Source organism: Quercus suber, unplaced genomic scaffold (genome assembly GCF_002906115.3).
Source record: "Quercus suber isolate HL8 unplaced genomic scaffold, Cork oak 2.0 scaffold_32, whole genome shotgun sequence".
Taxonomy (NCBI): Eukaryota; Viridiplantae; Streptophyta; class Magnoliopsida; order Fagales; family Fagaceae; genus Quercus; species Quercus suber.
Genome location: NW_027069497.1, coordinates 1,584,584 through 1,711,114, shown reverse-complemented (window position 1 = coordinate 1,711,114; position 126,531 = coordinate 1,584,584). Strand labels below are relative to the sequence as shown.

Below are 126,531 nucleotides of genomic sequence, written 5' to 3'. Positions count from 1 at the left end.
CCTCCATACAACAGTCATGAAGCACAAAAAGATTATCAATGGACCTCTATTTCTCTAATTCTAAATGGTCCTCACCAGGACAAAAGTGGCACTTGCAGAATTTTTTCCTTTATTATCTATGTTCAACTATTTTTCAACTCTTTATTTATTTCTTTCCTGCACTTGGAAAAAAGTAGGTGCCATATTTCTTTTGGCCCAACGAACTCTAACCCAAATGACACCTCCTTCCCTTGTAAGATCATGGTGGAGGGTAAGTTTGTGGGTTTAGACCCGCTGAGTGTGTGTGTTAGTTAACTAGTCAATAAAAGTAGAAGGTGAATTATGCTCAGGTGCAAGTGTGCTTACAATATGTTCATCTCACTTATCATTTTTGCACACATCAGTGTTTGGATAAAGTTATTGGCATTAGCCTTAGTGAGAACCATTGCAAATTAAGGGAAAAAAGCATATTGTATATCTATTTAGTTACTTGGTCAGAGCACTGGTCAGAGCATAAATGGGTGATTTGGAAGATTTTAATACGACCTCTAAAGCACTCCGATAGGTATGGGTGATTCTTTTTGTATCTACTGATTATGTGCCAATTTTTATGGGAGAGAGAGAGAGAGAGAGAGAGAGAGAGAATGAATAGATACCAATATTTTCTCTTCAACTTCCACATCTTAGTACTAGTATTAAATTTGTATATAAAAGAAAGTACTAGTATTATTAAAAATTATAATATATGTTTCACAAAATGATTTATTATTAAAGTCAACTATAGAGACATGCACGTGAATGACAAATGCCATGACAATTAAATCAAACTAATCAAATAACATACCAACAGGCGAGGGGACCTGCATCCATTGGCGGTTGTGGTGGCCTCGTAATAGGGCATATCAATGGGAACCTTGAATACGCCCACCGCTGCACCAACATCAACGCACCTCCAATCTGCATTGCTCTCTCCATGCCTTGCATAGGTGCCTGTATCTTTAACAAAAATCAGAAAAAGAGAAAAGTAAACATCAATTACAATGACAAACACCTTTTGGATACATAATACAAAAATTCCGTTCACAAGTCAGTATAATTCATCAAAACCTGACTGAAATGACAGTAGATATACAGGGCATTTATGAGTTCAAATTAGTTCAGTGATTGTGGATGTCCATTATGTGCATTTTATGGTCTGTGTGTATATATATGCGTGCATATCCATTACACACACATTATATCTATTATAATAATAACTTAACAGAGTGGAAGATTGTAAAAGACAGTAAGTTTGAAGTTCATTCTTATTATGAAGTTTTGGATGGGTAGTTTCCATACAAAAGCATCTAGCAAGTCGAGGTTCCTACAGATGCTTGCTTTCTTTGTGAATAATTTGTGGAAGCACGACATTCACTTTCAAACTATGTAAATTAAAAAGCAATTTTCCCTAATAATGAACACCATTATCCTGCCAAATGAACACCCGTACCCAAAACCCAGTTCAAAACCAAACCCAGCAAAGCTAAAACAGCAACAATAATAATGAATAGAGATAACTCTAACAGAGAAAAACTTAAGAAGCCACACCCACATTGAAATCAGAGTACATGCACAAGCAACACATAACTCAAATTAAATGCAAAGGAAAAAAAAATTGAACTCAGCATTTACAAATTACCTTAATATGTTTCTAATCCTTTAATTTTGAAGATGGATTGGGTTCAGCTTCGCCGATGGTGAGGGTTATGGTGAGAGTGAAAGGTGTGGGTTTGGGTTGAGGTTCGGAAAGGGTATACTGAACGGTCTGGTTTGGGTACGGGTAGAAATAAGAGAATTTGAAGATGAAGATGCGTTGAACTGAGGGTGGCTATTGATCGGACTGAGGAAGGAGGAAGACAAACTGTTTGGGAGACGTTACATTCAAAATGGGAGTGTATAACTCGGTTTCCTCATCAGCGAGTTATACACAGTTACGCGGGAATATTTTATTGCCCAAAATCCATGTTGGATGACTAGCGTGGCAGGAACCTACCTTGAACTCGACTATTATATAATTGAGTATTTAAAGTAACTCGGCTTTAGAGAGATCGAGTATCGAAACAAGGGCACGACCCTATATAATTTCGAAACAGGGGCATAACGCCAATTATTTTGCCCAAAATGGGCAAAAGGCCAGAATGTCCCAAAATACACTCACCTCAGTTCATATATCATTGTACAAAAATATATTTCTGCTATAATAATTATATAAATTTGTAAAAATATTATATAAATTTGTAAAAATTGATAGATTGATGTGGGTATATTTTTCACATGACATATGTGTGAATCTGACACGGATTCTTGTGTTGACTTGAGTTGCACAAGTTGTGCAATAAAACAAAAAAGAATGAACTCTAGCGCCTGCATCCCATTTGTTTGTGTTGGGCCGTTGGCCATATGCTATTGGTCTACTTCTTTTATGCTATCATTTTCATACAAACTGTCAGGATTGAGTTCGGAATCGTTGTCTTCTAGAATAAAATATTAAAAAAAAAAAATCAGCATCTTTGATACAAGGGCACGACCCTATATAATTTCGAAACAGGGGCATAACGCCAATTATTTTGCCCAAAATGGGCAAAAGGCCAGAATGTCCCAAAATACACTCACCTCAGTTCATATATCATTGTACAAAAATATATTTCTGCTATAATAATTATATAAATTTGTAAAAATATTATATAAATTTGTAAAAATTGATAGATTGATGTGGGTATATTTTTCACATGACATATGTGTGAATCTGACACGGATTCTTGTGTTGACTTGAGTTGCACAAGTTGTGCAATAAAACAAAAAAGAATGAACTCTAGCGCCTGCATCCCATTTGTTTGTGTTGGGCCGTTGGCCATATGCTATTGGTCTACTTCTTTTATGCTATCATTTTCATACAAACTGTCAGGATTGAGTTCGGAATCCTTGTCTTCTAGAATAAAATATTAAAAATAAAATAAAAAATCAGCATCTTTGATTCTTTGAGCATGTTTTCATGACTCGATTAATTTTTAGACATTTTCTAAAGTTTCTCGAATGGTCCAGTAGTTTGCATTGCAATATTTTAATTAAACAATCAAATCACTAAAAATGGTACGATTTTTATAATTAATTTGATGCAATTGGGTTGAAAACGTGGGATTAGGTTGGAGTTGTGACTTGTGAATCATTAAAGGGGAATAAGATTTAGAGAGAATTATAGGAAGCTTGTAATATTTTTGTAAGCTTACCATAGATAGAGGTAAGTAACATAGACTTTCAATTTGTACCCACTAAAACACTTTATATATATATATATATAATTAAAAATAATAATAATAATAATAATAATAATAAAAACCACTAGAACACTTATTGTTTGCAATTTGTACTGAAGAAACCAAACGAAAAACGCTAATTGAACCAAATTAGGTAGCATTGAATGTATGATACTTCAGTTTTACACCGTAACTGAAGTACTTCAGTTACGGTATAAAATTGGAGAAACGTCTTTTAGGTTTTTATCTATTCTAAGTAAAAAGCAATAAAATGGGAAGTTACTAAATTACATTTGCAGTAAAAAAGTTAACTTTGTACACATGAAAGTATAAACCTAAACAAAGATCCTGTACAATAGAAAATTATTTGGAAATTGTAGGTTCAAATACTAAATCCATTGCATATATAATATCTTTTATTCTAACGTATCATAAATTGATTAAATATTTAAATGAATTTCTACATACTTTTAAAAAAATAATAATAAGATAAGAAATGTAAGTCAATGAGCTAGCTCAAATAAATGCAGTCCCACTCACCATAAGAAAGGGATACATGGGTCCTTATCCTAAAATTATGCCAAAACAAAAATTAAAATTACAAAATGGTAATCAATTTCAAATAATCTTAGCTGATGAGCTCTAGCTCAATTGACACCATCTCTTTTTATAAGTGTTACGTGGGGTGGGGTCTTGAGTTCATGACCCATCAAAGACATATATTGTCTTTGCTTCTTTTAAAGAATTTAAAATGTATGGTGTTAATTTAATGATGGCTGCTCTTTAACATCATGCCATAATATTTTTGGTGTAAACAAGGTTTGAACTCAGGTTCTTTTATTTAAAGACAATAAATCTTGTCATTGTTTCTCCAAAAAAAATTATAATTGAGCTAATTGGATTGGAACCCACAATGTTAGGAATAAATCAAAAATGCATAAACAGTCACAGTTTTATATTGCAAAATTAATTTTAAAATTACACCTATAGCCACGCCGCATAGGCCATGTTTGGAAACGCAGCTATAAAAACGCAGCTATATCCTATAGCTGCGTTTTTAGGGTCTGTAGCTGCGTTTTTTAAATGCTGCTATAGCCCTCTTTTTTTGTAGTGTTCTCTTCCTCGTGGGAGCGTTTCTTCTCACTAAGTGTGAGTTTTCTTCTCTTCTCTTTTCCTCACCATTTTGGAAAAGGTAAGAGTTTTTCTTCGCATTGTTACGTGCTTCCATCTCCATATTGAAGCTTATCTACCTGACATTAATATGGAATCGGATGTACTTGAACGTATCCAGAGTATGAAGCTAACAACAGAAGAAGATAAGGTCATGGCAATTCAGCCAGTGAGGAAAGACAAAATATGGGAGGAGTTCTCCCTAAGCCTGATAGGACGTTTCCTCACGTCAAAGTCCATCAACTTTAGGGAGACAAAAAGAACCTGATACAGTCTATGTGGAAATTAGGAGATGATCTGAAGATAGTAGAGATAGGCAACGGGCTCCTCCAGTTCAAGTTTTCATTGGAAAGTCAGTTGATGTGGGTCTGGAACAAAAGTCCATGGTGTTTCAAGAACCGTCTTTTGGCCTTCCGACATTGGGAAAAAGGAATGACCGTGAGGTTCATTACTTTTACGCACCAACTTTTCTGGATTCAAGTATGGGGCTTTACCTTTGACTTAATAATTGAAGAGGCAGGGAGCAATATAGGCAGCGACATAGGGAAGCTAGTGGAGGTAGATTGCTGAACTATCCCGTGTCCTCCAGATTCGCATGGAAGTTCTATTGAATAAGTTGCTTCGTCGAGGTGGCCTAGTGATTAGCCCTAAAGGTGATGAGGTTCGTGTGGCCTTCAAGTATGAGCGTCTAGTAGGGTGGTGCTTCAATTGTGGTATGATAGGCCATGACCATAAGGAGTGCTCATCACCTGGCACCGATGAATTTGGAGAGAAACCGTACGGGAAGTAGCTAAAGGCTCTCATGTAACGTCCCAGCAAGGCAAAAAACAAAAAAACAAAAAAAAAAAACAAAAAAAACAAAAAACAAAAAAAAAATTTGAAAGTCAGATTTTTAATGGTTCCCACGTGCCTCCCAACTACCCCACCTACTCCACCCATTCCCACCACATATCTCACAATTCTCTCTTTTCTGTCTTTGGCCGGTTATCTCATTCTTGTTTCTCTTTTCTTTTTCATTTTCACTCAACACAACACACGTACACACACTCCTCTCCCTCACTCTCCCACCGGTACACTCCTCATCATCATCTCCACCATTTTTTTTCCAGCAAATCACTCGAAAACCCCTCAAGAACATCACACCTTCACATAAGTTATTTGAGGTAAAAGTTCTAATCTCTTTTGATGGGTATTAATGTTCTTGTTTGAGGTTATTTTACCCAAGTTTTAATAATGATATTAATGTGATTTAAGAGATTTGGAAATGATATTCATGTGTTTATATATATGGGTTATGGTCTTGGTGGATGTATTTGATGAGTGAGTTCATGATTTTTACAATGATGGCTATCTAAGGCTTGTTATGGTGAAAATTTAGAGGTTTTGAGTTATAACATGTGATAGATGGTGAATATAATTTTTATTAATTATTTGGAGCTAGTTAAAGATTTAAATTATTTGTCTTTGAGAAAATTATGATTTTGGTGTCATGGGTCACTTGATGATGTTATATGAATCTTATGAGAAGTAGTTATAAAGTGTGGAGGTTTTGATGTTAGATATGACACCTTGAATGATTTATGAGTATAAATGGGAGTCTATGCCTTGCAAATTAAATTGTTTTGAGAAAATTTGGAAGTGGAATACATTGCATGTGAGGTTGAATACTAGGCTTGCCTAATTAAGTGATAATTTGGCAATTCCTAAATTGTGGCTAGATGCAATTTCAAGCTCTATATTTATTGTGATAGGTTTACTTGACATTGTTTAGGCTCTAGCTAATCTTCTTGGAGCTTGGAGAATTAGGCTTTTGCGGTTGCGAGGTAAGTAGCTTTTTAATGAGATTTTGGAAAATAACTATGTTTTATAAATGTTGTTTTTGGGTCAAACACATTTTAGAAAATTATATATGGATATATGTTTTCTTAAAAGTATTGTGTTGTAACCCTATTATATATTATTATATATGAAAAGTGCATCATATTTGGTATTATATTTGGGGAAATGCATGAATTGTTTATATGAAAAAATGAGCATCTTTTATTTAATCTTGATAAGAAAATCATGGATTTTATGGTGTATTGGAAAANTCCGGTGATGGCAGATTTGGTTTCTTAGTAGTTTTGTGACAATGGAATCAAATCTAGGTCAGTGCCCTTTCACTTTGGATGACGCGTTCTTCCCTGCTGTCCATGAGGGGAAGAGGTTTCTTAATTGTGTGTGGGTGAGGCTGCTGCCCATGGGACAGAGACCCATGCAAGAGAGGTCCTATTTGACATGCTCTTCCTGCTGCCATGGGGAGAGAGAAAACTTTGAGGTATGGGTGCGGCTGCTGTCATGGGGCCAAGAGTCTGCATACCAAAGAGGACAATATCATGCCAGTTTGTGAATGGGTGGATCTCCTGACTGGTCTGTGTAGTAGTATGATATATTTGTGATAAATTACCGTATGTTTAGATTTTATGGTTTGGAAATTATATTGTTAGTACTCACAGATTATAGTATATAGTTTCAAGATATTTTTTTTGAGAACTTTGTGTTTCATTATTAAATCATTCTTGTCACATTATTATTATTGAAGATGAAACTGCATTTCCCCTACCCCATTAATTATGCTACTTACTGGGCGTTAGCTCATCCCCCCTTTAACAGTTTTTCAGAGTAATTGGCTATACCTTGGATATGAAGCTTACTTCGTTGGTGATGATTGAAGTGCTATGTTAAATTTGGAGACTTTTGCTGTAAATGGTTAGTGACTCAAATTTGCTATATTCACCGAGACATTATTAATTCTATTGGAGGTTGGTCACTTTTGAGGTTTGTTAGCCTTAGACGTGGTAGCCAAACTCGATATTAGATTCTTTATTCTTGATAAGATTGTGATTTTGTGTAATCCAGAGTTTTGTAATATATACATGTATTATGTGGAACACATGATTTTTAGTTATTGTACGAAAATATGTTATAGAGCTCTGACTTGTAATGTGGAGATTTATGGTTTATTTCTTATCATGTGGAAATGAGAGGAAATAAATATCTCCTATAATTGGTTGTCCAAAAGGAAAATTTACAAGTACCTTTGAGATGTATTTCTCATGCCTTGGACCCCTTTGAGATTTGGGGCGTGACTCTCATGTGCGACAATATACAGTCACGACAGGAACAAGGACATGTGCTGGCGAAAAACAAAACTCGAGAATTGGTACCACCAAGTGCTAAACGGGCAATGCAATGGAACCCGATATAGAGTAGAACGATTCCCAGTTTGATATGTTTCAACAAACCGATAAGGACAGCCCAAGATTTGTGGAGCATCAATACATTCCAAAATCGTAATAACTCCTCAATTACCGCACCACAGCTAGACATAAATAATGACTCAGTTACAAAAAAAAGAAAAAACAAAAAAAAAACAAAAACAAAAAAAAAAAACAAAAACAAAAACAAAAACAAAAACAAAAAAAAAAAACACAAACAAACAAACAAACCCCATTCACTACCAAAATTATGTGAGGTCGAGTATCATGGAGAGGAGTTATTTTCAGTACCTATCAGTTACAGCACAAGTGAGAAACACACTAAAACCCTAACACCATGCCCACGTGAACCAAAGAAAAACACACCACCCAAACCCACATGGACCAGAATGGTATGCACTCCCTCTACAACATGCATGGATGTTTTTAAGGGTCAGATAACAGAGGGTGCCAAGCGACAGTATGATTCTAATGAACATGGAGACCGAAAACAGAACAATGTGGGAAGCAAGCGGTCCAAGACCATGGAGGACACTTTACAAACCACATTACCAACCGTGGAGGTTGGTGCTTAACCCCACTAAACACAATGATCGTCATAAGCTGAAACTACCGGAGGCTTGGGAACGGCCGGCCAGTTAAGGTTCTCGCTGAGTTGGTGAGGCAGAAAGCTCCCACAATTTTGTTTCTCATGGAAACAAAGCTGTCTATTCGAGAGATGGAACCTATTAAGATTGAGTTGGGCTACCCCTCCATGATAGTTGTATCTAGTAAAGGTAGAAAGGGAGGGTTGGCCTTCTTATGGGCTACCGAGGTGGTTGTCGACATATAAACTTACTCCCTGAACCAAGCACACCAAACTCATCTCAATGGAGGTTAACTGGGATTTATGGACATCCAGAGGAGGAGAAGAAGGCCAAAACTTGGAGACTTATGCGACACCTCCATGCACGTGGGCCATTACCATGGGTATGACTAGGTGATTTTAATGAGATTTTGTCATCCAATGAAAAAATGGCGGCATTCCTAGACAGGTAACACCTATGCTTGCATTTCGGCACACTCTTCTTCAATGTGGGCTAGTTGATCTTGGTTACAGGGGCTATCGATTCACTTAAAGAAGTGGTTGGTGTAGGGCAGTGTTTGGGGAAGAGAGATTGGACAGGTTTGTTGCTACATCAGAGTAGAGAGAGATGTTTCTGAAAGCTATAGTGCGCCATCTTGTCGTGCCTTATTTCGACCATGATCCAGTTTTGTTGGACATGGCTCCAGCTAGCAACCTTCAACACCGACAACGCCAAATCCAACGTTTTGAGGAGAAGTGGGTTAACACATCCCGATTGCGAAAATATAATTCAAGAGTCATGGAGTCAAGCACAACCACATGGCAATCCCATGTATTGCCTCTTTGAGAAAATTTTAAATAAAAAAAATGCAGGTTAGATCTAATATCTTAAAGTAGGCAAACATTTGGTAATACTAAAACCCTGTTGGATGCCAAGCTAGGAGAGTTGGCTGCCTTGGTGCAAGAAGGGTATGGGTAGAATGTGGAAAGAATAAATAGGGTGAAGAAGGAGATAAGGGAACTTTTACATCATGAGGAAGTATTTTGGGGACAAAGATCAAGGTCTATTTGGCTACCAACATGGGATAAAAACACAAAATTTTTCCACCAAAGGGCAAGTCAAAGAAGAAGGAAGAACAATATAGAGGGGCTGCATGATAATGATGGAGCATGGCAATCAGGAGTGGATAGAGTAGCCAACATTGCAGGAGTACTATAAAAAGTTGTTCGCTTCCTCTAATCACTTGGATATGGAAAGGGTGATTGAGTTAGTGGAACATGTGGTGATGGAGGAAATGGCACCATCTTTGGTTCGTTCTTACACAAAAGAAGAAGTAAGGGCCGCTCTCTTTCAGATGCACCCATCCAAATCACCAAAACCTGATAGTATGTCATCTTTCTTCTTTCAAAAATTCTAGCATATTGTTAGGCATGATGTTATTGCTACTTCCTCATCTTTTTTTACACTTAGGAAGATATTTAAGGAAAATGAATTTCACACATATTGTACTCATCCCAAAAAACAAACCAAAAAAAAAATGACCTAAAATATATTACGGAATTCTGCCCCATCAGCTTGGGTAATATTGTATCAAGGATCATCTCTAAGGTCCTTGCAAACTTGATAAAATTTATTTTACCCAATGTAATATTTGACTTTCAAAGTGCTTTGTGTCTGATAGAAGTATAACAAATAATACCACAGTTGCTTTTGAAATGCTGCACCATATGAGGAATAGGAGGAAAGGAAAAATAGGTCACATGGTAGTGAAACTCAACATTAGCAAGGCATATGATTAAGTGGACTCGGAGTTCCTCCGACGGATCATGCTCAAGATTGGCCTTTTGAATCAATGGGTTCACCTAGCCATGGAAACAGTGTGCATCGCCTCATACTCCATTATCATCAATGGTGAACCTACAGGTTTCATCACCCCATCCCATGGCATTAACCAAGGAGACCCCTTGTCTCCCTATTTGTTTCTACTATGTGCGAAAGGTCTCTCCTCCCTTATCCGAAAGGCCATAGAAAACCATCACTTGAAGGGTGTGGTATCCTACAAAGGAGGGGTCAAGCTCTCACATTTACTCTCTACGAATGACAGGCTATTATTTTGTGAGGCAACAAATAGGGAATGCCAAAACCTATTAGATATTCTAGCATTGTATGAGGGTGCCTTAGGACAAGCTATCAATAGGCAAAAAACAACACTTTTCTTCAGCCCCAATACCAACCAAGGTGTAAAGCAAGCAATTTAGAATATGTTGGGGGCACAAATTATGACCAATTGTGAAAGATACCTTAGACTACCAATGATGGGGGGCAAATCAAAAGTGAGCACCTTTAGAGAGATCTAAGAGCGGGTAACAAAAAGGTTGATGAGATGGAAAGAGAAGCACATCTCAAAGGCAAGTAGAGAGGTGTTGATCAAAACCGTAGCACAAGCAATACCAACTTACTCCATGAGCATGTTCAAGTTCCCAAAGAAAATTTGTGATGGCATCAATTTGGTCATAGCAAAGTATTGGTGGGGGCAAACTCGAAATGACAAAAAGATCCATTAGATCAATTGGGGCAAGCTATATAAGCCTAAAGATAAAGAGAGAATGGGATTTAGGGATATCCACCTTTAACCTTGCCATGTTAGCTAAGCAAGCATGGAGGCTAATCCAATGAGGCCATTCTCTATTTTTCAAGGTGTATAAGGCCTGCTATTTTCCTAATTGCTCATTTATGGAGATTGAACAAAGGTGCAACCTTCTTTTGTTTGGTGTAGTTTGTTGGAAGCTAGGGAATTGATCAAGTAAGGGCAGGCACTGCATGGAAAGTGGGAGATGGGCAGAGTATTGAAGTTACTAATCATAGGTGGCTAACCCACCCACCTCCATTCGGACTTGGTGCAGATACAAACATGAAGGTGGCTGACCTTATTGACCATCGCACTAGGCAATGGAACAGACTAGTACTCCACACCACATTTCTACAATCCACTTTTGAAGATATTCAAAGTATCAAGCTCGGCGAGTAGCATGACCAATACAGACTTCGCTGGAAGGAAAATAAGAACGGGTGCTTCTCGGTGAAGACAGCTTATCGGGTCGCACTTTGACTTAAACAACGAAAAAACGTTGAACACTCCACTGCTAGAGAAGATAAAAAATTCTGGAACAAGATGTGGAAGCTCCCTATACCCCCTAAGTTTCGAAATTTCATGTGGCAAGCGTGCTCCGATATTCTCCCAACATTTGCAAATCTATGCCGAAGGAGGGTACTGGTGGACTCTTCCTGCACTATCTGCCAACAACATGATGAAACGGTGGCCCATGTCTTATGGGAATGTCCATTAGCTAGAAACATGCGGGCTATGGTACAGAGAAAGTTGCAGAAGTGTAACTCCGACGCTCCGAACTTCTACATTATTGCGCGACAATTGGAGGAAAAGCTACCGAAAATGACCTGGAGTTATGGGCGATGGTGTCGTGGTCCATCTGGAATGCAAGGAATCGTTTCCATTTTGAGCAGAAGCAAAGCATGCCCAGTGATATTCTGCATGGAGCGACGACCCTGCTGCAGGAGTACCAGAGACTCTGCAGAACATCCACTAGCACCTGAGTGTGCACCAACTTCCTTAAGGGATATAGGTTTCATTAAGTTTTTCACCCCCATGTTTTACGAATTTATTTTGTTGTTGTGTTACTGCACATGCTTAACACTGGAGCAGACTCGGACTGGCTAAGTTGACTGCTAATATGTCTATCTGTGCACAACTATAACCTTTATTTCGTTGCAATATATACTTCCACCTTTCGCTCAAGAAAGGAATAAATCAAAACGTTCATAAAAATAAAAAATAAAATAAAAAAGGTATAAATCAAAACAAAGCTTTAACTCAAGTCATTGAAAAAATAGAAAGGAACTTTTCAAATGGGTCCAACAATGATGTTCCATCAAACAGACCACATCCTTAGGTGATATATTTTAGAACTTTATGTTTAGCAAAAAAAAATGTTTGAGAAATTTTTTTTTTCATTGTAAAAATTTAAAAAATAAAATAAAATAAAAAAAACCTTATATTTTTGTCAGGAAATGTAACTAATAAACCAAACATGTTAATGTTACATTACTGTAATATAATTATATGAATCTAAGATTATAATAATGTAATATTATAATGCAATATAATATCAAACGAACTAATTTGATTACATGAATCTAATATTATAATAATGTAATATTATAATACAATGTAATATCAAGTGAACCAAAGTATCCCATAAATTTAGAAATTACATTTCCAATAAAAGACACAGATTCTGAGATCTATATAAAACCCTAACTACAGCATGACCAAGACCCCATTAAATCCAATCCAAAACAAGCAAACAAAAAAAAGTTTTTTTTTATTATTTATTTTATTATCCAAGCCCATTACCCAAACTTGAATGTTCCAAACCAACTCAGATCCATGGACCAGCACCTTAAATTTTACCACCAAACACAAAATTAGTTCAAAACTAGACCAATCATGGTCCAATACAAACCAATCCTAACAAAACGCACTCGATGTCGAGCCCAAGCCAAGCCCAAGCTCAAACAACTTCCTTAAATTGGGCCTTTTTTGTCAAATTCTAATATATGTTATAAAATTGTTTGCTAAAAGTAGCATAAAGTAAGCTTTTCTTCAACTTGTATCTCCAAAATAAAGAATTCTACTTTTTTTTTTTTTTTTTGATTGGAGAATTCTACATTAATTTGAGTATGATAATACTCATTTTTTTAAGAAGATAAGTTTCCTTATAAGGAAAAATCATCTTTAAAAAATATGAGTTTTATTTTTTTAAAGGAGTCTTGACTAAAAACATGAAAATTGCCCACCATTTTAATTAATGTTAGCATAAGAGATGTGAGACTTGAAATATAAAGACGAGTTTAAGAGAAGACTATTTTGTAAATCATTATATTATATTATATATATATATATATATATATTTGAGTTCTAGAAATAGCGGTTACATCGAGTAGTTATTTAGCCTACCAGTGAAAAGTGGTTGCACCCTTTTTATTAAAATTAATTTATATTATTATTAATTATTAGAAGGTTTAATTTAGCGAAAATTAGATAACCTATATTTCAAGAAATTAAAAATTATACTCTAACAAAAATTCTATTTATCTTATTAATTGTTAGGAAAATTTAATTTCTGTAAAATTATATTATCTAAATTTCAAAAAAGCAAAATTTCTATTACCAAAAATTTAAAATAAAATTTAATATTTATTCTAATTATTTCAATCAACTACCATTATTTTATATTTTAATATCAAGTGACTCAATTGAATTACTATATGGTTGGTTTAGAGTTTCAAATGACTCACAAACTATTATATGCTAATTTCCATAATTTTTATCATTTTTTCTTACATAAAACTTTTAAAAATATATATATATATTAGTTTCCCAAATCATTTTTTTAATATAAAATAGCAAACTTAAAAAAAAAAATTTAAATTATTATGTTGTTAACATGATATAACCACCACTACCTGAAATGGTAAATTTGTTTCTCAATTCTTTGTTTTTGATCCACAAAAAGTAAAAACCTAAACTTAACCCTAATTTCCCTTTTTAAACTCCAATCATTCTTCACTGAGACTCTCAAAGGCAATGAATATGGTAAGGGCCGACGCTAGGCCTATGCCACTTAGGCCATCACCCAGGGACCTCTACAAGAGAAAGGTCCCAAAATGTAAAATTTGATTTTTTTTTTTTTTTAATAATCTGGAGATACAAGAAAAAAAAGTTAGTTTTACATTTTCCCTTTTTTTTTTAATTTGATTTTGCGTTATGTGTCTCATTTAATTTTTAATTTTATTTGGCCACTTTAAGGATACGTTGTCCTTAATTTGCATTAACACCTAATCAAGTGAAGAGTTTGAAGGCATATATTTAGAATATCTCCCTGAGGACGAACTTGCCATTTTACCATCTCAGACTCTTTTATTTCTCATCTCAGCGCTATTTTTCGCCCTTACTTCTTTTAAGTTTTGTCTTGGTTCATCTACACGCCTCTATCGACGTTGCCTCCCCCTATTGACCTCCCTCGTCAACTCTTGGTTCTGCTATGTTAAGTCTGCCATGGCAGCCACCATGGTTTGGATGATTGGAAGCATTTCCACTATCCTAGTGCTCTAGACTTGTAGCCATTAACCTAGTCCAGACCATGCAACCCTTTTTTCTTAGGAAACAGTATGGTTAACACTTAGAATTAACCAAATCTTACTCTCTTTTTCCCACAAGCGGCACCAATTAATATTGTTGAAAAATCAGTGGGCTGAATGGGCTAGGCTTCAACAGCAATTTCATGACCTGAAAAGAAAAGAACTATCAAAGGAGATTGGGATGAACCGGCCAAGGAACTTCCGATGGTTAAGTTAGTTCTCTCTTTTGGGAAATAAGTATGGAGTGTATAATTGGTTAAACATATATTAGTTTGTTGAGGGTGAATCCCTTTTATAGAGAACTTGGAGTGGGTCTACTTGTTTGGTTCCACTAACATCACGGGAGATGTGTGGATTTCATGGAGCATTGCATGAGAGACAAGTGGACTTAGTAAAATGTGGGAGAGAACTTTAAGGAGTTTATCCCACGTTTAGGAAACTAAAATCTAGTTACTCATATTGAACAATCAAGATGCTTAGTATTTTTCTAAGTGTTTATACTCATCTACACCTCAGGGTGGTATGGATGAGTATATTCTGCTCTTGAATGACTGTTGAGCCCCTTTTAATCTCTTTGTGCACTTCCTCCTTGTTATTTCTCTAATTTTTCGTTTAGGGTTCATCCTAGACGTTGTTGGGTTTGGACAATCTTTATGGATGAACTAGACTTTGTATTTTACTATCAATATATATTGGTAAAGTCTCATTTTATTTTTATGTTAGAGTCTTATTTGATATAATTAAAGAGTTTAAACCCTATTGAAATTATAATTTCTAATCAACATTAACATTAAAAAATAATGAAAAGAAAAAGGAGGAAAACGTGATGGATGGCTATAAGGAAGTAGGAATATTTTTTAAAATGTAATCATCAACATAGAAATTAAAAAATAAAATAAAATAACGTATAAAAGACACAAAGAAGAAGAAGTTGTTATCAACATGAAGTGATAAAGTAATAAAATAAAAGTTGATAATAACAAATAAGATTTTATTTTATCTAAAAATTTGCTATAATTTCTTTTGTTAACCACAAAAAAAAAAAAAAACAAAAAAAAAAATTGCTACAATTTAATACAGTTACTTAGTACCTTCTATTATATGGTATAATATTGCATGATTTGGTATAACCACTTGGCACAACTACGGCTCTTCAGCCCAACTTTTAATATATAGTATAGGATATATGATACAATATAATTTGGTGCAGCCACTTGGCACAACTACAGCTCCTAAACCCAACTTTTATTATCTATACTACTATTTAAGGTTGTTTGCATTAGACTTATTTTTTCATTCCAAAATACCCCTCAGTTCAAGTAGAGACAAAACTAAAGGATAGTATAGTAAAAATACATGTCTAACTTGTACTAAAACATTACCTACAAAATGAGAACACTCTCCTACTAACCCACTTCTTCAAAGCAACTATACATTTATTTGATTTTTTTTCAAAATAGAAAAATAAGTTAAACAACCCTTGCTGTTGTTTTTTTTTCCTATAAAAAAACCTACATTTCTCATACTTTATTATTATTTAAAAAAACACCCCTAAATTTTTTAATGATTAGAAAATGTAGTAATCCCAAATTATAATGGATGTAAATTATTAACTTTTCCTCAAAAAAATAGAAGAGTCTCTGAGCATGCACGTGAGCATGCTTAGAGGCTAGTATAATATATGATGATATGATATGATATAATTTGTTAGGCTAGTATTTGGAAACATCGTGATATAGTTGCACAGATAAAATATCTCACATATTCAATGTTATTTTGCTTACTCTGCATGATTAAGTGTTTATTTATTTTATATGAGTTTCAATTAATTCAACTAGTAAATATTTTGATGGTTGTACAAGAGATATAAAGTTCAATTCTGCCTGTACTAAAATACGATTGGTGTCTTAATTTAATGATAAATAGTACAATCATCATAAACGGACATCATAAATTGAAAATTTATATATATATATATATATATATAAAGTTATATATAAAGTATTTTTTTTTTTAATTTGGAGATACAAGAAAAAAAAGTTAGTTTTACATTTTCCCTTTTTTTTTAATTTGATTTTGTGTCATGTGTCTCATTTAATTTTTAATTTTATTTGGCCACTTTAAGGATAGGTTGTCCTTAATTTTGCATTAACACCTAATCAAGTGAAGAGTTTAAAGGCATATATTTAGAATATCTCCCTGAGGACGAACTTGCCATTTTACCATCTCGGTCTCTTTTATTTCTCATCTAAGTGCTATTTTTCGTCCTTACTTCTTTTAAGTTTTGTCTTGGTTCATCTACATGCCTCTATCGACGTTGCCTCCTCCTATTGACCTCCCTCATCAACTCTTGGTTCTGCTATGTTAAGTCTGCCATGGCAGCCACCATGGATTGCAACTACTATTCGAGGTTTGCTAGTGGTGCTAGTGGTAGTGCTAGTGCATGGTTTGGATGATTGGAAGCATTTCCACTATCCTAGTGCTCTGGACTTGTAGCCATTGTCCTAGTCCAGACCATGCAACCCTTTTTTCTTAGGAAACAGTATGGTTAACACTTAGAATTAACCAAATCTTACTCTCTTTTTCCCACAGGCGGCACCAATTAATAGTATTGAAAAATCAGTGGCCTGAATGGGCTAGGCTTCAACAGCAATTTCGTGACCTAAAAAGAAAAGAACTATCAAAGGAGATTGGGATGAACCGGCCAAAGACCTTCCGATGGTTAAGTTAGTCCTCTCTTTTGGGAAATAAGTATGGAGTGTATAATTGGTTAAACATACATTAGTTTGTTGAGGGTGAATCCCTTTTATAGAGAACTTGGAGTGGGTCTACTTGTTTGGTTCCACTAACATCCCGGGAGATGTGTGGATTTCATGGAGCATTGCATGAGAGACAAGTGGACTTAGTAAAATGTGGGAGAGAACTTTAAGGAGTTTATCCCATGTTTAGGAAACTGAAATCTAGTTACTCATATTGAACAATCAAGATGCTTAGTATTTTTCTAAGTGTTTATACTCGTCTACACCTCAGGGTGGTATGGATGAGCATATTCTGCTCTTGAACGACTGTTGAGCCCCTTTTAATCTCTTTGTGCACTTCCTCCTTGTTATTTCTCTAATTTTTCCTTTAGGGTTCATCCTAGACGTTGTTGGGTTTAGACAATCTTTTTGGATGAACTAGACTTTGTATTTTACTATCAATATATATTGGTAAAGTCTCATTTTATTTTTATGTTAGAGTCTTATTTGATATAATTAAAGATTTTAAACCCTATTGAAATTATAATTTCTAATCAACATTAACATTAAAAAATAATGAAAAGAAAAAGGAGGAAAACGTGATGGATGGCTATAAGGAAGTAGGAATATTTTTTAAAATGTAATCATCAACATAGAAATTAAAAAATAAAATAAAATAACGTATAAAAGACACAAAGAAGAAGAAGTTGTTATCAACATGAAGTGATAAAGTAATAAAATAAAAGTTGAAAATAACAAATAAGATTTTATTTTATCTAAAAATTTGCTATAATTTCTTTTGTTAACTTTTTTTTTTTTTTTTTGCTACAATTTAATACAGTTACTTAGTACCTTCTATTATATGGTATAATATTGCATGATTTGGTACAACCACTTGGCACAACTACGGCTTTTAAGCCCAACTTTTATTATATAGTATAGGATATATGATACAATATAATTTGGTGCAGCCACTTGGCACAGCTACGGCTCCTAAACACAACTTTTATTATCTATACTACTATTTAAGGAGTGTCCCTTGTTTGCATTAGACTTATTTTTTCATTCCAATATACCCCTCGGTTCAAGTAGAGACAAAACTAAAGGATAGTATAGTAAAAATACATGTCTAACTTGTACTAAAACATTGCCTACAAAATGGGAACACTCTCCCACTAACCCACTTCTTCAAAGCAACTATACATTTATTTTATTTTTTTTCAAAATAGAAAAATAAGTTAAACAACCCTTGCTGTTGTTTTTTTTTCCTATAAAAAAACCTACATTTCTCATACTTTATTATTATTTAAAAAAACACCCCTAAGTTTTTTAGTGATTAAAAAATGTAGTAATTCCAAATTATAATGGATGTAAATTATTAACTTTTTCTCAAAAAAATAGAAGAGTCTCTGAGCACGCACGTGAGCATGCTTAGAGACTAGTATAATATATCATGATATGATATGATATAATTTGTTAGGCTAGTATTTGGAAACATCATGATATAGTTGCACAGATAAAATATCTCAAATATTCAATGTTATTTTGCTTACTCTGCATGATTAAGTATTTATTTATTTTATATGAGTTTCAATTAATTCAACTAGTAAATATTTTGATGGTTATATAAGAGATATAAAGTTCAATTCTGCCTGTACTAAAATACGATTGATGTCTTGGTTTAATGATAAATAATACAATCATCATAAACGGATATCATAAATTGAAAATTTATATATATATATATATATATATAAAGTTATATATAAAGTATCTGTTTATATTTTTCCACTGTATTACCATATTTTATAATATAAAAAAAGGTGTATTACCATATCCATAAAAAAAAGTTTCAGTAATATATAAGCCAAATCTGCCGTTTATCCTCAAAAAAAAAAAAAAAAAAAAAAAAAAAAAAAGCGCAATATATAAGCCAATATGCATCAGGTTACTTACTTTCATGGAGAGTAGTACTTAAGAATAAGTAGGTTGAGTCAAATATATCATATGCATGGTTTGGGAATTGTTTTTGATGCCTTAAGCTTCGTAGTGTTGTAATATGCACTCAATAATTAAGCTACAGCCTTTTTTTCGTTTTTCTTTTCTGATAATGAAACCTGAAAACTATATAGTTCAATGTATGTAATGTATGCAAAATAAATGAGCGACTAANATATCATAAATTGAAAATTTATATATATATATATATATATATAAAGTTATATATAAAGTATCTGTTTATATTTTTCCACTGTATTACCATATTTTATAATATAAAAAAAGGTGTATTACCATATCCATAAAAAAAATAAATAAATAAAAAGTTTATTACCGTAGTTTATTATATATCAAGTGTATTTTTCATATATACCGTGGCAACTGACAAGTGTATTAATAATGTTGATATAGTTTCAAATAAGAAATTATTATTCCGATAAAAAAAAAAATTATCATAATTTCAATAATATATGTCTATATAAATTAATAACATGATTCTTTTGTTTGGGTTTCATCATTTTGTGTACTAAAATACTCTTATGCAAAATCTGAAACTATCTAAAATGCCCCTATCCCTCCCCCCCCCCCCCACCCCAAATAAAAAAAAATCTGAGAATGTCCATATCTTTTTTACTTTCATGGAGAGTAGTACTTAAGAATAAGTAGGTTGAGTCAAATATATCATATGCATGGTTTGGGAATTGTTTTTGATGCCTTAAGCTTCGTAGTGTTGTAATATGCACTCAATAATTAAGCTACAGCCTTTTTTTCGTTTTTCTTTTCTGATAATGAAACCTGAAAACTATATAGTTCAATGTATGTAATGTATGCAAAATAAATGAGCGACTAAAATATGTCTTTGACATTTTAATTTGAATGATATATGTGACTATATATGATTTTTTTTTCATCATTTAAAGTTTAGACCTATTAAAATTTAAAACTTATTGTTTTATGAGTTCGTGTATTCTTTTTTTCTTTTTCTTATATTTCTCTTTTGAATGGTCATATATTTTTAAATTATTTCAATAACTTATATATTCTTTAATTATATATCTTTTTTTGCATTTTGGAAGTTTTAACATCTGAATTTGTGTTAATTTTTGCAATATTTGAAATATCTGAATTTTTTATTTATTTTATTGTTGATTCACCACCAATCTCCTCTTTCACAATTCTGAAAAAGTTCTCAAGTAAAAGCAGTTGGCTTTCCCATAGAGGTAGTTTTGCTTCTCTTTCTTGTAGTATGTAGTTTCCCTTCTCTTTGAGAATGAAGGTGGGTTCTCTAGTATTCTCATGTCTGCTTGGAGATTTGTGTTTTTTACTTTTGTGCATGGTAGAACTTTGTTTCTTTGTGTCTGTTTGGAGATTAGTGGTATTTACATTTGCATTCTAGTAGAAGTTTATTCATTGCCGACATTTAGTTAGTTTTTTCAATGGAGGAATTATCAACTCGTTGGAAGAAATTAACACTGTCGGAGTCTAAGGAAAATCGGATTGCACTGAGGGCTAATAGAAAGAAGAGGGATTTTGTTCTTGCTAGGAAATTCTTTACTCGTAGAACTCTAAATGTTGAGGCTATTACAAAGACTTTCAAACCTTTATGGCATACAAAAGGTGGATTCAATATTACTGTTGGCGAAAATATTCTGATGTTTGCTTTTAAATTGGAAGTTGATGCTGAAAGAGTTTTTCAAGGGGAACCATGAGCTTTCAACAGACATCTTGTTGTATTTGAAAATTTTGATGGTTATACCCCTATTCACATGTTGGGGTTTAAAACAACAACATTTTGGGTGCAAATTCACAATTTACCCTTTCTACTTCAAACTGTTGAGATTGCTTTTAGCATTGGTGAGACTATTGGACATGTTATTACACCAAAAAAAGATCTAGAGGAAATGTTAGGAGCCAATTTCATGAGGGTGAGAGTGGTTGTTGATGTCTCTAAGCCTTTGTGCAAAGGAAGAAAGATTTATTAGGATGAGGAAAATGAAGGTTGGCCTGCTTTCATGTATGAAAGGTTGCTGAATATTTGTTATTGGTGTGAGTCTATTTCTCACGATGATAAGGATTGTTCATTGTGGCTGCAAAGTAAGGGTACTCTGAAATTAGATGAACAACAATTTGGACCATGAATTAGGGCTCCTCTCTTTAATCCGGCAAAGAAGTCTTTTGTTGAAGTTAAAGGATATGAAGTTAGGAATCAAGGTGTTGATGGTGTGATGGTATCTTCAGACACTCAGGTCTCTCAAGATCATTCGGGACTGCATCGAGGCTTTGATAATATGTTTGCTTCATCTAATTCTCATGCTACAAATGCAAATGCTATGGTGTCTTAGACTGTGGAAGGAATTATGGAGGATGATGAGTATGTCTCTTCATCGGCGAAGCTATTAACGAGGCTGTTGCAGGTAGAGAAAGACGATACAAGGGAGGTTCCGAGTATTGAGGAGCAGTTACATGTTTCAAATCAAGGGATTAACTCCACTCCAATGTTTTCAAATTTGAAACCTGAAAATTCTGGTATTGCTTCACCCACAATTCCTAAATTTTATCATGCCATATCATGCACAAACGTGACAAAGGAAAATTAGTGTTTAATTAGGGATAAAGTCAGATTTGATGTGGACTCTTTGGAGGTAATCTAGATTGAGCAATTTAATGTGGGCCTAAAAACTACTCCTAAGGAAAGGAAAGGTGAATGTGGTAGGCCTAGGAAATCATTAAAGGGAGTCTGATCTTATACTGAAAACACAAGTCCATCATTCTCTAGTTGCTCTTCTCAGGAAACCTATACTCCCAAAAAGACATGGAAACGAAATGTTGATAACAAAAAAAAATTCTACAAAGGAGAAAGGAGCAGGTCCCGACCCTCATGAAAAGAGAAAGGCTACTGATATAGATAGTAAGGAAGTTCATTCTTTTGAAGGGGAAAAGATGAAGAAAATGGAGGTATGTTCAACTATTCTAATAGTGGAGGTTGCTCAGCAACCCTACAGAGCACAATGAGTCTTTTAAGTTGAAATTGTCAGGAGCTTGGGAACCTCTAAACAGTTAATGCCTTAGCAAAGGTAGATCATAAAGAAGAGCCCATTATTGTTTTCCTTATGTAGACAAAGCTGAAAAAAAAGATTGGATAGATTTGATTAAGGAAAAATGCTACATGAAAAATTGTTTTGTTGTTCCTAGTATTGGGAACAGTGGTGGTCTTATTTTGTTGTGGAAAAAAGAGTTAAGGGTAGATGTTAAGACATTTTTGCAAAATTATATTGATGCATGGGTAAATGGTGGGGAAATTGATTGGTGGCATCTTACAGGTTTCTATAGTCATCCAGATATAGCTATGAGGCATGAATCTTGGGCAAAATTGAAACATTTGAAAAGCACATCTTCTTTACCATGGCTGGTTATGGGTGATTTTAATGAGATTATAGGTCTCTCGAAGAAGGAGGGTGAATGTATCCTTCCTTGAAAGTAGATGGCAAATTTTGTGTCTACTATTAATCATTGTGGTTTGTGTGATTTGGATTTCATTGGCTCTAAGTTCACTTGGCTTTATCAAACAACTAGTGGGGTTCAAATAAGAGAAAGATTGGATCGAGCTTTGGCTACTTTGGAATGGATGTCTCTTTATCCAACAGCTAAGCTTCACCATTTGTCTTCTTCAATTTAAGATCACTCTCCACTATCCCTTCACTTGTTTCAACAACGAAAGAAAAAGAGACATAGAAAACTTTTAGGTTTGAATCAATGTGGTTGAAGGATTTGAGGTGTTAAAAGGTTGTCAAGGATGCATGGGTGAGTGGTCAACTCATAGAATCGAATTGGGTTCTTCAAAACTGTTTGGAGAGGTGTAAGGCTGAGTTGTCTACTTGGAATGCTACTAAATTTGGTCATGTGGGAAAAAATATAAATGAGCTTCAAGCAAGATTAGAGTGGCTAGAGTTGCAGCCCACGTCAAAGGAAGTAGTGGAAGCATTGAGACATACACGAATTAAATTGAATTGTTGGTTGGATAGAGAAGATGACATGTGGGGACAACAGTCAAAGATTAATTGGTTCCAAAATGGTGATAGGAATACAAGCTTCTTTCATGCCAAGGCTTCGGCTAGACATAAAAAGAATTTCATGGAGGGTTTGCTAGATGATAATGGGGTATGGTAGATTGAAGAAGATAAAATGGAGAAGATAGCAATTGGGTATTTTGGAGATCTTTTCTCTACTAGCAACCCAATAGATTTTTCTGATTTGCTTTTGGCCATGCAACCTAAGGTGACTCAAGCAATGAATGAGTGGCTAGTTAGGCCTTTTGTGGAGTGTGAAGTGAGTAGTGCTTTGAAACAAATGTACCCTCTTAAGGCACCAAGTCCAGATGAGATGCCTCCTCTATTTTTTCAACATTTTTGGAGCACTAGTGGCGCAGAGGTCACCAAAACTATACTTAATTTTCTAAACTCTGGTATTTCTCCACCCAATTTTAATGAAACTCACATAACTCTTGTCCTAAAAATTAAAGAGCCAAAGAAGATAACGGATTATAGGCCTATTAGCTTATGTGATGTTGTTTACAAAATTGCTTCAAAAGCTATTGCAAATAGGTTGAAACAGATTTTACCTTCAATTATTAGTGATACACAGAGTGAATTTGTCCATGGGAGGTTGATTACTGATAATGTGTTGGTGGCTTTTGAAACCATGCATCATATTAGCCAAAAATAGGGGGTAAGATTGGGGAAATAACTTTTAAATTAGACATGAGTAAAGCTTATGATAGGGTAGAATGAGTTTGGCTTGAAAAAGTTATGGAGAAATTGGACTTTGCTAACCGTACGAGGGATTTGATCATGAGATCTGTTTCTACAGTTACTTATTCAACTAAAATTAATGAGATTTTGAGAGGGCACATTATTCCATCTAGAGGGATCTGTCAAGGAGACCCTTTGTCACCTTACCTCTTCCTTTTGTGTGCAGAAGGCTTGTCTGCTTTGATTCAATCAGCAGTGGATAGGGGTCAAATGGAGGGTGTACAAATTTGTAGGTGTGGTCCAAGATTGTCTCATTTGTTTTTTACAGATGATATTTTGATTTCTTGTAAGGCAACGTTAAAGGAGTGTGATGAACTACAACAATTGCTTGCAGTGTATGAGAAAGCTTCCGGTCTACAATTAAACCATGCAAAAACATCTTTGTTCTTTAGAAGCAATACCTCAAGAGAAGTTCAAGAGGAGATATAAAACCGATTTGGTGCCCAAATAATTAAGCAACATAAGAAATATCTTGGCTTACCTTCTTTGGTAGGGAAAAATAGAAGAAGTATTTTCAATGCCATCAAGGAGAAATTGGGGAAAGTGTTGGTGGGTTGGAAAGAAAAATTGTTGTCCAAAGCAGGAAAAGAAGTTCTAATAAAAGCTATGGCTCAAGCAATTCCAATTTATACTATAAGTTGTTTCAAACTTCCAGACTCGCTTTGTGATGAAATGATGGGGATGATTATGAATTTTTGGTGGGGTCAAGAAAAGGAGGAAAGGAAAATTGCATGGCTTAGTCGGCAAAAAATGTGTGAGCCTAAGTGTGATGGAGGATTGGGTTTCAAGAATTTAAAATGGTTTAATAAGGCTTTGCTTGCGAAGCAGGGGTGGCATCTTCAAATGAGAGGTGATTCTCTTGTTTATAGGATCTTCAAGGCTAAATATTTCCCAACGGGTGATTTTGTTCATGCTTCGATTGGACACAACCCTTCTTATACATGGAAGAGTTTAATTTCTGCCCAAAGCTTAGTCATTGAAGGGATGCGATGGAGAGTTGTACTGGAGCAAATATCAAGATTAGGACACAACACTTCTTATACATGGAGGAGTTTAATTTCTGCCCAAAGCTTAGTCATTGAAGGGATGCGATGGAGAGTTGTACTGGAGCAAATATCAAGATTAGGCAAGATAAGTGGCTGTTAGGGGTTTCATCTCATAGAGTACTTTCTCCAAGGATGTTTTTAAGTGCTGATATGAGTGTTGCTAACTTGATAGACTCAAGAATAGCCAAGTGGAAAACTGAGATGATTGACAGCATCTTTATTCCTCATGAAGCTAAATTAATCAAGAGCATTCCTTTAAGTGCTACTCTGCCAACAGATAAAATTGTTTAGGTTGAAACTACCAATGGAAACTTCACTGTTAGAAGTGCTTATAAATAAGCGGTTAGTTTGTTCAAATCTACAACCTGTGGAACTAATTCTGATGGTAGTTTATTGAGGAAGTTTTGGAAGAAAATTTGGTCTTTGCCCATTCCTTATAAGGTACAACATTTTTGTTGGCATGCTTGTCGTGACACTTTACCAACCAAAGTCAAGTTAAGGAGACGTAATGTAATTGCTGAAGACATGTGTGTTTGCTGTAAAGCTGAGACGAATGGTCACATTTTTTAGGGATGTCCAAAAGCACAAGAAACTTAGGCTACTTCAAAATTATACCTACTACCTTTGGAAGTTCATCTTGATTCTTTTCAGGACCTGTTATGGTTTGCCATGATGACTAATGCAGCTAGAGAGGAGAAGTGTTCACAACTTGTAATGACTGCTTGGGCACTCTGGAGTAACAAGAACGAAATTTATCATGGAGGTGAAGGCAAATTAGGTCCGACTTTGGCTTTTTGGACAACAAGTTATCTTCAAGAGTACTAGTCTGCAATGGATTCATGGGTTGATGTTGCATTAGATCTGATTATGCACTTACCTGACGCACAACAACCACCTTTACACTCAGCTTGGTTGCCTCCTTCAGTGGGTTTATTTAAAATTAGTGTAGATGGGGCTCTTTTTACATCAAGGAATCAGACTGGCATTGGTGTTGTAATAAGAGATGTTGAAGGCAGATTAATGGCAGCTTTGTGCAAAAAAATCAAAGCCCCATTACGGGCACTTGAAGTTGAAGCTAAGGCCTATGAAGCTGATATGTTGCTAGCAAGACATTTAGGGCTGTGAGATAGGGGTGTTGGAAGGTGATTCCTTGACAATTTCTAATGCTCTCAAGTGACTTACACAGCCACCCACTTCTATTACTGCTATTGTGGAAGGCATTCATGAGTTAGGTGCTGAAATTGGTGTTGTTAATTTTTCTCATGTGCGCAAGACTGGCAATAAGTCAGCTCACATTCTAGCAAGATAAGCTTAAAACCTTGTCAATGATGTAATTTGGATTGAAAAGATTCCTTGCTGTATTCAGCAAGCTCTTATCCATGATGTAGTTGGATTGTGATTTTGTTATAATAATAGTTTTCAGTGTGTTTTAAAAAAAAAAAAAAATTCTCCTCTTTCACAAGTACACACCTTCTTTTCTCTTTCTTTCTCTCTTTGGAACACTAGTCATTCAGGTTTTTCTCTCTCACTCTTTGAGTTTTTAGTTTTTCTCTCTCACTCTTTTGAGTTTTTAGTTTTGGTAGATATATTAAGTTCCAATTGCTTCTTAATTTTTCTGCTTCTACTTAGAGTTTTGATTTTAGGTTTTTGAATTTCTTGATAACTTCTATTTCAACATTTGAAACTTTCCAACAAATTTTTTATAAGCCATTGCTCATTTAAACAATGTATTCTTCATTAAATTGTAACACAAATTAAAGTCATACAAGAGCAAATTATAATTTTTTTAATCAATTTATAATTTTATAAAATTAACTTTAGTCTATCTATAGGTCCATGCGGGTTATAAAAAACATTACTAGAGCATTTGCAGCAATGTAGATATAATGCTATAATGCTATATTTTAGCTACACTAACACTAAAATGATGCTCCAACAGTAGAGCTAAATCTATTTTTTTTAGCTCCACTGCTACAGTGCACATCTATAAGATAGTGCACTATTCATTAAAGCTAAATATATATATATATATATTATTTTATTCTACCCTGGAGATTAAATATATTATTTCATTCTCTCTCTCTCTCCCAGTCACTCAGCTCTCATCCTTTCCCAAAACTCTCTCAATCTCTCAAGCTCTCATCCTCTCTCAGTCACTCTCCTCTCTCACCGTTACTCTCTCAATCTCCCTCATTCATCACCGTCGGCCCGATCCAGCCGTCCCAAGCCGCTAATCGCCTCACTATCACTCTCCTCTCTCACCGTCACTCTCTCAAGCTCCCTCATTCACCGCCACCGGCCTGACCTAGCCGTCCTAAGTCGCCGATCACCTCACCGTCACTCTCCTCTCTCACCATCACTCTCTCAAGCTCCCTCATTCACCGTCGCCGGCCCGACCCAGCCATCCCAAGTAGCCAATCGCCTCAGACCCATGTCGCTGACCCACCCCTTCTGCCGACCCAGCTCGCCGACGTTATGCTTGTTTGTGATTGATGATTTTTTATTTTGCTTGTGATTTGTGATTTTGTTTGGTCTGGGTTGAGGAAAAAAATTGGAGATTTGGGTTTTTTTTTTTTTTTTTCCTTCCTACTGTGGACTGGTGGTGGTGTTGGTTGTGGCTATGGTTGTGCCTGTGGCTTATGGTAGAGGTGGTTGTGATCGGTGCTGTGCATGTTTTTTAGTAGTGGGATATATTATTTTATTGTAATATTTATATTATTTTATTATAATGTTTATATTATTTTATTGTGTTAAAAGTTAAAATAGATACACTACTACAATATGTTTAAATAAAATAGTTAGAGGAACTTTTGGTAGAAGTAAATTGCTAAATTTTTAGCCCGGCTGCTTTGTATTCTCGTATATCTTGTTAACGTATATATAACCACCACTACCTGAACTTATAAATCTCTTCCTACCTCTCCAGAGTCTCTACATCTTCGTCTTCTTCTTCTTCTTCGTTCCCCCAAAACCAAAACCCTAACCCTAACCTCCCCATTTTGCTTCGATCATTCTTCGCCGGAATTCTCAGAGGCAGCGAAGATGGTGTTAGCAGAGTTAGGTACGAGCATATCGCGTGCTCTTCAGCAGATGAGCAATGCGACCATAATCGACGAGAAGGTCCTCAACGAATGCCTCAACGAGATCACTCGCGCTCTCTTGCAATCCGATGTGCAATTCAAGCTCGTCCGCGACATGCAGACCAATATCAAGAAGATCGTCAATCTCGATGACCTCGCCGCCGGCCACAACAAGCGCAAAATCATCCAACAAGTACAAATTTCTCTCTTTTCTGATTGATTTGCTTCGATCATTCTTCGCCGGAATTCTCAGAGGCAGCGAAGATGGTGTTAGCAGAGTTAGGTACGAGCATATCGCGTGCTCTTCAGCAGATGAGCAATGCGACCATAATCGACGAGAAGGTCCTCAACGAATGCCTCAACGAGATCACTCGCGCTCTCTTGCAATCCGATGTGCAATTCAAGCTCGTCCGCGACATGCAGACCAATATCAAGAAGATCGTCAATCTCGATGACCTCGCCGCCGGCCACAACAAGCGCAAAATCATCCAACAAGTACAAATTTCTCTCTTTTCTGATTGATTCTATTCTTCTATTTCTGTGAATCTTTTTTTTTTTGTTTAAATTTTGATGTTTGTAATTATTTTGATGAAATGATTGGCTTTTGCTACCATGAGTTTAGAATTTAGGGTTAGCTTTGAAAAGCTAGCTAAGCTATCGAAATTCGCACTAGTTAATTGGATTTGTGTGTTATAATCCTGTTTATAGAGTTAAAAAAATTAGCTGGTGATAGCATGAGTTTAGAGTTTGAAGTTTAGGTTTTGCTTTGGAAAGCTAGTTAAGCTATCTGATTTGCATGTGAAAATTGGATAAATGTTAGTGTTATTGTTATAGGAAAGTGAAAACCTGTTTATAGGGGGGGAAAATATAAGAGTGCCCAATATGAAAGAATTGAGAGAGCTTGGTTCTATTGTCACACTAGTGTCTAGCTTATATAGTTTAGTGGATTGAGGTTTTTGATCAATAATGATACCATGGCCAGGAGGCCCTGGACTTCGGTTATTTGGATTTGGTTTTCGGAATTCTAGAACAATTTTGACAAAATTTGCGCTGAAGAGTGCTAATAAAGGGCCAGTTTAGGTACAATCCCTTAGGTGCTTTGAATTAGGTTCCCCAATTGAAATTAACATCATGGTTGTATTAACCAATGCAACAAAAATAGTGATATCTTTTTTAAGGAAAATTAAATTTTACCATGTGATTTGTTGGGCAATGCAACATAATGGATGAATTTAATAGGGGGCACCCAAGCTTTAGCACCTGAGGAGTTGTACTTCAGTTTTCCTTGCTAAAAAGAAACATTGATGTATATTTTTTTCTGTTTTTAGTTAGTTGTATGATGGTATATCTATGCTACGTCAAATAATTCTATCCTCATGTGACCATGTTGTATTTATTGGTAGCAACTAAATTCTGCAACAAAGTTACTTCTTTGTGTTGGGGGCTATTTTGTTAAGCCTTAAAAAAACCCATTGACATGCTCTTTCTAGTAACGTTATGTGTCTAGTGCATTTTCTGCTAGGATATGCAACTGCAATCTTCATTATCAAAATAAATACAAAAAAAAAAAAAAAAAAAAAAAAAAAAAAAAAAAAGGAAAAGGGAAAAGGGAAAATCCTTTTTGTATATTATGTCTTGGCATCTGCTGTGCTCTTAATCTTATTAAAGGGTCCTTTTCATTGTAGGCTATATTTAACGAACTCTGCAAAATGCTGGATCCTGGGAAGCCTTCTTTTACTCCAAAGAAAGCAAAACCAAGTGTTGTTATGTTTGTAGGTTTACAAGGTATGTTTTTATCAGATCACTTTCATGCTTATTGGATCATTCAGAAATTGTCATATACAATCACTTCTATACAGATTGGGATTTTTTTTGCGAAGTTTCGATATGAACTAGCTATTTGGGTGTTGTATGCTATGATTGATGCATGGGTCCAAAAATATTTTTGCACTATTTTCATTTTGGAGTGTACTGTTTCCTTTTATCTATGTGCATCGTATAATCTGTGTGTACAACAAATTCAGGGTCGGGAAAAACCACAACGTGTACAAAATATGCATACTATCATCAGAAAAAGGGCTGGAGGCCTTCCCTCGTGTGTGCAGATACATTCAGAGCTGGTGCTTTTGATCAGCTGAAGCAAAATGCCACTAAAGCTAAGATTCCATTTTATGGAAGGTACTTCTTTCACATTCTACTGATTTTCTGTGTGTGCAAATTGTGATTTAGAGTGTGCTATTGAAGTGTGGAGATAAGATTTGTGAAGATTTCTGTTAAAAAGAAATGAGGAAGCAAGGAAATGTCAACAGCCACACAAGCTATATTGTTTAAAAATAAAAATAAAAATTGTAGAGAAAACAATAATGAGGTGCATAAGGAAGCCATAATTTTTCTTCTACTAGACTCTTAGAATGCTAAATGGCTATGCATAGATAAGCATAATGAGCTTTGAAATATATTTTCATTCTTGAAATGAAGCTTTGTATTCTGAGGATGTTATAAATATTTGCTTGTGCTAGAATGAAATGGATTTATTTAAGGGGGCTTCGATTAACGCTATTATGATATTAATCAGCTGTATCTAACTTGTAATATCTCATTACCCTTTGTGGGGGAAATTCCCTTTCTCTCTCTCTCTCTCTCTCTCTCTCTAGGGGCCTTGCAAATCATATGAATGGCTTTTAACTGTGTTTGATCTCATTGTAATTTACTCATCCTTGGGATGTCTTGATGTGCTCATGTCCCATCTCCTTGTCCTAAAACCTTTCAGTGCAATTGTTTGTTGTTTAGCTCCTTTTTCCATTTTCCCTTTATGGTCTGTACAGCCCTTTTTCTTGTGTTTTTTTCTTTTTTATGTGCTCATGTCCCATCTCCTGGTCCTAAACCCTTTCAGTGCAATTGTTTGTTGTTTAGCTGCTTTAGACCCTCTTCCGTTTTCCCTTTATGGTCTGTCCAGACCTTTTTCTTGTGTTTTTTCTTTTTTATTTGTTTCTCTTGCGCCGCTGCGCCCCCCACCCCCCCCCCCCCCCCTTCTCTCCTTTTCCCCTTTCCTCTGAATCCAAAAGAAAATGAAAAGCAAGACAAACAGGAAAAAAGAAGATGAAAGCATGATGACACAAATAACTAGTTCATCTCTCTCTCTCTCTCTCTCTCTCTCTCTCTGTGAAATAGGGAGGGTTGCAGGTGGGAGTGGGATCAAGTGGGGGGCATCATTCAGTAATAAAAAATTGAACCCCAATCTCTTCTTCATGTAAGAGGTGATGTTATTTCAGTATTTCTTATGAATGGGATGTAATAGAGTTTTTTTTTTTTTTATCGGTAAATAAAAACTTTATTGAAAAAATTATTTAAAAAAAAAAAAAAAAACAAGAAAATTAGCAAATTCCTTGGTACACAGGAAGTGTACAAGGAAAGCAAAAGACTACCCCAAATTACATAAATCTACAAATCTAAAAGAGAGGGAAGTAATAGATGAAGTTTAGTGACTCCTTATACTATGAACGAGATTTTGTCAACTATGACACGGTACTCTAGTTGTGCCTCTAGAGCATATACATACATACATACATACATACATATATATATTATATATTCCTTTTCCAGAAAGGAGAGAAAGAAGAAACAATACTTTCAGTTCCATTTTTTGAATCTCTCTCTTTTGTGATTCCCTAAATATTCTGTTTGTTTTGTCGTTGTTTACTTTGTTTATTATTGTTATCATTATCACTCTCATTAATAAGGTACGGTTGCCAATTACATTTCATTAAATAATGCATTCTTTTTTATTTAAGTAGTAATTGAGGTAGTTTTCAATGATACAGCTATACAGAATCAGATCCTGTTAAAATTGCAGTGGAAGGTGTAGAAAGATTCAAAAAAGAAAACTGTGATCTGATCATTGTTGACACCAGTGGGCGTCACAAACAAGAAGCTGCTCTTTTTGAAGAAATGCGTCAAGTTGCTGAAGCAACGGTAATTTTCTGGTATTGCTTTGTTCCTACTTCCTAGTAATTTGTAGTTGATTGACTGTGTTAAGATATTTTCTTTGTTTTCCAGAAACCAGATCTTGTCATATTTGTTATGGATAGCAGTATTGGTCAGGCTGCATATGATCAAGCTCAAGCTTTCAAGCAAAGTGTATCAGTTGGAGCTGTAATTGTTACGAAAATGGATGGGCATGCAAAGGGAGGTGGTGCCCTTAGTGCGTAAGTTCTATTGCAACAACAATTTAAGCCTATTTTCATGTTTCTTGTTGGTTTTAAATCTAATATTAAAGCTTCAATGCATGCATTTTGCTGAAGCTGTGCAGTTGCTACTCAAAACTGGTGTTTTATACTTTATTTAAAATAGACCCTATATTTCTTTAGTAGTGGACTCATTGTGTGGCAAAGAAAAAAAAGGATGGTGAGACACTCATTATGGGAGGGACAGAGTATCATTTTCGTTATTTTTAGTAAAGAATACCATTGAGTAGTATCTACTTTCATAGGCCATTAAGTTATTCATTTGTCACATGCTATTGTATTGTATGTACATGCATAACTACATGCATGATGATTTGAGGTTTGAGTTAGCAATAAGTTGGCTGCAGCTTTATAGTTCGTTATAAAGAAAGATAAATCTTCTAGGGTTGCTTATTGTTGTTCACATTTTGATTGCTTAAACTAGCACCGTGTACTTGTTAGATAGAATGGTACCTCCCCAAGCCTTACTCTTTGTTTGGGAATTCATAAAGGAATTGAATGGAATGGAATGGAATGGAATGATTAAATCATAAAGGAATAGGAAAGAATAGAATGGAATGGATTGTATTTAAGGAATGGAAAAAAAAAAATGGAATGGAATGAAGTAATCTTGTTCGGATGTTTTAAAATAAAGAAATGGAAAGGAATGAAAAGTACGTAACCTTATTGGGAGTAGCATAGAGAGAAAGCATTGGAACCATTTTATAACAATATTACTATTAAACCCATATTTTAAAATAAGAGGTTGAATATATAGGGGTGTTTTGGGAGTTTTAGTAACAATTTCATTAAATTAAATTTCATTCCCTCCAATTCCTCCAAGTTTTGGAGGGAATGAAAATTTGAGGTTTTGAGAGAATAGAGAGAAATGAGTGTTTCCTCCTACCCATTCCATTCCATTCTATATAAACTTCCAAACAAGAGAATGATCTTTTTATTCCCTCCATTAAGGGAATGGAAAGAATATTCCAAAATAATCCATTTCATTCCATTCCATTCCATTCATTTCCCTCCTCCCAAATGGAGTGTTAGAGCTTTGGGTTTCTAGGGAGAGTTGGGGGAACAGGTTCAAGTATTAGTGTAGGATTTCTAACCATTATTAAAAAAAGACATAATGCCTTAGTTTTCCTCTTTAAAGTATATAGCCCCATTTCATAGAGGATTGCAACAGTGGATTTTGTTACCTGGTAGCATTTGGATTTTAGTTTATTGTAATTTTTCCAGCACCCTTGGCCTTCAGTTCCTGGCTATAACTAATTAAAAGGCATCTCTTTTCTTCTCTACTTTCTTGGGATTGTTGGTATTATTCTTGAAATCATATCACCGCAATATCTAGACTACTAATGAAATATAAAAGAGTACTTGTGAAAGAAATCATATACTGTGTGCTTCTAGGATTTCTAAACATGTTTGGTGGTGGTCATGGTTGGGTATGTGATTTTGGCACAATGTTTAGTATGTGGAGATTTGAAATTTACATTTCCTGATATCTTTTTTTTTTTTCTGTGTTTGTGTATAATATAACAACCTCACCCTTCACCGTGCTCATTTGAAGGGAAGGATATGCCATTTGAGCTTGAGCTCATTGGCGTGATCTTTCTAGTTAATGGAGAATCAGGATATCTCAGTTGCGGTCTTGAGTGAGACTTGTGGAAATCTTGTTGTCATAGGTTTGTTGTGCATGCAATGCAAGACTGGGTTGGGAGTTGAACCGTTGATTTAACTTTTTGATTTACTGAATTGTGTGAAATGTATGGAAGGTTTGGCAACCTGATGGAGATTAACAATGAATTGTTTGTTTGATACTTTGTCTTACTATTTTGCACCTCAACATGCTCTTGGCTGCTTTTCCTTGTCAGGGTGTCTGGTGAGCTATGGTGCTTTTTTTACTTTTCATGCGAAAAGAGCTATGCTGCCTGCAAAGTCTTTTATTGTTCACAATATAGCTTGGGAGTTCTTATAAACCTTAATCATAATTTCTCTTTTCTGCACCTGTTAAAGAGTGGCGAGACAGAAAATTACCATTAAATACGATGTTGCTAGAGAGCTATTGCATAATTTTTCTTTGTTGCACGTGTTATGAGGAGTGATGAGACAGAAAATTACCATTAAATATGATGTTGCTAGAGAGCTATGGAAGTTTGTTTTGTGTTTGGAAGTCAGTAGGTGTCTTGGCAATGTTTAGAACTCTTTTCCATTGTTGGAATTCTGGTGTTTTTCTATGCAATGGAGGATATCTATTCTAAGCACAATTCAGCTGTGGCTAATGTTTCATGCATTTGGCACGTGTCTCTATTAGCTGGACGTTTGAAAGGTGTTGAGCCTCCATAGTTCCATGCAAAAGACAAGATGGTACTTCTGAGATCACTCTTTGAGTAGAAGTCTATGTTCGGCTTCTGTTCATTCTTTTTTCTATTTTTTGGATTTTTAAGATATTAGAAGTTTGATTCTTCTCTTTTGATGTTCTCATGTATTTCCCATGCCCATTTGCACTATTTGATAAAATAATAATACAAAGAAAAGATAAAATAAATGCAATGACATGCCTATTTTACTTGTTTGAATATTCAACACAAAGGTTGGGTCATTCATATGGTGTGATCTGTAAATAGCATAAATTAATTAACTTTAGGTGGACCTAAGAATATAAAAAACAATCATTGATACTGTACATCTCTAAATTGCAGTTTCCTTAAATTATGGAATTATAAGCTACCTTCAATTTTAGTTCAATTTCTTATGAAATGGAAAAACTTCTTGCTAATTTTAATAGAAGCAACTTAAAGTTTAAACCACGTCTCCTATTTTTTTCTTTGAAAACTTAATTTTGTTGCTCTTTATATGTGCAGTGTTGCAGCAACAAAGAGTCCTGTTATATTTATTGGAACTGGGGAGCATATGGATGAGTTTGAAGTTTTTGATGTTAAACCATTTGTCAGCCGTCTCTTAGGTGAGCACCTCTTTTACTGCTCTGACTCTTGAAATTTGTTAATTCAATTTCTTTGGAATGTTGTTAATATTTGCATGTCAATTATATTTCCGTCTAGGCATGGGTGACTGGTCTGGATTTATGGACAAAATTCAAGAAGTTGTTCCTATGGATCAGCAGCCTGAACTTCTGCAAAAGCTTTCAGAAGGGAACTTTACATTAAGGATTATGTATGAGCAATTTCAGAATATAATGAAAATGGGTCCAATTAGCCAGGTTAGTCCCTGACTTATACCATCTCATTTAAGCTAAATCAACAACAATGTGCCTTTCACTTTTATTATATATTCTTAGTTGTGTAGGGTATGCAAGAAATTATAGGTGACCGCTATTTTCTTTAGTTCCCCCCCCCCCCCCCCCCCCTTCTCTTTCTCTCCTTTTTCCCCTTTCCTCTGAATCCAAAAGAAAATGAAAAGCAAAACAAAACAGGAAAAAAGAAGATGAAAGCATGATGACACAAATAACTAGTTCATCTCTCTCTCTCTCTCTCTCTCTCTCTCTCTCTCTATGAAATAGGGAGGGTTATGGGTGGGAGTGGGATCAAGTGGGGGGCATCATTCAGTAATAAAAATTTGAACCCCAATCTCTTCTTCACGTAAGAGGTGATGTTATTTCAGTATTTCTTATGAATGGGATGTAATAGAGTTTTTTTTTTATCGGTAAATAAAAACTTTATTGAAAAAATTATTTAAAAAAAAAAAAAAAAATTAGCAAATTCCTTGGTACACAGGAAGTGTACAAGGAAAGCAAAAGACTACCCCAAATTACATAAATCTACAAATCTAAAAGAGAGGGAAGTAATAGATGAAGTTTAATGACTGCTTATACTATGAACGAGATTTTGTCAACTATGACACGGTACTCTAGTTGTGCCTCTAGAGCATATACATACATACATACATACATACATATATATATATATATATATATTCCTTTTCCAGAAAGGAGAGAAAGAAGAAACAATACTTTCAGTTCCATTTTTTGAATCTCTCTCTTTTGTGATCTCCCTAAATATTCTGTTTGTTCTGTCGTTGTTTACTTTGTTTATTATTGTTATCATTATCACTCTCATTAATAAGGTACGGTCGCCAATTACATTTCATTAAATAATGCATTCTTTTTTATTTAAGTAGTAATTGAGATGGTTTTCAATGATACAGCTATACAGAATCAGATCCTGTTAAAATTGCAGTGGAAGGTGTAGAAAGATTCAAAAAAGAAAACTGTGATCTGATCATTGTTGACACCAGTGGGCGTCACAAACAAGAAGCTGCTCTTTTCGAAGAAATGCGTCAAGTTGCTGAAGCAACGGTAATTTTCTGGTATTGCTTTGTTCCTACTTCCTAGTAATTTGTAGTTGATTGACTGTGTTAAGATATTTTGTTTGCTTTCCAGAAACCAGATCTTGTCATATTTGTTATGGATAGCAGTATTGGTCAGGCTGCATATGATCAAGCTCAAGCTTTCAAGCAAAGTGTTTCAGTTGGAGCTGTAATTGTTACGAAAATGGACGGGCATGCAAAGGGAGGTGGTGCCCTTAGTGCGTAAGTTCTATTGCAACAACAATTTAAGCCTATTTTCATGTTTCTTGTTGGTTTTAAATCTAATATTAAAGCTTCAATTCATGCATTTTGCTGAAGCTGTGCAGTTGCTACTCAAAACTGGTGTTTTATACTTTATTTAAAATAGACCCTATATTTCTTTAGTAGTGGACTCATTGTGTGGCAAAGAAAAAAAAGGATGGTGAGACACTCATTATGGGAGGGACAGAGTATGATTTTCGTTATTTTTAGTAAAGAATACCATTGAGTAGTATCTACTTTCATAGGCCATTAAGTTATTCATTTGTCACATGCTATTGTATTGTATGTACATGCATAACTACATGCATGATGATTTGAGGTTTGAGTTAGCAATAAGTTGGCTGCAGCTTTATAGTTCGTTATAAAGAAAGATAAATCTTCTAGGGTTGCTTATTGTTGTTCACATTTTGATTGCTTAAACTAGCACTGTGTACTTGTTAGATGGAATGGTACCTCCCCAAGCCTTACTCTTTGTTTGGGAATTCATAAAGGAATTGAATGGAATGGAATGAGTAAATCATAAAGGAATAGGAAAGAATAGAATGGAATGGATTGTATTTAAGGAATGGAAAAAAAAAATGGAATGGAATGAAGTAATCTTGTTCGGATGTTTTAAAATAAAGAAATGGAAAGGAATGAAAGGTACGTAACCTTATTGGGAGTAGCATAGAGAGAAAGCATTGGAACCATTTTATAACAATATTACTGTTAGACCCATATTTTAAAATAAGAGGTTGAATATATGGGGGTGTGTTGGGAGTTTTAGTAACAATTTCATTAAATTAAATTTCATTCCCTCCAATTTCTCCAAGTTTTGGGGGGAATGAAAATTTGAGGTTTTGAGAGAATAGAGAGAAATGAGTGTTTCCTCCTACCTATTCCATTCCATTCTATATAAACTTCCAAACAAGAGAATGATCTTTTCATTCCCTCCATTAAAACTCCCAAACAAGAGAATAGAAGGAATATTCCAAAATAATCCATTTCATTCCATTCCATTCCATTCATTTCCTTCCTCCCAAATGGAGTGTTAGAGCTTTGGGTTTCTAGGGAGAGTTGGGGGAACGGGTTCAAGTATTAGTGTAGGATTTCTAACCATTATTAAAAAAAAGACATAATGCCTTACTTTTCCTCTTTAAAGTATATAGCCCCATTTCATAGAGGTTTGCAACAGTGGATTTTGTTACGTGGTAGCATTTGGATTTTAGTTTATTGTAATTTTTCCAGCACCCTTGGCCTTCAGTTCCTGGCTATAACTAATTAAAAGGCATCTCTTTTCTTCTCTACTTTCCTGGGATTGTTGGTATTATTCTTGAAATCATATCACCCCAATTTCTAGACTACTAATGAAATATAAAAGAGTACTTGTGAAAGAAATCATATACTGTGTGCTTCTAGGATTTCTAAACATGTTTGGTGGTGGTCATGGTTGGGTATGTGATTTTGGCACAATGTTTAGTATGCGGAGATTTGAAATTTACATTTCCTGATTTTTTTTTTTTTTCTGTGTTTGTGTATAATATAATAACCTCACCCTTCACCGTGCTCATTTGAAGGGGAGGATATGCCATTTGAGCTTGAGCTCATTGGCATGATCTTTCTAGTTAATGGAGAATCAGGATATCTCAGTTGCAGTCTTGAGTGAGACTTGTGGAAATCTTGTTGTCATAGGTTTGTTGTGCATGCAATGCAAGACTGGGTTGGGAGTTGAACCGTTGATTTAACTTTTTGATTTACTGAATTGTGTGAAATGTATGGAAGGTTTGGCAACATGATGGAGATTAACAATGAGTTGTTTGTTTGATACTTTGTCTTACTATTTTGCACCTCAACATGCTCTTGGCTGCTTTTCCTTGTCAGGGTGTCTGGTGAGCTATGGTGTTTTTTTTACTTTTCATGCAAAAAAGAGCTATGCTGCCTGCAAAGTCTTTTATTGTTCACAATATAGCTTGGGAGTTCTTATAAACCTTAATCATAATTTCTCTTTTCTGCACGTGTTAAGAGTGGCGAGACAGAAAATTACCATTAAATATGATGTTGCAAAGTCTTTTATTGTTCACAATATAGCTTGGGAGTTCTTATAAACCTTAATCATAATTTCCCTTTTCTGCACGTGTTAAGAGTGGCGAGACAGAAAATTACCATTAAATATGATGTTGCTAGAGAGCTATTGCATAATTTTTCTTTGTTGCACGTGTTATGAGGAGTGATGAGACAGAAAATTACCATTAAATATGATGTTGCTAGAGAGCTATGGAAGTTTGTTTTGTGTTTGGAAGTCAGTGGGTGTCTTGGCAATGTTTAGAATTCTTTTCCATTGTTGGAATTCTGGTGTTTTTCTACACAATGGAGGATATCTATTCTAAGCACAATTCAGCTGTGGCTAATGTTTCATGTATTTGGCACGTGTCTCTATTAGCTGGACGTTTGAAAGGTGTTGAGCCTCCATAGTTCCATGCAAAAGACAAGATGGTACTTCTGAGATCACTCTTTGAGTAGAAGTCTATGTTCGGCTGCTGTTCATTCCTTTTTCTATTTTTTGGATTTTTAAGATATTAGAAATTTGATTCTTCTCTTTTGGTGTTCTCATGTATTTCCCATGCCCATTTGCACTATTTGATAAAATAATAATACAAAGAAAAGATAAAATAAATGCAATGACATGCCTATTTTACTTGTTTGAATATTCAACACAAAGGTTGGGTCATTCATATGGTGTGATCTGTAAATAGCATAAATTAATTAACTTTAGGTGGACCTAAGAATATAAAAAACAATCATTGATACTGTACATCTTCTCTAAATTGCAGTTTCCTTAAATTATGGAATTATAAGCTACCTTCAATTTTAGTTCAATTTCTTATGAAATGGAAAAACTTCTTGCTAATTTTAATAGAAGCAACTTAAAGTTTAAACTGCGTCTCCTATTTTTTTCTTTGAAAACTTAATTTTGTTGCTCGTTATATGTGCAGTGTTGCAGCAACAAAGAGTCCTGTTATATTTATTGGAACTGGGGAGCATATGGATGAGTTTGAAGTTTTTGATGTTAAACCATTTGTCAGCCGTCTCTTAGGTGAGCACCTCTTTTACTGCTCTGACTCTTGAAATTTGCTAATTCAATTTCTTTGGAATGTTGTTAATATTTGCATGTCAATTATATTTCCATCTAGGCATGGGTGACTGGTCTGGATTTATGGACAAAATTCAAGAAGTTGTTCCTATGGATCAGCAGCCTGAACTTCTGCAAAAGCTTTCAGAAGGGAACTTTACATTAAGGATTATGTATGAGCAATTTCAGAATATAATGAAAATGGGTCCAATTAGCCAGGTTAGTCCCTGACTTATACCATCTCATTTAAGCTAAATCAACAACAATGTGCCTTTCACTTTTATTATATATTCTTAGTTGTGTAGGGTATGCAAGAAATTATAGGTGACCGCTATTTTCTTTAGCTAGATTAATATGTGACCACTTGGTTGCTCTGGAGGTTAATTCCAGATGGGGTTGGGGATGCTGAGTTTCAGCGGTCATTTTGGAATTATTTACTGAAATGTGCTGTAAATGTTGAGCTTCTGATTTGGATCTGGAGAGGCTGCTCCTTAATGCTGATGACTGACTTGGCTGTGTAGGTTTTCTCAATGCTTCCAGGATTTAGTGCTGAGTTAATGCCAAAAGGACGTGAAAAGGAAAGTTCAGCGAAGATCAAGCGGTACATGACCATGATGGACTCCATGACAAATGAAGGTGAGTCGAGACTCGATGCCATTTTTTATGTGGTTTTGCTCTGCTTGCCGCTTGGTTGACTTTATACTGATTCAACCCATTATTCTGATTCTGATAGTTGACTAAAATGTTGCAGAGTTGGATAGTTCAAATCCAAAGCTCATGAATGAATCTCGTATGATGCGGATAGCCCGAGGTTGTGGTCGTCAACTTATAGAAGTAATGGAGATGATGGAAGAGTACAAGCGCCTTGCCAAGATATGGAGCAAAATGAAAGGGCTTAAGATTCCTAAGAAGGGTGACATGAGTGCCCTATCACGCAACATGAATGCGCAGAACATGAGCAAAGTCCTTCCCCCACAGATGCTGAAGCAGATTGGTGGCATGGGTGGCTTACAAAACTTGATGAAGCAAATGGGATCTACAAAAGACATGATGGGCATGTTCGGAGGTGGAGACAAGTAGATGTTGCCCACAGATATATTGATGACTTCGAGCTCACTTCCAACTATGGCTGTAACCATATTGCCTTGTTGGACAGGAAGGCACACAGGTCCCATGCAGGTTGATACTACTGACCATTCTGCTTTGCCAAATCAATATAAATCTAGTGACACAAAAAACTTTCACATCTTAACATGAATGCGCAGAACATGAGCAAAGTCCTTCCCCCACAGATGCTGAAGCAGATTGGTGGCATGGGTGGCTTACAAAACTTGATGAAGCAAATGGGATCTACAAAAGACATGATGGGCATGTTCGGAGGTGGAGACAAGTAGATGTTGCCCACAGATATATTGATGACTTCGAGCTCACTTCCAACTATGGCTGTAACCATATTGCCTTGTTGGACAGGAAGGCACACAGGTCCCATGCAGGTTGATACTACTGACCATTCTGCTTTGCCAAATCAATATAAATCTAGTGACACAAAAAACTTTCACATCTACTAATTTGCCCTGTTATGATTGGTACAGAATAAACTGACATCAATGGTTGGCTCATGCAAAAATGATATTACTCCAATCATAACTTGCCACCTTAAGAAGTAACGAAAAATGTTTGTGAAATATTTTGTTGTTTTAACATTGCACTTGCCAAATATATTAATTCTTTAGAGGGCCACATTTGGTTTAATCTCAAGCATAGTGGCATTTTGTTGTAATATGATTATATGAAAAGTGAGCATAGAAATTCTCCTTATTTTATGTATTTACTTTAGAAGGTTTTTTTTTTTTCTTTGCTAAATATTTACTTAAGAAGGTTAGTCATGAAATAAAAAGAACCGAAATGATTTTGAGGGTATGAAGTAGATAATCTTTTCGTTAGTATGAACAAAGAAAATTGTATCATTGCAGTTTTCCACCTTCTTCAACCACAATGCGTCTCTTAATTCTCTAGGAAATACTTGATCGTCCGAAGTTTGCACTCAAAAAGGGCAGAAACCACACATGTCCAAAAAGGATTGCCCTGAATCTTCTTGATTTAAGGAGCAAAAAAAGGATTATTCTAATTTCTATTTTTACAACAGATATATGTTAAATAATAAACAGTAACATATCAAACAAAAAGAAGATCAAGTTGGTATTATGTAAAACTAAAAGGAAAACAAAGCAATTCTTAATCATACCTCTAATTATAATGGATATATAGAGATATATATATATATGTATATATATTTTTTTTTTTTTTTTTTTTTTTTTTTTTTTTTTTGGGAAAATAAGGTTTTGTAAGTACACATTTTATCAAAGAGAATTGAAATATTCTCAAGTGTCAAATTAGAGATAAGAATAAATTAAATATTGACTTTTTGTTTCATTTGTTCAATATTTTAAGACTTCTAACTAAAAAATAAATAATTTTTTGTATCATTTGGTTTAATATTTCAAAACTTTTCATCCCTCATAAATACACATAAAACTCTTTGCATCTTAATTCACAATTTTCCCATCTTCACTTCTACCCTTTATATATGCCTACCTATAGCCCTTTATGTCATCCCATTCAAATACACAAACAAAAAACGATATCATTTACCTTCAATCTTTCAACAATACCTACCTTAATCTAACATTGTTGTTTTTCTAATCTTAACTTGTATGATTTGGCTAAAAGCAAGGAAGGTGGAGCTTGCATTTTATATTGAGTAACAACAACAAATGGTTTTGTGTGTAAACAAACATTTTATTTTAGAATTAAGAAGAAAGAGAAAACACACATTCTATATCAACTTTTTTTTATAATAGTCCTCCAAGTTTTTTTTTTTTTTTAATTATTTCTCATTAGTTCAATTGAATAATTATAATAGATATGTGTGTACAATTTATAATTTTTGCATTTTATGATGAACTCATTACTAATGAAGTTTTATAAAAATTATACTATAATACATATATAATATTCTCTAAAACTATCTTACATAAAATATTACAACATTATCTGTGCATCGCATGAGTAACTTACTAGATAATTCTAAATACAACTTTTTTTTTTAAAGCCACAAGCACCTCTTCAAAGGTTTGGGTGAGTAACCTGCAGTCAGATATTAGGGAGTTACATGGGTGAGCTTGGAGAGAACTATCATTTTGCAAGGTAATGAAATCAGTGACCACTTTGGCATCTAGCTCAACATGCAATTTTTGATATTTAAGTTTTTTGCCAAGGTGAGACCATCACATAAGCCCTAAAGTTCAGCAGCAAGAGAGTGAGTGAATCCAATGTTCCTAGAAAACCCACCAACCCAATTACCCCTATAATCCCTGATGAGACCACCTGCACCCGCCATACCTGGGTTGCCTTTGGCAAAGCCATTAGTGTTGAGTTTATAGAAGCCTAATGGAGGAGGCTTCCATCCTATAAAGAGAAGGTTTAAGGTCTGACATGCTGCTTTGGGTGGGCAATTGGAGTAAAATTCCAAGGACAAAGATTGGATTCTTGGTGCAAAGTATTGTGAGGCATTTTTTGTGAGTTGTTGTTGCAAAGTCAGGATGGGTGGGTTTTCAGCTGAGTTTGGTTGGTGTTCTGATGACTCTTTGCTTAAGGTGCATGCGTGGGTGTTCTCCGAGGAGTTTGCGCAGCTCATAGGTAGCGACGTATGAGTGAGCCTAGGGTTGTGGGCTTGAGGTTTCAAAGAGGAAGGCATCTTGTTCTCGGCAGGAGGGGAGGTGGAGGCGAAAGAAGGTTTTGGTGAAAGTTTAGGAATTTGGTTTGAAGTCTCAGCTTGGGTAAGTGAGGAAAAGGTTTGGTCTCTAGCTGGTAAGGGAATCTGAAGCTCTTCAGAGGTTAAAGTTGACATGACAACTCTGTACAGAGGAGCGTTGGTGTCAAGGGCATTGGGAGAGGAGGAAGTCATGGGGCCGGCGTGTAGGTGGCTGACCGAACTTGGTTGAGAAGGGGTTTTTTGGGCTGTGGTCCAATGTGTTGCATTGGGTTTTGACTTACGAGTGGGCTTAGGGTCACGTGCATAACTGAAGTTTCCACGTGAGAAAGCAGGGGAGCCAAGGTCTTCATGTGCATGGTGCTGAGACACTGGAGCATGCAGCACGTTGGTGCTAGCGTTCTTCTTTTTGGGAGGTTTTCTTCGTTGGACAATCATCCATTCACTGAACTCCTTTGTGGGCTGGTTTTGCGGGGGTGGAATGGGAAGGTCGAGGTTATTATTGGTGGCCTGAGTAGCGGGTGAATAACAGAGGGGCAAAGTGAAGCTTTGTGCCCCACTCGTCCACAGTCGAAACAAATAGTAGTTATGCCTTCGTATTGGATGGGTTGGAGAAGGTTGTCGATCCTAACCTTTGAGATCAACATAGAGTCAAGGTCGATTTGGATGCACAGACGAGCATATCGTCCTCTAATATTGTCGATGGTGCGAGAGTCAATTTTTAGGAGAGTTCTTAGTTGGTTTCCAACTCTCTAGAGAATGTTATCGTCATAAAGCTCGATCGGTAGTTGTGGTAGGCAAGCCCAGATAGCCGTAGTGGTGAGTTTAGCGTCGGATGGATGAAAACCAGGGGACCATCTTCCAATAGAGAGAAATTGGTGACTGATAAACCATGGGCCCTCGCCGATAACTTTCCAGTAGTCGTCTTTTAGTTTGAAGTGAATAAGAAAGTAGTCCAAGCCAAGATCAATGATATGAATATCCCTGGTTGGTTTCCAAATGGTTCAGATTTTGTGGTCAAAGTATTTGAAGCCTAGTGACTTATTAAAGGCTTTGACAATGATGTTGGATCGCCAGGGAGCTCTGGTGCACTGCTTTTCTTCTTTAGAAAGTAGTATGGTGGGAAAGGAGTCGTCCGAGTCGAGCTCAATGTTTGAGTGAGGATCTTCGTCATTGATGGGCAGGCCATGGGCTATGTGATCTTCCCAATCTAATGAGGGACGTAATACCAAGTCCTTGTAGGATATAGTGGGCCTTTGAGGCGTGAAGGATTGGGAGGTGGCCTTGTGTTTCTTAGTGATGCGGACAAGGTGGTCCGCTTCTTCAGCAAAGAGGGATGTTTCTTTGTTGTTGCTCATAGTTGTTCCATAAGATAAAGTTATTGTGGATTAGATAAGGGTATTTAACAACATAAAAAGTCAAGAAAAGTAGTCTGATATATATATATATATATATTTTACAAGATAGAATTTCTAATCTAGCATAATCTAAGTGTATATGTGTGTGAAGCTTCCTCCTAGAGACTTGAACCCCAACCCTTGCCCCTCACACCCCACAAATACTTATACTTGTAGAGTGACCACCGCACCAAGGATCCACGGTGATAAAGTAATCTAATATTTTTACTACGCTATGTACTCAACATTTTTTGAACTTGGTTTACTACGCTATCAAGAACAATGATCGCTTCTTTCAGCCTTGAAAGCCAATGCAAAAATCTTTATGTCCAATAATCATTTTGAACAATGGAAACCCTATCATAAAGATGAATTTCACAAAAGATATGTACTCCATCTTCCTTTCTTTCTTTTTCTCTCTTAAGAGATCACTTCTTCTATGGTCGAAATGACTGTGAACCTCAACTTTACACAGGCATGCAAAAATTAAACGCTTTCAATGCAACATGTAGATAATATAAAACATATTATACATTGTTATGTGCTATCGCCTATAAGTACCAATACTCGTCCATATGATCAGAATTTCAAAAGTAATGGTGTTGTTCCTTCTTTTGCAAACCCAACTATGGAAAAACTTTAATGTTCTCATAACTCCCCAAGTTCAACAAAATCGATTTTGCTAAAATTCCTTGATAAAATTATGCATGTAGGATTAAAGTTAACATTTAACATTTCATGTTCCTTCCTATCTTTCCTTTTAAAGCAAAATGCAATGGGACAAATAATGTAATTGTGGCAGGTTAAGACCATAAGAGGGAAGTGATCATGACTGTAAAATTTGGCAACTAATTTTATCAATTATCAAATCAAAAACAATATTGGCTTCGCGTTGACGGCGAGGTGGATGTGGAGATGCAGGGAGGAGGAGCAGCTAAGTGAGAGTGAGAGTGAGGCCGTGAGGGTGGGTAAGAGTGAGTGCTTGAGAGGGGCGGCAGCCACGAGGGTGGGTGAGACTGTGAGAGTGAGGGCTTGAGGCCTGAGGGAGGTGGCGGCTATGAGGGTGGATGAGAGTGGCTGAGTAAGATAAGAGCTTGAGGGTGAGAGGGTGAGAAGGGTGACGGTTGAGTATGAGAGAGATTGAGAGTGAGATTAGGTTAGGTTAGGGTTTGGAAAAAATAGGAATAGAATAGTTAGCTATGTATATATATACTTAGGGTATTTTAGTAATATTACATATATATATGGGTCAGGTTCGGGGCGAGTATGCATAAAACCCACACCCAACCCAAACCCGCCATGGGTTGGATTATTAAAACCCAAACCTACCCCTATTATTTCACGGATCAGGTAAAACCCATCCCGTTAGGGTCAGGTCAGGTCATTTTTGCCATTCCTAAAGAAAATGTATTCATGATAGAATTGTTTATGCATGTCCATATATATATATATATATATACACACCATGGAATCACTTCATTATGTTGAGCTATTGAGAAATTTATACATTTTAGTAACTACATAGACATTAAGTGATTTTAAGAGAGGAGTAATGGTTCTTCCAAATCAACTTTAATACTCTTGTTCTCCAAGGATTCATGCAATATAACTCTAGAACTGTATCTTGTTTGATCTCTTCCATATCTTCAACTTTAGCCCTAATCATAGCATACAAACTAATGATCATGAAAAAAGAACCTAGCAAGATGAAGTCAAACACAATTTCTAAAATTTAACAAATTGGCCTAGAAAATAGCAGGAGAAGAAAACAACTAAAAAAAAAATTGGAAGAAGAGCGGACTAGTTTGAAATGTACTAAGCCTAAACCAAAAAAGTTTAACTGTAGGTCCAATTCATATTGTGGTGTACAATATGATAATAGTTGTTAAATACATCGTAGTAAGAAGGAAGAGAGAAAGATCATGAATTATAAATTATCATGTGTCAACAATAAATGCAATAAATTATAAATTATACCGAAGAGTAATGCATTGTTGATTGTAGAATTGCCAAAGAAAACATCCAAGTGTGAGTGTGTGTCTATATATATATATATATATATATCAAAAACACTTGCTAAAAAGTGTGAACTATGTGAAAGTAAATAGAATTTTAGTGATAAAAAGTGAAATAATGTAAGAGAATTTGATTTGTAATATTAGCATCATCACCCAAAATGACCAGAAATAATTACTTACATAGAAAAATGGACAACTCAACAATCATTTATCCTTGTTTAATAATTTTGGTCCTCTAAGCAATGCTATCGAAATTGCTTTACGTTACAAAACATTGTTGCTACTATCTTGACAATATTTCTTAATCTTCATATATTAACCTTCTCCATTCTAATCAATTTAAGAACTTCTAGAACTTGTAAAAAGTTTTATGTAGATAAATATAAGAAAAAGTGCAAAAGGAATATGCATTACACTGACTGAGCAGTTCAATTATTTTACATTGTTTTAATTTATTTCTTATGTTATTTTTATCATATTTTTGTATATTTAAGGAGTATCATGGATTGAAGAGCAACATATAGCCAAATTGACCAACGGAACCTAAGTGGACTGAATTGAACCAAACTGGACTAAATGGACCTAAGTGAACTAAGATGGACCAACATGAACCAAAGTGGACCAAAATGACCAAAATGATTCTAATCATTTTAGACTCTAATTTGAATTATAATTGGATTTTTTTTTTTTCTCTATTTCAGATTTATGAGAGAGAGAGAGAGAGAGAGAGAGAGAGAGTTCAGGATTTTATCAGTTAAGCTCCCACCTTAGCATATATTTATATTCGAGTCTATAGCATTATTGCAAAAATACCTTTATTAATATTCTTAGATAAAGAAATGATTAGAAATAACTTGAACGACTTCCATATAAACAAAATAAATCACGAGATAAAAGGTAAAATCAAAAAATTAATCTAGCAAAGGAAATTTTATGAGAAACTACCTACAAAATTATTTCTAAATATACTATAGTAAAAACGCCTCAATTGAATATATATATCTATATATATAATAATAGGTGAAGCAGAGAGAAACTCAAATAGAATTCCAAATTAGAGTTCCAATTTTGTGTCATGTGTCATTCCAATTGTTCAATTAGAATCTGAAATTGGAGTCCAATTTTACTATACACGTGTATAAAGAAAATAATCAGAAGTATATAATATGATTTGGGGTTGTTTTTGAGAGAACCATTACTCTAATTCATTGTTTTTATTTATTTTTACATAAGTTCATTGTTCTCTTGGTTCAAACTTCAAAGTGCCTAGGGAACTATAACAGGAAGCCAAATATGGAAAGTGGCCATGGGAATTGAAAATAAATTTCAAAAAATTAATTTTTAAAAAAAAAGAAAGAATATTGCAAGAGATGCACCACTTGGAAAAATTGAATTCCAATTAAAATTCATTGGACTTGGTAATGATCATGAGATGAAATTAATAACACATTAAACACTCATGCTTTGGGAATCAGTAGTACCAATCTAAATCCATTGGATTTGCTTCATGATAATACAACTATGAAGGATGTATAAAAACACGTATAAATCCATCTCTCTATAAAAAGAGATTTGAGAGAATTTCTTTTATCAACCATGCAACTTCAGAGGTTTTTTCTTCACACAAATACCCATCATGTTACAAAATGACCTATCGTAAAACTACAAAATGAGTACAACTCTGAGAGTTTTTTTTTTTTTTTTTTTTTAATAATTTTTTAAGCTACAAAAATTTCAATCACCAATAGAGATTGAAGATTCAAAAGCAAGAATGAATAAAACTACAAAATGAGTACAACTCTGAGAGTTTTTTTTTTTTTTTTTTTTTAATAATTTTTTAAGCTACAAAAATTTCAATCACCAATAGAGATTGAAGATTCAAAAGCAAGAATGAATCTTTTAGATAAACATCGTCACTAAGGTTCATCTTTCTGTGAAATATTTCCATTTAGTTTTGATTCCCTTAATTGATATAGTGATGGGTTTGTGTGTATGCGCAAACATTGAGTCAATATTAACATTTTTTGAAATCCTTTGGTCCTTGCTTGATGATTGACTTCTCTTGCAGATATCAATCTTGCACGAAGATAGCTTTTAACCTATTTGGTGTGACCTTACTAAAAACAATATTTAGCACAAGGGAAGAATATCCAATGTCAACCTTGTGAATTCTTAAACCTATTAATTAGTCCCCTTTATGGCAAACACTTCTCTCTTAGTAGCTTCATAGCTGCCAATTTAGTTTCATATTACTCTATTTTGGCTTATAGTTGTGCTACTTTTGAATATTTTTTTACTTAAGTTTGATTGCTGTGCCAAATGTCTCTAAAGTTTTATTTACTTAAGAACCAATTAATTGTATGGGCTTAATTACCCTTTAATTACCCTTTCAATATACGCATGACTACGACTGTAACTTGTATACTATATCAATCTATTGTGGTTCAACTCACTTTCTTTTATACACACACACATACATATATATAGATATATATACTGCTAAGTTTTGTTAGTAAAATTTTATGGTTAATTATATGAATTTAGACTTAACTGAACCTTTTAAATATGAATAAACTTATGATTAATAATATATCTATTCTCATGCGGTAGCATGGGTTACATACTAGTATATATATATATATATATATATGACAAATCCGTTAACTTGTCATTGAGGGGATAGTATTTTATAACTCACACTCTCACCGGGCCAGCATACTGATTTGGTGGGACAACTAATGGATGGATAACCTAAAAATTTAATTTTGTGAAACAAATACTTACCGTATTGGAGGGGTTGGTTTCAGCGTCTCAACTCTCAATGCTTGACATCCTTGGATTTCTGGTAATGAGAGAGCTTACTCTTAATATTTCTAGAAAACGTAGTGAGTTATTACTCATCATGATATCTCTAGCTGAGCTGTGAGGCTTGTACTCTTACGGAATTATTGCCATTATTATAATACCTTTATGAGAGCTGCTCTCCATATATTTATGGGTAAAATATCATTTTCGTCCCTAAACTATCACAAAAGTTCGTTTTTCATCCCTAAACTTTCAAAAGTTTGTTTTTCGTCCCTAAACTATCACAAAAGTTCGTTTTTCGTCCCTAAACTTTCAAAAGTTCTATTTTCGTCCCTAAACTTTTCCAAATGTATTGATTTTCGTCCCTCCCACATCAGCACTCTGTCAAAGCCACGTCAGCACTCCGTCAGACGGAGGGACGAAAATCAATACGTTTAGAAAAGTTTAGGGACGAAAATAGAACTTTTGAAAGTTTAGGGACGAAAAACGAACTTTTGTGATAGTTTAGGGACGAAAATGATATTTTACCCTATATTTATCAACAAAAATCAATGCCCAAACAATAGTCTCTCTCTGTTGTAGACGTGAAGTTTAGTAGGTTAGATTGGTAGATAGTTCTTTTACTTCTAATAGAATCATGTTGTAAATTCAGCTTTACTATGTTCGCATTACCATTGTCATGCCTCAAGCTTTAGACATTAAAATCATGGGTAGGATTATTTACTAAGTCGCATCTCATTCAAATTAAAATTAGAACAGTTTCAACTAATTAAATTATGCTGCTTGTTTATGGCATAATGAAATGTGCCTTAGCTTGATCTAAAGTGCCCTTGATACTGTAGTGCAAATAATTTCATAGCAAGCTTCTGTTTGTGAGTTAATCTTTGAAGTATTGATCATCAACAATAAAAATAGCAGATACAAATAATCCCCATGTTCGAATGATTGTTAAGATGTCCAAATAATTCTTAGGATGGATCTTGTTTCTTTAATTTTTGTGAACTCAATAGATTGGATTTTCTAGGGTCATGATTCATGATCATGTTTATGTTGCTCTTAGATTTTATATTGCTAGGGGTCACTTTTCCTAGAGAAGGTAGTGGTGCCTTTTAATGTGGTATTCTCTCTTAATCTCTTTTTGTTACTATAGATCTTAATTTTTGCATGAGTGTAACATATCTGACTGAGGACATATGCTTTTTGTATTTCAGAAGAGGAGGAAGCAATTAATGAATAGAGGATTGGAGGTGATAATGTTAATGTTGAGTCAAAACATGTGATGATGTTGATGATAGGACTTTTTATGAAATTGGCACATCCATGTATTTATTCCTCAACATCAAGAGACCCAAGCTTTGACCTGTGGAAAACTGCTCTGTTAGTCGCGATCACCATTTTTCTCTTTCAATAAAATTTTAGATCGAAGAGTCAATGGATTCAGTTCAGTCTGTCAAAATCAAATTTGACCATTCTCTCTTGACTTCTTCCACTAGGTATTAACAAAAATAAACAATGGTTTTCTTTTGGCTTTCGTACAAAATTTGTAATTATCGAGAGGAAAATACGTATGAGAACATATTTGAGCGCAAGTGCTGGCACTACCTTTTTGAGTAAAAGTAAATCTTTGCCTACGCTTATGAATATTTCAACTAAACTCTTGGGATTATACATGATACTGATACATTATAGCTTTTATTTTGTTTTTGTATTTTTTCTTTTCTTTTTTTGGAGCATTCTTGAAATCTCATTAACACCAAAACCGTTTTGCTAAAAGACATGGGCTCCCAGCTTTTCAAATAATACTAAAAGGCCATCAAAAGTCAAAAACAGCCTACCAAATGAGCACTAAGATACACCCATCAACCTAACTTAGAAATTCAGCCGAGACGAGAAGGCGTTACTTGGACACAACATCAAGCTCTAAGTAAATAAGGGAAAACTGGAGAAATTGGTTGTAGTATAGATGGCAAAGTCCAAACGTTATGTATTACTGGAATGAGCTCCTCACATTTTTTTGAATATTTCATATTATTTTGAAGTCGCATCATGCAATGCCTAAACTCACATTATTATGAAGTCCACTCAAACAATAAAACCGAAAACTATCAAACTTATATCCTACTCTCTTGATCAAACTTCATATAGCAAGTGCTAAAAATTGCAGTGCCATCCAACAGAAGAAAACGTCTGCTGGTATTTTTTAATTGAGCGATGCTACCAATGCCATGTGCTCTATAAGGTCCAATACTCGGTTACTGTAAGAAAAAAAAAACAACAAATATGATCAGTCATACACAATTGCATGAAAATTGTTAGTAAAGGATTGCATTTGTCAATATCTTTGTGCGTTGGTGGCTGAGGAAGAGAGAAGCTGTACCTGTATCCCCACTCATTGTCGTACCATGAAACAAGCTTCATGAACGAGTTATTGAGCCCAATCCCTGCCTTTGCATCGAATATACTTGACCTGAAATGAAACAAAATCCATTGAAACCAAATGGAGATTGCAAATCTCAACGTCTTTTCAACTATAGTCTGTAAAAGCAAGCAAGGATGAGATCGACAAAGGTGCAGATCCTGGAAACTTGTGAAGTGCAGTGCAATTGCTAGGCACAAAGGTCGAAATACCAAGGAATAGAAGATGATGCATTCTCTATTACTTTCTTAAAGAACATTATCACAGGAACCAGAAAGCCAATCCAGCACAAAATAATACAAAATTTTATTTCCTCTGATGGATTCAAACAATTTCTATAAAACAAAGGAGGCCTCAAAGAGCTTGAAATTGCCATTTGCCAATAGTTTTCACCAACATAGAGAAGTAAAAGACCACAAAACAATCAAAGCACAAGAGAGAGATACCTTGAGTCACCAACAAAATCATTGGAGACAACATCCTCATCTGTGTATCCAAGAATGCCTTTCAGTGGCCCCTCTGAGGCATACCTGTATTTGAAAATTCCAAGGTGAATTCAGTCAATCATCAAGTAAAAACATCACATCATGAAGGACCCCTAACAACTGCCAAAAGAGAGAATACACAAGATCACATAAAACAAACAAAACAAAAACAAAAAATAGAAACATACTTAATAGCTGCCTTGACATCTTCATAGGAAGCACTCTTCTCAAGTCGACAAGTTAAGTCTACGACAGAAACATTAGGTGTTGGGACACGGAAGGCCATTCCAGTAAGCTTTCCATTAAGCTGTGGAAGAACTTTCCCAACTGCCTGCAATACCAAAATCATTAAGTTACCACGACACTCACCACCAATATAAAGGGTTGTATCTAATGCAATTGTCCTAAATTATATTTCTTGGAATAATCACCACACCTTTGCAGCACCAGTTGAACTAGGAATGATGTTTTGTGCAGCTCCACGGCCCCCTCTCCAATCCTTCATTGAAGGACCATCAACAGTTTTTTGAGTTGCTGAAAATAGAAAACCATAAATTTGTTACAAAACATGCAACATGTTTTAACAGAGAGAAAGAGACAGATAGAGACAGAGACCTGTAGTTGCATGCACTGTTGTCATTAGACCTTCAATGATACCGAATTCTTCATCAACCACCTGAGAAAACAGGAGCACAAAAAATTAGATAAATATCAAGAGAACAGGTAGACATTTCAAATTCATCTCCTACCAGGTTACTATTAAACATAAAAAGCAAAAGAATTATAAAAAAGATGAATAGAACTTAATAAGCTTCAAGATGCACAACAAGACCTTTGCTAGAGGAGCAAGACAATTGGTAGTGCAGCTTGCATTGGAAACAATATCCATGTTTGGATTGTATGCCTTCTCATTTACTCCTACCACAAACATAGGTGCATCAGCTGATGGAGCTGATATTACAACTTTCTTGGCACCACCCTGCAGAGGTAAATCAAAAAAAGCTCAACTTAATTATTGTAAATATGAAGAGTAAGTGATTCATAATAAAGGAAATATATGGAGAGAGAGAGAGAGAGAGAGAGAGCATAATTGATTATCACACCAACCTTCTTGTGTGCTGAAGCCTTCTCAATTGTTGTGAAAACGCCAGAGGATTCGACAACATAGTCTGCCACAAAATCACCCCAAGGAATCTCTGCTGGGTCCCTGAGAGAATAAGTAGTCATGGAAGTTACTCCTTAGTAGATATAACTTTAGATGTTCCTGCAATTAATACTAAATGCAGACACAAAGATAAGGATGAGACGTTAAGGCCAATACCTTTTACTTACAACTTTAATCTGTTTCCCATTAATTTCCAAAGTGGAGTTATCCAGGACCTGGACTGTTCCCTTGAAAACTCCATGAGTAGAGTCGTACTTAAACATGTATGCCTACAAAAGATGAACAGTAAGTTACTACCAAACTATCACATCTAGAGAACTCAAACAACTAATTAGATCACCATCCTAATGTAAAAGAGAAGTTAATAGTCCAACTCTCCCACCTCGTGAGTAATAGAAAAGGGGAAACAAGAAAATACAGGGATGCAACCAAATGTACACTCATAGAGTAAACCACATGTTTCAAAACACCATATAATGTGTAGGCACCATAGCGAGCAATGAGCTATATGGGGTCCCTAATATAAGGACAATAGCACTAGCAGTCTGAGATGCCATTGTTTCTATCAGATCCTCTACAACTACAAGTGCAAAGACAGCTTTCCGAGGTCCCGCATTAAGGGTTAAGCTGCTTGTCAGGGGACCTCTTTATAGGGTTTCATACTTCCACTTCAATTTATAGTAGCACCTCAAGAGAGTACAGAGCCTTATGTATTTATATTTTCTGTTTTGTAGATCAAGATCCCATTTCTCCCACTCTACTTGTTCTATTTAATTTCATTTCTAAATGGGTTTAGATCAAGATGCAAATAAAATTATGTTACAAAATTGTTTTATTTAATTAGATTAATTTTTGGATTTTAAAAGAATTTTTTTAATTTTTGTTTCTAGGCTATTTAGTTGACGTGGCATATGTAAATGACACGGTATGTTTTCATTGGACCAACTATCATATGTGACATTCTTAGGTAGCATTTAACAGCCATCTAGGCACAGGCATGGACAGAATGGCTCCTAATCAAAACAAACTCTAATGTTAGGGGAGCAGATCAAATTTTTAGAACTTCAAGGGGCAAAATCAAAACTAACCCAAACTTTAGGAGTGTAATTTGTGATTTAGACTACAACTAAAACAGAAGGACTAACTAGTAGCAAAACCAAAATTTTTAAATTGGACTTCCATAATAATCGCCAAATGTTCATCATCCAGTATCTTCAAATCTGTGATTTACAAGAAAGAGACTGAATGTACATACCATGTACTTAGCATCAATAAAAGGATCATTGACCGCTACAACGTCTATATCATCCCTGGAGACTGCAACTCGAAGTACCAACCTTCCAATCCGACCAAAACCTGTGTAAGATGAGGATCATGGATATATCATCATTTGTAGGTAGAATGAAATTACTTCTGAATGATATGAGGCAATAAGAATTTTCCTATTTTTAGTGGGTAAGCAAAGAAGTCACCTAGCTCAAGCAATTGACATTTTAAGCAGTACATCATTTCAGCCACAAAAGACAGAATGACACAAGCAACCACTGAGCCAAACTTAGTAGAACTGATAATCTAGAAACTTGAAGCCAAAATCAAGTTGACCAATAAGACTAAATAAATTGTCTTTATATGAGAAACAAAGTTATACATTGTCTAGATAACAGACTATGCAAACAATCCATAGAAGGTCCTACATATATCAAACCAAAGCGTGACCTATAATGCAGACCACCTAAATGACAAATGAATTCCCTAGTCCAATACTTAAAAATTACATTAAATAACTTGAACCAAATTTAAGAGATCCTTCTAGAGAGGGTTGAACTCAGCAAGCACAAGGTAATGCATTTTATCTTGAAATCATCAAACCAAATAATGAGAGAATTAATCACCATGATCCCACTAAAATTCAAACAAAAGCATCACAAATTCTCTAATTATATTATTTTAAGGCCACAAAGAACAGAAGCTCCCACCCAACCCTAAACTGCAACCCACCAAATACCCCTTTTGTTGGCAGGGCAGCACTCCAACCTACATCAGAAGCAACACCCAAAGAAAATCCTTTGAGTGCTTACCATATTCAGAGAACACAACAGTGGATTGGAACCTATCCAAGTCATTTATCACATTGGGCATAACAAACAGAGTTTATATTCCATAACCAAGATAGATGGGACAGCTGGTATCATGTACTGAACTCTTTAAACTACTTAATAATAGACCCATAAGCAAACAATGAAAAAACCACAGAATTTTAGTAAAACTGTGAAATATCTCAACACTTAAACAATGTGCTAACCCATTAATTGAGTTGTAAATTATGAAATTAGGATTAAGAGAAAAGAGGAATAATATATATATATATATATATAGAGAGAGAGAGAGAGAGAGAGAGAGAGAGAGTTTAGGTGTTTATCAATCATGCCCCTACCTTAGCATATATATTTATAATAGGGTTTATAGTATGTTTACAAAAATATCCTTATTAATTTGCTAATATAAAAAACAACTAGAAGTAATGTAACACTCCCCCTCAAGTTTGAGTATAGAAATCAAATGAGTCCAGCTTGAAACACAATTACTGAAAGGAGGCACAAGCTATAAAGGTTTTGTGAAAATATCATCCAAACAAACAAAGGGATTGACAATTTGACACCAAGTTGAGTTGTAAACTATGACAATATGAGAGAGAGAGAGAGAGAGAGAGAGAGAGAGAGTTCAGGATTTTATCAGTTAAGCTCCCACCTTAGCATATATTTATATTCGAGTCTATAGCATTATTGCAAAAATACCTTTATTAATATTCTTAGACAAAGAAATGATTAGAAATAACTTGAACGACTTCCATATAAACAAAATAAATCACGAGATAAAAGGTAAAATCAAAAAATTAATCTAGCAAAGGAAATTTTATGAGAAACTACCTACAAAATTATTTCTAAATATACCATAGTAAAAACGCCTCAATTGAATATATATATATATATATATATATATATGACAAATCCGTTAACTTGTCATTGAGGGGAAAGTATTTTATAACTCACACTCTCACCGGGCCAGCATACTGATTTGGTGGGACAAACTAATGGATGGATAACCTAAAAATTTAATTTTGTGAAACAAATACTTACCGTATTGGAGGGGTTGGTTTCAGCGTCTCAACTCTCAATGCTTGACATCCTTGGATTTCTGGTAAGGAGAGAGCTTACTCTTAATATTTCTAGAAAACGTAGTGAGTTATTACTCATCATGATAGCTCTAGCTGAGCTGTGAGGCTTGTACTCTTACGGAATTATTGCCATTATTATAATACCTTTATGAGAGCTGCTCTCCATATATTTATCAACAAAAATCAATGCCCAAATAATAGTCTCTCTCTGTTGTAGACATGAAGTTTAGTAGGTTAGATTGGTAGATAGTTCTTTTACTTCTAATAGAATCATGTTGTAAATTCAGCTTTACTATGTTTGCACTACCATTGTCATGCCTCAAGCTTTAGACATTAAAATCATGGGTAGGATTATTTACTAAGTCGCATCTCATTCAAATTAAAATTAGAACAGTTTCAACTAATTAAATTATGCTGCTTGTTTATGGCATAATGAAATGTGCCTTAGCTTGATCTAAAGTGTCCTTGATACTGTAGTGCAAATAATTTCATAGCAAGCTTCTGTTTGTGAGTTAATCTTTGAAGTATTAATCATCAACAATAAAAATAGCAGATACAAATAATCCCCATGTTCGAATGATTGTTAAGATGTCCAAATAATTCTTAGGATGGATCTTGTTTCTTTAATTTTTCTGAACTCAATAGATTGGATTTTCTAGGGTCATGATTCTTGATCATGTTTATGTTGCTTTTAGATTTTTATATTGCTAGGGGTCACTTTTCCTAGAGAAGGTAGTGGTGCCTTTTTAATGTGGTATTCTCTCTTAAGTTCTCTTTTTGTTACTATAGATCTTAATTTTTTGCATGAGTGTAACATATCTGACTAAGGACATATGCTTTTTCTATTTCAGAAGAGGAGGAAGCAATTAATGATTAGAGTATTGGAGGTGATAATGTTAATGTTGAGTCAAAACATGTGATGATGTTGATGATAGGACTTTTTATGAAATTGGCACATCCATGTATTTATTCCTCAACATCAAGAGACCCAAGCTTTTGACCTGTGGAAAACTGCTCTGTTAGTCGCGATCACCATTTTCTCTTTCAATTAAAATTTTAGATCGAAGAGTCAATGGATTCAGTTCAGTCTGTCAAAATCAAATTTGACCATTCTCTTCTTGACTTCTTCCACAAGGTATTAACAAATATAACAATGGTTTTTCTTTTGGCTTTCGTACAAAATTTGTAATTATCGAGAGGAAAATACGTATGAGAACATATTTGAGCGCAAGTGCTGGCACTACCTTTTTGAGTAAAAGTAAATCTTTGCCTACGCTTATGAATATTTCAACTAAACTCTTGGGATTATACATGATACTGATACATTATAGCTTTTATTTTGTTTTTGTATTTTTTCTTTTCTTTTTTTGGAGCATTCTTGAAATCTCATTAACACCAAAACCGTTTTGCTAAAAGACATGGGCTCCCAGCTTTTCAAATAATACTAAAAGGCCATCAAAAGTCAAAAACAGCCTACCAAATGAGCACTAAGATACACCCATCAACCTAACTTAGAAATTCAGCCGAAACGAGAAGGCGTTACTTGGACACAACATCAAGCTCTAAGTAAATAAGGGAAAACTGGAGAAATTGGTTGTAGTATAGATGGCAAAGTCCAAACGTTATGTATTACTGGAATGAGCTCCTCACATTTTTTTGAATATTTCATATTATTTTGAAGTCGCATCATGCAATGCCTAAACTCACATTATTATGAAGTCCACTCAAACAATAAAACCGAAAACTATCAAACTTATATCCTACTCTCTTGATCAAACTTCATATAGCAAGTGCTAAAAATTGCAGTGCCATCCAACAGAAGAAAACGTCTGCTGGTATTTTTTAATTGAGCGATGCTACCAATGCCATGTGCTCTATAAGGTCCAATACTCGGTTACTGAAAGAAAAAAAAAACAACAAATATGATCAGTCATACACAATTGCATGAAAATTGTTAGTAAAGGATTGCATTTGTCAATATCTTTGTGCGTTGGTGGCTGAGGAAGAGAGAAGCTGTACCTGTATCCCCACTCATTGTCGTACCATGAAACAAGCTTCATGAACGAGTTATTGAGCCCAATCCCTGCCTTTGCATCGAATATACTTGACCTGAAATGAAACAAAATCCATTGAAACCAAATGGAGATTGCAAATCTCAACGTCTTTTCAACTATAGTCTGTAAAAGCAAGCAAGGATGAGATCGACAAAGGTGCAGATCCTGGAAACTTGTGAAGTGCAGTGCAATTGCTAGGCACAAAGGTCGAAATACCAAGGAATAGAAGATGATGCATTCTCTATTACTTTCTTAAAGAACATTATCACAGGAACCAGAAAGCCAATCCAGCACAAAATAATACAAAATTTTATTTCCTCTGATGGATTCAAACAATTTCTATAAAACAAAGGAGGCCTCAAAGAGCTTGAAATTGCCATTTGCCAATAGTTTTCACCAACATAGAGAAGTAAAAGACCACAAAACAATCAAAGCACAAGAGAGAGATACCTTGAGTCACCAACAAAATCATTGGAGACAACATCCTCATCTGTGTATCCAAGAATGCCTTTCAGTGGCCCCTCTGAGGCATACCTGTATTTGAAAATTCCAAGGTGAATTCAGTCAATCATCAAGTAAAAACATCACATCATGAAGGACCCCTAACAACTGCCAAAAGAGAGAATACACAAGATCACATAAAACAAACAAAACAAAAACAAAAAATAGAAACATACTTAATAGCTGCCTTGACATCTTCATAGGAAGCACTCTTCTCAAGTCGACAAGTTAAGTCTACGACAGAAACATTAGGTGTTGGGACACGGAAGGCCATTCCAGTAAGCTTTCCATTAAGCTGTGGAAGAACTTTCCCAACTGCCTGCAATACCAAAATCATTAAGTTACCACGACACTCACCACCAATATAAAGGGTTGTATCTAATGCAATTGTCCTAAATTATATTTCTTGGAATAATCACCACACCTTTGCAGCACCAGTTGAACTAGGAATGATGTTTTGTGCAGCTCCACGGCCCCCTCTCCAATCCTTCATTGAAGGACCATCAACAGTTTTTTGAGTTGCTGAAAATAGAAAACCATAAATTTGTTACAAAACATGCAACATGTTTTAACAGAGAGAAAGAGACAGATAGAGAAAGAGACAGATAGAGACAGAGACCTGTAGTTGCATGCACTGTTGTCATTAGACCTTCAATGATACCGAATTCTTCATCAACCACCTGCAAAACAGGAGCACAAAAAATTAGATAAATATCAAGAGAACACGTAGACATTTCAAATTCTTCTCCTACCAGGTTACTATTAAACATAAAATGCAAAAGAATTATAAAAAAGATGAATAGAACTTAATAAGCTTTAAGATGCACAACAAGACCTTTGCTAGAGGAGCAAGACAATTGGTAGTGCAGCTTGCATTGGAAACAATATCCATGTTTGGATTGTATGCCTTCTCATTTACTCCTACCACAAACATAGGTGCATCAGCTGATGGAGCTGATATTACAACTTTCTTGGCACCACCCTGCAGAGGCAAATCAAAAAAAGCTCAACTTAAAAATTGTAAATATGAAGAGTAAGTGATTCATAATAAAGGAAATATATGGAGAGAGAGAGAGAGCATAATTGATTATCACACCAACCTTCTTGTGTGCTGAAGCCTTCTCAATTGTTGTGAAAACCCCAGAGGATTCGACAACATAGTCTGCCACAAAATCACCCCAAGGAATCTCTGCTGGGTCCCTAAGAGAATAAGTAGTCATGGAAGTTACTCCTTAGTAGATATAACTTTAGATGTTCCTGCAATTAATACTAAATGCAGACACAAAGATAAGGATGAGACGTTAAGGCCAATACCTTTTACTTACAACTTTAATCTGTTTCCCATTAATTTCCAAAGTGGAGTTATCCAGGACCTGGATTGTTCCCTTGAAAACTCCATGAGTAGAGTCGTACTTAAACATGTATGCCTACAAAAGATGAACAGTAAGTTACTACCAAACTATCATATCTAGAGAACTCAAACAACTAATTAGATCACTATCCTAATGTAAAAGAGAAGTTAATAGTCCAACTCTCCCACCTCATGAGTAATAGAAAAGGGGAAAAAAGAAAATACAGGGATGCAACCAAATGTACACTCATAGAGTAAACCACATGTTTCAAAACACCATATAATGTGTAGGCACCATAGCGAGCAATGAGCTATATGGGGTCCCTAATATAAGGACAATAGCACTAGCAGTCTGAGATGCCATTGTTTCTATCAGATCCTCTACAACTACAAGTGCAAAGACAGCTTTCCGAGGTCCCGCATTAAGGGTTAAGCTGCTTGTCGGAGGACCTCTTTATAGGGTTTCATACTTCCGCTTCAATTTATAGTAGCACCTCAAGAGAGTACAGGGCCTTATGTATTTATATTTTCTGTTCTGTAGATCAAGATCCCATTTCTCCCACTCCACTTGTTCTATTTAATTTCATTTCTAAATGGGTTTAGATCAAGATGCAAATAAAATTATGTTACAAAATTGTTTTATTTTATTAGATTAATTTTTGGATTTTAAAAGAATTTTTTTAATTTTTGTTTCTAGGCTATTTAGTTGATGTGTAAATGACACGGTATGTTTTCATTGGACCATCATATGTGACATTCTTAGGTAGCATTTAACAGCCATCTAGGCACAGGCATGGACAGAATGGCTCCTAATCAAAACAAACTCTAATGTTAGGGGAGCAGATCAAATTTTTAGAACTTCAAGGGGAAAAATCAAAACTACCCCAAACTTTAGGAGTGTAATTTGCGATTTAGACTATAACTAAAACAGAAGGACTAACTAATAGCAAAACCAAAATTTTTAAATTGGACTTCCATAATAATCACAAAATGTTCATCATCCAGTATCTTCAAATCTGTGATTTACAAGAAAGAGACTGAATGTACATACCATGTACTTAGCATCAATAAAAGGATCATTGACTGCTACAACGTCTATATCATCCCTGGAGACTGCAACTCGAAGTACCAACCTTCCAATCCGACCAAAACCTGTGTAAGATGAGGATCATGGATATATCATCATTTGTAGGCAGAATGAAATAACTTCTGAATGATATGAGGCCATAAGAATTTTACTATTTTTAGTAGGTAAGCAAAGAAGTCACCTAGCTCAAGCAATTGACATTTTAAGCGGTACATCATTTCAGCCACAAAAGACAAAGAATGACACAAGCAACCACTGAGCCAAAGTTAGTAGAACTGATAATCTAGAAACTTGAAGCCAAAATCAAGTTGACCAATAAGACTAAATAAATTTTGTCTTTATATGAGAAACAAAGTTATACATTGTCTAGATAACAGACTATGCAAACAATCCATACAAGGTCCTACATATATCAAACCAAAGCGCAACCTATAATGCAGACCACCTAAATGACAAATGAATTCCCTAGTCCAATACTTAAAAGTTACATTAAATAACTTGAACCAAATTTAAGAGATCCTTCTAGAGAGGGTTGAAATCAGCAAGCACAAGGTAATGCATTTTATCTTGAAATCATCAAACCAAATAATGAGAGAATTAATCACCATGATCCCACTAAAATTCAAACAAAAGCATCACAAATTCTCTAATTATACCCCTTTTGTTGGCAGGGCAGCACTCCAACCTACATCAGAAGCAACACCCAAAGAAAATCCTTTGAGTGCTTACCATATTCAGAGAACACAACAGTGGATTGGAACCTATCCAAGTCATTTATCACATTGGGCATAACAAACAGAGTTTATATTCCATAACCAAGATAGATGGGACAGCTGGTATCATGTACTGAACTCTTTAAACTACTTAATAATAGACCCATAAGCAAACAATGAAAAAACCACAGAATTTTAGTAAAACTGTGAAATATCTCAACACTTAAACAATGTGCTAACCCATAAACCCCTTTATAAGTAGTTTCCTCTTTAGCATCCCAAGCCTTACTTTTCTTTTTTTGATAAGTAAAAAGATGTATATTCAAAGAGCTACCTCATGAAAAACAAAAGGTAGAGCAAGGAGTACAGAGAAGGAAACAAACAAGAAGAAAAAACAACAAAACAAACATACGCCAACATAAGAACTAAGTACAGAGCAGAGAAGCCTTACTTTTCACCTGCCATTAACTAACATCAATAGTAGAAACCATAAAAGCAAAAACAATACGCATAAATCACAATAATCTACAGCTATAAATCCTCACATTAACATCCAATCTTCAAGTCAACTATAAATATTCATTTCAATTAATGCATAACCGTACAACTACAAACAAAAACAGTTTTAAATATATTTTAACATACATTATCAACCTGCAAACCACTGTATTTCTAAAAACCAAAACAGAACACAACAACAGTACTCATAGGAAAACATACCGTTGATTCCTATCCTTGTCTTCCCACCAGTCCTTGATCCTAAACAAATATACATAAAAGTGAGCACCAAACAAGCACAAAATCACTAAGAAATTCAAAACACAAATCATTTGTGTAATTTGCATCCATACTTCGAACTGTAGGAGGTACTTCAGTAGCAGTAGCCTTAACGGGCTGGACGCTCCTCACACTACATTTCCTGACATTTGATTCAATAATTCCAATTTCAATCACTTCAAGAGAACAGAATTTTCATAATATATGCATACACATACTGCATATACACAAACAGAGATACATACATGCATAACGTATAAAAATTAATATTGTTGGATTACTCAACTGTAAGGAAGATGAGCCACTGGGAACAGAGGTACCAAAAAGGCCAGATTGGTGCTTTGACGAGTTGAGGTTGCGACTGAAACTGATGCTTGAAACCTGAGAATTTTGAAAAGATTAGCAGAAAATTCATTAACTAATAACAATTATAATATTTTAATGCGCGTGTTTTTTTGTGTAAATACAGAGTAAAGAAATTAAGCTCCAATCGATATAGACATACATGAACGTATTAAAAAAAAAAATCAAATTCAAGCTAACTTGCACAGAATTGCAGTGATTTTGATATTTTTTATAGTAATAAAGTTTATTTTTAATAATGATTTCCTTCATTTTGCAACATTTTCTCACCAACCAAACGCCTCAGCAAAACAAATTTTAATATAAAAAAAAAAATAGTTAAAAGAACAGTAATGAAATCAAGCTCTGATATACAAATTGAACTGGTTTTTACTCTCCTTGTAGTGCTTGAGTGATAAAGTTGCTAATAACCAAAAAAAAAAAAAAATGATTTCTTTCATTTCGGAAAACTTTCTCGGCAACCAAACGCCTTAACAAAATTACATTTCCGTTTAGAAAAACAACAAAACCGAACCAAAAAAAAAAATCAAAAAAATCCAAAAACAGCAAAAGCCGAATCGAAAAAAACAAAAACTCATCAAAGTTTATAGAAATGGATTCAGTGTGAAGTAATAACGAATAAGAACCTTGGAAAACCGATCGGACGGTGAAGAAGAGGCCTCGATGAAAGAAGCCGCAGCTGTAGCTGTAGCCGCAGATCTGAGCATAGTAGAAGCCGCCATTTTTCAACACACAAATTGCAAAGCTTTCTCTCTCACAGAGTAGTCTCACACTCACAAAATAATATCTCTGTGAGAGAAAACCCTAAAAAGGAAGCGAAGAGAGAGAAGGCTTTTTATGCAGCGTGCGGCTGAGGCCAATATATATATATATATATATAAACAGAAATCAAATGTGTTATGATTTGTTTTTTGATATTTTTAATTTTTATATTTAAAAATGTGAAAAATCGAGCGGAGGTTCTTAGGCAAATAGAGAAATGGAACTGATTTTTTTTTTTTTTTTTGTCTGTCTGTCTCTAACTTGCTTTGTATTTTGTCTGTGATTCGCTCTTTTTTTTTTTTCTTTCTCTCTCTTTCTTTCTGTACTGTTTGCTTACTGTGTTTTAAAAAAAAAAGCGCAGGTTGGTGGTGTATTCGAGGTCTTATCGTCTGGATTTATGTGTAAACCTGTAAGAATGGTGCACCGTCGGTTTTTGTCGCCTAGGAATGGACGGTTGTGATATGTTGCTTTCCCAAACGTTACTATGGTGGCCTGCGAGGGTTCTGTTTTTGGAAAGAAAACAGAGTTTTTTTAAAAATAATAAAACTTTTATAATTAAGGAAAAAAAAACTGTTATAACATTTTGGATGTTTTGTCTTTTTAGGAAAATGGAAATTAAAGAAAAAAAAAAAACAAGTTATACAAGTTGTTATTGGTGGGGTAATAAAGCAATTTCAATGATAAGTTCAAATTAAAATCGATAAATTGATAACAACTAATTACCTAAGATTGTTGTGAAAATGTTATAAACGTAACACTTTTTTAAAAATTTAGGTCCAATATTCTATGCTCTAGTGTTCTAAACCAATACAATAGAGGCATGGACAAAAAAAATATGTTGTCTTTTTCGTATTGTGTCTAATGCATTAGAATACTCAGCATCTTGGAAGTTGAAACTAAGGTAGAATTCATCCAATAACCTATCAGTTTATATCAAACTTATGTCGTTTAATAGTCTCCCATACCCACCTCCTCATTGCATCTAGGCACATCGTACCATACTCCTCAAGCATTCACTTCAAAAATTGTAATCTATTTTTGGTGGTATATTTTTCATAAATATAAAATTCAAAAATTAAAAGAAAATATTTATTTTAGTATTGTACTTTTTTTATTTGTTTCAATAATAATTTATTCAATCAAAAAATGGGTTAAACTTATTGCACACAAACAATTTTACACACTTTGAAAAGCTTTTGTATACAATAAACACTACTCGCAATAAATAATACTGTAACAAATTTGTAAACTATTTGTTATAAAATATTTTATTTATAAAAAAACTATAAAAGACTTTTTTATGATATTTCTTTTCTAAATAGATATTAAGAAAAAAAATCATTAAGGTGTTTTCTAACAACAAATTATTTTTTTAAGATGTTTTCTATAAAAAAAAATAATAATAATAAATAAGAGCCAAACAACCTTAAACCCTCTCTTAATCTGAGCCAACAACTCAGGCTGATATTCACTGTTGATCTACGTGAGTCTTAATAGAAAAGGGACGGTCTAGATGCATGGTAGTGTAAAAATACAATGAGATTGGAAGTAGAGGAAAGGGGTTGGTATGAAAATGCGTAGGTGAGCTTGTCGTGACTCAAGACGCCCACCTCGAAGGCCACGTCGGATCCGGTCTGGGCCTCCTTTGGGCTTTTCCTATTTTTTAGATTTTAAGTCGGTCCTACTGGTCGGCTGGGTACAGTTTAGGCTTTGGGTACGGTTAACCCTGTAAAGGTTAGGTTAGTGAGAATTTGAGCTAACCAATGAGTTGGATTTTGAGCAAAACAACTTATAAGCCATACCAGGTTTTACTAGTTAGAATTAGGTTAACTTGCACAGTTTGTGATAATTTTAATTTTATCTCCTAACAAGAATGTTTCAAGATTTGCATTTGTAATCCTAACTTTTCATATTGTTTGGATGATAAGGTGTCCATTAAGTGCTAACTAATCTCAAAATGTCTTTCTTTCTTTTTTCTTTTTGTTCAAAATTTTGTCATTANAGGAAAGGGGTTGGTATGAAAATGCGTAGGTGAGCTTGTCGTGACTCAAGACGCCCACCTCGAAGGCCACGTCGGATCCGGTCTGGGCCTCCTTTGGGCTTTTCCTATTTTTTAGATTTTAAGTCGGTCCTACTGGTCGGCTGGGTACAGTTTAGGCTTTGGGTACGGTTAACCCTGTAAAGGTTAGGTTAGTGAGAATTTGAGCTAACCAATGAGTTGGATTTTGAGCAAAACAACTTATAAGCCATACCAGGTTTTACTAGTTAGAATTAGGTTAACTTGCACAGTTTGTGATAATTTTAATTTTATCTCCTAACAAGAATGTTTCAAGATTTGCATTTGTAATCCTAACTTTTCATATTGTTTGGATGATAAGGTGTCCATTAAGTGCTAACTAATCTCAAAATGTCTTTCTTTCTTTTTTCTTTTTGTTCAAAATTTTGTCATTTTGATTCTTATTAAAGTCATGTTAGATATTATTTTGACTAAAATTACAATTTACAACATTAAATTTTGGGATTTGATTTTGCCTCCTAGATTTTCAAATTTTAGATTTTTAAAATTTCATCCTTTTGAGTAAAGATGACATTTAAAGAACATCTCATCATGGTGCATGAACGAAAGGGCTTAAATCCAAATAATAAGTAACGTTAGGAATATGGATCTAAATTTTAAAACTTTAAAGAGAAAAATCAAAATCAACTCAAATTTTAAGGGTATAAATTGCAATTTAGTCTTGAAAAAATATTCATAAATCATGAGGCACATTATTTTTTGGAAAGTTCTTTAAACCCATTACAATGACAATCATAAAATAATAATATTAATAGTAATTTTGAAGTGTTTTAAACTCCATCATAATAACCACTTGTGATTATGTGATGATAATCATATATTCATTTTAATAATGTATTTTCAAATGTTTTAATTTATATATTTTCTTCATAAATATAAATAAAATATTAAGATTAAAACATTTGAAATGAACGGTTCTAACTGTAGTGGGTATCATATTCCAAATGTACCATAGAAGAACCCACTATTTATTGGTCACATAATGGAGTGAAAATAATTAATGTAGTTAGACTGGAGGAAAACTATGTTCATGTATAGAATATTTTAGCTCAAACAACCTAACTAAAGATGGTCTTGAGAATAAAAGAATCGGTTAATTGTTATGCTCCCTATTAAGTTACAGTCGACCCTCAAAATATATATATATATATATATATTAAATTACAGTCAAAATTACCCCTTAAATAAGTGTAGGCAAATAATATGAAAACCCTAATTTAAATAGGAGATATAGAATAGATAGACTCAATCATCTCAAAAGAGAGAGAGAGAGAGAGAGAGAGAGAGAGAGAGAAAAGTTTAGGATCAATAATATAAAATATCATGGTCAATTGCTAGTAATTCAAAATACTTCAACTAATAAAATTGCTAAATTTTAATTATTTAATGACGATTATTGCAAATATGATATAATTTGATATTGTTTGTCAACAAAAATCTGATGAGACTAGCTTGATATGCTAGGAAATCTAACACTATTAGCTAGCTATATTTGAAAACAGCATTTATTATATATAAATGATGTTTATTTGTCATTGATAAGAAAGTTCATTGTTTCTGCAGTGGCTAATAAAAGTATGTTAGTTTTTCATTATCACTGCTAATTATGAAAGATTGGCATATTCATTGTTATGTGACATCTTATGAGGTCTTAGGGTTTCACTTTGAGAAACAAGGACACCAACCTTTTCATGCCAACTATGCAAAAGAAGAAACATTGAAAGCAAATGGCATTTAAATAAGAAAAAGAAAGTGTGGGGGAAAAAAAAGTCAAAGAAGGACAATAACCTAAAAATATTATAATTTCTAGTTGAAGAAGAGAGTGGATCACCTCTTCGAAGCAACTAAAGGTCCAGTTTGTATTGAAACTCAAACTTAATCTAATGCCTTTAATTTTTAAACAATGATAGATTAACCAAATCATCTTTGGCTGCACCAAAACATTATAAACAATTTAAAATTATTAAAGCCATAAAAAATTGTGAGGTAGCTTTCAATAAATGTGTTTAACAATATTTAAACAACCTTTAGTAGAAGTTGGGTATGGTTCAAATATATTAACTTATTAAGTAATGATCATATATACTTTTAGAACTCAAAATATATAATTGTGTATAAAATTTATTTTCCTCTTGAATAACAATTGTAAACTATAAAGACTTAATAAAATAAATCAGCAACGTATATCACAATTTAAAATTCTAGACTTAAATAAGATTATACTTTTTAAAAAAAAAAGTTTTAGGCCACTTTTTTGATGCATTGAGAAATGCAACTTAAATTTCAAACTCACTCAATCGTGAGTAAAAATAACTATGTATATGTTACAAGAAATTTTCGCAGCATCCAATTAGTGACAATGATTGTAACACTATAATTTTAATTGTAATGTTACATTTGTAATGCCATCTTATAATCGATTATATAATTTTTCTGTTACATCTCTCTTTATTCTTTAATCTACCCTTATTAAAGTATATACATATTTTACTATTTTGTATTTTATATGTTTGAATCATTTCCCCATATAAATATTCATATTAAGTGTGTAATTTAAATCCAATATTTTATAATCAAGTGCAGACAATGTCTCTTCAACTTTGGGATGGGGGCAACGAAGGGGGAAAAACCTGCAATTTTTTAGCAAATATATTGCAAATCTTCAAACCAAGGCATGAATTGTTTTTTTGTGTAGGCGTGAATTGAACTTCAGATCTCTTATTCAACTATCAGATACTTTACCAGTCGAGCTAATTGGAACCCACATATTTTATACCTAATAATATTCTTACAAGACTTTTTAAAGAGTTAACAAAATATAAGAATGACTATCAATAATATTTAAATTACATATATAGGAATTAAACTTTGCATCTTAGTATATCTTACAATCTAGTATATATTAATAGGCAAAACTTAGAGAAAGTTCAATTAGAATTTGAAATTAGAATTCAATTTTGCACCATGTGTCTAAGTTTATGTGGGGAATATACCATAATTATCCACTTAAGTTTACACCATGTGTCCACTTAAAATTTTTAATCTTTGTGCCAAGTGAGTTAATGAGTGCAAAATACTAAAAATCTAATATTAATGAACTATTCTCATAAAAAAAAATATTAATGAACTAAAAAAAAAAAAAAAAAAAACTGTAAGGTCACGACTTTCGGACTAAGCCTGTTAATGAGTGCAAAATACTAAAAATCTAATATTAATGAACTATTCTCATAAAAAAAAATATTAATGAACTAAAAAAAAAAAAAAAAAAAACTGTAAGGTCACGACTTTCGGACTAAGCCCAAAAATGAGCAGGATCTTAGCCTAATGAACCTAGTACAATAAATTTATAGAGAGTGGGCCAAAGAGCTAGGCTTTAGTGCGCGGATAACGACTAGAGTGGATTAACATGAGTTTCAAATAGAAATGAGCTAAGTTTATCAAAGAAAGTTCATCCTTGACACCTTCCGAGGATCTCTGTTCTTGTGAGTGTTGGATGGCCTTGGTTGCAGGAGTTCTTGAGACTGCTATAGTGTCCCTCCTCTCTTCTAGTGGGTTTCTCCTATTATATAGTCCTTTTTAAATGATCTTAGCTTTCCACTTATTAATCATCTAAGTCTATACTTGAGTGCCTATCCCATCAGACATCCTTTCTGGTGTTCTGTGAGTCACGATAATCGAGGTAGCATTATTTAGGGGTCATTTTCTCATTAATGCGGCTAGAACGTTAATTGGGGGCACTTAATGCGAAAGTGACAGTTTCTCCTTGAACTGCTTCTCCACCATGCTCCCATGTTTGGCTCATTGTACTTGTCCTTATTTTCGGAATGCTCTGGGAGGCTGCCTTTGATGGCGTGCCACTCTTCCCTTCTATTACCTTGTTGGCCGAAGACAAGATTGTCCTCGGCGATGTCTCTCGACAATATGGGCTTTCTTAGTTCGTGCTCGGACGTTCCTTCCTTCTCGGCGTGGGCTTTGGGGCCAGTACAAAAATGGGCCGGGGTCGCCGAATTCTTAGGCCCTACAAAAACAATCACATATATTCAATAAAAATGATCATACATTCTCTCTTATTAAAAATTAGAAAAAAAAAAAAAGATCATAAGTAGTATTAAATTTAGGTAAGAATTTTAATATGTGTCTAATTACGTTTACTTTTAAAAAAAAAATAATTTGACTAATTATTTATATTTTTATGATAAAAATTGTGTTTAATTTTAAATTCATCTATACGTATGCATTAATGCGTGTTACATGCTATTTTTTTCTTAATAATTTCACTAATTATTTATTTTTTTATAATAAAAATTGTGTTTAAATTTAAATGCATCCATGCGTTTGCATGGATTACATGTGTATATGTCTACTACACAAAACATGTGTACATGATAGGAGTTGAAATAATGGTGATAATTTTTTTTACCATTAGGTTCAAAAATAAAGGTTCCTTTTTAGTGCAAATGGAATTGGATCCCAAATTCCTCATTGGACAATAAAAGAGTTTATAAATTCAGTGAGCTATAAGGCTATAACCCAGAAAATATGCTCCTAACTTGATTATATACATTTCAAAAGCTATAAAAGATTTACTCTCTTTATTTATTTATTTTTTTTACCTCAATATAAAAATTACTTGATGGCATTGGAAATAAAAAGGCCTAGAGACACAAAAAATTGACATTTGTTGATGCAACAGATTGTTAATAGTAAGTAAAAAAGTGATATTATTGGTAAGTCTAAATGAAAACCAGTGAAAACTTACCAACTTAATAGAAGTAAAAAAAATTCATCAAAATTTTTTATGTAACATTACCTATTGGAAATTTGAAAAACCTCGTGACCCAAAGTGAATTGAGTTTCGAAAAATGTTATATTTACAACATTTTTACAGCAAATTTTAAATAACATGATATTACTTGTGAGAAAAAAAAGTATTAGAAATGTTATTTTCACAATAAATTAAAAGTGACATGTTATTGCCATTTGTTATTGATAGACAAAAACGCAATTTCGATTGTAGATTTAAATTAGAATCAACAACAACTTAACACTCATAATTTGTTATTAAAATATTGTAGATATATAACTTTTCATAAAATAATTCTAGTAACAAATTCAAATTCAAATTAATAAAACTTACTGCTTTAAATTTTTTGGGAAAATTTGGTGGACATACCAATCTTAATGAGTTTTTGGTCGATTGGTTCCAAGTGGGGACGGTGAGTTCTAAGAATAAGGTATAAAGCACGCGTAGAAACAACAAAAGTCCCCCACCCAAACGTAAAGCGAACGCATATAAGGTTAGGCTTTGGGGAGCGTCCTTTTCCATGTGGATTTTGATGGGACTTGTTGATGAGAAACGTGACATACATTGTTTGTGTTTTGGGGTAGCTGAGAAGCTGCACGTGGTGCTTAATGGGAAGGGACCTAAGAAGGCAAAAATCTCTCTTCACCTTTTAGTTTCGTGTGTGTATCATGCAAAAGGATGGCAGGTTTATGCAAAGGCATATGCCTTTTAACATGAGTTTGGTGGCTGACTCTGGCCTTCCTCTCAATAATTGAGAAAATGACATCAACCTATATTTTCCAATACTTTTGGAAATGTTGAAATTAAAGGAGAAATAGAAAATAGTAATGAGAATTGTAGAGAGGGAGAAGCTTAAAAGAGAAATAATATAAAGGAATTAGGTGGTTTTACTTGACGATTTACCTAAGCATAATAAAGAATTTATCATATTTTTTATGTGAGTCATGTTTTTTTTAAACCCATACCCGACCCTATTCCTAATCGGACCGGGTAAAACCCGGCCCATTAGGGTTGGGCCGGACCGGGTACCCGTGGGTCAGGTAAAAATTGCCATCCCTAATCATGCTTGTCCTTCTTTTCAGAATGCTCTAGGAGGCTGCCTTTAATGGTGTTCCACTCTTCCCATCTATTACCTTATTGGCCGAGGACAGGATTGTTCTCGGCGATGTCTCTCGGCAATATGAGCTTTCTTAGTTCGTCCTCAGACGTTCCTTCCTTCTTGGCGTGGGCTTTGGGCCCAGTACAAAAATGGGCCAGGGTCGCCGAATTCTTAGGCCCTAAAAAAACTAATCACATATATTCAATAAAAATTATCATACGTTTTATCTTATTAAAAATTAGAAAAAAAAAGGATCATAAGTAGTATTAAATTTAGGTAAGAATTTTAATATGTGACTAATTACGTTTACTTTTTTAAAAAACATAATTTGACTAATTATTTATATTTTTATGATAAAAATTGTGTTTAATTTTAAATTTCTCTATACGTATGCATTAATGCGTGTTACATGCTATTTTTTTCTTAATAATTTCACTAATTATTTATATTTTTATAATAAAAATTGTGTTTAAATTTAAATGCATCCATGCGTTTGCATGAATTACATGTGTATATGTCTACTACACAAAACATATATACATGATAGGAGTTGAAATAATGGTGATAATTTTTTTTACCATTAGGTTCAAAAATAAAGTTTCCTTTTTAGTGCAAATGGAATTGGATCTCAAATTCCTCATTGGACAATAAAAGAGTTTATAAATTCAGTGAGCTATAAGGCTATAACCCAGAAAATATGCTCCTAACTTGATTATATACATTTCAAAAGCTATAAAAGATTTACTCTCTTTATTTATTAATTTTTTTTACCTCAATATAAAAATTACTTGATGGCATTGGAAATAAAAAGGCCTAGAGACACAAAAAATTGACATTTGTTGAGGCGACAAATTATTAATGATAAGTAAAAAAGTGATATTATTAGTAGGTCTAAATGAAAACCAGTGAAAACTTACCAACTTAATAGAAGTAAAAAAAATTTTGATTACATTAACTATTGAAATTTGAAAAACCTCGTGACCCAAAGTGAATTGAGTTTTGAGAAATATTATATCCACAACATTTTTACAGCAAATTTTAAGTAACATGATATTACTTGTGAGAAAAAAAAGTATTAGAAATGTTATTTTCACAATAAATTAAAAGTGACATGTTATTTCCATTTGTTATTGATAGACAAAAACGCAATTTCGATTGTAGATTTAAATTAGAATCAACAACAACTTAACACCTATAATGTGTTATTAAAATATTGTAGATATATAACTTTTCATAAAATAATTCTAGTAACAAATTCAAATTCAAAAAAATAAAGCTTACTGCTTTAAATTTTTTGGGAAAATTTTGTGGACATACCAATCTTAATGAGTTTTTGGTCGATTGGTTCCAAGTGGGGACGGTGAGTTCTAAGAATAAGGTATAAAGCACGCGTAGAAACAACAAAAGTCCCCCACCCAAACGTAAAGCGAACGCATATAAGGTTAGGCTTTGGGGAGCGTCCTTTTCCAGGTGGATTTTGATGGGACTTGTTGATGAGAAACGTGACATACATTGTTTGTGTTTTGGGGTAGCTGAGAAGCTGCACGTGGTGCTTAATGGGAAGGGACCAAAGAAGGCAAAAATCTCTCTTCACCTTTTAGTTTCGTGTGTGTATCATGCAAAAGGATGGCAGGTTTATGCAAAGGCATATGCCTTTTAACATGAGTTTGGTGGCTGACTCTGGCCTTCCTCTCAATAATTGAGAAAATGACATCAACCTATATTTTCCAATACTTTTGGAAATGTTGAAATTAAAGGAGAAATAGAAAATAGTAATGAGAATTGTAGAGAGGGAGAAGCTTAAAAGAGAAATAATATAAAGGAATTAGGTGGTTTTACTTGACGATTTACCTAAGCATAATAAAGAATTTATCATATTTTTTATGTGAGTCATGCATGTTAACGAACGTTTTTAAGACATTTGTTAATTATATTAAAAAAAATTAATATCACTTTTATAAGAAATATAAAAATAAATTATTTTATTATTTTTTTTTCATAAAACATTTCTAAAAATAGTTTATAAACCAACACCTTTAGGCCTCGTTTGGGGAGAGAGAATGGAAGAAAATGGAAATGAACGAAAAAAATAATTTTAGAATATTCTTCCATTCCCTTGTTTAGGAGTTTTAATGGAGGGAATAAACAGCTCATTCCCTTATTTTGAAATTTAAGTGTGAGGGAATGAAATGGGTAGAAAGGAATACTCATTCCTCTCTATTCCCTTAAAATCTTAAATTTTCATTTCCCTCGAAATTGGGAGGAATGGGAGGGAATGAAATTAAATTTAATAATTTTTTACACCAAAACTCCCAAAATACCCCTTTATATTTAACCTTTTATTTTAAAATAGGAGTCTAATAGTAATATTGTCATAAAATGATTCCATTCCATTCCCTCCATGTTGCTCCCAAATAAGATTACTTTCATTCCATTCATTTTCATTCATTTCTATTCCTTCATTTTAAAACATCCAATCAAGATTACTTAATTCTATTCCATTCCATTCTATTCCCTAGAATTTCTGCTAACTTAAGGGAAATTTTATATATATATATATATATATATATATATAATATATGCATTGTGTTGTACAATGAACCTCCTAATATGGTATAAAATTGATATAAACTTTATATCTCTTTAATAAGAAACAAAAGTTTTGGTACCCAACTTTGGAAAATTATTGTGTACTCTCGGAGTACCATAAATGCGTACTCTCCTCTCTCACATAAACAGTGGGTTTTACCATAAATTTAATTAGTGAGACTTACCATTTATATGAGAGGAGGGAATACGCATTTATGGTATTCTAGGAATACTTAACAATTTTCCCCCAACTTTTCACTTCTTCTATTTTGAGTTGTTACACAGGCACAATAAAGTGTCATAACATTTTTATAACAATTAAGCTGGGGTTTGACTTACCTCCAGTACTTTTTTAACTGAAATTTTCTTTTATTTTAATGAGAAACTGCTACATCACCCACTAACTAAACAAAAGGTAGAGATTAAAACTTACTACTACTTGCTATTGTGTATTTAAAATAAAAGAACACATCCAGTTAAAAAAGTACCAAAGGTGAGCCAAACCCATTAAGGTGTCAGCCCATCATAGGTCAAAATATAACTAAATAAAATATTATGTCAAGATTCTAGATCTACTACAATTAAAAATAAAGGTATTGTGAAAATTTTGTTAAGTTCCTAGATTTTCTCTTTTTTTAATAGTTAACATGGTCGATTGTGATTAGTGCATAATAAAATTGTATTAATAATTAGTTTGTGTGACAATAATATTACTCAAATAACAATTTTTCATATATCAACAAGTTGTATCTCTAATATTGTTATTTTAGAAATACAAAATTAGCATTGATTTATTATAAAATAGGTTTTTTTTTTTTTTTTAAGAATAATTATACTTTAATAAAATAAACTCATTCAATGACCAACAACAACAATAGTCTTAAGGGCTTTGGTTTTATCTATCCATATATGCACAGTACAGCAGCACAAGATATAGATTAGATGTCACCACAGGTGCTTAATTAAATTCTATATGGCAACTCCAGTTTGACTATTGCAGATAGGACATGAAACATTATTCTTTGCTCGTCAATAATGAGATTTGAGAAAGGTCGCAGGTTAATTAGTAACTTCGTACTTACCATGAACTTTAGCTCAATTAATAAACAAAGTGAAATATCAAAAAAGAAAAGAAAAGGAAAGAAAGAAAATTCATGTTGAAATGTGTTGAGATACAATTTTTCTCACATGCCATGTGTCCTTATTTTATTTGCCCACTCATTAAAAATACCCACACAAACCCAACAAATTATTTTGGATTTTCACAAATATTTCCCAAATTATTACAAAAATTGGGCCCACACAAAATACTTTTCATATTATTACCAAAATTTGGCCCACACAAATATTTCTCATATCATTACCAAAATTGAACTACAAAATTATACCATCTCTATAAAAGCCCATACCCATTTATGTTGTCGGCAAAACCCAAAAGGCCCAACCAATTTATTACAAAGTTTGTTGCTACACGACAGCTATTATAAAGCCTGTTATTAAACGACAACTATTTCAAAGCCCAAGAGAAATACCTGGCAATATTTGTAAAGCCCAAGTCCGCACTTGGCAATATTTTACAAAATCCCAAAATATTATTAAAAGCCCAAATACTACTTTTGGCAATATCTTACCAAAAACCCAAATATTATTTTGGCAATATTTTACAAAAAAGCCCTTTACTACTTTGACAACATTTTATCAAAAACCAAACACTACTAATTTTTGGGCAAACAATTATTCCATGAAAGCCCAAATATTATCTGACAAAAATATTTGAAAGCTCAATAGTAAAACTACTATAGCTTGTTTAGACCCCCAATTTTAAAAATACGGCTTAATTGCTTTTAATATACTAAACCAAGTGTGGAATAAGAGAGACGAAGCGTAATTAACTGAGACTACTACTTGGTGCATGGCATACATAATTAACAATTAAATGTAAAGCATAGGGAGTAAGAGAAGAGAGATGCAAACACAAGATAATACGGCAATGTGTTACTAATGAGGAAAATCGAAGAACTCAGCGTAAAAACCTCTCAATGGCCCTCTAAGCCAAATCAATCTACTTGTGAATAAATTGGAGTATATGGATTACAATAATATAGATCCTCAAAGCCTAGACTACCCTCTGTACTTAGACTCTCCATGTTTCAGCTACCAACGGGCTTCACTGAGCCTTGCCTTCATTAGCTTTCTAGATCCCGCAATTAGCTTCAATTGCAACACCTGAGAATGGCTTTATCTAATGCTTCCCATGAACACCAAGACAACACACAACATTCAAAATGAGTGAGATATGTGTTTGGGCTAAGAACCTCTCATAGGATATGTAATTAGAGAGGTACAAGTAGTGGAAAACTAAGAGAAATATGTAGAGGATTGTGGGTGTGTAATCTCTAACTCTTAAATATATTTCTAAGATTTTCTCTTTAAAATTCTCCTTACAATTTCGTGGGTAATATAGGCTTATATAGTGTGGGTAAAAAAAATGAGGAAAAACACACAAACATGTTGGCAGTGCATCTCGCACTAACCCATTACATTGAATCCCATAAACATACAGAAAAATGATTGATGAAATACAATCAAATTTGACATGGAATTAAAGTTAACAATAACAAAATTGAAAATCACAACTTTACAATATTATATTATGCTCAAATCCCAAAGTTAATAATCTTTGGCAACAACATATTTTGACATACTAAATTCCCTAGCAAATATGCTAACTCATGGGAAACATAAATTATTTATGACATATTACTTATCTCATAAAGCTATTTATTCTACAAAATTTATGAGAATTATACTTATTTTACCCATAAGAAATTACAATTACATTATATCAATAAAAGCCCATGTACATTACAAAGCCATGGCAAAACTACTTATTTTGTAGGGACATGCAAGCCCAAGAGCTTAATGACAAGGCTCAACCAAAATAGTCTAGCCCATGTGCCAAATCTCAGCAATTGAAACTCATGTGAGTGTCTAAAATGGTTAGGTCAGTTACAATTCAATTTCAGCACAACTAGACTGACAATTGGGACCCACTACAATCACTTTCAGCTTATCAAATTAGGTCAAAGGGGGACACTTGTTAAGCTGAGATTAAACCCTTCCTTAGTAAGCTAATTTCTAATTATTTTGACAAGACATAAAGGCTAGGCTAAAGTCAGCCACTCTCTCTCTCTCTCTCTCTTTCTCTCTTCTCCATCAAATTCGGTCAAGAAGCTAAGGGAAGCCATAACTAGACCTTAGAAGCTTCTGGAATTTCTACTAAATAGCTCATTACCTTACTCTTTTTTTCTTTTTTTTCTTTTTTTTTTTGAGAGCCTAGACCAAAACGGCCAAGAACTCATTACATTATTGAAAATATGTATTATTTGGTTCATGAACCAAACACATGAATCCTAATGGGGAAACCTAGGGAAATGTGGTTTAGAGGGCACTAAAGAGATCTCTAGTAGAGTTTCCAATAAGGAGTACAAAGATTGACACCTGGTTTGGGATGACACAATCTACCCTAGGAACTCTAATACTTGCAAGAGATAATCAATATCACTAGCCCTAATACATGCTCTAATCTTATTGGTTGAGGACAATCTAACATTTAATGCTAAGTCAAAACCTCTAGATGATATTACTTAAAACAACAAATACTTCTTAAAGTTGAACATACCATTCTTGGTCAAATCCTAGGATGAATCTTCTGAAGATTTATTGCTAATTATGACATATTTTAGTTTAGATTTTTTGTTAAATACCCCCTTAAACTTAGTTATAAATAAAGGTCTTCATCAACACACCAAGACACATCACAAGAGAATGACTAATCTCTCATAACTTCTCTACTTACTCTCTTGCTCTAATTATCTTTTTAGCTCTTTAATGAAGTTTTGAGATTCTGAGTTCTTAGTTCTCAAGTTAGTAATTGAGCTCTTTAGTTCTTAGCTAAAAAATACCCCTCACACTACTACTCACAAATACTTATCCATCATCAAGTAGAAAATCCCAGCAACATAGCTAAATAGTCTCTCACTACTCATTCATAGTACCAAAATAACTTCTGCTACTTACTACACATCCAACTATTATGAGCATACATTGGCATAAAAGTGATCTTGCTGTAGTAGTAGGAATCTCTTTCTCCCTTCATCTCATACTAAGCTTTCTCCATCATTTGTCATAATGGATTTCATAGTATTTTTCTATTGTTTTACAATTGAAGGCTATAATGTATTTGTGACTATAAAATTTTCCTCTCATGTTATTATATGGAAGACTCTCTCTCAATGGGCCCCTCCAATAATAATTTAGGAGATGTAGACACTCTGCTCAATTTAGGAAATCACTAACAGCTAGAGGTTTATACAGTTATGTTTTATTTTACTGTTGGAATATTTTACTGCTAGAAGCACGGCCCAGGGGCTAACGATGAAACTTTTGAGAGATCCCATTTTTTATACTTCTCACCTAGGTTAGTCCTAGCAAGGATTATGGAAAGGCCTGAAACATTTCCTACAACAAACAAATCAGCACAAATTGAAATGCCCACTGCAATGAAGAAACATCCCAGCAGTAAAATATTCCAACAATAAAATTTTCTAGGAGTAAAATAAAATAAAACTAAATAAACTTTCAACCATTAGTGATTTCATCAATTAAGCAGAGTGTTTACATCTCCAAAGTCATTATCTGAGGGTCCCATTGAGAGAGAGTTCTCCGTTATAATAACATGAGGGAAAAATTATATAGTCATAAATACATTAGAGCTTTCAATTGTAAAGCAATAGACAAATACTATAGGATCCATTGTAACAAATGAGAGAGAGAGAGAGAGAGAGAGAGAGAGAGAGAGAGAGAGAGAGAGAGAGAGGGAGAGAAGAGAGAGAGAGAGAGAGAGAGAGAGAGAGAGAGAGAGAGAGAGATTTCAATTAGCGTAGCAAGATCACATTTATGCCAGGGAATGCTCATAATAATTGCATATGTAGTGAGTAGTGGGGTTATGCTACTGGGAATTTCTGTTAGAAGATAGATAAGTACTATGAGTAGTAGTGTGAGGGGTATTTATGAGCTAAGGCTGAAGGGCTTAATACTACTTGAGAACTAAGAACTCATAAGCTCAAAACCTTACTAAAGAGTTAAGAAGATAATTAGAGCAAAAGAGTAAGTAGAGAAGTTAGAGAGATTAGTCATGCTCTTTTGGTGTGTCTTGGTGTGTTGATGAGTACTCTATTTATAACTGAGTTTAAGGGAGTATTTAGCAAAGAATCTCAGCTAAAATCTTTAGAAAATCCATCCTAAGATTTGGCCAAGAATGATATATCTAACATTAAGAAGTATTTGCTATTTTAGATAATATTAGCTTAAGGTTCTGACTTAGCATTAAATGTTGGATTGTCCTTAACTAATATGACTAGAGCATGTATTAGGGCTAGTGATCTTGGTCATCTATTGCTAGTATTAGAGTTCCTAGGGCAGATTGTGTCACCCTAAGCCAGGTGTCAATCTTGGAGCCCCTTGCTGGAAATTCTGCAAGAGATCTCCTTGTTGCCATCCAAATCACATTTCCCTAAGTTTCTTATTAGGGTTCTTGTGCTTGGTTTATGAACCAAATAATACATATTTTTAGTAAGGCAATGAGCTGTTTAGTGGTAGTTCCAGAAGCTTCTAATGTCTAGTTATAGCTTCCTTTAGCCTCTTGATCGAATTTTTTTGGAGAAGAGAGAGGTGGTGGCTGACTTAGCTTTCATGCATTAGCACAACGTTTATGTCTTGTCAAAATTATTAGAAATCAGCTTGCCAAGGAAGGGTTTGATCTCAGCTTGACAAGTGTCCCCTTTGATCTGAGTTGACAAGTTGAAAGTGATTGTAGCGAGTCTTAGTTGTTAGTCTAGTTATCTGAAACTAAATTGTAATTGGCCTAACCATTTTAGTCACCGACATGAGTTTTAGTTGCTAAGATTTTGCACACGAGTTGGATTATTTTGGTTAGGCCTTGTTATTGAGCTCTTGGGCTTGCATGTCCTTACAAAATAAGTAGTCTTGCCATGGGTTTGTAATATACATGGGCTTTAATTGATGTAATGCAATTGCAATTTCTTATGGGTAAAATAAGTGTAGTTTCCAAAAATTTTGTAGAATAAATATGTCGTAAATAATTTATGTTTCCCATGAGTTTGCATATTTGCTAGGGAATTTAATATGTCAAAATATGTTGTGCCAAAGATTATTAACTTTGGGCTTTGAGCATAATATAATTTTTTTGCCAAATAATATTTTGGCTTTGATAGAATAATTGTTTGCCCAAAAATTAATAGTTTTGGGTTTTTGATGAAATGTTGCCAAAGTAGTATTGTGTTTTTTTGTAAAATGTTGCCAAAGTAATATTTGGGGTTTTTGATAATATTTTACGATTTTATAAAATATTGCTAAGTGCAGACATGGGCTTCGATAAATATTGCCAGGTGTTTCTTTTGGGCTTTGTAAGGTGTCATGTACCAATAGATTTTGTAAAGGGTATGGTGTAGCAACAGGCTTTGTAAAGGATATCGTATTACAATGAGGTTTTGTAATGAGTGCCGTGTAGCAACGGATTTTGTAAAGGATGTTGTGTAGCAACAGGCTTTGTAATGGGTGTCGTGTAATAACAAATTTTGTAATAGGTGCTGCGTAGCAACGAGTTTTGTAATGAATGTCATGTCATTGTAATAAATTTGTTGGGCTTTTTGGGGTTTGCCCATAAGATAAATGGGTATGGTCTTTCATATAGATGGCATAATTTTGTGGCCCAATCTTGATAATGATATGAGAAATATTTGTGTGGGCCTAATTTTGGTAATAATATGAGAAGTATTTGTTTGGGCCTAATTTTGGTAATAGTGTGGGAAATATTTGTGAGATTCCAAAATAATTTTTGGGGCTTATATGAGTAATTTTTGGAGAGTGGGCAAATGAAATTGAGACATGTGGCATGTGAGAAAAATTGTACCTCAACAGCCCCACCCAATTACCACACATTTGTGAGAATATCTAATATAAAATTGCAATAATAACATTAATTTAGAGTAAAAAAATTCCCAATTTACTTTCCATTCATCAATTTCACTTAATAATAATGTATTCGAAATCACGCTCCCCTCCCTCTTCTCATTTCATTCCCCTCCTATTCCACCATATTCTTTGTTTGCCATGGATTTTACGTGGATCGTTTAGTTTAATATTTTGAGCAGAAAATGATTTTTGTCTATTAGACCACGATATCCTATGAACAACACAGAGATACAACGATTCATAGATTTTTTTTTTCCCCTCATATAGGTGAATATATATATATATATATTTTTTGGATACATTGATCGGTAGAGGGTGGGGCAATTTAAATCTAAGTGTCTCAGAAATATTAGGAGTTTCCAACTTGTAGAGTTATAACTTATAAGGCTCTTGGCCGTATAGGTAGGTTTGGTGAGATGAAAGGTCTACATAGTACATCCATGCATTTCATAAATTTTAATTCATAATAACGAAAGATTTATGCATTTCATAATTTTTTTTTTTGGTGAGAATGAAGCTACAATTTCCATTAAAAAGGAGGCATATCAGCTTGAATTCAATTATAGCATTGAAGTGTGATGGAAAATCTTCCATTTACACTGAAAAACTTCTGATATTTTTAGCATATCTAACCTAATAAACCTGAAGGATTCTACAACCCAATGTGCCCGTTTGGATTCAGCGTTTCCGCTGAATCCTGCGGCACGTTTTGCCTTTTTTTTTTTTTTAGCGTGAACAGTAATATCATGTGACAGGGGACAAAGCACTGCGTGTGAACAGTAAAATTACTGTGCAAAAGACAAAATTACTGTTATGCACTGTTCATATATAAAAAATATTAAAAATGACCCCACGGTACTATTCACACATTTAAAAATTATTTTGTTACATGGTTTCAGTTTTCAGTTTTCAGTTTCAGCAACAATAAGCTCAATCCAAACGGACCTAATATATATATAGTCCCACTCATATGCAACCCAATCACGCCTCGAAATCATACAATCTCCTTGACATGTTTTAGTAATTCATATAAAATTGCAAAAAAACATAACAATGAAAATCAAATATTTAAAAAAGTGTAGAAATTCAACTTGTTATATTTGTGCAATCCAAGATAAACACGTTATGCTGAAAATGCCACTTACAATTTAAAGTGATTGATCTTTTATTTAGTACCCAAAGGTAATTAATCTTTGTTCCACTACCTTCTCGGCCTGATTGTGTTAATTTATTTATATAATATATATATATATATAAAATTCTTTAAGTCCAAAATTTTGAAAGAAAAGTGAAAGAAATAATTTTTTTTTTTTTTTTTTAGATTTAGGAAAAAAATTGATTACAGTCTAATTGTACCAATCACTCTTCTACTGGTATTGAAATTCGAAGTGGGGCAATAAAAATGGATTCGAATCTATTACAATAACTAAGGTTATTACACCATGTAATAGTAATATAATAACTGAGATTGAAGGATAAAAGTCACTTTTAATCTTAGCCCATTAATTTGAAAATTTTTTAACTTTTTTTTTTTTTTCACCTTTCTATGTCTTACATTTAAAAAATCCAAAATAATTGCATGGGATCTAAATCCAATAAACATGATATATATATATATATATATATGTATGTATGTTGATAATTATAATAAAGAGGAGAAATTTGAATTTTAAATGTTTTGAAATGATCAGAAAGTATCAACTAGTTGAAATATAAGACTTTTAATATAGTGTAAATCTCTTTGCCAGCATGAATATGTTCAAATAAGATTTGACATTGGATAGTGAGTAAAACAAATTCAATGATTCTCACAAAAAAAATAAATTATCTAATAAATTTCCATTATTGAGACATTAAATTATGAACATAATGATGTGTGTGTACACACACGAATGTGTAATATAAAATTAGAGACAGCGTAATAGATCAAAAGAATCCATTTGACTTTAAGGAATACAAATTGTAAAATTAACAAAAATTAAAATTGCTCATATAGGTGCCACATAGAAGAGAAAATGATTGATTTCCCATCAAAGTGAGAAAAGGGAAGAAAAAAAAAATTTAAATTTTTTTTTAGAATATTAAGTATTTTTTAACATACACACAAGGAGAAGGGAGAAAGTTTTTTAAAGAAACTCTTACAGTGGTGTATATCAAAAATTAAATTGCTTAATCAGGATTAAAGTGAATATTTGAACATGGAAAATCAGGATTTATAGGCTTTGTGAGGCATTCAAAAACCATGAAGCCAGTCATTTTTATATATAAAAAGCCTTTGAAATGCTTTACTCCAAGAAAATTCAAAACAAGAAATATTACTTCGAATTGAGGATGAGTAGAGACCACCCTGCTAGTTACGGATTACAACAGCTCGCAATTGAGGAAGAACTTCCTAATCAGTAATAGATTATTATTATTATTATTATTAGTATTATTATTGTTGTTGTTGTTTATTGTTATTAGTATTTTTGTAAATATTTTCTTCTTCTTCTTACCAATTATTTTTTTCCTGAGATTAATGGAATCTATGTATTGAATAATTTATATATCCTTAAAGTTGGAAACTATATAGTAAAATAATTAAGTTCATGTCTTATAAATTTAATGTTTTTCATAAACTTTTTTTTAGAAAATTTCAACTTATGTCGCCCACTCCCAATAATAATTATTTATCATCAGACTAAGACATCAATCGGTTTTTGGTATAAGCGGGGAATGAATCTTAGATTTCTTATTCAACTATCAGAGATTTTACTAGTTGAGCTAACTGGAACTCATAATGTTTTTCCATACTAAGATAGAAGAACTTGCCTTTGATGAATTAATGCTCTTGTTAGATATAAGCGCCCCCCCACCCAAAAAAAAAAAAAAAAAATCAAGAGGTTAGTTAATACAAAATCATTGGGTAAAAATTTCGTTTTTTTTTTTTTTTTTTTTGAGAATATTTTTCTTTCCTCCTCTTCTTTTACAATTTGAGTTTTTTGCTTTTATTATAGATGATGATTTTGGGTTGGGTTTGATTAAGGGCAGTGATTTTGAGTTGGATTTTCTATTTGTTTTTCCGTTAATCTTGTGTTGATTTTGGGTTAAATTTTTGTGCTAGATTGCAGTGTTTAGTGGTGGTGCTGGGTTTGGTGGTTATTTCCTGCTTCTTTCTTCTTATTCTGCCGCGCCCGCGCTGGGTTGTTGTAGACGTTGGAGAGGGCATTTTTGTAAAAGTGCAAAGAGGCAATTTTCTCTCATGCGTTTTCCTTCCGACTTGGGGAGACAAAATTTGTGGGCCCGGGAGAGAAAATTTTCTCCCGGAATTTCCACTCTCCCTATTTTCCTCTCTTTCCCAAACAGTGGAAAATACTGTTTTCCACTCAGTTTTCCCCTCTATATTTTCCATCCCCTAAAATCACCCCAACCAAACTCAGTGTAAATGTTTTGAAATGATCAGAAAGTATTAACTAGTTGAAATACAAGACTTTTAATATAGTGTAAATCTCTTTGCCAGCATGAATATGTTCAAATAAGATTTGACATTGGATAGTGAGTAAAACAAATTCAATGATTCTCACAAAAAAAATAAATTATCAAATAAATTTCCATTATTGAGACATTAAATTATGAACATAATGATGTGTGTGTACACACACGAATGTGTAATATAAAATTAGAGACAGCGTAATAGATCAAAAGAATCCATTTAACTTTAAGGAATACAAATTGTAAAATTAACAAAAATTAAAATTGCTCATATAGGTGCCACATAGAAGAGAAAATGATTGATTTCCCATCAAAGTGAAAAAAGGGAAGAAAAAAAAAATTAAATTTTTTTTTTAATTTTAGAATACTAAGTATTTTTTAACATACACACAAGGAGAAGGGAGAAAGTTTTTTTAAAATAAACTCTTACAGTGGTGTATATCAAAAATTAAATTGCTTAATCAGGATTAAAGTGAATATTTGAACATGGAAAATCAGGATTTATAGGCTTTGTGAGGCATTCAAAAACCATGAAGCAAGTCATTTTTATATATAAAAAGCCTTTGAAATGCTTTACTCCAAGAAAATTCAAAACAAGAAATATTACTTCGAATTGAGGATGAGTAGAGACCACCCTGCTAGTTACGGATTACAACAGCTCGCAATTGCGGAAGAACTTCCTAATCAGTAATAGATTATTATTATTATTATTAGTAGTAGTATTATTATTGTTGTTGTTGTTTATTGTTATTAGTATTTTTGTAAATATTTTCTTCTTCTTCTTACCAATTATTTTTTTCCTGAGATTAATGGAATCTATGTATTGAATAATTTATATATCCTTAAAGTTGGAAACTATATAGTAAAATAATTAAGTTCATGTCTTATAAATTTTATGTTTTTCATAAACTTTTTTTTAGAAAATTTCAACCTATGTCGTCCACTCCCAATAATAATTATTTATCATCAGACTAAGACATCAATCGGTTTTTAGTATAGGCGGGGAATGAATCTTAGATTTCTTATTCAACTATCAGAGATTTTACTAGTTGAGCTAACTGGAACTCATAATGTTTTTCTATACTAAGATAGAAGAACTTGCCTTTGATGAATTAATGCTCTTGTTAGATATAAGCGCCCCCCTACCCAAAAAAAAATAAAAATCAAGAGGTTGGTTAATACAAAATCATGGGGTTAAGTATATGTATTAACAAAAATAAACTTAGAACAAAGAGGGAAAAAAAAGGCTATATACTTGTTTTCTTTATAATTTGAATGACAATGAAAATAAAATAAAATTGTACAATAAATTTGGTTTGGATTTTGTAATTTTGAGTTAGGAACTATGTTTCAATAAAAAAAATAAATAAAGAGTAAGGCTTTACGTTGACTTGTTCTTTTTGTAAGGATGAAATATGAAATGGTAAATGTTTCTAATTGCTAGCTAATACTATAACATTTGAGAAGTTCCCTATTAACTTCTTTGAGACTAGATTTTCAAAGGAAAAAAGAAAAAAAAAGAAAAAGAAAAAAACCTTCTTTGAGACTACAAGTCTATAACATATCAGAAAGACACCTTTTATTATTATTGTTATTATTTTTAACTTATCATCTTTGTTTCTTAGATTTAAGTCTACATTCAGTAAGATGATTTAGAAAGTAGTACAGGTTGTTAGGGTCTACTTTGAATGAATTATTATGATTTCAATATAATTAGTTAGCTTAAATGATGGTGAAGATAAGAACATGATTAATTCTAATTACTAAAACCTTAGCCAAGAAGCTAAGAATTTTGTGCTTCAGTAACATTGCTTAATTCTTCTTACTGTAAATAGTTTAGACTTGAATGTTTCTCTGTCACTTTTTGTAACTAAAAAAAATAAACAAACAAACAAACTTGACTAGGAAAAGTTCCTAAAAACGTTCTGTAATTTTCCCTATTGTTCAGTTGTATTGAATAATATTGCAATACAAGTCAACATAAAAAAATCGATTAATATCTTAATCTGATGATGAATAGCGATCTTCATGGGGTGGTAAGAATCTATTTTATCATATCTAAAAAGAACAATAGCAGAATTTTTAGGAGTCTTGTGTTCAAAACTTTGTGTAGAAACATTATAGGCGATTGGTCAAAATTGTTGATCTGTATGTTGACTTAATTGAGGCCTCAAATATCTGATTTGAAATATAATTTTTTTTGAGATCATGATTTGAAATATATTTAACTTAACAAAATTGACTATTTGTATATATTTTAAAAGTCTTTGACCATATGTAACTAACTCAATTTACTTGAATTTGAGCCTCATCTATCACCACTATCAATTATATTATTAGTTTGCAATCATATGCATCACACCATATATTTGGATGGCCCAAATATGAGATTTTAGGGCATTTTATAGGCAAGTAGTAATTTCAATCACTCATAAATTTATTCTCTCTTCCATTCAACTTTTTACTAAAATATTAATTTCTCACTTAAACTCAATTACCACATGAAATTCTCACTTCTTCACATATAATTTACCAATTTATTATTGAATTAAGTCCTTCTATAGTAGCAACAAAAATTCATCACAATTTCACAATTCTTTCAAATTTGACTACCACCTTACACACGATGCCTTAAAATAAAAAAATTGAAATTGTTGATTGTTCCCAGTCCAGGTGGTGAGGTTGTATGCAAATTGAAGGATGTTTTGAAATTTTTGTGAATTTTTGTTGTGATCCTAATTTTATTGTATTTGATTATTTCATTTATTTTTGAGGAACATTTAGATTAGTTATAATATTTAAATACTCCAACATTTAAAATATCAAAAAATTTATTTTAAAAAAGAAAAAAAAAAGATTGAATCATTGTCCAGATATTATTCCTAAAAATCAATGTCCAAATTTGCCTACCACCATACAAACAATCCTCTATTTTGAAATATATTAAAATTGCAGATTGTTATGTTTTGATTTTTTTTTTTTTTTTTTTGTGTTCATAATTTTATTGTATTTAATTAATTCATTTAATTTTTTTTAGGGACATTCTCGAACATTATGTATCAACAAATTTATTTTAAAAAAAGAAAAGAAAAGAAAAAAAAAAAAACAATCAATGTCCAAATTTGCCTTACTTTCTATCTTTCATCTAAAAAAAAAAAAAATTGCCTTACAATCTAAGACTAGACAGCATGGCGAGCCAAGTGTCACACTCTGACAACCTCTGCAACTAACGGTCCTTTTTCACCAACATTCACGGCAAGCAACAACAATGGTCCACCATCAACCTCAAGTGCCCCATCCACAAAATACCCATTTTTTTTCATTTCTCTTCATTCTTTTCTTAGTCATTGTTGTAGTTTTTCATTCTCATTGTCGTTTTCTTCATAACCAAGCTGTTTAGGAGGAAAACCTTTTCCTCCTACGCATTGTAGTCCCTTCCGGTAATCCCCCTCTTCCTCTTTTCTCCTCCATTGCTGTATATTTTTGTATCTGGGGTGTAAATGTTATTGCTTTTTTAACATAATGGGATGCAACCATGTTGTACTCTTTTGGGGTTTGTTTTATCTGTGTCTTTTGTGTTATTTGTGTTGGTGAATATTTACGAGCCAATGGGGTTGCTTCATTTGGTATTTTGTGTAAAATGTTTGTTTTCTTGATTGCATATGAAAGTATGTTGTATTTACTTTGGGTGTGATTTATTTTTGACATTGTGTCATTTGCATGGGGCTGGGCCTTGATGTGATTACAAGTGCCTTCCATCTAAAGCAACATGTTGTGGGTTCGAGTCCTCGAATGCCTTTCCCAAACCCCATAGAGGTGGGAGTTTTGTGCATTGGGTATGACGTTTTGTGCCATTTGCAATGATAAAGATTATGGGAGGGGAGATCACCAGGGGGAGGTGTTTGATTTGGCTTTCAGAATTTAGTGTTAGGGATGAGCGAGTTGAACAAATGGAGGCATGGCATGAATGTGTATGGGAAATGGGTTTAATTTGGACTGTGGATTTTGTGGAACCTGAAATTCATGATTTATTGGTTGTGGAGTTTGGGTGTTTGGAATTTAGAGAGAATTGCAAATATGTTGGTACAACAATGCAAATAGATTTGGATTTGGGGCCTCTGCGACCAGGAGAAGTAAACTAATAATAATGGTTCTTCTTGAATAATTTCTCATTTTTGAATGGCATTTTCTCTTTTGGAGAGATTTTCAAAGAAGTTGACACAAACACGCATATGCTAAAAAAGGAGGAATTTCATTTATTAATATTGGTTCCCAGAAAATTATATGGAAAACAGAAATTTCATTAAATAATTTAGAGTTCAAAGCTATGATTTCAGCTCGCAGTATATCTAAATGCACCCTGTGCTCTCTGTCTAGTAGAAGGTTTGCTTGTGGGTAATGATTTGCTTATTTGGGATTTGTCTCCTCATTACTATGCTTGTATTGTGCTCTCAATCCTAAAGAAAGTGTGTTGTTTATACATCTTTCTTCTAAATGGTCATCTGGCTTTGTCAATTTAATTTTAGGCTCCTTTTGTTACATGACAAGTCCTGATTACTTTATGTTTATCTGTATTCAATTTTCTTCTAAGTGTTTTTTGCTCTTAAAAGAATATGGTAGAAGAAGGAGAAATTTGAAAATGGATTATCTTTTTATGCAAAAATTTTCCTTTCTTTCTTCTTTCCTGGAACTAAATAAGGGTCAAGGTAATTTAATGAACGTTCACGAATTTGGAGCTGATATGAGCTTCCACATCCCTGGAAATTTGGAGGTACTTAACAACCTAATGGCAGAATTACACATTCTATCCAAGCTTTTTAATGTTGTTAAAAGTTATTTTAGAGCATTTTTTGGTGGCCCATTGATAGCAAATTATTTTAAGGGCCACTTACAAATAACTACCTAATGGGAAGCTTCAGACTTATGTTAGTAGTTATTAACCTGTATTTTTAGAGGTGTGGATTTGAAGGAATTATGGTTTAATTTTTATTTTTTATTTATTTGCTTGCACATATGTCTTTCACCTTCATTTATGTAATGCACACATACAAACACATATAATACATTTTGTTAATACTTAGTGCATTACTGCACACCGAATTGCTCTTGTTTTCATTGTCATATGTTATAGGAAAAATTCCATAGTATTGCTATGATGGCTGTCAGCTTCAAATATTGGGATGATTGCATTGACCCTTCCGACATGGAAGCAATGTGGAATATTCCTGAGGTTAGCAATGAATGGTTAGATGCTGGAGAGTCTAGAGACCAGAAAGTTCACCTATCACGTGATCCAGATGGACAACCTTTTTTGACACAGATCGAGATGAAGGTTAACCAAATTTCTTTCTTTTATGGAGAAAATCATAGTAACTGTTAGTCATCTTTTAAAGTAACATATGTTCTATAATTATATTTTTCTTACTTTTGGATTTGACTTGGTTCAAAATTATATTTTGGTTTTCTGAAAGCTTAATTTCATCTTGAAATGATAACCCTCCAATATTTCAGGAAAAAAAGGTCATGCGATAAGTTTAAGTTGATATTTCTTGATCTTCATTGTGATATGTTTAGATGCAACATTAATATTTGTTATCTAATTTTAATTTGTTATGATATTTTTCTAGGCTGTGGCTGAGATTATTGCCTCCAGGCATTTCAATTCACAGATAGATCTGGTACATCTTCTTTTCAAAAATGTCACCCTACTCAAAGAGTTACTTCTGTTTAAATGCTAAATCATCAGTTGGACTTGAATATATATCTGAATGTGTGTGTGTGCGTGTGTGCGCGGGCATGTGCATTTAAATGTTCAAAATCATTGTTTGGATCTTTAAATTGGCATCTGTTCTCATTTGTTCAAAAGAAAAGTGCAGTGTTTTACAGAAAATGCCATGGGAGATGGTTTCAGGATTGTAGAAACTAAACAGATTATGAAGCCATAAATAATGGTCAACTGATTAAGCAGGGGTACTTTTTGTCTAAAAGCTTAGTATTTGCTGCAAGCTGTTCATAGTGTGGATTTAATGTCTGCAAATTTTCTCTCTTCTTTTCAGTTTCTACTTTCCTGCCCTTAAGATTGGTTGATGCATTACTAAAGTGCTTTAATGGTTTTCACTTGTGATATGTGTTTGGCCTTAGGATGAATGGTTGATTGGTTGGTATCTGTTATCATTTGCATCATAATATTTTTGACAGTTTAATAGTTGGGGGAGGGGGAATTTGAAACTTGGATATTTCTATTGGAAACTTTAGGAAGTGCTAGTTAAACTATAAGGCTCTTGGCACCATTTGCATCATTATGAAAATGAATTACTTCCAAATGCACCTGTATTTTCGTAGATTTTTGTTTTAGATGATCAGAAAACAGGATTATATTCTTCTTTTATGTTCTTTCGATATCTTGTCATCACTTAAGTTGTGACAAGTGAACTTTTACTGAACTTGTTTATGTCCTATTGGCCTTCCCTTGTTTTCAGTCTCTTATTTTTCATTTGTTTACTTATTTCTGTTAGCTTTATAATTATAATTCACCTTTGGCCAATATCAATGACAATTTACTTTTGTCACATATCTAAGTCTATGCTATATATCTATGTATAGTCTCTTTTTCTTCTCTCACAGTCATTTCCGTAACCTATTCTTATTTTGTCCCTCTTGACTAAGCATATGTATAAATATATCATCTTCGAAGTTCTTGACATCTGATTGGGGAAAAATAGCTGTCTTTAACAAATTTTTGTTAGGTAATTACTCATCTTAAAATGCCTCTGCTATCACCATGGAGAAGATCGAACAGTGCTAATCTAGCATACTTCCAGGAATTATGATGAAACTATGTTTTTAAAGTTCTAAGTTAACTGGTCTCCTGGCTTGGCTTGTGGATCGAAGTTCTCTTTATTCCTTTTGTTCCATTATCACTGGTCACCTACTTGTGTATAATTATCATAATTTTGTTTTGGGAGGTTTGAAGTTGACAGAATTAGCAACGTGAATCAACTTTATTTCTAAAGCCTTTGCCTTTTGTAATACAAATGACTAATAAAATACTCATCATTACCAGACATTGGTGATCAAATTTTCATCCTCAAATTCAAATGAAATAAGGATTCTAATACTGGAAATTTGCGAAATTTGAGGTTGGAGCCAATCTAATGCATCTTTCACATAAAGCAATATAAATGAGAGTGCGAACATGTTTTCAGCAGAAGTGCATTTGGGCCTCTTCCTGGTCCTTTTGGAAGCAATTTTTGGCTAAGTTTATTGAAAGTAAAGTATAGTCACATGCTTGCACACACACGTATAGCTGGTAAGATTCTATGTTAGTTGGAGTCAGGTATTCGTCCCTTCCTACAATATGCATGTCTAACACCTGTGCATGCCCATGTCATATGTGGCTAACACAGGTTGTTCATAACTTTGAGCTGATTATATGACAAAAGTGAGAATGTATCTTCCAGTTAAAGCATCACTCAGCTTGACCACACTTGGGCCCAATGATGTCCATCTGGTCTTCCAAGGAGCTTTTCTTTGACTTCCTTTGTTACAGAAACATATAATTCAAATTGAATCATTGACTTAATGTTAGTAATGACTCTAATTTTCTGATATATATACTATAGTTGAGAACAATGAAAGAATCTTGAGTACATAAGTTTGTGCTCCTTTTCACTTGATGCCATATTTCTAACCATGATTATCAAGGCTTATTTTGGATTTCCTCTTAAATGTCATTAGTGAGAAATGGAAAAGCTTAGACACTACATAATTCCTAAGCAGGCAGTGCAATTCAAAAACTTAAAATTTGCTTTTGATTCCATCTATGGCTTTGAAGTAGAGTGTAAGTTTTGCATGAATTTGACAAATGAAGCAATTTTTTTTTTTCAAAATTACTGAGTAAGTGTTAGTTGCAATTCGATTTGAGTTTTCCATGTTTGGCTATCCTTTCCTTGTTACAGGACATGATATGTGCTATTGCTGAACTTGAAAGCGACAGACAGCCTCTTGCTGTTCGGTCTGACAAAAAGAATAAGGAGCCTACCATAGGGATCATGCAACTTTCAATAGAATCTGCAAAGTGGCTGTTCAAGTACTAACTGCATGTCCTGATCCTCTTTCAAATGTGTAAAGGTTGACAATATTTGTTTATGCACTTTTAATATTATTTTGGTTGGATGAAACTGCAACTTGCTTGCAGTGAGTTGGGTTACAGGTCATACAATGTGGTAAGGAATCCAGAGCTTCTGTACTGGCCTTTTGTAAGCGTATATCTTGGTGCTGCCTACATGAAATGGCTGTCAAATTATGACCAAAAGTAAGTTACCAAATATTGGTCTGGTTGATCCATCTTCCTTTCATGTTTGTGGCTCCTAATATATCTGTTTGTGTGCAAATAACATTTAATAGCAATAGTTGACTTGATTACCATATTGAGTTTTTTGAGTGATAAGATATTAATGCTATCCTATCTGCAGAGAGAGAACTGAAGAGTTCATAATTAGGGCATATAAAGGTGGTACGAAAAAGGCAACTCATAAGTCAACTTTGCCATATTGGAAACGGTATCTTTGTGTCAAAGAAAGTCTTCCATCCAGGTGGTTGTTTGCTCTTCATTATGATGATTTGTATTTATGACAAGCATATCATTTTGAAAAATATTTAGATCACCAATAAGAGGACCAGTGGAAATATGTTGTGTGCTTCACCAGGACGTGGGTATGTGGTATGTTTGATGAACAAGTAATGAAAATTTTCTGGATATGATTGAACATTTCTTATCTTTCCTTTCTCTCAATGAGCGGGTAAAAGCATTGTTTTATCTTCATTTATTTATTCATAACACTAATATCTAGTTATTGTGGAAAAAATATGAGTTAGCATGTGGCATGGTGCTAAGGAATGTCATGCTGAATATTTATAATTGCTACACATGTAACTGCATTTACTGCAAAGTAGAATACTTTTATGAAAAATCAGTATCTTGTAAGATCACTTTAATAAACTCTGAGATTATCTGAAACTGATTACTTTTTTATCATATCTTTTTTCAGAAAATTTTTTGAAGATGGTCGAGATTTTTCTGCTTCTGCTTCTGCTGCTCCTACTCCTCCACCTGGTTCTGCTACTGCTTCACCTCCATATGCTTCTTCCCCTCCACCCAATTCACAGCCCACAGGTTGTCCTTTATCCAGTTACTTTATTTTTCATGCACAGCTTTTGTATTGTTATCTATGAGCTGAAACTGTCAACGTGCATTGTTTGAGTGGTATCAGACATCTCTCCATTCTATGAATACAATACCAAATTACTTCTTTTGGGGAGGAAAATCAAAATAGGAATTTGAGGCAATTTTCTTTCAAATTGCTTATTTGATCATGTTATGATCATTGAGTTCTTAACATTTTATTCTACTTTTGTAATTTTTTTTTTTTTTTATATATATTAAGATGGGTCATAATTTATAAGAACTACGGAGATGGTGAAGCAAAGTTCTGTCGCTTTTTTCTTATGGTTGGTAATTTACAGACAAATGAAATGGATCAAGAAACCATGATCTTGTGTTGTACCCCATTCTTATTGGGGAGGAATTGCTGGTTGCGCTAAAGCTCATTGTCCGCCATTCCTTGTCTTGTCATTAGTAACAACGTAATCAATATTTTGCAGAGTTCTTAATGTTTGAATCTATTTAGAATAAAATATAACTTGTAATGGATCTACTCTAAATGAATTTCTATTCTACCTATCACTGTTTAAACCTTATACTTCTATATCAATAAAGTTAGCATTTTTACTTCCATTGTAATTTTATAAACTTCCCAATTTACTGCTTTTAATGGGAATACATAAAGATAAAAAAGGAGGTTTCTATAATTTTTAGAGTAAAGTAAATCAAGAAGCATAAATACAATGCTAGCTGACTTGTTCTAGTGTGCGTATTTGTTATTCTTTGATCAATGATGCGGTGCAAATAAAGTAAAAGATGCTATATTTACAAAGCAGATCATGCTAGATGACTGCTAAAGATCAAATTATACTAATACTTCTTTGGTACAAATTATGCTCATACGGATTAGAATTTTTTCATTGTAGAAACAAAATTATTTCTGAAATCATAACAAGTGCAAATGACCAGGATGACCAATGCACCCTTTTAAAAATATTTAGTGTGTTCTAACGTTTAATCATTAATGCTTCTTTAGTTGTCCTTACATTTTTTCAACTTCAAATCATGCAGATTTTTTCATTAACTTCCTAGTCTTGCTAGGATTCCTCTATATTTGGATTTTTTTTTTTCATTTATACTTTCATTTTTATTTTTGTTACTAAAATGGACAATCTCCTTTCTGTCTCTGATGAGGAAGCAGGTGTATACTCATATTGGGACACCAAAGCTTCTCCAGAAGACATGGAAGAATTGTGGAGCCATCCTGAGGTCCTGAAAGAGTGGACTAAATCAGGAGAGATACGAGGAAAAGTGCGCTTTTCCCATGATAACAAGAAGAGACCCTATCTTTCACGGGTGGAACTGAAGGTAAGAATCCATTAGAGTGAACATTCCTAAAGTTTGTTAATTATTAGGTCAATAATGCATATTTGTTAAGAATTTCTTCATACTTAACCTACCACATTCTGATTTTGTTAGCTAAATTGCTTAATAATTGTAAGTAAACACATTTATATTCTACTTTTCATGAAATACATGGGATGGATTTGATGAATGACTTTATATATAAAGTTCATAACTGAGTGGGGCATTAAAGTATTGAATTTATCAAAAATATAAAGTTCGTTTGATCTTAATATAGTTATTATGTATTGCTAAAACGTGGGAAGTTATACTGATTTGCATTTTAATTTTAATTTTAAGATAAGATGGTAGATAATGATAATGGCCTAGTTTAATATCTTAATCACACCCGTAATTCTTATACTGCTGTTCCACAATCAAAACTTATATGAATGTAACATGTCACCCTCAGTGATATTGAAATTTTCTTGCAGGCAGTTGCAGAAATCATTTTGACCAAACACTTCCTCACAAAACATATGAAACCTGTAAGTATGCACTTACTAGAAAAATTCTGTGGATCTTGTAATGGAGATGGTGTTATGTGACTTTATAATCACGATCATTGTAGTACCTTTTTTTTTTCATTACTATAATTTGTTTATATTTTTGCTTTTCTTAATTGAAAAATCTCCTTGATATATATATATATATATATATATTAGTCTTCACTTATTCTGCCCTATATTCAGAGAATGGCTGTTTCAGATACATGTAAGATACTGCAGCATTTTTTTTTCTATTTTTTTGAGAAAAGTTTAGAAACAGCTGCATATTTAACATAGATGAGAGTGTCCAGCACGATAAAGAAAAAGAAAATCCTAATTTGAGGAATGACGCAGTGCCTCACTGTGGGATACAGAGGGAACTTCTATACACGAGATGCAGACACATAACTAACAAACTCAAAATGTGTACGACATAATGTACAAAATTTGGTTTTACCAGTAGTAGTGGTGTTCTTATTGATGAGAGTTCTTGAAAATATATTATAGTTTGAGAGTGTTCCAAAACAAGATTGTAAGGGCCCAATATAGACTCCATATATAATTTTTATTTATTTATTTTTTGTAATATGCATAAAATGTGCATATGCAGACCATCATCACGCAAACACTCTAGAATGCTGTGTCTAAGTTATTTCCATGATCTTTTTCTTTCTCTTAATTATTTTTAGTTTTAGCCTGTTAGAGACATTTCAAGTCCTTGTGAATTGTGATGTGGGGTGGTGTGTGAAATTGTTTCAATTTGTTCTTGTTACAAACAAGTCTCTTTAGTTTTTCACTACATTGCAACTTATAAGTTAGGTTCATGCCCCCCTCACCTTAAAGGGATTTTTGTTGTTGGCATGTCGGGTCATGGCAGTTTATTTTATTTTATTTTTAAGAATAGGTATGTTATGGTCATGTCTAGCCCTTATCATGTGTGACATTGTGCAATGTAGGTTCATCAAATTGTTGGCTTGTTGCATACTTTAAACTATAGAGTTTAAGAGAATATGCCAAATAAACATTTTCACTTCTTTTTGGATAATTTAATAATTTGTATTCATGTTTTTCATGAAATTCTTCATTTACTGTAAAATTTGAAAATACACTTTCCCTTTCAAGCTCTCACTTCAAGTTTTCTGTTTGCATATTGTGCAAGCACATAATATTTCCTTATTTCTTATAAATCAAGCATCAATCTTCCCATTCACTGTATCCTGTGGTGATTTTTTTAATTGCATTCTACTATATTGCTAGAGTATTTTTTGAAGGATTTTTCTTGACAATGGTAAATCTTGAAGTGTTACTCTATATCGGCAGTAGGGTGGGGCAAGAAAAAAAAAACTGTAAATTTATACTGTATTAGTTTTCCCCAACCAATGCTGCATGTTGCAAAGTCATCTGTTCGATCTGTGATCTTTCAGGCTCGACCTAGCAGTTGCCGAGTTGAGGTCATTGATTTTTCTGGGTTTCTATGATGTGGAGAAATTTAATATTAATATTCCTTTCTTTAAACAAAATTTGGAGATTCCCTGGAGCGAGGGAACCAAGAACATAATTAAGCAATCTGGCATATTGGTTTGGTGTATCAGTTTCCTGGATATGTATATATTTTAAATTTTAATCCCAACTTTTTATGTCTTCCATACCATTCTTCTGCTTATTGTACATTTTTTTTTTTTTTGGTAATTCGTTTTTTCCTGAGACTTAACTTTCTGTACAGACATGTCTTTGTGCTCTTGCGGAAGTCGTTAGCCTGCGTTTTGTAAATGGAGTTGGACCACGTACTGGAATAATGGGAATTGACTATTCGACAGCTTTCTGGCTTTACATGTATGTGACATAAACATACTTAACATCTGATTTACTTTCACCTTTTGGCCAATCTTAACAAGAAATTTGATTACTTTGGCTCCTTTTGGGGGTGTTGGGACATCTTATCAATATGAATTAATTTGATTTTAACCTTGTTTAGTGTCTGTAGTGACTAAGTTCATCCATGCAAGCGGAGTGTTTACTAGATTGATATTGACTAATCAATGCAATTAGGCCATGTAATTTGAACCTAGTATGCCTTCATTTCAAATGACTGTCAAGGATAGAGTTAAAAAAAAAAAAAAAAAATCTTGTGACTGTCACAAGAAACAAAGCCGTTTGTGATATATATATATATTTTAAACAAATGTCTGCATTTCTTGAACTTCTTCTTGTGTGTAGGGAATTGGGCTACAGGGCTTATAGAGTTGATTCAGCTGATGATCTAACCAAGCCGTTCGTGTCTATGTACTTTGGTGCAGCCTATTTGGTTTGGTTATCAGAATATGAAGGGAGGTAAGCCTGCTGACTACAAAAAGTTTCATTTAGCTGTGAGAGATTTGTCGTCTGCAATAATATTTCCTAAGCAACTAGCAATTCATTTCTTATTCAATGGTTGTAAATAGGGAAAGGACTCCACAGTTTGTTGTTCAGGCTTACATTTCAGGGCCAAAGAATGTGAATCTTCAGGAAACAGGTCCACTTTGGCTTAAATTCATGCAAGCATTGGGCAATTATGAGGACATAAAGAAGTATGCATCTTCTCACTTCTTAATTGAAATCAGAGAATTTTCAGTTCTTATGACACATGAATTTTTCTTTTTCTCAGTAGGGATCAAGGGAACTGCTCCATTCTGTAAGAGATGATCATCTGTGGTCTATCCTTGTACAAAAACCAAACAAGAGTGAACATCATTATAGATGAATGATTGGTTTTATAGAAACAATTTAGTGACATATCTCTCAGCAATTTTGTTTCTGCAAAAAGCACAGGGGAAGACAAATAAAGAACCGTCAATTTATTGGACGCTCTTTGATCCAATTCTTGTAATATAGATTATATATTACTTAAATGTGAAACGGGATTTTCAATGACTTAATGGATCCAGTTTGGATAAAATTTTCCAAAATAGAAAGAATCTAAATAAAGGCACATACTCTGGGATAAGATGCCCTATTCTCAAATATGATGGTTCCAAGTTTTCATATATTGTTTCACACTTGCAAATTCAAGGCCAAGTAATGGAGATGGAGATATTGGAGAATGCTATTGTATCAACTAACAATATTAATGTCTCAGAAATTGATTGGTGTCTTGGATTGATGATAATGAGCACAATTATCAGAAGCGGACGCCATAAGTTTAAACTCTATGAGGTTAAAACTCTAATTAAAAAAAAAAAAAATAACAATATTAATAGCCCACAATAAGTTGTTGGACATGAGATATGTTATTGGCAAAAATAATATTTTCAATAGAAATGTATATGATTCAAGTCTTCCATTGTTGTAACTATTGTAACTCTCAAAATATCCAAAAAAATAAAAAGTATCAGGCTATGGTATTCATACCTACTTAGAACATACACGTTCAAAATTTGTTGTAATGTTCCTACACACTTTAATATTGTATTTCAAGTCGATTTTGCTCTTCTTTAATAGAAATCACAGCTTTATTGTCCCAAAAAAAAAAAAAAAAAAACTATTTAACTCTATTTCAAATTTTCAACCTACAAAAAATGGACTTGTGGTTAAATTAAAATTAAACGCTTACATACTTGGGACCAGTAATACGAAACTATATTAAGCTTCAAATCTCATTTCGACCTAGTCTAGAATATATTTTTACACTCGTACCAATAAATCCTCTCCTTTTAAGTTTCTCCATCTCTCTCTCCAAGTAAAAAGATGCATGTTTGCTAGGTTATTTGACCATAGGCCATTTTGCAGCAAAAACAGAAAAATTTCAAGCTTGTACTGAGGCTCAAATTTGATTCAAATAAATGCCACACGTGGAAACATATTTTTATGAATAATATTAATGTCTCAGAGACTAATTGGTGTCTTGGATTGATGATAATGAGCACAATTACCAGAAGCGAACGCCATAAGTTAAAACTATATTAAAAAAAAAAAAAAATCTAACAATATTAATGGCCCACAATAAGTTGTTGGAAGTGAGATATGTTATTGGCAAAAAGAATATTTTCAATAGAAATGTATATGATTCAAGTCTTCCATTGCTGTAACTACTGTAACTATCAAAATATCCAAAAAAATAAAAAGTATCGGGCTATGGTATTCATACCTACTTAGAACATACATGTTCAAAATTTGTTGTAATGTTCCAACACACTTTAATATTATATTTCAAGTTGATTTTGCTCTTCTTTCTCCAAAAAAAAAAAAAAAACAAAAAAAAAACTATTTAACTCTATTTCAAATTTTCAACCTACAAAAAGTGGACTGGTGGTTAAATTAAAATTAAACGCTTACATACTTGGGACCAGTAATACGAAACTATATTAAGCTTCAAAACTCATTTTGACCTAGTCTAGAATATATATTTACACTCGTACCAACGAATCCTCTCCTTTTAAGTTTCTCCATCTCTCTCTCCAAGTAAAAAGATGCATGTTTGCTAGGTTATTTGACCATAGGCCATTCTTGCCGCAGAAAAAGAAAAATTTCAAGAGTGTACTGAGGCTCAAATTTGATTCAAATAAATGCCACATTTGGAAACATATTTTTATGAGTAGTCTTATCTACTTTTAGGCTTATGTTAATGAGTGAGGAATTTATTTTCTATTTGCCTTTAACTTATTCGTTTAGTTTTTAGCTTTTATGTACAACAAAGCATTCAAATAGTCATATTGGTAATAAAAATATTGATTTTAATAATTGTTTGTTGCATATAATAACAAAGTTTTATAGTTATTTTATTTGATAACTCAACTCAACTTTGACTGCTATTGTTATTTGTCATTGCGCCAAGAAATTTTTTGTTGTGTTAACATTTGATTTTGTCTTTACTCATTAACTCCCTGAATACAGAGAAGAGTAGACTTTTTAACCTTCAAGAACTGTTTTCCTTTGAGATCCTGTGCACTACTTCCATCTAATTCCTACAAATAGAGAAGTTTTGTTCCACTTTCACCAATGCTAGTAGTCAAGTTAATCAGCAAAATAAGCATCTATAGTTAGTCAATTCTAGTTTAGTAGGATGCTTGATACTGTATGAAAAAAAGACTACGAATGTAAGTTTGATGGTAGTTCAAGGTTGTTTTGGTAGACATTTGAATTTCTTGCCAAAATTCATGTTGCTCTACTCTGACATCCAACAAGAAGATATTGAACACTTTGGTTTACTTTGTTTCTCGATTGCTTTACAAGATAACTTTTCACCATCAATTTAAGAAAAAAAGAATTTACTGCTGCAATATTGCAAGGCAAAGCTCAGAATCATACACAATCTGATTTCAATTCTAATTACATACCAGCTTTAATTAGATTTTTCATCATACTTGCCTCATATATCATTTTAAGACAATCTCCATCATGCTACCAAGATATATCTTTCAACCCCAAATGCAAATGTATGTTAAAATTTCTTTATGCCAATCAATTGAACTACTCTGTATATGACATAATGAACTTAACAGCTAACAGATTCTTAACAAAAATGTGTTCACCCCAAAGGGGTTGAAGTCAGAATATTTGAAGCTGCAAAACTGAGTGATCATAGCAGCAGTGCACAAATCATGGTACAATGGCATGTATCCCAAAAGAGAAAGTCTACACCATTATCACGGATAACACATTCAAAGTAATACTAAAAAGAAGAGGCAAAATTAAGCAGAGCAAAGGGCCAAAATATCAGTCACAATTTAATACATAGACTACTAAGAAATAACATTGTCATAAATGACGAAACAAGAAAGTAAATAATTTCAAGATACTAATATTAAGAAGAATTATTGGCATTTGTCCTGGTGAGTGTCTAAGAATTTCTTTGCCAAAAGACAACTAGAATAGACCTGGTCACTAGAAACCTTTACCAACCATAAGCGGAGTTACCATTAACAATTCGTCTTCCCCATAATAGAAAAGTGAAAAAGGAGAATTTAAGGATGATAATAAACTTCTGTAATAAACTGCAAACTTGTTATAACAATTGACACAGTAAGCTACAATTAAAAAAAAAAAAAAAAAGCTACTCTTTTCTAGATTATAGTTGTTATGCATATGGGTGAGGTATCAACAGAAACTGTAGAGAGCCTAAAGTAGTGGTATGTTCATCATTTGGAGGGATACAACTTAATACAGGGGCGGAACTACCCTTGGATCAGGGGGGTTGCCCCCTAAATTTTTTTTTTAAAAATTAATATTATATATATGTGTATTAATTTTAGCATTTTTGTTCTATAAAATTACATTTTATTTCCTTTTAACAATATCATTGATTCTTTTAAGAGTAATGCTATACTCACAAACTTTTTTATAACATTTTTACAAACCTTTTTGGTAGTAAATTCTTATTGGTTCGCATATAAACACACCATTTACATCATTTTTTTACTTACTAATAACCACTTATTACATAAGTAATTTATAAAAATACTTGTAGCTGTAGTATTTTCCTCATTTTAGTGACCATAAAAATATTTATAGATCTAAAATCTAAAACAAAATATACAAGCCAAAAAAAAAAAAAAAAAATAAAAAAAAAAAATCTCAGCAGCTAAGTAGTAGAATTAGAGGTTGAAATCATTGTACACAGTTAACAGTAAAACCGCTCCCTCTAACTCAAAGTTCTGGCTTCGTCCTTGACTTAATAGTCAAATAAAGAGAGTGATTGTAGGCTTTGTAGCTCTACTCTAAAAAAATCATATTATATTTTAGGGTAAATTTCACTAATTACCCTTGAGGTTTGGGGTAATGCCAAGCAAGTTCACAACTTTTCAAAACTAACCAATTTGGTCCTAAGCACAACTTAGTCCCTAATCAGCGTTAGTAAGGTAGTTATTCTACGACTCTTTCTTCTCTCTCTCACTCTATCTTAGACCTCTTTTTCCTCTTAAACAACTATTGTGACTGCCAATACTCAGATGGCAAGACACCCAACCACCAAAGCACAACACACCAAAGGTCCATTACCCACAGACGCAATTCATGACACAACCCACAAGTCCCAACTCAAATCGCACCAAAAAAAAAAACCACCACAACCCACAAATCTATTTGTTGAGACCACAACCATTGCTTCACCACCATCGTTACAGAGCCCACGACCACAAACTAAAACCATAAATAGGAACCCAACCACCGCAGACCCACGGTCACAGCTACCCCAATCAAACTAATTCAAAAACTCACGGCCAAACCAAACCAATTTCAGCCACCCAAACCACTAAACCCACGCACCACCACCGTTGAAACCGAATCTATCATTATCGACGCCATGAGATTAGTGTTAAAAAATTAGTAACGTCTGTAACGTGTGTTTAAGGACTAAATTGGTTAGTTTTGAGAAGTTGTAGAATTGATTGGCATCACCTCAAAACATGTTTATGGACTTGATTGGACAAAGTTTGGCTCCAAAACATGTTTGGAGCATTGGGCTCCAACCACCAATAGGAAGATGACATTAGTGAGTCATGCATTGCACATAATAAGACACATATTATCTTCCTATTTATGGTAGGAGTTGAAGGCTCCAAACATGTTTAGAGCCAAACCTTTTCCTATATAACCAAGCCACAATGTACATGCCTATAGTCAAAACAAAGATTCAACTTGCAGTATCAACTAGATACCCAAATGAAGATTCAACTTAATGCTTTCTTCTTTTTCTACTTTAGGATATAGTTTTGCTTAAACACTAACCAAAACACAACAATTTATATAAGCAAATACATCAAATACTGATACAGACCACTAGCATGACAAGCCATGCAACATTAGCCCTAGAAATCCAATACTAAACAAGAGCATAGAAAATCAAAACCCAAAACAGTCAGATAGGAAACAATGAAATTAGCATAACCAAACAAATGCAAGAAACAAATGAATAAAAACACTGATTTTGTATAAACCTGAATCAACTAGTGCAGGCAAGGAGAAGAGAAATTAGAGGGACAAATGGGTGAGAAAGACTGAGAGTAAATATAAGAGAAAACATAAGGACTGTGTATGTAAGTTTTTATTAGGACCTAAGAATTTCACAGCAATGTCACTTTTGAACTTGGTGGCTGTATATGTCATAAACCATTAATCCATTCACTTTTGATTTACTTTGGTAACTAGTATTCAGTCCTCAAAGTCACAACATTGTAGAAGAAAAACGAATTATTTTTGAGTAATTGTCATAATACACTTACTCATTCCTAAAAGAAAATTACATAACACCTAACATTATAACAGTTCTAGTCAAACTCAAAAATTTACAAATAAAATTGTAATGAATCTACAACTAAAGTTTCCCTAACGTCTAATGAATTCAACAGTTTTTCTAATCCATTTTGAAACTCTCTTCTCTCTCAAGAAACATAATTTGTTGAGCACCTCTTCAGCTGTTGGATGGTGACTTCCTATTGCCGTCAAACTTAGGGCTAGCTTGGTGATTCTCTTTGCTTCAAGCTGATTGCAGCCACTAGTTATCAAAGTCTCATGAAGTACATGTCCACTTTCTTTGTACTCCTCCTCTGCTATTGTACTCACATGTTTGTAATTTGGTCCAATGACATTAGCCCTCTTTGTGATTAACTGTATTGTAATCACTCCAAGGGCATAGATGTCATTATATGGCATTAATATCCCTGTCAAGATCAATTATAGAAATTCATTTAAAAAATTTATCGAATACATAAAAGAAAAAAGGAAAAAAGGGCAAGGAAAAGCATAAATATGGCAAGTAGATACAAAATAAGCATTTAGGATCATCTATTAGAGTATATTACACACAGCTTTGACATAATAACTCTATCCGTAAATTAAAATTCTCAAAAGCAATCTTAAGATGCACATTCTTAACAAATAACTCAATAAGCTCTATCATAACAAACAAACAAAAAAAGGCTAATCATTTAATATGATAGTTAGGAAGTAACTAATTACAAGCCCTACCAACTAGCTGTAGCACACATGCCTAATTATTTAATCATGTGTAATAATTTGTAGACTTCCTACCATGACTAATATCTTAGCACAAGTGCTCTTGTTAGGCAATCTGGTTGCACAACTTTAATATAAGATAGGCAGCCATGTGTTGATCATCTCTAGATGCTTCATAATTTTCCAGGTCTTGTCTTTGTGAAGAAGAGATGGAGTGAGTATCATAAGCATTAACTAAACAACAATTAACTTTGATACAAGCATGAATGTTCAAATAGCGTTGAAAACACTATGAATGTTTTTAGACCTCCAATTACAAAATTACCAATTCAAGCTTTATATCGAACAATGTATGTGCGAAAAATGATAACAAGCTTAAAACATAATTGATAAACAATCTCAACTATAAATAATCACAATCATAGCAGTAATTAAATGGTAAAGATAAAGGGAAGAGAGATGCAAATACAAGGACAACATGTAATGTGTTATCGAAGAGGAAACCGAAGCCCTCGGCGTAAAACCTCTCCGCCGTTCTCTAAGCGGTCAGTAATCCACAAGAAAATGTAGTTGGGATACATGAATAGCAATAGACTCTCCAAGCCTAATTTACCCAGGTATCTAAGCCCTCTAAGCTTCTTGTTCTAATGAGGTTGTGCCGAACTTTTTTTTTTTCTAGCTTATCGGATTCCGCTATAGCCCATAGCATCAACCAATAAATATTGTTTCTTCCAAACTGCTTCCCTTAGCACCAAAATGAACTTTCTCATAGATGTGGGTGTGATGAGAAAAGGATTTGGTCAATGACCTCTAAGGATGTATCAATAGAGAGGAAGAGAGTAGAGGAATTTGAAGAGTCTCTTAGTGAAGATTGGGGATGAGATAATCTTGTTTTTCTCTAAGGTTTCTCTCACAAAATTCTCTCTAGAAGCTCTCTACATTTTATGGGTATAAGGGTCTATATATAGTGGTGTGTGTTTGGAATACGAAGAGTTAGTTTTTCCCAAATAGGGCTAGTTGGCAACTTGGCCTCGTGACTGGTTCAAGTTGCAAGATAACGGCCTGGCCAGCCTGGGACTTTTGTCCTGTAGTGCGACAGTTGGCATGACTCTTCACCTCCTTGCATACTTCTCACGTGCACAGCAGTTGGCGGCTTGCAAGTCACGAGTCAGTCACGAGTCCTAGCCGCGAGTCCCTGCTTCTGGGCACAAAGTTGAGCAATTCTTCACACTCTTTTCACACACTACCCTTACATGAATTCTACCTAAAGACAGGGTTACTAAGTGCTAAATTACAAGGAAATTGGCATGGAATAAAGCTAACAAGATGGTTGATAAATTTCAACCTTACAAAGCACAAACCAATGATTATGCCAAATATTGCTCAAATATCTATTTAAGATCTTAGAATGGACTTTCCAGCTTAAAACAAGCTCATACAGAACATGTGCCATTTGCATAAAATTGACAATTAAATAAGACCGTTGATTTTGTTTTTAATGGACATTGAGCAACAAGAGAAGCGGATAAATGGTGGAGTGCAAGATGGATTCAATCCCAGAAATCCCAAGCAAGGGCAAAAGTGGTAGTTTGATCTCTCCTAGAATAGTGAAGAGGTAACACCCCAACATATTTTTTCAATAAGAAACTTATTCCTACAAAAAATCAAATTGCCTTTTTTTTTGGGCGGGGGGGGGGGGGGGGGTGTGGTGGGGGTGGGGTGGATAAGAAAGAGTCAATGCCAATCAAGTTTAGGAGAAATTAAGTGAATGCAGTAGAAGACTACAGGGGAAATGGTTATGGGCTGGAGATTTTAACTAGATATTAGCAGCGGAAAATAAACTTTCTATTAAGGTTATAGAGTTAAAAGAAACAAGAGAACTCCACAATCTACTGGATCAAACAGGGATGATTCCTATCAAATCAGGAGGGGGACACTTTACATGGGCTAACGAGGGGCAGGGGGAACAAGAATCATGGCACATATAGACAGTCTTCGTTAATTCAGAATGGTGTTAGCAAGTTTCCCTCATACCGCAGCCTTGACCATGCCAATTGTTGTCCCGGATCATGAACCTTCTGATATTAAATACATACAAAAGACCCCTTTGTGACAAGACCTTACAGATTTTAGAACAGCGAGGTCATAAAATGAGAATGGGCAAACGAAGTACAAGGCTTACTGGGCTACAAGCTGGTAACAACACTCAAAAGGCTGGCAAGGCAATTAAAGCACTAGAACAAGATTGTCTTTGGCAATCCTTAATAGGAAATCAAAAAAACTTCATGCAAACTTCAAAAATTGCATACAATTTTTTGACAAGCTTGGTGGAAGTCAAAAGGAAGGCAGAACTAAGCAACAGCTAGAAAAACTACTAAACAGAGAAGAAGCAATATAAGCACAAAAAGGCAGAGCTAACTAGACTATCAAAGGAAAACAGAATACAAAGTATTTTCATATTTTAGGTCAGATGAGAAGAAGTAACAATAGAATCTAAACTTTAAGAGATCCACAAGATGGGCGGATAGAAGACATGGACCAAATCCAGTCTTGTCTACTGATTCACTTCATTGATAGTGATATATACACCACTCTAGAGGAATGGACAATACAAGAGCAGAGAGCAACAATTGATAAAGCTTTCATTGCCAGGACTTACAAATTTACAACAGGATTGCTATCAAAAAGATTCACTGTGGAAGTACTGTTGGTCATTTAACAAATGTGACCTCTCTACAGCTCAGAGATTGATAACTTACTACAGCTCAGAGATTCAAGAGGCATGTAACCTGTAGACATGCCTTGACATGCACCATTGCCCTTATTAGCACAACCAAAATCTATTAATTTTGGAACTCCCTCCTGCATGAATAGAAAATTTACTTCAGCATAAAAAATAAAATAAAAACCTAACTTAAGAAAAAATATTATTAATATTTTATTCAAACAGATATATAGCATTTTCAAGGTTCACTTCCTCACTAACCGCAGTTAAGACAACATTTTCAGGCTTAAGGTCGCCATGGATGATGGGAAAATGATGCAATAAGCCAAACCTGAAGCCAGACCTTCTAATATCTTTACGGTCTCCAGCCAAGTCAATCCTGTAAATTCTCGTAAGTCAATTCCATTCCAAATCAAAACTATAATTTATCCGAGTTCTATATTCTTTACACTATGTACCAACACAAGACAATCTGATCTCGCCACAAAAACAGTGGGGAAATTAAACAGTGGGCAAAGCTTACTTTGTTTTACATGCACAATTATCTTTACCATAAAGACATCAAGGTCCAAATGCAAATTATTGAACAGATTCGTTCAGATAACTAATAGTCTATGTAATTTCTGTGCAAAGGAAATAGAAACAATAAATAACAAAGATGATTCATATTCATATAACAAAAAACCATATATATATATATATATATAAGAAACTTACTAGGAATGGCCGCTTTCAAAGTTTCACCCTCCAAAAGCTCATAAACAAGAAACAGATTGTGCTGGCTTTCAGAAAACCCAATCAGTAAGACCACGTTTGGATGGTGAAGCAATCCCAAATACAATTTTTCAGTCTGACATTAAAAGCAAAACAGAGCAAGTAAAAAAACATAAATGTGATACTTGAAGAAAACAAAGAAAATGAAAGCCAATGGTAAAACGTAGGTAGCTCCTTTTTCGCTACCTCATATTGCTGGATGCCTTCAGTGTTCTTAAAGTGTGACCTCTTCACAGCCACATAGTGCCCAGGCAGATTATGAGGGTTGTTNAAAAAAAAAAAAAAAAACTTAAAAATATATATGTACATGACAACAAATTATATTGTTGTGATTTTAAATAAAATAAAACAATGGCGCTTTTTTTAATAGAAAAAAAATACTAAAATAATCAAAACAAATAATTAAGAAACGTTTGTTAAAGTGGAAGAATAAATAAAGAGTATTCTATTTTTTTTAGAGACATTATATTCTATTCTCTTCTCCTCTAAATCCAAACACACAAAAAAGAAGTATTTTTTTTTTCTCATGTCTTCTCTCTCCTTCCATCCAACCAAACATAGCAATGTTAGCACACGTACTTAGCATTTATGCAGTAAACATCAGTGGTGGAGCCACTAAGGGGTAATTGCCCCCTCAAAGCCCAAGAATATGTTTCAAAAATTTAGGTTTATTTTGAATTTTTTAATATATATACTTGGTGGCCAATTCAAAATTAATTTATGTGTATATAAAGATAATTTTTATTGTTAAAATTCATGGATAAGGTAGAAGATAGAATTCTATCTTGTATAAAAAATTCAAAATACTTCTTTCCAAACTTGTAGGTTTACAAGATAGAGTAGAATTTATGTTTTAAAATTCAGTTAGAGTAGAATTCTATTTTGTATAAAAAATTAAAAAAAAAAAATTCAACCTTTTAACTTTCCAAACTTATACACGTATATACACACACACTAATTCTTTGAACCTTAGACATTGAAATAAATACATCTGCCATTTATTTATATTTTGACATAAATGCTAAACTTTGATGAGATTGAATCTTAAATAAAAATAATGTAAATTTAACTACAATAAAAAATTACTTTTAAACTTTTACTTTTCTTAAATTTGCAACTTTTGGAAAATGTAAATTCATATACAACTTTCAAAGAAGAGAAATACGTGCATATACCTCAATTGCCACTTAGGAACTGTTAGTGAAAATGGAAATTTTTGGATACTCTACCTAATTAAATATTTATCTATAGGTGACGCTTTCTTGCTTATAAAATGATTTATTTTTCATTTTTATAATCTCTCAAAAGTAATAATAAACAAAAAAAATTATAGTAGCAATCTAAGATCTTAATTAATTGGTGTTTTGACTTAATAATAAAATGTCATTGATTTGAAATACTGTCATATCTATGGAAGTTTAAGATCTTAATTAGTAGTCCTCAAAATTTTGGAAAATTTCCAATTCTCATTCCCATAACAAGAAATTGTTTAAATTTATTATTGTAAGCTAGGCGAAACATAAATGATATCTTCTTCCTTTTTTTTTTTTTTTTTTATTATTATTATTTTTTTTTTAAACAGAAAATGTTGTGCAAAATAAGCAAAAAGCCACCTTTCTATGGTTAGACAAAACAAATGATTGAACTCTTGTTTTGCATGCAGGTCTGTCAAAAATCGACGCCCTGACCTTGACCATTTCTCGACGTAATAGATCCAACTTAACGAGAAAGAATCTCTGATGAAGCACCCCTCTTGTGTTTAGTATACCCAACAGAACTTAACAGCTATTGTCATGTTGCCAAAAAGATTACCACAAAACCAATTAGTTTATGAGTAGACTTTCATAAGGCGTAATATCAATAAATCCAACAAGGCAACCAAAATGCAAGTCAACTATCTTGGAACATAGAACCTAATCATATATCTTCCTTTAAATTTCAACATAGCCTACCAACTGCATTCGCTGCAAAGTTCATTAACAGAATGGAAGCAAAACTAGGAAACATAATTCAGTTATGTTTATCCTCAATCGGTGTCACAGAGAGAAACATAACATTTGGTTCAAACCCGCATAAAAGAAAACTTTACAGCTTTTGGGTTGTCAAGAAAGAAAAATCCCAATTGGGTCTACCAGTGTTTCGTTTGATGCACTAATATTTTCTTTTTCTCCCATTTAGTTAAGTCTTCATGATCAAACAACGGCAAAAAAGACACCCTTTCATTCTCTGCATTACTGTTTTTTTCTTCCCAGCAGTTTCTTCTGTAGATTGTGTGTCCCATTCATCTATTAAATCTCCCCGCAGTATAGCATCACCAAAATTCCCAGAGAAAAGAGGTATACCCTGCAGATAATTAACAATTTGTGTCATTGTAGGGCGTTTCCTTTCATCTAAGTCCACACAGTGCACCGCCAGCTTTGTAATTGCCACTCCATCTCAAACATCAAAATCTGGTGCATCGTCAAAGCTCTTATGAACAAGTAAACAGCCAACTGGTTGTGAGCTAGAATTCAACTTCTGCTTGTACTGTCTCTATGCCCATCCTGCAGGAAATTCACTAGCAGCTCAGCACTTGGATTGATCAAAGACAAATTTAGTAATGAGCCCTAAAAGTACAATACCAAATGAAAAGACATCGGTTCTCTTCACACAAAAACCTATTATAGAAAAAATTTGTAAGAACAACCGATCAGGAAAAAGAGAAGGAAAAGAAAAATTTTGTATGGAATAACCATAGGGAAAAAAAGAGTGAAGTAAAACTGCAATTCCAAAAGACTCTTACATCCAAGCAACTTGTAAGGTTGAATTTAATCAATCATTTAATTGGCTTTATTCCGTGACCAATTTGCTTGTAATTTAGCACTTAGCAACCCTGTATTTAGATGGGAAAATTGTAAGGGTAGTGTGTGAGAAGATGTGAAGAAAATCTCAAGAGTGTGCAAGAAAAACAGAGTCTCGCGGCTAGGGCTCGTGGGTGGATCGCGACTGGCAAGCCGCGAAAGGCAGGCACGTGAGAGGCACACTGGGAAGCTGAAGGGTCGCGCCAGCTGTCACGCTACAAGACAAAAGTTCCAGTCTGGCCAGGCCGTTACGTCGCGACTTGAATTCGCGACTTGGTCAAGCCGCGAGATCAAGTCGCCAACTTGCCCTGTTTGGCAAAAACTGACATTTTGCATTCCCTTCTCACCCTACTATATATACACCCTTATACCCATCATATTGAGAGAGCTTCCAGAGAGAATTTTGTGAGAGAAAACCCTAGAGAAAAACAAGATTGATTCATCCCTAATCTTCATCTAAAGAGACTCTACAAATTCCTCTACTCTCTTCCTCTCCATTGTCATACCCTTGAGAGGTCATTTACCAAACTCTTATCTCACCACACCCACGTCTGTGAGAAGGTCCATTTGGTGCTTAGGGAAGCAGTTTGGAAAGGAACCAATATACATTGGTTGATGCTATGGTCAAGTAGCGGAATCCGGCAAGCTAAAGAAGAAATAGGTTCGGCGTAACCTCGTTGGAGCAAGAAGCTTGGAGGGCTTAGGTACTTGGGTAGATTAGGCTTGGAGGGTCTTCTGCTGTTCATGTATCCCAACTATATTCTTTAGTGGATTTTATCACCGCTTGGAGGGCGGCGGAGAGGTTTTACGCCGAGGACTTCGGTTTCCTCTTCGATAACACATCGTGTGTTGTCCGTGTGTTTGCATCTCTCTTTCCTTTATCTTTGCCTTATATTTACTGCTGTGGATGTGTTTATATTTGGCTTAGATTGTTTTATCAATTCTGTTATAAGCTTGTTATCATATTCCGCACATTAATTGTTTGATATAAAGCTTGAATTGGTAATTTTGTATCTGGGGGTCTAAACGTTCAAGGGTGTTTCATACCCATATTGAACTTTCAATTGGTATCAGAGCGGGTACACTTGTTGTGGTTTTAATACCTAAGTGTGATCCTTGACCCCTTGTTGAGATGGATAGGTCTCAATCTCTCACTGCTCCACCATTTTTTGATGGTAATAACTATGCTTTTTGGAAAGTCCGAATGAGGGCGTTTTTGTGTTCTATGGATGAGGCTGTGTGGGATGCAGTTGACATAGGTTGGACAAAGCCAGTGGATGCCAAATCCACTTGGGACAAGGCAACTCTTGCGGCAGCTAATGCAAACAGTAAAGCATTGAATGCCATTTTCTGTGGTATCTCTCCAGAAGAATTTCACAGGATTTCTCATATTACTGTTGCTAAGGAAGCATGGGAGATTCTGGAGACGACATATGAAGGAACCAAGAAGGTGAAAGACACCAAACTTCAGATGCTGACCACTCGCTTTGAGCAGCTAAAGATGGATGAGGATGAGTCCTTTGACTCTTTTTATAGTAAGCTAAACGAGGTGGTCATTGGAAAATTTAATTTGGGGGAAAAGACGGAGGAGTCTAAAGTTGTAAGGAAGATCCTTCGGTCACTACCAGAAAGTTTTCGTGCTAAAGTTACAGCCATTGAAGAGAGCAAAGATCTTGATGAAATCAAGGTTCAGGAGCTGGTCGGTTCTCTACAGACATATGAGTTGTCTCTTCCTTCAGCAAAGAAAAGCAAATCCTTTGCTCTTAAGACAATTGATGAGAGGATAGGGTCTCATGAATCTTCGGAAGAGGATACAGTAGATAAAGATGTGGCGTATCTTGTAAAGAACTTCCGGAAATTCCTAAAGCTCAAGAATAGTGGAAAATTTGGTGACAAAAGAAAATTCCAGAGTGCCGAAAAAGAGAAGAAAGACTTCCGAAGAAAAGATGGTAAAGATTCCCAATCCTCACAAGGAATTACATGTTTTGAATGTAATGGGCATGGGCATTTTAAAAAGGAATGTCCAAACTACTTGAAGTCGAAGGGAAAGGTGTATGCCACCACTTTAAGTGATTCGGACTCATCAAATTCTGATTCTGACGAGAGCTGTGATGGAGAAGGAAATTTCTCCGCATTCATGACCATCGCTCATGTGGAATCCTCAGATGACTTGGATACACTTGTGAAGGAGCTTGGTGAACATTCTGATTTGGAATCTATTGGAGTTGTAGAGGAATCTGAAGCTGAAGAGGATGAAGGTACCTTGAGTATTCAAGAGAATTACACTTTACTTCTTGAGAAATCAGGTGAGTATGCAAGGGTTGCAAAGACGGCGGTAAAGAAGATGAAAAGGGCTGAAGAGGACTACAAAAGTCTACTGGCTAGATATAAAGAGGCTAAATGCGAGATTGAGACACTAAATGGAGAGTTATCGGAAGCTTACACCAAAGTAAGATTCCTTGAGCAAGAAATGGTGCAAGCGCAAGCCAAGATTGAAAGGGTCTCCTCTAGAAAGCTGGAAGATGTTATCTCATCTCAAAAACATTTCTCAGATAAGTCCGGATTGGGGTATACCGGAGGAAGTAGCTCATCAGCCAAAGCTACCAAAGAAGTGAAATTTGTGAAGGCCATAGAGCCTACTGTAGAAGAAACCATCCCTGAGAATGTTAAGGCTGAGAAGAAGAATGTGAGTGAGCAACGGATGGTGAATAAGCCCCGAAATCAATCTATGGGCAGACACGAAACCAGAGCAAGATCTCTCTCAAGACCACAATGGGGTCCTAGAACTGAGTATGTGTGTCACTATTGCGGACTACGAGGGCATACTAGACCCAACTGTCAAAAGCTGAGAGCAGACAACAATGCAAGCGCACCTCGGTCACGAGGAAGAAGGAATGACAAGAGGTCTTGGGGTGGTGAGAAACCAAGAAGTCAAAACAATGATCCAGGAATGACGGACGTGATGAAGATGATCGGTGCCTTCACCACTTGCTTGGAGAGCTTCAACAGGAGGTTTGAAAGTCCTAACTCTCGTACCCGATCCGTCAAGGATATCACCCCAAACGCACGTGACGTGTGGGTGACAAAGGGTACTCATGCATAAGCATTATAACATGTCCATGCATCAATTCTTTCTATGCTTTGTGGATATGATTGGTTATTTGCGTTGTGTTTTTGAGTATTTGTTTAATTTGTGGTTTGTTTGTGTTTAAAATGCTTTTACATTTTTCTTGTTTTTGATCATTCTTCTACTGCTTTCGTGTCAAAAATCCAAAAACACATAAAAAGTTGAAAATCCAAAAAGTTTGATCACTTTGTTGAGTTTTGTCTCAAAGCATGTTTAGCCTTGTACCTTTGTACTAATGGCTTTGTGCATTTAACGAGCTTAGCTTGTCTCTCATGCACTCATATCATTGTGGAAGAAATTCTGAAATCTATGTGATTGTTGTAAATAGATCTTCAACCTTGTCATGAATGATTAGTGAATGGTTTTGTTGATCTTGAGACATGCATAGATTCATGCCTATATATCTTCCCACTTTTTATTTTTATGCTTTAAAAGAGCTCTCTAAATGTAAATCTCCAAATGAAAAGAGATATAGAGCTGCAAAAGCCTGTCGCACACACTAGTATTTGACTAGGAAAAAGGGAAAGCGACCAAAATAAAATGTGTGATGCTCAAAAAGCCAAAGGCTAACTCATCAATTGAAATATCAAAAATTTCAGGCATCTATCTCACAATGAGATTCTCTTTGCTCAAATGTTGCAAACAATATGTTGAATATGGAGCCAAATGAAAAGCTTCAAAGTATTGGTATCAAGTACTTGTGGGAGGTCATATATGCATGTTTCTATAATTGAGATAGGTCACATTATCTAGTGCTAGTTGTGTATGCCTTGATTGAATTGATCATTGAAGCTTCACATTGGACTAAGAACTATCTCATTTTTTATATCCACACACATCACACAAGTCTATGTTCAACGAATGCCATATTCATTTGTGTGATTGTACTTGTTTAAATGTGTTTTCACATGCTCAATCTTAGTGGACAAACACAAAAAGATTTTTGAGTGTTTTGTTGTGTTTTTGGAAAGTACTTTGCTTTTACAAAATTGTGAAGTTTTCTCAAAAACAGTGTTGCCCTGTTTTGGCGACTAAGTCGCGGGTCAGCACAGTCGCAAGCCCTAGTCGCGAGCTCAATCAGAGATTTTCGCGACTTACTGGCGAGTCAGCACTCTAGTCGCGAAAATGACTTAGAAAATTCTTGAAAAATTTGAGTTTTTCCTCTATTCGCGGCTCATTTTGGCGGCTTGTTCGCGGGTGGAAGGTCCAATCGCGAGGGTTACTCAGTGATTTTCGCGGCTCAGCTCGCGACTCCTTCGCGACTAAACCTTCCAGTCGCGAAAAACACTTAGAAGATTTTTCTAGAATCTTACCTTCACAGTGTTTCGCGGCTTGATCTGGCGACTTACTGGCGACTTGGATAAGTCGCGAAAAACGCGTGTTTTGCATTTTTGAAGACAGTTTAAAAATTGTTTTTCAATTTTCCCTCGATTTTCAGCAACTGTTCATTGCCTTCTTCACTCTCTCTCTCAAAGCTTTCGAATATCACTGAAAAATCCTTCATTTCTGCATCATCTCTGCACAAATCTTCAAGGAAAAGGTATGGGCTTTCTTGTTCTTTACTCCATTTTCATGTTTTATGAAAAATACTCTTGAATCTCTGTGTTTTACTGTTCGGATTGCTATGTGGGTATTCTGATCTTTTATGCTTAAAATTGGTGTTTTGATGGTGTGGTTTGTTCTCTTTTGGTAATGCCTAGCTTCTTGGGTTTACTCTATTATGGTATTTCATGTTTTTCATCTTCTCATTCATGGTTTTCATGTTTGACATTTGTTTTTCTATGGGTATATCCTTTGGGTATACGGTTTGTTGGATGCTATGTGATGTTTTCTCAAATGTAATGTGTGCCTGTCTTGTGTGTGACCTTGGTTATGTGGTTCAATCTATTCTGTGTGTGTATTTACACATCTTGAGCATGATCCTGCTTCTAGGGATTAACTTGCACATTCCATGTTCTGTTGGTTACATCTCAGTGATAGCTGTTTTCATCTGTCTGTATGAAAATTTCATCTTTACAGACTGAACTTGGTTAATCTGTGATTACTATGTTATATCTTGTTTCTATGTCATCATCTATTCTTGGTTTGTGTTGTTGCTCAATACTCTGTTCTTCCTGATAATTACATGGTCACTAATTTGAGTATATTTCCACATATTGTCTTGTGCCCTTGTTGTGAACTTTTCTGAGTGTTTACAGATGGCTTCCACATCCTCTAAGAAGAAGACTCCTGCTAAGAAGGCTGATAAGAGATTAAAAATGGATAGCAACCTGTTTAGATCAGTCAAACATTTTGAGAGATACAGAGATTCCTTCGTAAAAGGAACAATTATCCAGGAGAGATTTGTGGATTTGCATGACTTGAGGGATACATTCATTCCACAATGCTTTGAAGGAAGAGGCTGGGAGAAACTTCTGGGTGACTTACCTTTAGTGTGTGAACCTCTTATCAGAGAATTCTATGCCAATGCTGTGATAAGGGAGGAAGAGTTGAGTTGTTGGGTGAGGAAAAAGGAGTTTACCTTAGATGCTCATGACATTGATAAGGTTTTGGGACTGGAGGGTTTAGAAGATTATGAATTTACAAACTACAAGGACAGAATGGTCTCTCTGGAAACTGTCCAGAAAAAGATTGGTGGAGTTTTAGAAAGGAGATGTCTCAACACTTCTGACTTTCCCAAAGACATGAGGTGTTTAACAACAATTATGATGTACAATCTGTACCCTATAAGGAAAATGACTACATTGACGAATGCCAGAGCCATCTTTCTTATGGATCTTAAGGAAAATACTTTTATTGACATCAGTTCCCACATTTTTGACACTATAGTGGAAGAAACTAAAACCACCTCGAGGCCCAAGCTGGTGTTTCCAAGCCTTCTCATGAGAATTTTCAAAGAAAAGGGGGTGGTAATCCCACAAGATATCAGTCCCATGCCTCCTCTATCAGCCATCAACAAATTTACTCTAGTACGGATCCAGAGTCGTCTTCCAGGAGAAGAAGAAGAGGGTGTCCATGAAGAAGGAGATCCTATGGAGACTGAAGCAGAAGGAGCAGGACCAGTTTCCACACCTAGAGTAAGAGTCAAAAGGAGCAGACCCTCTACCTCATCATCTGTTCCTCCTGATACCCTTCAGATCATTCTGGAGAGACTTGATACTATCCGTGATGTTCAGAATCAACAGACAGAGAGGATGACAGCAATGCAGGACCAGCTTGATGTACTCTCTGCAAAGTTTGATAGCATTCATACCAGCCAGGATCACTGACTCTTTGGCCATTCCGGTCAAAAAGGGGGAGATCAACTTTTGGGGCAGCTCTTGAGGGGGAGTTTAATTATGTTATATGTTTTCTTTAAGTGTGATACATTTTGTTTGTTTTAAATATCTGTGCCTTAAGTTTGGTACACTTGTGAATCCTTGAGGTTTACTTATATAGTATGATGTTATTCAGCTTTTAGCATTGTTTGTTTTTGTTTTGTACCCATTGTTGCTTTTGTAAGCTTTGAGGGTTGTTTCTAGCACTTTTGCATGATTGTAGGCTTATATGGTGTGTGCCATGTATTTGCAAAAACTTTGCTTATGCAGCCTTTGTGCTTTGTGCTTTGGTACTTGTTAATGCTTTGCATTACCATAAGTACAACACTCTTGTGCCCTTGTAGGATTGTTCCTAGATGCATATATGTTTGTATGCATTGGTTGAGTGTTGGACTTGCAAATGATTCTCTTCAATTGAGTTTATCATTTTTGCATGTCCGGATGTTCATTCCTTGTGTGAATGAACATAGTAATCACTTTTGCTTAAGTGACTACTGGTGTTGATCTTGCCATGAATTATTGCTTTTATGCTTATGTTCATTTTTGCTTGATCATGCTTATTTTGCTCCATATGCATATTAAGTTTTCTGCATACAATGATATTGCTATGTTATTGTGTTTCAGGAGTTACTTATTCATATGTTCAAGAGCTTTACAGAATCTAGAGTTAGGTGTGAGTGAGTTTTCCAACTGTTCCCAACTCACGTTTAAGTCTAGAGTCTGTTGTAGGGTTTTGTCACGGAATAGCCAAAGGGGGAGATTGTAAGGTTGAATTTAATCAACCATTTAATTGGCTTTATTCCGTGACCAATTTGCTTGTAATTTAGCACTTAGTAACCCTGTATTTAGGTGGGAAAATTATAAGGGTAGTGTGTGAGAAGATGTGAAGAAAAGCTCAAGAGTGTGCAAGAAAAACAGAGTCTCGCGACTAGGACTCGCGGGTGGTTCGCGACTGGCAAGCCGCGAAAGGCAGGCACGTGAGAGGCACACTGGGAAGCTGAAGGGTCGCGCCAGCTGTCACGCTACAGGACAAAAGTTCCAGTCTGGCCAGGCCGTTACGTCGCGACTTGATTTCGCGACTTGGCCAAGCCGCGAGATCAAGTCGCCAACTTGCCCTGTTTGGCAAAAACTGACGTTTTGCATTCCCTTCTCACCCTACTATATATACACCCTTATACCCATCATATTGAGAGAGCTTCCAGAGAGAATTTTGTGAGAGAAAACCCTAGAGAAAAACAAGATTGATTCATCCCCAATCTTCATCTAAAGAGACTCTACAAATTCCTCTACTCTCTTCCTCTCCATTGTCATACCCTTGAGAGGTCATTTACCAAACCCTTATCTCACCACACCCACGTCTGTGAGAAGGTCCATTTGGTGTTTTGGGAAGCAGTTTGGAAAGGAACCAATATACATTGGTTGATGCTATGGTTAAGTAGCAGAATCCGGCAAGTTAAAGAAGAAATAGGTTCGGCGTAACCTCGTTGGAGTAAGAAGCTTGGAGGGCTTAGGTACTTGGGTAGATTAGGCTTGGAGGGTCTTCTGCTGTTCATGTATCCCAACTATATTCTTTAGTAGATTTTATCATCGCTTGGAGGGCGGCGGAGAGGTTTTACGCCGAGGACTTCGGTTTCCTCTTCGATAACATATCGTGTGTTGTCCGTGTGTTTGCATCTCTCTTTCCTTTATCTTTGCCTTATATTTACTGCTGTGGATGTGTTTATATTTGGCTTAGACTGTTTTATCAATTCTGTTATAAGCTTGTTATCATATTCCACACATTGATTGTTTGATATTAAGCTTGAATTGGTATTTTGTATCTGGGGGTCTAAACGTTCAAAGGTATTTCATATCCATATTGAACTTTCACAACTCCACTACAGTAAACACAGAAATGTTAACATTGCAAGCATTGACCCAAAAATTACTGTGACCATGAGTAACACGAACATTAGCACAGCTAGAGATGCAATGCCTATAAATTCACTAAAATATCACCACAAGCATTCACAATAGTATTTTTTCACACATTTATCAATAGCTTCAAGAGGAATGGAAAAATTTAAAGCAATACCTGAATAAGGAAAGCTACTTGAAACAGATAACACCTGTTTATTGCAAAACAATTATAGCTTAGACTAGAGAAACAGAACAAAAAGCCTTAGGTAAATTTTTTACAACTTCGCAACTCACTGCCTACGGCCTACCACTTATGATGTCAGTTGACTCTCCCAAAATTGTTTCCTTTACCCACTTATTAGACAAAAAGCCCTTCCCACAAAAGTGACAATTAGGGACTTCTGCCAAAGCACTTTTAAGGGGCCAATTTTATACTCCATGCATAAAAACACAGATAATCATATTGCCAATCAGTTCAGCATATAGCTTCTCTTCACGGTAGTCAAGCAGTTCACAGTGCATATAATAACATCAGTATTATGTCCAGTAATTATGCAGACGCACAAAACTTAAACAAGTTCAAAACATTAAAATATGAATTAAAAAATAAAACATAAAGGGATATACCATTGTGAACAAAAAGTGGATCAATATAGCCATCATAACCGTAATATACCGTGCATGGATACCGTTTCACAATGGTACGATCAGGTCGCAGACTAAAGTCAAGAAACACTGGATTGGAATCCTGCGGAGCCATTGGATTATGCAAGACTTCATAAAACTTTTGAAAATTAAAGAATTGTGGCTGGAGCTATAAAGTTAATTGAGAATTCATGATCGCAACGCCAATGCTAACCTGATCAAGAATGACATGAGCAGGGTGAACATTGCAAACCGGCTAATTCCGTTCATGCAAATGCTCAATCACACGAGCAACTCCGAGAACCGCCTGCATTCTCTGGGTCCAAGTAAAATCATCTGCAATTTTTCAACAAGACAAGACATCAGTGACTTAATTTCATAATCATGGTTTATAGAATCCACATGAGCTCTGCTACCTTTTTCGATAAGGTTGAGAAGAGAATCCTTTGATCTAACATCATAGACAACACCATAATGGGAACCTTGATCTTCACAGCAATACCCTATCAAGTTCACCAAATTGGGGTGATTTCTGAGGTCCGGATTTGTCAAAACAGAGAGCTCACGCTGAAAGATATGATTATAATCTCAACTCAATACACATTCTTGTAAAATACAATAAATGGTTAGATAGATAGATAATTTGTAGTACCTCCAATCTGTCAACAATAGCATCGTCGCAAAGTGCGCTGGTACATACTTCGTCAGGAGGAAGCCACCAAATTTTGACAGTAAGCTCTTGAGCATCTGGGGTTTTCTTTGCTAAAGGAGTCGGTTAAGACTTCCAAATCCCTCCAGCTTAGTTTTTTTGGTTTGCCATCAATTTCCATCTCTGATTATTCAACAATTTTATAATATGAATTATTCATAGAAACCAAATATCACGCAATCTACATGCTGCATGCATACATACAGAGTCATCGTCTCTCTCAAAACTGACTCAAAGAACACACACATATATTTCTAAATTATAATATATTTCTAGTGTGTGTGTGTATATATATCTGAACATGCGCGTGGAAAGTTTTGTTTTGTTTTTAAATCTAATTTTTATTTTTATTTTTCACTCTATCAAATAACATAAAATACGAAAAATGTTTCCTCCGAAATATATGGAACGGAAGCAAAAATCTTATATATAAATATACTTACGAGCAAGGTTCTCGGTTAGTAGTGCTGCTTGAAACAGCTTTCTTTGTCCCAGCAGTAGCTGCACCAATATTTAAATTCATAAATTAACTTCTACAATCTAAAATCTTAAACCTATATCATCAACAACTTAAAAGCACCAATTGATAAATCACAGCCATAATTATTCTACACATAATCAAACAACCTAAACTGACGCAGCGTACGCGTCTAGAAGTAGAATCTATAACACACAATTCCTACAACTCTTCCTTCTTGGCGGTGAAGTTGGGGCTTTCTTGCGGATCACAACAGATGATTGATAAATTTTATATATACGATCAGCTTGGGCCACACTCTTCCTTTGTTAACTGGATCCAGTTCACATGCATTTTCGGGTTCGGGTCTTTGTTTTTTAATTACCCAAAAATTATACGTTATAGCATTTATTACATGTCTTGTTCTTGTAACAAGACATATAAAAATGCAAAATATTTAATAATAAATTTTTTTAATTTTATTTTACAGGATCTCTTTAACAACGTACCTATGTCCTCATTCTTTANTTTTTTCTTTTTTTTACATGTAGTAATATAATTTTTTTTTAAAAATAAGGATTAGATGTATACATTACATATTAAAGAAGTTGATATGAACAAAAAGTCCAATATTAGTCTAATTTTTGGAAGTGTGAAGTTGAATTTGTTTTTTACGTGTACTACATATCAGCTTATAAATTATAATAAGAAAATGATTAGGTGAAAAATTTTGATTGTAATTAAATTAAGATTTTTATCAACTTAGAAATTATAAGAGAAGAAGATATGAACAAAAAAATATATCTATTTTTCTTTTAATCTAAAAACAATCTACAATTTGCTATGAAGTCACTTGGCGCAATCACAACTTATAAATCCATTTTTTGTTATATAGTATATTAGTCGCTAACGTGTGCAATGCACAAAAAAAGTACCAAAAATAAGTTCTATAGAAATAGTTTTTTTTTGTCACATAACTTATATATTCATCCAAAAAATAAAAAATTGTAGGGACTCAATTTGGATAAGCCCTCTGAAATCAAAAGGAAAAACGGTCCAACAAGCCCAAACAATAAATTTTTAAAGAGTGGGTTTAAGAACTAGGCCCTAACAAACAGACAACGCCCAAAGGTCCCCCCTTTCCCCCATTGAAGGTTGGCACATTAAGATTATTCACCAAGACTACTCATCGGCATCCGTCCGAGGATCCCCCTCCTTTTTTTGGCGCCCCCCCCCCCCCTTATATAGTCATCTTCTCACCATCCCTCTCCTCCACCTGTTGATCATCCGTGCGCTTCACTCCTGACCATCCGTCCCATCAGCTGTGTTATCAGTAATCATGTGATTTATAGTGGCCAAGGTTACCCTGTCCAGGAGTCACATCTCCATTAAAGCAGTTAGGGGATTAGGTGAGCGCATTTATTGTGAAGATGACAACCTGTACTGGGCTTGTTCTCCCACTTTGTGTTGTCTTCGGTCTGCTGAGGACAGGATCATCCTCGACTTGGTCCTCACAACCCAGGCCTCAACACAACGTCCTCGGGCAATTTTCCATCCTCGGCATGGGCCTTGGGCCGGGTGCAAAATGGGCTGAGGCTATCAGATTTCCAAGCCCCACAAAAATAATTTGCATCAATATGATATATATTTTGTATACCATGCATCATTATGTCTATACTAATTAACAATATGATATATTTTGTATACTATGTATCATTACCTCTATTCTATCAATATGATATAATTTGTATAACATGTATTATTAAGTTATAAAAGTTAAGTTTCCAATTTGAATATTTGGAAGAGGTTGAATAGTTAAATACTATGTACTAATAATCTAGTCAGATTCAGATCTTCTAAATTTCCTAAGGTACTCTACCAGTAAATTTCTTCAAATCATAACCACTCTTTTAGGATATAAAAGTCTAGATTTTGCCATATCAATATTCTACTAATAATACTCTTAAAATAATAAAATAATGTTGCAAACAATACAATTAAAAGTATTGTTAGTGACCACTGCGTCCCTTAGCGCGATGGTCCCTCCACAAGTATAAGAACTTGTACAGTGTGAGGGGTAAGGGCTGGGATTCAAGTCTCCAGAGGGAGCTTCACACACATATAAACTTAGACTAGGTTAAAGTAGAAATTCTATCTTGTATAAAAAAAATTAAAAAAATTAAAAAATAAATAAGTATTGTTAGTGGAACGCTGATATGGCAAAATTTAAACCCACAAATCATAAAAGAGTGAATAGAATTTAAAGAAATCTACTTGACAGAGCATCTTAGAAAATCTAGAGAATCTGAATCCTAATCTAATATCGTGGAGAAAAGAAAAAAACCTAACTGTACCTAAAATAAATAAATAAATAACTAATCATTAAAATTTAAAACCCAAAATGTGGCACTCCCAGCTCCACAACTTCTAATCCTAATATTCACATTTCCCAATCCCACCTTCCCCTACCTTCTACTTTCTTCTTCATCTTCATCCTTAACTTTAAACTCTCTGTTTTGTACTTCAGTTTCTACACCTTCTGTCCTTCTCTGTTTCAACTTTCAACTAAGAGTTTTGTCTATAAATTTATGAACTATGAAGCATCAATGGCTACACAAAAATTGTCTCTCTTTTTTTGATTTTTTCTTGCATGTGAAGCACCAATGCTACCGTTGATGTGTAATCACACCAAAGAACATCATTCTCTGGTCTTATCTCTATCTCATTCTCTTGCATAAACGTATATATCATTATTTTGGGTTTGATTTTTTGTTCTACTGATTCTAAAATCTCTATCAAAATCACAATTTCGGGTTGAGAATGGTGTTTGGGGGGAAAAAGAAGGGTAGAAAAGAGAGAGGAGAGGGAGAAATAGTTATTGGGATTGATTTTCACAGTTGGGTTTTATGGGAAGGAGAAGGGTAGATATTTGCATTTTGGGGGAAGGAGAAGGGTAGAGAAGATTTTCAGAGTTGCAAGGTTATCGGGTTTGGTTTTCAAAATTGTGGGGAAAAAATCGAGTTTTAGGTTTTTTTTTTTTTTTTTTTTTTTTTTTTTTTTGAGAAAAAGGTAAGTGAAATATTATTAAAGAAGAGTAAAATTAGATTGAAATACATCATCCAAATCACTAAGGTCCTGTTTGGTAGAGTAGTTAAACAACATATTTTTAGTTTTTAAACAACATTACACACATTCCACACGCTTTTTCACCCACACATATTTCAAAAAACTACAAACAACATTACTCAAACTCCTCTACCAAACGGGCCCTAAGTAGTTCTTCTACCCAGACATTAGTATATATAGTTGAAACTGCTCTCCTAGCTAACACATAAGTCAACCTATTACCATCCTGTCTGACATGTTGGAACTGAAACTACTGAAGCTAATAGTGTACATGTAGATGATATGTGATATTCAAAAAGATTACAATTAAAGTTAGAAATAGAATTTATTTATAATTATTTAATTATTGGATTGCTTCAAAATATTCAAATATATTATCAAATCTATGATTACCTTCAACATTGACACCAATACTTCAACCCTGTCCCTATCACTTTTCTCCCAAATGCTATTTTTTATATTTTACTTTGAAAGATCACATACATAAAATAAAAAAATAAAAAATAAAAAAAAAGTGGTATTTGTTATATTAAGTAAATAATATATATAATTTTTTATGCTATATTTATGTCAAAATCTCAAAAAGTGATCCAGGTTTCAACGTTTTTTTTTTCTTAGCTCACATATATTTGTAGGAGCAAGAGCAGCAATGTAATTTTACCAATCTGTTGATGTTTCAAAATATTCATATCTATATTATCAAATCTATGGGTCAATAGTATATTAGAAAGTACGAAATGAGACTTTCTCCAAAAAAAAAAAAAAAGTAGGAAACGGGAAACCTCTAGAATTGATGACGAAAATACCAAAAAGGGGTTCCCTTCATTTTAGCAACAACACAATAATTTCAACATGACTACATATAACAAATTAAAACAAACCAACAAGACTTTCTCCAAAAAAAAAAAAAGAA

At 34.1% G+C, this 126,531-nt stretch overlaps 5 protein-coding genes and 2 long non-coding RNA genes across 8 annotated transcripts; 5 read left to right on the top strand and 2 right to left on the bottom strand.

Moving 5' to 3' along the window:
* The first annotated feature begins 5,392 nt into the window (after positions 1–5,392).
* Positions 5,393–6,710, top strand: LOC136066370 (uncharacterized). The gene is made up of 3 exons (XR_010627813.1): positions 5,393–5,605; positions 6,214–6,265; positions 6,590–6,710. It is a non-coding gene; the product is annotated as an uncharacterized LOC136066370 (long non-coding RNA).
* Positions 6,711–24,025: 17,315 nt separating this feature from the next.
* Positions 24,026–25,174, top strand: LOC136066363 (uncharacterized). The gene is made up of 2 exons (XM_065770545.1): positions 24,026–24,380; positions 24,522–25,174. Exons 1-2 carry the CDS (start codon positions 24,026–24,028, stop codon positions 25,172–25,174), a joined length of 1,008 nt encoding a protein of 335 aa, XP_065626617.1.
* Positions 25,175–28,370: 3,196 nt separating this feature from the next.
* Positions 28,371–41,258, top strand: LOC112032073 (signal recognition particle subunit SRP54 2). Its single transcript, XM_065770513.1, has 9 exons — positions 28,371–28,649; positions 29,840–29,939; positions 30,179–30,332; positions 31,976–32,126; positions 32,211–32,359; positions 35,248–35,348; positions 35,446–35,603; positions 40,601–40,715; positions 40,831–41,258. The coding sequence occupies exons 1-9, from the start codon at positions 28,419–28,421 to the stop codon at positions 41,157–41,159; spliced, it is 1,488 nt and encodes a 495-aa protein (XP_065626585.1). The 5' UTR covers positions 28,371–28,418; the 3' UTR covers positions 41,160–41,258.
* A 67-nt stretch (positions 41,259–41,325) lies between these two features.
* Positions 41,326–41,897, top strand: LOC136066352 (uncharacterized). Its single transcript, XR_010627802.1, has 2 exons — positions 41,326–41,572; positions 41,672–41,897. It is a non-coding gene; the product is annotated as an uncharacterized LOC136066352 (long non-coding RNA).
* A 10,114-nt stretch (positions 41,898–52,011) lies between these two features.
* On the bottom strand, positions 52,012–55,511 carry LOC112032064 (glyceraldehyde-3-phosphate dehydrogenase GAPCP2, chloroplastic). The gene is made up of 10 exons (XM_024064770.2): positions 55,393–55,511; positions 54,294–54,406; positions 54,080–54,179; positions 53,805–53,951; positions 53,588–53,648; positions 53,409–53,506; positions 53,161–53,303; positions 52,934–53,017; positions 52,449–52,538; positions 52,012–52,326 (listed from the first exon to the last, which is right to left on the bottom strand). Exons 1-10 carry the CDS (start codon positions 55,393–55,395, stop codon positions 52,272–52,274), a joined length of 894 nt encoding a protein of 297 aa, XP_023920538.2. The 5' UTR covers positions 55,396–55,511; the 3' UTR covers positions 52,012–52,271.
* A 3,383-nt stretch (positions 55,512–58,894) lies between these two features.
* On the bottom strand, positions 58,895–65,089 carry LOC112032025 (glyceraldehyde-3-phosphate dehydrogenase GAPCP1, chloroplastic). Its single transcript, XM_024064728.2, has 14 exons — positions 64,785–65,089; positions 64,082–64,176; positions 63,870–63,937; positions 63,739–63,777; positions 62,270–62,370; positions 61,182–61,294; positions 60,968–61,067; positions 60,703–60,849; positions 60,487–60,547; positions 60,292–60,389; positions 60,044–60,186; positions 59,817–59,900; positions 59,332–59,421; positions 58,895–59,209 (listed from the first exon to the last, which is right to left on the bottom strand). The coding sequence occupies exons 1-14, from the start codon at positions 64,878–64,880 to the stop codon at positions 59,155–59,157; spliced, it is 1,290 nt and encodes a 429-aa protein (XP_023920496.2). The 5' UTR covers positions 64,881–65,089; the 3' UTR covers positions 58,895–59,154.
* A 24,221-nt stretch (positions 65,090–89,310) lies between these two features.
* On the top strand, positions 89,311–100,071 carry LOC112032086 (uncharacterized). 2 transcript variants are annotated; one of them, XM_065770512.1, is made up of 13 exons: positions 89,311–89,456; positions 91,148–91,348; positions 91,644–91,694; positions 93,975–94,105; positions 94,214–94,330; positions 94,491–94,610; positions 95,067–95,191; positions 96,381–96,547; positions 97,018–97,071; positions 98,795–98,904; positions 99,289–99,402; positions 99,513–99,638; positions 99,719–100,071. In XM_065770512.1, exons 2-13 carry the CDS (start codon positions 91,169–91,171, stop codon positions 99,744–99,746), a joined length of 1,323 nt encoding a protein of 440 aa, XP_065626584.1. In that variant the 5' UTR covers positions 89,311–89,456; positions 91,148–91,168; the 3' UTR covers positions 99,747–100,071. The 2 variants fall into 2 exon arrangements, with proteins under 2 accessions (XP_065626584.1, XP_065626583.1); XM_065770511.1 differs by having other exon boundaries at positions 89,313–89,456; positions 99,716–100,071.
* Positions 100,072–126,531: the final 26,460 nt, after the last annotated feature.

What these genes read in the sequence shown, in the direction of transcription:
- LOC112032064 (XM_024064770.2), bottom strand. An exon ending in ATTAAAGTTGTAAGTAAAAG is followed by an intron (nt 54,180 to 54,293) that starts GTATTGGCCTTA and finishes TTATTCTCTCAG; the next exon opens with GGACCCAGCAGAGATTCCTT. An exon ending in GATGTCAAGGCAGCTATTAA is followed by an intron (nt 53,018 to 53,160) that starts GTATGTTTCTAT and finishes TTTCAAATACAG; the next exon opens with GTATGCCTCAGAGGGGCCAC.
- LOC112032073 (XM_065770513.1), top strand. Translation starts at nt 28,419, where the DNA reads ATGGTGTTAGCAGAGTTAGGTACGAGCATATCGCGTGCTCTTCAGCAG. An exon ending in AGCGCAAAATCATCCAACAA is followed by an intron (nt 28,650 to 29,839) that starts GTACAAATTTCT and finishes TTTTCATTGTAG; the next exon opens with GCTATATTTAACGAACTCTG. An exon ending in AAGATTCCATTTTATGGAAG is followed by an intron (nt 30,333 to 31,975) that starts GTACTTCTTTCA and finishes TCAATGATACAG; the next exon opens with CTATACAGAATCAGATCCTG.
- LOC112032086 (XM_065770511.1), top strand. Translation starts at nt 91,169, where the DNA reads ATGATGGCTGTCAGCTTCAAATATTGGGATGATTGCATTGACCCTTCC. An exon ending in TCAATTCACAGATAGATCTG is followed by an intron (nt 91,695 to 93,974) that starts GTACATCTTCTT and finishes TCCTTGTTACAG; the next exon opens with GACATGATATGTGCTATTGC. An exon ending in TCTGCAAAGTGGCTGTTCAA is followed by an intron (nt 94,106 to 94,213) that starts GTACTAACTGCA and finishes ACTTGCTTGCAG; the next exon opens with TGAGTTGGGTTACAGGTCAT.
- LOC136066363 (XM_065770545.1), top strand. Translation starts at nt 24,026, where the DNA reads ATGGAGAAATTGGACTTTGCTAACCGTACGAGGGATTTGATCATGAGA. An exon ending in AGTGTATGAGAAAGCTTCCG is followed by an intron (nt 24,381 to 24,521) that starts GTCTACAATTAA and finishes CTTCTTTGGTAG; the next exon opens with GGAAAAATAGAAGAAGTATT.
- LOC112032025 (XM_024064728.2), bottom strand. Translation starts at nt 64,880, where the DNA reads ATGGCGGCTTCTACTATGCTCAGATCTGCGGCTACAGCTACAGCTGCG. An exon ending in AGTGGCTCATCTTCCTTACA is followed by an intron (nt 63,938 to 64,081) that starts GTTGAGTAATCC and finishes ATCAAATGTCAG; the next exon opens with GAAATGTAGTGTGAGGAGCG. An exon ending in GTCTTGCTCCTCTAGCAAAG is followed by an intron (nt 60,548 to 60,702) that starts GTCTTGTTGTGC and finishes CCTGTTTTGCAG; the next exon opens with GTGGTTGATGAAGAATTCGG.